This window comes from Chelmon rostratus, chromosome 11, assembly GCF_017976325.1.
Source record: "Chelmon rostratus isolate fCheRos1 chromosome 11, fCheRos1.pri, whole genome shotgun sequence".
Taxonomy (NCBI): Eukaryota; Metazoa; Chordata; class Actinopteri; order Chaetodontiformes; family Chaetodontidae; genus Chelmon; species Chelmon rostratus.
In genome coordinates this window covers 18,919,956-19,062,090 of record NC_055668.1, presented here as the reverse complement: position 1 = coordinate 19,062,090, position 142,135 = coordinate 18,919,956, and the positions used below count along the sequence as shown (strand labels likewise).

Genomic DNA, 142,135 nt, shown 5'->3' with positions numbered 1-142,135 from the left:
AGCAGAAGGGTTCCTCTCTCTCTCTCTCTCTCTCTCTCTCTGTCTCTCACACACACACACACACACACACACCAGCAGACATTTAAAATGGTTTATCTGAAACCTCCGATTAAACTGTGGCACACAAGATTCAAATATTACAGATGTTCAACCAGGTTTAATGACATGAATGAATTTGAAGATTATCGTTTCCACCGCACCACTACCTACTGCAGTGCACACACACACACACACAGAGTCGACGCACATCCCCCGGCTGATCACTGTGTCCTGTCTGATTGGGTGAGGTCTTGAGGGAGTCATTAAGTACAAAGCGTTAACATCTGCCAGACATTACTGAGCCAGAGCAGTTTTGATTTGTCCATATGATGACTCTGGCCCATACAGACATTGTTTGTGTGAATGTGTGTGTGTGTGTGTGCCTGGCTGCCCACTGCTGCTGTCACTTCTGGTTTCACACCCGTGATAATGCCTGTTTCTAATTGGAGCTGTGCTTTCCCCGTGTGTTTCCCTCTCCTTTCCGGTGCTGCGTTCACGCCGCTGAGCCCTGCCAAGCAGGGCTGGTGTGGACCGGGCTGTCGTCACAGCAACGTGGTGAGATCATTGTGGCTCTGTGATCTTTGTGCAGAGATGCTTTTGGTTAACCTAAATTTCTCCTTGCTTTGCTTTAAGTAGCACCGACGCCTGTCCAGCTCCAGGGTTGCTGTTCTTTGACTGATCCTGCTCACTGATGTTCCTGCAGCAAGAAAACTTGCTTATTATAATATATTATAATATACAATATTAAAACATATATGCTATTTTTAGATACTATGCAGATATAAACCCAACAGCAGACTTCAGATTGAAGGTGTGTGTTAAATAAGGCTCAGCAGAAGCAGACTGACTCTTTAAGTTTCAGAAATCTGGAAATACCAAATTTGCTGTTTTGGTTTAGTGACACATTTATTGACATATAATCATCAGGTTTTTGTGTTTGGTCTCTATAAGTATAATTCTATAAATGGCTTGTTTGTTGTTCATGTCTTTTTTGTCAAGTTGCGTTTTATGCATTCATATACAATATTAAATGCCTCTTGGTGTATTTTCAATGGCTACTAAATGTGAGTTTCACTTGAAGAGACAATAACATGAAGTGACATTATGTGAAGTGACACTATTTTTATCAAAAGATTGTGGAAATATGCACGTTCCACACATGTTCTAGCTGCACACACTGATCTCTGAGGTGAAATAAATGTGTCTCTCTTTGACCCCTCCAGCACTAACCACCCCGTCCAGAACATCAGAACGTGTTGACGCATTATTTACATGTTTGTTTGTTCTCCAACAAGCTGTCTGGGTGTTGTTAACGTTGATATTGATCAAAATCACCAACTGTGATGGAGTCCACCTGGCAGCGCCATCAATGAGGTCCGAGCGTGCCAGCTGAATCCAGGCCAGAGGGAGGAGGCTAATGTCTGCTTTGACATCACTGCCAGCTCACAGAGAGGGTTAGGTAGCGGGCTAACGCCTGGGTTAACAGCACTGCCAGATCACATACTCAGAGATGGACCTGAGGAAATGTATCGGAAAAAGTCCTCAGAGAAACCTTAAAGGTGACGAAGTTTCTTCGTCGAAGACCTTTTCAGATGCTTCTATCGGGTCAGCTGGCACGTGGAAGTGAAGTAACATCTGGACAGTGAGAGACAGTGTTGGTGTAATCTATATGCTACTTATGCTGCCAACTGATTCATGATGGACAAGAAGGTTAGACTGACTGTAGGGTGAGAATGTGGGCTGACGCCAAGTCATGTAGCTTGAGTCTGAGGGGTGTAATGTCTGTTCCTATACTGCTGCCAACAGAGATGTTTGTGCAGTTCCCACAGGCCGGATTGAATCCCGCTTTTCTGACTTCACCTGCAAAAGAAGGAAAAGCGAACAAATATGAACATGACTGCTGTAAAATGCTTTGCTTTGATGAATTAAAATGTTTTGATTTGCTTAAACTGACCTAAATGATAGGTGAAACTGACTACAAATAAACTTTGACTTGCACACAACCTCTCTTTTCAGGTGATCTGATACAGAAGCTAGCCCGAACCAGGAGATGGCTAGCTTATAGCATAAAGACCAGAAACAGGGAAAACAGCTAGCTTGATCTGAACACAGCCGCTCTTTTCAGCTGTTGTACAAATGCGATAATACGTCCACTAGGTGATATGATATAGAGGCTAGCTAGAGCCAGGAGACAGCTAGCCTTTAGCATAAAAATAAGATGCAGGGAAAACAGCTAGCTTCATTTGAACACTCCTGCTTTTTCAGCTGTGGTACAAATGTGATAATACTCTCAGCTAGGTGAAGGATAAGTTATAAGGTAACAGAGGCTAAACTTATTTAAACCTTTATGAAGCAGAACTTCCTGAAAGGCAGATTTACGCGTCTTACTTTATAAACACCCCTCTGGACTTTGTAACGGTTTGGGTCCGTGCTGCCTGGTTAATGATGTGTTTGAGCGTTGGAGTCAGCGAAGACAACCAAAAGTGCACAATCACACTCGTCTGAGGTTTCCACAATGTTCGTCGTTTATTTCGTCGGCTTACAAAGCCCGGTTGTACGGCTACTGTCTCATCATACATGAAATAAAATAGTGTCCACACCAACCCTAATTTTACTGTTGAGTTGAGAGGCGAAAAGTAAAGCGGGAGCTTGGTCGCTAGTATCCGTCGTTGGTGAGAGCGCCGCTCAACTAGCTCATGGATAAAACAAGGCGCCGCCTAGTGGCGTCATTCCTCTAGTAACATAGCAATACGTCTTAAAGGTACATTCCACAATTTCAACTGTTACAACTTATAGCCTTGGTTCTTAGAAATTACAGCTAATTAGCAACAAGATGCGTGTTGAGGGAAATGCTGACCATCCAGTCGCAAAAATGAATGTATATTATTTGTTTTCCACCAACATAGGCAATTTTTCAATGCACTACCCACTCATAGTGACTACAAATTTTTCAACTTTTTGACTTTTATGGTTAGTATATAAAGGCCATTTCTAGGAGACAAGGCGGGGACTTGTGTCCATCATTGTCCTGGTGTTTTCACTGCCTATTAATCAACTAGCTGCATCCCTTTTTCCAGTTTTTATGCTAAGCTTTCTGTGCTGTGTCCATCTTCTCATCCAAGTCTCGGTGAGAAAGCCAATACTTAATTTCCAAAAAATATCTGAGTTCTCCTTTAAAGGATCATTTTCCAGTGTATCACAACTTTGTGTTTTTGATTGTTTCCTATTACGCCTGCCAGTAATGAAGCTAGCAACGGCTAAATAGAAGTCAGACGGGGCAATAAACATGAGCACCAATCAGACAAGTTGCAAACAGGTCAGCCAACCTTAAAAGTTACAAGTTTATAATCTTATAAAAACCAATAGACATGATGGCAAAAACTTTTAGATGTCCTGATGTAGAAAACAACTGACTCTTCTCCATCTCATCTGTTGTTTTGTATTTTAGGACACCTTGTCATGTCACTTACGTACAACCTAAATGAATAAAATTACTCTCCCGGTGAATCGCAGGTTGGTTGAAAGTGTCCACAATGACAGGAATTTCATGGCCGGCAAATGCAAAGAGAGATTCGCCTGCTTTAATGACCATCAGCCAGTGAAATCATCTACTGTATCGACCACAGGGCGCCATGTTGCCTTCAAAGCCAAAACAACTTGGTCCACATTCAAACTCCCTTCATTTGAGAACTTCTTTTTTTGTTCCCTGTTTTCATTTCGTTCTCAGTGAAGGAACATTATCAAACAGGTTTTTATTTCATTTTGGACTGGACCGTCACAAAGAGGTGGTCTGATCTCTCTATTTGTGGCGTCTGTTCTTGGCTTCAGTCGTGGCTCGCTCTCCTCATGACCATGTTTCACTTTGTCGCCCGACTCTCCCCGCTGAGAGGGGACTGTCACCCAGCGCTGTGCCAGGCCCGGAGCTGGCACACACACACACACACACACACACACACACACACACACACACACACACACACACACACACACACACACACACACACACACACACAATCTTAGCCTCTCTCCTATATTTAAAGAAAAAAAGTTCTCCTGCTCTGGTTTCCCCGTGTCGTCTTGCTGAGAGACTCGTTCCTCCGGGCAGATTTGAAGCATGTGGTGGCCAGAGATTTAGATAGACATATCTCTCCCATTAACATCTGCTCCCCTGGCCTGCTCCGCTCTCTCCAGAAGGCCACCACACACACACACATACACACACATACATACATATATATACACACACAAACACACATACAGGCACACACACATACGCTGCAGTTCATCCATGGTTGACAATCAAGGACAGTTGGTTTTGAGCAGTGTCAGGACAGTTAGACTCTCACGGGGAGTCTCCAAACTACAGGCGACTGGCACACAGACAAACACTCAGAGAGCACATTTACGGCCAAACACTGAACGCCATCTGTCAGTCACTGTTGGAGGATATTACTGCTGACACACACACACACACACACACACACACGCAGGCACGTTCTGTCTGGCTGAATTTGTATTTATTACTCAAAATTCACACCAGAACTGGCTTGTGTGTGGACAAATGAAAGTGGGAGTGTGTGTATTTGTCTTCTTGTGCATATTTTGCACGCTGTGTAAACACAGCATGTCCGTTTTGTCAGACAGGTTGTCTGTGTGTTAGATTTTCGTTGCTTTATAGGCCCATGATTAATAATATTGACAATGGTCACACTCACGTGGTAACTTCCTGGAGGACTAGCTCAGATATTGTACTTCAGTAAGAGTAGTAATACCACAATGCAAAAATACTTTGTTACAGGTAAAAGTCCTTATTATCAATCAGCAAATTATACTCACAGTATCAAAGGTAAAAGTACTCATCATGCAATAAATTACTATAATTATGACATTTAGGGCTGCAACTAATGATTATTTTCCTTATTGAGTAGTCTCTTGTTTATTTTTTCAGATAGCTAATCGATCGCTGTTAGAAATTAGTAAAAAATGACCAAAATACATCAAATTGACCTGAGCCTAAGGCATGGTGTTCAAATTGCTTGATCTGTTTGACCAACAGTTCAAAAACTCCAAAATATTAAATTAACAATAATACAAAAAATGCAAAAAGCACTTAATACTCACATTGGAGAAGCCAGAACAAGTTCATGCTTGGCACATTTATGAAAACTAATCTTTTGTTAATCGACCAATCAAATGATTATAATAATCATTAATAATGGTTGCACTAATCATATCACTGGATCATTCATTGTGAATGATTATTGATTCATTAACATGAAAGCAGTATTTAATGCTGAAGCTGTTGAAAGGGGAGGTCATATACTGTTTTAAATACTGTTAGGTAGTGGCAGAATATAACTAAGTACATTTACTCAAGCGTTGTACTCAAGTAGAATTTTGAGGTATTTTATGTATTAGTATTCCTATTTTCTGCTAGTTTCTACTTCTACTTCACTACCTTGCAGAGGCAAACATTATAGAAAGCAATAGGCACTTTATATTAAGACCAGCTGCAACAGTAAAATGCTGCTTACACATTTATGTGTAATAATAGGACAATATTATGATATATGATCAAGTAACGGGCGATTCTGTTCCACTATGAGTACTTTTTCTATATTTTGCCAATAGTACTTACATTTTCAATGCAGAAATGCGTTTGCAATGGATTAAAAGTATAAGCATAGAGTAAAAATACTCAAGTCTTCAGAATAAGTACATAACTTTGGTAAATGTACTTGGGTACTCATGTCTGATTTTAACTAAATCATAATGTTTCATGCTAAAAATGTCACAGATGAGAGCTTTATTCGAATCTTACAACATGAACACCTTATTAAATTAACCCAATCTATTCTCCACTGTGTTTAGAAGTCCCATGATAACAGATGACACGACCAGCCTGAAACAATAACGCACATGGACGTCATTCTGCAGCCCCATCCTCTCACTTCCCCGCGACCCTGCATGGACAAAGGGAAGTGTCAACACCACCTCTCTAACTGCACAATTAACATGCAAATGAGCTCAGTCGCTAATGGCGATGGCAAAGCGCTCTTATGATGGAAATATGCTTTCTGTTTTGGCAGTATGGGTAAAACATTAGTCTATGGAATCAGCTGAGGACAGAAGGGCAGAGGGCCCCAAGGCTTCCCCGAGGGCGGAAAGAGAGAGAGATAGAGAGAGGTAGACGCAGAGAGGGAATGGCCTCTGCACCTGCTTCACTGACTATGACTATGACACACACACACACACACACACAGAGCACGACCAGGCAGTTATAATCAGCCTCGTTCAGGCTGTCAGCCCGGTCAATAACTTATCCCCTCAACTGCTTTTGTTCTAGCAGCAGCTCGGCTGATGCGGCCGCTGCCCCTTATTCAACTGAAATTTATTTTCAATTGCTGCCCTCAGGCTCCGGCCCTGCGGCAGCTCGCTGACCGAGCGAGTAAACAAAGCAGCAGAGCATTTCCCTCCTCACACTGAATGCAACAGCAGTCTGCGGTCGCCAAACGACGTGTTTACACAAACTCTGGAGTTATGAGAGCCTTAAACTGTTTGTGCATTGAGTAAAAAGCTGCAATATATTCGCAGCTTTGTGAAGCTCGCATCAGTGACGCAGCTGCCAAGCGTCCATCAGTTTGTTTTAATTAGAACAACTTTGCAGATTTTAACATTTTTGAGGTTCTGGAAAAGGCAGCTCGGTCACGAGACCACTGAGCGAGTCTGACAGCATTTGTTGCCTTGTTAGCATCCAAGAGTGAAAAAGGCCCGTCAGTGTGCGTGTGTGTGTGTGTGTGTGCATGTGTGTGTGTGTGTGTGTGTGTGAGGGTGAACAAAGCAGTGTTGCTTTAAGTGATAAACCTCGAGTGGCTCACAGTAACAGGTGTGTGCCCTGTGAAGGACCAGTCGTTTGTCAAAGCTGGTGAAAAGAGGAGCTGATGGCCACAAGTCCATTCAGTCCCCGCTGACCGGCCTGAAACAACACACACACACACACACACACACACACCACACACACACACACACACACACACACACACACACACACAGGATTCTGGAGAAATGGTATCTCCTGTCTGTCTGTCCGTCTCATTTAGCAGAATGCTGTTTTAAATCTGGGTTGAAAGATTTATTCCCTGACACGACTCTTGAACACTTGTTTTTATGTATGTGAATGCTGCATGTCCTTCTGCAGCCTTAGCTCATGCAGGCAAGTGTTGCAATGGCAAATAAAGTTAACTCATTTATTTCCCCTTATTTATTCATCACTTCACATGTGATCTAACTTCCATTTCTGCTTCGGGGTTTTGATGCTTGCTGCAGACTCTTTCAGAGCAGAATTGGTGCAAATAAGCTCCTTCAGTTTAATTGCCATTGGTTGAATAAAACATTGCTCAAATACCTGTGAAACAACAAAATATTTCAGCATTCTATAGCTGTTTTTCACAGCATCACTTCTCCCACTCCTGTTCAATATTTCAATCGTCAATGTAATATTTTCTTTTTTTTTTTTTTTTTTACTTTGGTTTATTTGTTGTGTTGCATCATTATCGTTGTCACCAACTTTCTGCCTTTGCCAGGCCTTTCCTCCATGAAAAAGGGGAATTTGAATCTCAGTGGGATTTACACTATGAGGTAAAAGTATAAATAAAAAGTCTGAGTGTAATGAGGATGATTTTTGTGAATCCTGCCAGGAAGATAAGCCCCGCCATTTTCACAACCACAGTGACAAAAAAAACACATAATTCAATCATTGCTTGCAAGTGGCTTTTATCTGAATTACAGTAGCTCAGCAGAGGAGTTAAATATTAAATCTCAGAGTGCAGACCAGTATTAATAAATACTCCTGATCCACCAGATTTACACTCCCAGAACGAAAAAAAGCTGTGATTTATACATTCACCTCTTTAATATGCAGCTGCCACAGTTTGCATTTGTTTTGTGGATGTTATTTACATGTGCATGATTGTTTTTGTGCATTATTTTGTGGCTTACTTACAAACGCCCCCCCCCCCCCCCCCCCCCTCCATGAATGTCACAGCGCTGGATGGCAGCAGCAGCAGCAGAAACAGCAGCAGTTGTCTCTGCTTTGCTCAGCTCCTAATTAGCCAGAATTAAGAAGTATTTCTCGGCCCATTGAAGGGTCCATTTCCTTTGAAACCAGAGCATAATAAACCTTAAGTAATTACCCCAACTCATGACTATTAACTCGCAAACCGCCAGCTTCCCTTGACAACATCCTCCTCAGTGTTGTGTGGTTAAAAGGCCATTGCAGCTACCCAGCTATTTACATCCCATCTGGCAGCCTGCGAGGGACAGACAGGCTACGCTCATTCCTAAAGACAAAAAAGAAGAAGTGGAAAATGAACTCTTTCACTCTTTCCCAACTTAGCCACAGAACTTGCGCTTTCTTCCCTCCAAATAAGTTACAAAAGGGGCTTCTTCTCCTTTTCTTTTTCCGCCTTTCTTTATTTCTCTCCCTTTTTTTTAATCCACACACTCATTTGCATGCGCAGAGGCCGAGGAGGGGGTCTGAATGTATAATCTTCTGCATTTAGTAGCCTGTAATCCCGACGCCTTTCTGTGATGTGATTTTCTCCTCTCGGTCCCCCATGAACAATTAACTTGTAATCTCCACAAACATACATTCTGTCGCTGCAGAGATGAGACGGGGGGGACACCCAAGGGACCCGGCGGACAAACTGCTCCGCGCTCCCCGAGGCGGATCGCTTTCTAGCTGCGACAGGGAACAATTCAGCCGGGCTCCATTAGGCTGCAGCCCCGTCCCTCGTTTCAGCCTCATTTTCTCCTTCTTAGCATTTGCTGCGAGCTGCTCGGAAATGTTAAATAAATGCCGGCTGACCGTGTGTGCGTCGTGGCTGCTCATTAGCTGATGTTGGTGCGCTGCAACACGCGGGGCCTGCAGGTGAGATGAGACAGAGGAGAGAATAAAATGACCAGCTGATATGAAATAAGGTCTGAAAAATGCTTGAAAAAATGCTATAAATGGCTTGAAAATAAGCCTGAGTAGATGTTGGTCGTTTTAAAATATAAATGTTCATAGACAAGCGAGAAAAATCCTTAATAGTGCTGCTGCACTGAGGGAAATTCAATATTGGTAAGAATAATTTAAAAGGAAGCAACCCAATTATATGAGAGTCATTTTCGTCCTCTTAACTTAATTAATTTCTTTTAAATATATTTTCTAGAATCAGCGTTTGATTCATTTCTTGTTAAACTCTACTCATAACTGTTAAATTTCATTATCTTCCTTTATTTCATATTAGTGAAGAAGCAACCAGTGGAAATATGGAGTCTGTAAAAGTGTTTTTCCAACGTGGCCTTGCTTTAGTTTTTTTTAGAGAATTACACACACGCATATATGATTTAAAACAATGTTTAAATGGTGGAAAATGTGTGAGAATTAAATATGTTTTGGCTAAAATGAAGGAATAGATTTAAAGAGGTGAAAGTCTGCTTTTATCTGACAATGTGCCAAGTTTGTGCGTTTCTGGGGGCTGTGAGCTGTCAGTGTGCAGCCATTCAAGTCAATGAACAGTCATAAATAATCAGTAGAATTTGTCCAGAGGAGGTTACAGGTAGTTTAGCAGAGCTGACATGATATATGCTGTTTTCAGTGTTTTAGAGTTTCAAGTGAATATTTCATAAAAGAGGGGAAGACAGTGGATATGATTCATAATTTCAGTTTTATTGAAATTTCATCCAGGGACGCTGGGCGATAATAAATATTTCATCAGTCATCAACAATGTACAAAAATAAAGACACGGGGTCTCTGGGCATAACAAATTCAGGTCAGCAAAAAACAATCATGCTGTGATAATCGTTTCATCATGCAAAAAAAAAGAGAGATACAAATAAAAAATGGAAATCAGAGCACGGATAGACAGAATGAGCCACAAAATCAATCTAAAAACTTAGATTTGAAAACAGATTTCCGCGGCGGCAGAATCGTTTTAGCCAAACACATAAATGTCATTATTTTCATACAGAACTCAAGTTTAAAATCCTTGGTACAAGGCACAGAGAGCATTCTTCGTTTTCACAAAATGACGCCTGATACGAAACAAAAGTGAGTTTGAAATGAAATCAAAACGTTCATGCAGCCTCCTTCACCGCTCAGAGACTAAAACTCAAACACAAGAGGGTCGAGGCGTCTTGTTGCACAACACGGAACTTTTTCTTTTTACCGTAAATTGGCAAATTCGTCAGTCTTATAAGTCCTTGTTACAAGGAGGAAAATAACACTTTTTTTCTCATACGCCAAACAAGAAAACAGACTAAACAACAACATGCACCAGTGAGGCCGGATCCACCCCCCATGCCCTGAATTCTCTATGTACAAACATCATCACATGTCTCAGTCTATGCGTCTGGCACACACACCGGCCATCATTTCATCCCGTCCTTGCCCTCCACTGTGAGTTTCGTGAGGCCGGTGGAGGTGATGGGAATGTGCGGGGGAGGCGGCACCTGGCAGATGGTGCAGGGACACGGCAGTCCGGCCCAGTGCTGGAAGCCGGAGCCCAGCTGCAGGGCCGGGGGCGCAGCCGGGGAGCCCTTCATCAGGGAGTGGGGTGATCGGATTGACGTGAGCCCCGGCAGCGCGCTCGACAGAGTGGACGACGTGGAGGAGGACAGCGCGCTCCCGAGGAGAGGGTGCACCTGGTGCGCGGCGGCGGCAGCGGCGGCGGCTGCGGCGACGGGGCCCCCGGCGTGTCCGCCGGCGGCGTGCGCCACGGTGCCGCAGTGGAAAGCTGAGTGCTGCCCTCCGTAAATCTCCCCCACCAGCCGCTTCATCTCGTCTAAAGAGCTGGTGAGCATCAGGATGTAGTTCCTGGCCAGAAGCAGCGTGGCGATCTTGGACAACTTCCGCACCGAGGGCCCGTGCGCGTAGGGCATCACCTCGCGCAGGCCGTCCATGGCCAGGTTGAGGTCGTGCATGCGCTTCCGCTCCCGGCCGTTAATCTTTAGACGGAGGTGGTACATTTCCTCCTCGGTGACTTGCTTCTTCAGTTTGAACTTGTTGCTGCTGCTGCTTCCCACTGACGCTGACTTGGCGTCTCCGGACCGCAGGTGCTCGCCGCCGCTCATCTTCTGGCGCTGCTGCTCGCCGCCCTGCGTGGATGAGGACACGGAGGAGCCGACGTGGTGGTGGTGATGGTGGTGGTGACCGTGGTGCGGGTGCTGGTCTCGGAGAAACATGCCGTCCATGTCCGGGGAAGAGGCTCTGCTGCTCGGACTGGAGTCTGAATTCATTTTATGGGTTCGCTTCCGAGGTTGTTGGGTAGGAGGTCGCTGCTGGCTTCCTCCCTCTCACTCTCTCTCTCTCACTTTCACTCTCTCCTTCCACTCTCCCTCTCTGTCTCTCTCTCTTTCCGGAGCCTTTAGTCACTGTAGTCACCTGATGTTCTCTGAAGCCCTCCTGTTCCACGCTTCTGTCCGTCTTATCACATCGGTGACCACTTTGCCTCTGCCGGCTTTCTCTCTTTTCCCTCTCTCTCTCTCTGTGTCTCTGTGGCGAGGAGGACACTGATAGTGGGTATTTATACACGCGGGCAGACAAAAGCGGCTTTCCTATTCATAACGCCTAGTTAGGAGGATGACGTTCCCGTTAGAAAGGGGGCGGTGTGCTTTGACTGTCCCAGTGACCGCGGTGCGCAACCATTCACTGCCATTGTCAGGACACTGTTGGGGGGCACAGCGCCTCTCCTCTCCTTCTCTTCTCTTGTTTGTCCTCTCTCATCTCCTCTTCTTCACCTCTCATCTCCTCTTCTTCTCCTCTTTTCTCTCATTCTTTTCTCTTCTCTAGGATCACAAAGTTGCTCTTCTCGGACGAGCTGGTCAGTTTTATTAACGCTTCTTTTACGAGATTTTTTTGTTAAAGTCAGACATGTCTTAGTTTAGAAGTTGTTTCGAGATCCTCTTACACTTGATTTTTACAGAGCTGCGTTGCTTGTGCGCTGCCTTGTCTGCTGAGCTTTCTGTGAGCTGCGCAGCGCACATTTTACGCACAAAATCACTATTATGGCATCGTCATATTTTTGGTCCCGCAGACATACAAATGTTGTTTAAATGACAGAAGACCGGCCTTTCCCACAGTGTTCACTTTGTAGACGGTGCTTATTATCGGACAGTCAAAGTGTCCGCGGTCCGGCCGGTGGTTGCCTGAGGGGATGAGGAGGAATGAGAAGGGAAATTGCTTTCCCATTCAGCGGCTCCTGCTGCCGCAGGGGTGCGCGGCCTCCGCTGGGACAGAGGTAACACGGCTGCTCCGACGCTCGGCGCTCTGCTGCCCATATGGCAGCATGTGGGCGTCAGAGTTTACCTTCATAAAACTTCTCATCGCTTCCATGTGTTACTGAAGGGTCATTTTCCATTTAATTTTTTCATGTCTCTTATTATAATACTGTCTTTATTGCTATTATTATAGGATATTTAATAGCGTGTAACTGTGTTTCTTTAGTTAATAATGTTGTCCATAAAAATAAAATAAGAAAAACTGTGTTTTGATTAATAATATTCAACACTTATTATATTTTTTATATTATTTAAAAAATGTAGAATAGATGACAATCAAAACATTAAACAAAACCTGCTGTTATTTTAGCATTTCAAGAATTCTTTAGAATACTTTATTCTTTTCTAAATGGGCAAACAAACAATTATTTCACACACAAAAAAACAAGTATCTAAAAATACAAAATATATCCAGATGTGTTTAAACAAGAGAAACAGCATACACTAAAATTTATCTGAGCCACAAACTGTATTTTCAAAATTATGAAAGGAACACAAAACGTATATCTATCACAAAACCAATTTTATTGATTAAGTGAGCCAACAGAGAGATGTCCAGAGGCGTTGCTGTATTAAAATATTGGGAGAATGCAGTAAATTGAGTCAGTATTGTGTATATTGAGCTGCTGAGAGTGCTCTCTCCACTCTGAAGGGTCTCCTCCAGATCGGTTTTGTGGAGGTGGAGTGGAGGAACGGGCCACCAACAATAACATGTGGAAGTAACTGAAGCACTCCTCCTCTGGCCACCACCTCAGCATCCCTCCATCCCTCCATCTGTCTGTCCGTCCATCCGTCTGCACACCCACCCACCCACCCAGCACTTCAAACCCGGATAATAAAGTCTGTCTCAAACTCTTCTCGGTGCTCTATCCTTCGCCAATGAGATCCCCCTGGTAGAACAGTAAAAATGTGTATTCACGGGCTCATTGTTGGCCCAGCAAAAGAGCCCTTCTCATAAAGGTGCTGCCAATGCAAAGAAAAGCGCTGGTCGGCTTTGCTCTCTCTTGGTGGCATTTGAAAGTGTAAAGCTTTGAATACCAATTGCTTGAACTGGACATATGTGAATCCGCTGTAAGCCTACTAATCCTGTCCCCAAGTGTTTCTTTGTGTGCGGGGCAGCCTCGCACACCCAAGAGAAAGTGTTCCTAATCCGGCCAATGTGGAGAAATGTGTGAATGAGGGGGACCGAGGAGAGCTCGGAGGAGGTGTGTGAGCGTGTGTGTGTGCGTCAGGTATCAATTTGTGCAGGAACACATGCTGCTGAATGGGCTCCCTTTTGCTTCATTTATGTATTTTTTGGTGTTTTTGAGTGTGTGTGTCCATCTGAGGCCCCTGGTTCCACGCCACCAGGACACTGGTCTAAATGGAGGCAGTTATTCACCGTCCCCCCACACTACTGTCGCAGCAGGTCACCCCTAATGTGCTCTTTTCACTGCGTAAGCTCCTCGCTTTCCCTTTATTCCTCTGTTCGTATCTTTTTCATCCCCTTCCCTCTCTCGTCCTCTCGCTCTCTCGCTTACTGTCTCCTTCTCCTCTCCAGCTTGCTTCTTCTTTCGCAAGCCTCTCGCTTTTAATCTCTCAGAAATGGCTCTCTGCCCTCTCACATCAGTTTTCTGGGCAGCAAAAGGACAGTTAGTTACACACTAAAAGTCCCTGCACCAAAACTTGCCCAATTTGGGCTTAGACTCAGTGTTCCTTTATTTTTCATGCTACTGTTAAACTGTACAACTGCTCTGATGAAGCTCTTTTTAAGCTTACGTGTTACTATTTGTTACTGATTCCTAGTTTGAATGCACATTATTGACACAAAAGGTTAAAATAACCAGCGTTTTAATTTGGGTAAATATAAAAAATAGAAATACACTAACAACCATTGGTGGAGGGTAAAGTTAACCATAACACTGTCAAATCTGGCCTTTATCAGGTGACATGCTCAGAATACATAATTTTAGTTCAGGCTAAATAATGTGATTTAGACTGGTGGTCCCTTCAAATGTATGATAATGTAACACTTCCTAAAAAAAATGTTATACTTTTGCTATGTTATACATTTTGTTGACATGTGCACTGACATTATCCCAAATGTTTCCAACAAAACTCAGAGTAATCAATAATTTTATTCATGGTCTCCTGTCGTACCCCCTCAAGTTGCTATAAGTTGCAGGGAAACGCAGGAAACGCCAGATGACACGTCAGAGAGTGAGGAAGGAAGTCGGTGAGTCGATGACTAACAGGAATAAAACTTTAATACACGACCTCATCCGTGAACACTTATGCCTGATGTTTTTTTGGCGGCTGTTTGACAATGAAGACAACAACTCCCTTGATTCCACACCACTGGACGACACCTTTTATTTTCATTGTTGTGATTGACATACCCCCAGCAACGTGAATTACTGTGTTTCACTAATTCAGTTGGAAAAAGCAAAGATTAGAGGAAGATCAGAAAACATACCGGGGCTCAGCCTGCCAGCTGCTGTCAATCAAACACAGACCCGCCCCTCCCTCTGAGATAAAAAAAAAGCAATCCTGATATTTCTTCCTTTGACTAATAACAAATAGTAATAATTATATCTTTAACTTTAATGTTCTGATTAATTTGTGTTTGGTTCATTCCCGTCATTGAGCAGTTACAGTATCTCATGTATATAAGACACTGTTTTTTAAAGTATCAGTAACTTTTGAATGTATTTTTTAAGATTTATAAATGATTGGAAAAAATTGAAATGGAAAAAAAGTCTTTTGGGGGGTTTAAAGTTTACAAGAAACTTATTTAAATTCTCAGCTCAGTCTGACATTGACTGTATGTAACTACATGAAAGCTTCCATAAGTGAAGCTAAAAACATCTGGATCGCCTCCTGTGTGCTGGCTGCACATCAAATAATGTTTTCCCAAAGACTGTTTCTGTAATTTCATGTAGTTCTTATCACGCTGAGGTATGTTCAGGTGTCATGATTGACAGCTGACCCCAGCTCACGATTGGGTCGGGCGGGTGTATGGGCGGGATCTCGACGCCACGGCCCAAACTGAACCGAACTGCAGGTATTTTGAGTGAAACACCAAGTGAACCTGTGGTCCCCAGAAACAACCAATCTCCTGTCTGCCTCTCCCTCCTGGGTGGGCCAGGTCACCAGGCCCCCTCTAATAAGTTCAGGGCTGTAAACGGTCAATGGAGGCGTCCCTACAGCAGTATCTGCTCCCTCGCTATCACTGTGACACAGCCGGAGACACAAGGTCAGGGTTGCATACTTGTTGTACTTGTTCCCTTCATGCACAGAAACCTTCTGTCACAGCTCAAAATGCTTGAATATGACATGTTGTCTTGCCTTAAAGGAGGAGAAAATTTTAATATAAATCAACCCACAAAAGCCAAAAGTGGGATTTCTACTGCAAAGCTTCTGAATAGGCATTTTCGTTAAAAATCGCTCCATGAAAGGCTACAAGATATGTTTCTCTGTGTGAGTTAATCAAACAAATTATAATTAATTGATGATGGTCTCCTGTAGCTTTTTATTATCAATGTGTGTATGTATGAATAGATGTCAGTTCAGTATAACAGATTTTGCAAAGGTCTTTTTTTTACAGTGAATGAATGGAGGGAAAGTAATAAGTGCAATTAATAAATGTGCATATATATATAAAAAAAAAACAAATGGCTCTTTCAACATTTTAAACACGCTGTTACTTAGTTGTGGTTCTGTTTTCTGAGCCAGCTTCTGGTGTGAATTCAAACAAAGTTGAAGTTAGGTTTTAAAAAACATTTCAGTTTCAGCTCAGACTCAAGGGTGTGTGTCCTCAGCCACGACATGATAAGGAGTATTCACACTCAGCGGAGGGACTTGCTCTGAATTGTCATAATCTGAGAGACATTTACATGACTGTGTGAATTCTATTATATATTAGTTCGTCCAGGTTTTAAGGATGAAAGAAACCGATTAGTTAGATTAAGTTTGATGAATTATCCAACACTAAGGACATTAAAGAATTCAATCTGGCAAAGTTTGTTAAAATAACGATGGCTACTTGAATATTTAGAAGTCTGTGCTTGTTTTCTCATATATTTAATTAATTATGAATTTATCACTGTCTTCTTTGTTTTATTGTATTTGTCCATTATTGCTGTCCACCTGCTTTATTTCTGTTTCTTTTGTCTTTTACGCACATGTAACGCCCATTTGTTTTCAGTGAACCACTTTTAGGCCTAAATAACAACCAGTTCAATTAATGAAGAAATGAGCAAAAAATTATGATCACAGAGCCGTTTCGTCATATTGCTGCTACCATGTTCAGCAGTTTCTCCAGGAGACGAGTGTGTTGCTCATTGGCTCTTGGCTTCTGCAGGCAGGCAGGATGTTTCTTGAACAATATGGACATGTGTTACCTTCGAAAGATGTGGACGAAGGAACTTACTGGCAGTCTTGCTGTGGAGAGACTGTCCGCTGTATGTTTCCTGTTTGTTTGCACAGTGGAGTTTTTGTTTTGTTGCTGTTTTCCCTCTGAGAGGGTGAATGCATTCTGTTGAGTTTGTTAACAGAACTGCACAATAGAAATGTTTGAGCTGTATTTTAATGGAGGTTCTGTTGTTTATTTTCTTCTGAAATGTGAATTTTAACATTTTTTCCCCACTTTCGTACTTGTGGGACTAACATCCAGACCTTTCTGCTGAGTCCTGAGCAGGTCTGCAGCATATTATGTCAAACGCATGTGTAACTGTTGATCTGTGCCTCTTTGTTTTCACCTCAAAGACGCCATCAAACCACAGTTTGAAGCTTCACAAAAAGAGATTTCACAAAGGTTGAAGCATTCGAGCGGCAGATGGAAGACAGCAACGCGAGTCCTGAGATGTGAGAGTGAAGCCGAGCGAATCCTTCCTGCCTCTGTCGAAAGCAGTTCAGAGATTTATTTATTTTTTAATGAAGAATGTTTAAAAAGTAAAAAGATGTGCTGCACCTCTGTGAAATGTTCGGGTAACTTTTAAAAGCCTTATTTTTCCTTCTTACTTTTCTTTGGGGGAATTCTGGGTAAAAGAGAATATCAATAAGATTTCCTGTTTTGTGAAAAGTAAACAAACCTTCAAATTCTAGCAAGCCTTTAATTAAGGAGACGATCAAACAATTAAAAGCTCGTTAATTACAGACCTCACAACCATCTCTGCCAACATGAATATTGAGGTCCTAATTAATATTTGTGTGGCTGTTTTGTTCTTGGAAGACATTGGTGTTAATTAGGCAAAAACAAGTCAAATTAACATTTCAGTAATGAAGAAACATACCTTCATGTTCTTATTTCTCTCTGTCTGAACATGCTGTGATACAAATTTGGCATCTCAAAGCTTTCTGAAGCATGTTGATGATGAGTTTTATCAAACAAGAGCAAGTTTTCTGTTATGGGTTTTCCAGCCTGATGCACAAAGGTGTTTATTTCTCCTTTTTAGTCGCTGGTTTGACACCTTTAGATGTAAGAGCTCTGAAATCCAGACTCAAGGTCACATCTTACACCAGTCCAGCGATCTCTCTTCTCACTTAATTCGTTAACCCTTGAAGTTTCAAGCAAAAGTTTGTTTTTTTAAAGGCTTGCTTTCTGGCAGAGAGTTAGATTAGAAGATTAATATCATTCTCGTGTCTTGTCTGTTAAATATGAAGCTGCAGTCAGCAGCCAGTTAGCTTAGCTTAGCATAAACACTGAAAACCGGGGGAAATAGCCATTTAGCGCAGTCAGATGGTGACAAAATCTACCTACCAGTTAAACGTTGTTTGTTTGATCCGTACGAAGTCTAAAGTGTAAAAACAACAAGTCGCCACTGTACCTTGGTCATGTGATGGACCGATCCTGCGCTCTGTTAGCCTCAAAAGTCAACCGTCGGTGCTGGGAACGACGTCACACCTGAGTTGGACCAAGATGGACGCCTCCATTGGCAACATGTCCACAAATAGATGAAGGACAGCACTCTGTGTACGACTGATTTAATCAGACACAAATAAGACAAAGTGCCAATAAAAGATAATTCATGATAACTTTCGCTTGCAGCCATCTTGGATTTTGAGATGGTTGGTGACACTTTTTGTATTTTTGTATGGACTAAAGACACAGAATGCTAATTTGTGAGCTTTGGAGATTCTAGTAGATGGATTTTGTTAGCTCTGGATAAAGCCAGGCTAGCTGTTTCCCTCTGTTTCCACTCTTTGGGCTAAGCTAAGCGGCTGCTAACAGTTTCATATCTAACTGACAGATATTAGAGTGGTATCAATCTTCTCATAAGCACAAATGTGCTTCCCAAAATGTCAAACTATTCCTTTCACCCATGTAACACTCATCTCCAGTATCATCCTCACCTCGGTCATCAATCACCCTCCTCTTCCTCATTAGACTCACGCAGACACAAGCACACTTAGACACACACACATAGACACACACACCAGCAGCGCTTAACTAGCCTCCAGCCCGGCCCACCAGCTTTTGCAACAAGGTTCTCCTTTTAACTGTCCCTTTCAACGCGGGACAATCAGACACCTCCCATCGCCTCCTTTCAGGCCGCAGCTCCAGCCTCGCCCCCCTCTCCTCCCCGTACTGCTCCCTGTGTCACTTTGTGTCCGCTTCGCCCCCTCGCAATGGGTTCACATGACCAGAAAATGAAGCAGGGGTCTCTGCAAGCAGAGAATGAAAGCGAGGATGTTTGTGTGTGTTTGGGAGAAAGAGGGCGAGGAGGAGAGAGATTAACATGTAGGATTTAAGCCGGTGTGATGGGGTGAGGGTGTGTGAGTGGGGTTACATGTAGAGAGGAAAGTTCGGATCAGGTCTGGCTTGCATGTGTGTGTGTGTGTGTGTGTGTGTGCATCTAATGTAACAAGATCATCACACGAAGGGTTGCAGCCATGTGCATTCACACATACAGCACTGCCATACAAACACATGCATGTGGGACTGCAGGCACACACACAGGAAAACGCACACACACACACACACACACACACACACACACACACACACACACAAACGCTCCATTAGTGGTGTATTTAAGGCTGCAGGGTGTGAGACCTGGTTACTGTAAGAGAGATTATCACATCATTAACTGCTAATGAAAAACCAATTCAGACGGCTCTCCTCCTGCGCTCTGTGCTCGCTCAGGCTGAGATTTCTTCAGTTAAAGTGCCAATAAACCCTAAACGATCCGTGCATCTTCATTATTTTAGCTGATAGCTCGGCATCAATTAATTACATACAGAGCAGGAACGGCTGATCGGATTGAAAAGTTCCCATAGCAGAAGAAAAAAAGAGAAGATAAGAGAACCAGACATGAAATAAAGGCGATATTGTTGACAGAAGACAAGTTTCCATCCAAATGCAGCCCAGGTTTAAACTTTCAAGAAAATCCGCAGGAGAAAATACGAATCAATGAGTATTTTCATCATCCAACCCCTGTAAAAGAAGTGGTCACAGAAAGAGGAGGTAATTAAAAGAGCGCCGGTCAAACCTCAAACAATGAAGACTGGAAATATGACATTTCACAGTCACATGCTTCACACACCTCATGATTTATTCACCAAGTCTGTTTCCATTTTATCAAGATGATGATGATTTCCACTTTTGTCCTGTGTTTCTACTCAGATTTTTTTTAAATGGATGGATAAAAGTGGATGAAAACCTGCTAACTCTGTTACTTAATTTCATAATGAAATGAAATGCTTTATATGTGTCTTTACATAAGAATCTTACCCGCTGCATTTTCACCAATAAGTTGCATCCAACAAAATTACAGCAAAAAGCCTCCATCGCAAACAGCAGTGATGATGAGGAAATAACACAGCTGGCACTATCATCATCTGCAAATGAACTGAAACACACATGTGCGGACATGTGGTGCTGATGGGGCTAAAATTAATGCTCCAGCCTGGGGATGGATATATTAACATCATGGCCGCCCCAGAACAACTTAAAATTGATGAAACGGCTCGTGCAGTATTTGCAACCGCCACAGACCCTGATCGTGTCATCTGTTTAGAGTGTGCTGACCTTACGTCACCGTTCTGCCATTCTCTCTCGTTTCTGAGGCTGCTCGCAACCAACAGTGCGGAGAAACGCTGTATGTGGGGTCCCCACAATATGCACATGAATGCATAATTAAAAGCCAGTTTGTAAAAATGATCTTCGACTTGCTTTTCCATTCAAGTGTCACACTTTCTTCATTCCTGTTAATGAATCACCGAAAGGCCTCGTGACACAGCAGCAACAGTGGCTACTGTTAGCTCAGATTTCTCATCGCTGGTGCTCGTCATAACTGAAAGCAGACCTTCTTTTCTGGGGCTGGAAGGATGAATCGTCACCAAAACGAATCATCGCCTGCATATTTTAATGCTCTAAGAGAAAGTTTATGGCACGAAGAGAGAAAGAGACGGAGAGAGTGAGGGAGCAACTTCATCAAACACATCATCTGTCCTGTGACTCTTTGCCTCGTGACATCAGTTTGCTCCCGTGTACGGCAGTTTCATATTTATGCGTCTGCTCGCGCACACTTTCCTGTGTTTGACGGCACGTGTGGCGTGTCTATGTGCGTTTAGACTGCGCGTAGCAATAATAAAAATTACACCAGCACGGGCCACATTTTTCAAGTTTGTTTGACGCATTTAAAATGCTAATAACCAGTTTATTATGTGCTACATCAAATGCAAATGCTCTGTTTTACTGCCGTGAAGTTGGGCCGACGTTAGCATTTGCATATCTTATGTCTGTCTCCTTAGCATGCATGGAGGAACTGGATAGCGGGCAGACTCCCAATAAATAACATTAACAGGCGCATTAGATAAACAAGCTCCAATGATGCTGCTATTAGGGAATGCAGAGCCGTATCCTGCTTAAATGTAGGTGTTTGACACAGCAGCATATGGTGTGCAAATTCCCCCAAATCAACCTAACGCCAGCGTTATCTGGAAATGTCAGGCAGAGCAGACGGATTGAAAAAACATCGCTTTAACGGCAGACGCTTTACGATGTTGAGAAAATGCTGCGGAGGAATTTGCCTCTTTAAGACCAACTGGCGGCTGGTGCTCCTCCTGTGTGTGTGTGTGTGTGTGTGTGTGTGTGTGTGTGTGTGAATGAGAGAGACAGCAGTTAAGACTATAGTTCAAACTCTAATTGTAAACGAGAAACTTTGTCTGGTTTAATGTTTGGTTCACTTGAAGTCTTAATCACCTTCAGGCTCCATTCAGAAACCCACTAAGATGTGAAGTAAACATTCCATAAAGGAAGTCATATATTCTAGTTGAACATCATAGCAGCAATTCATTATGAATACAGATGAGACACGATGACACTTTAAAGTGGTCAGGTTCGTCACTTTCATTTTTACAGTGACTGTGTGATGTGGCATGTTGACAGGTGTTTTCTGATGTGTCTATAACACTGTGAGAAAGTGTGTTAAAGGAATATACAGACTACAGTAGACGCTACTATTTTGAAACTGAAGTGCATCACAGCAGCAACAAAATGAATCCCATACTAAAAAAAAAAAAAAAAGTTTCAGAAGATGGTCCCTGCAGCTGGGATGGTAATTTGTGCAAGTTACGTCTTCATCTTAACACTACTGCGTTAACCAAAGCTCTGTCTGCCAACCAAACAGAAGACACTTTTTTAATCATGGTAGTTTCATTAATTCAGGTCACACTGATACTGATGCTAGAGATCAAACACCAAAAGGACTAGTCTCACATTAGACCACTTTCTGGGTAAAAGTCTGCTGCTGTTTTGTGTGAACACACAGCGACAAACATCTGTTATTTACGTTTGTAAGCAGTCTTTTGTTCTAAGGTGTTCTAAGTCCTTAACAGTAATAAAGAAGATTAAAAGTAAAAAGACATGGTGTTTGGTCAATGGCTAGAAAATGTATTAAAAAGCAGCAGATTAATGAACCATTCACCTCATGCCTCATGACACATCACTCTGATGGTATATTAGCAGCTTTTAATTGCAAACTTGATTGATAATTTGTTTTGATATTGGTGTTTACTTGGTGTCGGAATTTGTGTCATCTTCAAACTAGTTTACAGCTCGCTGTGCAACACTGAGTGTCAGTTGCATGGTGACCACATACATTCAAGCTTTCTGCATTGTTGGCTTGTAAATGTTTTTATAACCTGCTGTATGCTTAAAGGACCAGTGTGTCGGATTTAGTGGCATCTAGTGGTGAAGTGGCAGATTGCAACCAATTGAATACAGCTTGTCTCACTACTCATATTCCACCACGAAACTTGCAAAAAACATGAAAGATGCTTTCTAGAGCCAGTGAATGAATCTTATTTTAAGAAGATTATACATTAAAGAAGACAGAAATATGAATATTATATTGCATCTCTGCAAATAGATCCAATAAATATTTCACACTGGACCTTTAATCAACACCTATTTGTTCCTACCCAGAACACATCTTTAAAAACAGGTCACAAATGTGCAGTTTAGCTTCATTTTTCAGACAGGCTTCATAGTGACAACATAATTATGAATTTTATATTCCATCTCTGCCACTAGATCTCGCTAAATCTTACACACTGGACCTCTAAATTCTAAAGCATCGGCACAGATGCTTCTGTCTGCTGTGAATCAGTCAGTCAAATGCGTTCTTCAGTATAAATGATGAACAACAGCACCGAAATATGAGATTGTACATGTAAATGAACTGCAGCTGAATTCTTATTGTATAGTAGCACACACAGTTACGTGTGTGTTTAGTAAATAGCAGAAAATTGGCTTGGAGTGAGCTGATGGCCAAATGAAGGAGTGCTGGTCATAAACAAAACCCTGTAAAACATCTGTCCACCTCCACAGATGTCATGGACACGCTAACTGTGACAAAACAACAAGTCATTGTTTGAAGCGTCGGTCTTATTTCCTCCCTTTTAAAGTGTAATGGTATTGTGTACATATATTATATTATAACTGGGTTAGGATAGTCTCTCTTTAACCCAACATTCTGTTCTCTCTTCCCCTCAGACCTCCTCTCCTCCCGTCTTTGTTCAAAAGGCCACTTGTGATGAGATGCCTGCGTTCACTTGTTCCTCCATTTGTACTCACTGTAAACCCGGGCACTCTGGATGAGTGTCAGCGACATACCACAAACAAAATGCTGAAGAGTAGATGCTAATGCTCGCTTTTTTTTTTTGTTGTCATTCTCTCCTTCCTCCTTCCAGCCTGCCCAGTAATCTCTCCTCCTCTCTCCCTGCTCCTAATCCGCTCCACAGCCGTGAAAACTTTCCATGGGAGAGAGATGACCCGTTCTAATGGGTGGAGGCAACCACCCACACACACGGCCGCGGAGGGTCCAGCCAACACACACACACACACACACAAACACACACAGACATACACACACACACAGCCGATCTTGCTAAGCTTGCTTGGTTTAGTCTAGATTGTCCGAGTAAGCCGTGCCGAGCCTGGAACACGCTGCGTGATTTAAACCCCAATTATAACCTTCAACAACTGGTTTTCAGTCTGCTCTGACGGTCAAAACACTTGTCTGGTGATGAAACAGTTATTAATTCATTAGTCAACTGATGTCAAATTAAACAGCAAAAAAAATAAAATAAAATGAAATAAATACAATCAATTAATTGTGAAGTAAATTATCAAGCAAAAATGGCAAATATTCTCAAAGGTGAGGATTTCTTGCTTTTCTCTGATTTATGTCCCTGTAAATTTAATGTCTTTGGATTTTGGACAGTCGGTCCCTTGAAAACAAGTAATTTGACATTTTTAAAAACAATTTCTGGCATTTTACAGATGGATAATTATTCATGGATTAATCAGCAGTGAAAATAACTCTACTGTGCAAGGGTTTTAGGACTTAAATCTCTTTATTCCTGTTTGATTGTTGCAACTTTTGAGCTGATTAACTACAGACATGTGCATGCCCTTTGCGACACCTGAGCTGTTCTTTTGTTTTATTTACATTTTTATAATAGAAAAAACATCCAAATGTTTGGAAATGGATAGAGTTTGTTTAAAGTCATACTTAAATATGCAAGAGCATTAATGAATTACAGTCACGCAGTAAACAAAGACCAGATCTAGTGAGCAGATCTCCAGACTGAGGGAAAGACATGGCGCATCAGAGCAGCTGTTTTGGTGAGCTGAGTGTGTGCAGGTGTTGAGCTCTCAGTGGGATCGTTCAGCTATTTTCCTGCCACTTGTTTATTAGGCTGCTTAAAGGACCATACAGCTGCTTTTGAATGTTGTTGGCCTGTTGAGTGCAGATTGCGTGTGTTTCACATCCCCGCTGACCATTTTGCAAAGCATGCTCTTCACTTAGTTGATGGTTTCATCTCCACACAATCAAAGTTTTGACTTGCTTGAGGAAAGTGATCCATCACGGTGAAAATATGGCCCCTGCATTTTTTGGTCACCATGTCTGGTGTGTGCAGGATACTGTGTTTCATCTCAGAGGTTTTTATTTCCTGAGACGAAGTTTATGATAGTGCTGCTTTTTCAGCATGTGAATCTTTTGCTCAGAGCCTCCTTAAATGTAACAATGAGGACTGTTTTTAAAACTACATTACCATGTAAGATTTTTAAAGATGACCAAATTTTTCAGGTCTCTACAAACATATTTTCATGCTGGGTTGAACTGCAACTGCTTTAGAAAAGGCTCAAATGTTCAGTAAACAATTTGTTACTTGGCTGAAACAACATTTAAATAAGCTTATGAAACTGTAGCTCAACAGCACCCACTGTGGCCACAAGTGGTCATTACAAGACATTCTCAAGTTAGTTGCTTTAATGACATATTTAGATTAACGTAGCTAACGAACAAGTAGCCCTTATCAGACAGGGAATACCTGAACTGCTGCTGTAACTACAGAGACAGGATGTTGGTCAGATTATTTGTGTGAGGATTTTTTTACTTCTTCTACTCTGGTCACACTGCAAGGGGGAAAATTTGTTTTCATAGACCAATCTGTTATGTACGGAAGTAAAGAACAGCCATAACTGCATTTTTTTTATGCTGTTAACTCAGGATACCGAGGTAATCAACCCGTTATAACAAGACAACAAAAGGTAATTTCCTCGTATTGCTTATAATGTTTGTCAGCAATAAGGAGGGCCTTTAGCAACTGATTTAAGGTGGAAATATCAGATCGAGGAGTATCAATCCGGGGTCATGGTCAACAGATGTCTGTAAGCTATGTGGAGATGCTGTGGAGGTCACTATGTACAGCAGAGCTGGCTTACAAATGTCACGACAAACCGGAAGGCCTTGATAATGTCTTTACCTCCGCCTTTATAATAGGCTTTGTTTGAGCGGCTGCTGGCTGAAGCAGAAAACAGTGATTATCTCAGAGAAATCAACCTTTTGTTTTCTTGAGATAACGAGATAAACAAACCTGCTGTCACGACAAAATGAGCTGTGATATCCCCAATAATTAAATTAAATAATTAATTCTCAGTCTGGCCTGTGACGATGTGTCACTATGGGTCCGCAGATTGTGACTTTTACCTAATAGTGACCAGTTAGCGTTTTCATACACAAGACCAGCATGTTAAATTGTCTTCTGATTTACTTAACGAGGTGCATATCTGACAGGGGCTGGATTGTAAAAAAAAAAAAAAAAAAGTGTTCTGAATTTATGTTGCTTGTTTAACTGGTTATAAATTCAACTTTTCATATGTGAGAGAGAAATAATGTACTGTTTTCTCATTAATAACTTATACAGGCACAATCGTTTAATGGTATGATCCTTTACGACAAAACTTAGATGATAAAAGTCCCACAAAAATACACAACAATTTGTTTTTGTTGGGCAAAAATGCTTGGGACCAACTACCCTGGGATGCCCTGACACACACACACACACACACACAAACACACAAAAATGCCCCTGCTAGTTAGCGACAGCCAGGCTAGCCACACAGCCATGCTAGAAGAGCATTTCCTCTACACCAGCTTCTGTGGTCCTGCTTCAACAGATGGCCCGACAGGTCCCTGGATAGGCCTGCAAGGTGGAGGGAGGGGAGGGTTGTGGGAGTATAGGGGAGTTAAAGGGGGACGGAGGGAGATTGTGGGGGGTTGGCACCCTCTTAGGAGGACTGAGGGGGCTGCAGGGTGGGTGAGGGAGGGAGGAGACATATGTCCACAGCCCTGGCCCCTGCCGACGGACTGTCTCTGCTGGCTGCCTGGTGGCTGGCTCGCTGTCTCACACACACACACACACAAAATAACTCGTTTTTGTCACTTAGGAGGACGCTACATTGGCTTACTTTATCCCCTGAAGACTACATTAATCCTAACTGTAACCAAAAACCAACTCTTATCCTCGTGGGGACCAGGTCTTAGTCCCCACATGGGTCCTCATGACATAGCGGTGCGAACACATTTGTGTCCCCGCAACGTCAGCAATATAACACACACACACACACAGATACACAAACTTACTCCACTAAGCTTGGCAGGTCGCTGCAGTAGCTCTCTCCCTCTCCATCTGCATCTAAAAGACCCACGCGCCCCGACAATGAGGTGACCATGTCACTGCCTGAGCCGAAGCAGAGGGATGGAGAGAGGGAGAGAGAGGGAGAGAGGCAAGAAGAGAGGGGAGAGAGGAGAGGGAGGGGACGAGGGAGGGACACATTAACAAGCTATAATCTCAACTGCCTTATCCATAATGCATTGTGTGGGCCAATTTACATGGTGCTGGTCCCTCTGGGAGAAAGGAGATCATCCATCACATTACTTTATTAGCTCCCTCACACTCTCTCACAGATGCAGACACACACGCACACACACACACACACACACACACACACACACACACACACACACACACACACACACACATCATTATTTGTCTCTGCCTGTCTCTCTCTCTCTCCCTCTGTTTTGTGGGCCTGTTTTGTCATGGTTGTAGTTTCAAACTGCTGCTGCCACTATAAAACAACTCCAGACCGTGTCGTGTTATGCAGACTGTGACAAGCAGGGAGGCATTTCTAAAAAAAAAAAAAATTGGACAAAAAAATAATAAAATACAACAGAGTTTTGTTGTCTGAAGCTAAACTTTCTTTGTGTATAAATGAATAAATCTTATAACTGTAAATCCACAAGGCAGCATTAATCCCTGACAGTTTTTCTTCAAATTAACATAAAATGAGTCACTTTTCAGGGGAGATCTGAAGGGATTTAAGACGAACTATTGAAACACTAACGTTCTGGTACAGCAGCACATTCAGGCTTGTGTCCATGAATTTTGGGAAACTTTTCTTTGCTACCCTCACAACTGGCTAAAAGTATGACTACTATGTATTTGAATATTGTCATTTAAGATCAGTAATATCTATTTGAAAGAGGGAAAAACTGCTTTTTATTCTGTCCAAAAGTTCCCTAATGCTTGATTCAACATATAAACTGAACTGCAGACATGAAACGATCAAATAATTCTCTGCACGTGATCAAAATGTTGATTGTTCCTCTTTGAAAGTAATTTAATTCACAAGGTTTTTTTTTATGCGGGTTCCAGTTAAATTTAATTGAACTTCACTTTTAAAGGATTTCAGTTAAATATCCGCTTCTGAATAATTTAGATACATCAGTCGGTATTGGAAATTATAGTGCAAAGTGTGATTTTATTCATGGCTAAACAGAAAACATTTTGATTGTCTATCTTTTTGCACACATCGAAGCTTTGAAACTATATTTTTCTTATGATATCTATAATTACACAAAATTACCCATGCATTTTGTTTTCCTTCAGCGTGGTGTTTTCTGTGTCTTGTGGCATGAACACAGAAATACATTTTTATGATAAAGGAAATCAATTAAGTTGACTTTTTTGTTGCTTTTTACATTTATTTTATTCAACCACTAATAGTGATAGTGATATAAGACTGAACTAAATTTCGGCTTTAAAAGTTTGAGGGAAGAAATTATTCCGTGTTAATTCTAAAGTCAGTCCAGATGATACAGCTGCATTAAGAATACATTAAAATTTCCATAAAGCGAGTTCATGAACACATCACACACTCAGACTGCGGTTTCTGCGCGTGATGTGTGTGTTTTGTGTTTGCGTCTAATGGCTGGATCGACTCAAATCGTCCGTGCATGTGTCACTGAAATGAATTGCTGGCACCTTATTCACATACACACACGTGCGCACGCACATCACCGCGCGGACGCACAAACATGAGCGCACACGCGCGAACGCACACACACACACACACACACACACACACACACACACACACACAACAGATCCATCAGATTCCGCAGTCACCCTGTGAATAAAAAGAGCTGTAATTGCAATCATATATGTGGAGCTGCAGCACTGCGCGCCATACCGTACCATTAGTATCACAAATAAGTAATAATTTGCTAATGACAACATTATGTTGAGTCAGTTTAGGGGCAATTAAAGTGAGTGATATTTACATATGCCCAATGAATCACCGAGCGTGGCAGTTCGGGCGGACTCTAATGAATATTCATCCAGGCATTTCTCCCCTGCGCGCTGCAGTTTATAAACTGAATTATGGCTGATTTGCCCTTTTAAAAAATGAACATGGGCGCATCTCCCACAAGGAGGCGGCGAACAATAACGTCTGATTATAAAAATGTTTTACTGCTGAACTGCCGGTGAGGAGACGGCGGCAGCGTGGTTAAAGACTCACTTGGAGGGGTGCAGAGGAGGGAGAGCCCACCTAAAATCAATCCAGCGCCCCGTCTCGGCCTGTCCACCTTTTTAGACTGACATAAATATTTACAGTGTGCATTCACAGAGGTCTGCGTCGTGAGTGTCTCACTGAACGTCTAATTGATTTGTTGTTTACTGGCCGTAGATTGTCTTCAGAGGAGCTCGGGTGGAGGTCATGGTTCACACGGAGCGGCCTGCCCGGCTGCCTCACCGCCGGTAATTGCCCCCGGTGTGTGTTCGGGCGGGTGCTGACCTCTCAGGTGCGCGATCAACAGGCGACATCAGTTTGCATTCACGGGGCGCTTAACAAGATGGGCTGCATGTTTATCATGCAAATAAGCGGCTCTCTGGCAGGTGTCAGGCACACACTCGACGCGCACACCGCGTGCGCGCGCGCGTGCAGCGTCTTTAAGCAGGACCGCGATCATTAAGCAAATTGACAAATGGAGCCGTAGACACAGGAGGCTTTAACCTGACAAACGCAGCTGCACCTCGTGATGAGCACTGATGTGAATATCTGTTCAACAACAACAAAAATAAATCAGATCGGTTTAAAATGACCACATCAACCCTTCCTGCTGACTAACAGCACCTTTAAAAGCTGACTTCAGGAAGGTCAGACCTTTGCAAAATGTTTATACCTCATATTGTAACATTTAATCCATTATAAACTATGAACTGGTTTATAAAGCTACAATATTATCATATTCATATATGGTCAAATTAGAGGATGTTTCTTTTACAGTCGTTTTTAAATTCAGATTTAACGAGAATTTTTATATGTAATTAATTTGCACAAATCAAAATATATATAAAAAAATCAATCATGATCGTAAATTCACGAGCCATTAATGGTAAGCAAATCATTTATTTCTGTTTTTGCTGTAAACAAATGCACGTTATGACACTGTTCACTTCATTTTTTTTAAACAAAAATAAATAGCAGGCCATACTTTATTAACTCTCAACAACCCGAACGACAACTTTCCTCCCAAGCTTTTAAAGTGCTGAGATGCATCAGGACACATTTGTTGGATCACTTTCTTTAAGAGTTGTAGATAAATAAAAATGCTGTCAGGCTGCTCAGTCCTGCTTCACTTCGCTTCTCTTTGACTTAAATGAATCTGCTGCCATCTTGTGGTTTAATGAAAATGTTACACGACATATTTTACTTAAAATGTATGTTGACTAAACTAAACACAAATTCTCGAGTTATAATTTAACTAACTTCGACACGTCTCTGATTATCAAACACATGAGACGCTGCATCTTTTCACGATGTCTGACACGTGTGGCGATATGAAAAGTGGGAAAAACAGTCATATGAATCTAGAAAGTCAGAGTTGTGTTTGGTGTGAATTCAGCAAGTGGATGAGATATTGTGTGGGACAGACTTCATGGTGGAAGCTCACGTTTTCTATCTTTATGGTGGAGAGAAAAAACAGGGGAATAACCCACCACTTTCATTCCATTTGGAGGACAACACCATCAATTTAAGATCAACAGCATTTGGAAACAATTGGACGGTTCAGATAGAGGGGTTTGGCCGGCTGCTCTGGTCCCTCAGAGGGTCTCATATTAGTTGACATACTTTGTTTTAACATGCTGATAAACAGCTGTTTTTGGCCACTTGGGAAAATTACAACTGAAGCTGTTGGACAAGAAAATCTAATTTTGCTTTGTGTGTGTTTGCATATTTATGCCAGAATGTGCTTTTACTGTGGAGACAAAGACAAATAGAAAATCTCCCAAAAGATTAAATTTCCCCTCAGTTTTTTTCATTCTTTTTTTTTTTATAATATAAGAATATTACTGAAGTTTAACATGATTTCTGAACTGTTTTTGCCCAAAATTTAAATGCAACATAATCTCTAACCACTTTATCTTCCATTTCTCAGATAATATTGTTTAAACAAAATCTAAATCAACCACAAAAAAACAAACAAACTTAGAATTTCTAAATTTTGTGTAAGATTTAGGACCCTAGGGAGCAAAAAAGTGACAGTTTTCAGGTCCTGAACTGGATGATCTCCCTCCTGTGCCCTCCTCAAAAAGTGACTTGATATCAGTACACAAAGCTGACATATATGACGGATGTCTCGGGTAATTTTGGCAGGTGGAGGTCAGGGAAGGGCAGCACGCCGTCATTGTCTATGTGTGTCTGGACTGTGTAGGCTTTGACCACCGCTCCCCAGTCCAGCACAGAGCTGTGGATGATTCCCAGTCTGGCCTGTTCGTGATACGCTGCTCCCAGCTCCCTGCCCAGTAAGATGTCTTGGATGTGGGGTGAGGACAAATCCAAGGAATCTCTCTTCATGTCTGCAATCAGGTCCAGGTTTGTGTCTTTATCCCTGTTGTACCTATTTGTGTCGAGGTGAGCGCCGTTATCTCTGTCCGGGTCAGTATTTGAGTCTGTGTTCTTGGCTCTGTTTGCTTCTGAACAGTGAGGAACCGGCCTCTGCTGCAGGTTCACCATCGTCAGCCTCTCCAAGTGCTGCACAGCAAAATGCCCCTCCAGGGAAGAAGAAGGTGTCCCTCTGGATCCTCCGGGGCCACAGTGGATCAGGGTGAGGTGCCTCACCTCCGAGTTGTTAAGCAGACGCGCCGTGTTTAGCGGCGACGTGAACCAAACAGTTAAACGTCTCATCCGGAAGACGGGAGACGAGTGCGACTGGGGGCGGTGCAGCGTGGAGAGCTGGATGTCCTTGCATCTGCAGTCTGCAAGCGACGAGATGCTGCAGGGTTGTGGGTCCTGGCTGCAGGAGTAGTAGAAAAAGCTGTTGTGGGTCACGTAAGCCAGGCGCAGGTCAGAGCGCTGCAGAGCCACCGACACACAGAGCAGCACACAGAGGAGGGGGGCTGGGGCTCTGAAGGCAGGCATCACTGCTGGAGGACTATCTCAGGAAGCATGTTGCTGGTGTTCATGTGTGGAAGTGTGTGTGTGGCGGGTGCAGGTATATATACCTGAGCCTATAGAGAAGAGAACACACACATTCAGTGTCAGACAAAGTAAATTTAAGGAACACACACACACACACATACACACACTACCTCTGCAATCAAACTCAGAGATACCAACTTCATCACACTGCGTTTACTGTATAGGGCCCAAAGTTTGGCCTGTGCACAAAAGCAACCAGCAGTGGAATAAGTACTCAGACCTTTTACTTCAGTAAAAACAGCAATTCCACAATGTAAAAATACCCTGTTACAACAAAAAGTATTGCATTTAAAACGATAATTAAGTGAAAGTTAAGATAAGACTCAAAGTGTCTGAGGTGCTCGTTGTTCAGTTTTGGTTTTTTTTAGTGAAGGACATGACTTAAAAATTTCAAGTTCAATTTCAAAGAAGTAAGGAGGGAAGGAAGGAAATAAGAAAGGAAGGTGAGTTGGAGGAAGGAGGGGAGGGATGAAATAAGGTTGGAAAAAGGAAGTGAGGGTTTAACAAAGGAAGGAGGTAAGGACAGCAGCAGCTTTTTCCAGGAGGATGACATGCTGTCTGGGCCTGGTGCCTGTCTGATCATCTGTCTCTGAAAGAGCCAACACACATCTTCTGCACAGATCCTGAGTGCGGATGGGGGGTCGGCAGGGTGGGGTGGGGGGTTGTGGCAAGGGGTGCAGTCAGTTGCGTGATGTCAGAGCAGGTGATGGGTGTTGTGGTTAGTGCATTCTGTGTGCTTCTGTTGGTGTATAAGGTCTCTCTCTGTCTCTCTCTCTCTCACACACACACAAGATGGGTGATGTAATTCTACTCTACAGGTAAGTAAGTTACCGACAGTTGGAAGGTTAAAAGGCAATAAAGCAGAGGACACACATGGGAGAGACATAATGTGTGTGACTGTGTCTGTGTGTGACAATGACATCACAGCAGGCTGGCGCCTCACCCGAGCCGACTGTCTCCACATCTTACTCCTTCTGTCTATTGCTTTTCTCTCTCTTTGCACCTGTCTAAGGATGCGAAGGAAGGAAGGAGGAAAGGCGAGAAAAAGCAAAGAAGGAAGCAAGGAAGGAAAGAATGAAGAATTAATCCCGTGTCTAGACATCTTGTGTGTCATAGATATCGTATAATGTCTGTTGCTACTACAGTGCCTTTTTATTGGCCGTTAACCTTTTGTTTTCTATTTTTTCAACAATAGAGTGAATAATCCCTTCAGGCCACGGTTATACCTGTGAGATGCAGTTGAGATGCAAGCCTGGACAATGGAAATTAGGAGGTAGCTAAGGAAGCCTGGAAGGAAGGAGGAATGGTAGCTCAGATAAAGAAAGAAGGAAGACACTATATATAAAACAGAAATGGGAAAGAGAACTGGAAATTAATATCAGTGAAGAGGAATGGTTGCAAGAAGATCCCTGGTTCGATCCCGCCTGGGATCTTTCTGTGTGGAGTTTGTATGTTCTCCCTGTGCAGCGTGGGTTTTCACCGGGTTCTCCGGCTTCCTCCCACAGTTCAAAAACATGCTGAGGTTAATTGATGATTCTAAATTGTCTGTAGGTATGAATGAGTGGTGTGCATGGTTGTCTGTCTCTATGTGTAGCCCTGTGGTAGGCTGGCGACCTGCCCAGGGTGTCCCCTGCCTTCGCCCGAGAGACGGCTGGGATAGGCTCCAGCCCCCCCGTGACCCTGCTAAGGATTCAGCGGTGTATAGATAATGGATGGATGGAATGGTTGCATATCTGCAGAATACAACAGTCTACAACTTTATCACGCTTTTGGAGAGAATACTGTTGGAAAAATTTAGTAAGATTCTTTGTTACCCCCAAAATTAAGAGTAAATTTTTGGCTGTGACACAGCCATGTTGGAGGCAATGTGGAGCAGTGAATGTACATCACTCACATGTCCTTTGGCTCTGTCCTATGATGGTTCAGTTTTGGGAGAGTGTTCATTTGGTTATTGTCAGAATTCTGGGCTATAATATACCTCAGTCATGTAAAATTCTGTATTTTGGCAATTTGACAGGAAATGTTGTGTTGACAGGTACCTTCTGAAAACTTTGTTAGCAGCTTGTAAAAAAGCCATCACAAAGCGATGATACAAGTCAGACCCACCAACACAAAATGAATGGCTGAAAACTGTTCGAGGAAGATATGACATGGAAATGTTGACTCACAGGATAAGATCCCAGGAACAACAATGCCAAGAGAAATGGGAGAAATGGACACTGTTTATTGGCCAGCGACAGAATGAGGACTGAAATGTTGACTGTTAAGAGATTGTTAAGAGATCAAGTAGTGTATACAGAACAATCCAGATTGTTTCTTGTTTGGTTTTTCATTTGTTTTTGATGTTGTTAATAAAAAATGAAAAAAGAAAGTATTAAAAAAAGAAAGAAGGAAGGCAGAAGGAATAAGGTATGGTAAGATAAAGAAGGAATGAAGGAGTTAAGAGGTAAGAAATGAAGAAGGGAAGGTAATTAAAGTAGAGAAGGACATAAGAAATGTGTTCGGAAAGTGAGGAAGCAAGTAAGGAAGGAGGCAAGAGTTAAGGAAGTAAGGAGATATGGCAAGAAAGGTACAGAAGTCAGGAAGGAAGAAAACCAAGAAGAAACCACGTAAGTGGGTAAGAAAGGAAGGATCACCTCCTTTAAGAAAGTTATAGAAGTTAGGCAGGAAGGAAGTAAGGCAGGAGGTAAGGAAGGTTTTGAATAAGGAAAGAAGGAATGGTAAGAATGGTAAGTTAAAGAAGAAAGGAAGGAGATAGAAGAAGAGGTAAGGAAGAAAAGAAGGAAGGGAGACGTTAAGAGGTAAGGAAGTAAGGACATAAGGTAATTAAGGTGCAGAAGTAAAGAAAGATGTAAAAAGGGTGGGAATAGTGACGAAATAGTGACGCAGGTAAGGAAGGTACTGAGTAAGGAAGGAAAGAAGTCCAGAGGTGAGGAAGGACTGAAGTAAGGAAGGAGGTAAGAGGTAAGGAAGAAAGGTGGTAAGGTAAGTGAGGTTCAGAGGTAAATAAGGGAAGAAGGAAAGAAGGAAGGACATAATGAAGTAGGTAAGGGGTTTGGAAGTAAGGAGGTAAGGTTAGTAAGGTATGTAAGTAAAGAGGTAAAAAGGAAGGGAGCAGGTAAAGATGTAAGGAAAGAAGGAGGCAAGATATGTAAGGTAAAGATGGGAGGAAGGAAGGACACATGTAAGAGGTGAGTAAGTAAGGAGGTATGGTGAGTAAGGTAAGTAAGATAAGCAAGGTAAAGAAGTAAGTAAGTAGTTAAGGAAGAAAGGGATGGTCTCAGGAGTTAAGGAAAGTAACCTCATGAGGAGGTAAGGAAGGAAGAGGTAAGGAAGTTAAAAACAACACAAGAGTAACCTACAGTTATATTTTGCTATTTAAAACCTAGCTTTCACACAGACTTTATATCTTTAACATTTGTTTCACGGTTTTGGGTTTTAGTTGACTTATTTCCTGTTTTATGTTGAAAGAGTTTCTCCTCATGTGTTGTGTTTTACTTCCTGTCGTTGTCTCTTGTGATTGTGGATTAGTTTCTTGTTCCTGTCCTTCCTCTTTCAGCTGTCAGGCGTCTGCTCGTCCTGTGTTTGTTTCCCGCCTGTGTCGCACCGCTTCCTTTGTAGTTTGGTCTTTTGTATTTTTTTTTTATTTTGCCCTTTCCTCCTCTTGCACTTTTCGCCTGCGTGTCTTTTTGTCTGGATTCAGCTTCAACACGGGCTCTTCATAAAACTGTTGTCGGCGAACATGGTTTATAATCTTATACAGCATCCCAGCTTGTTTGGATGAATCAGGGTTGTACACTTTGATTCACTTAATCCACAGTAATGTAACCTGCAAACAGACTGATGGGTAAAATCTGTGAAATTCCCCTTTAAGTAAAGGTTCTGAATATTTCTGCCCCTGCTGTTCAGGCTATCCTTTGGTCCTTTTTGCTCTTGAACTGATTCCCTGTTGCTGTGGGTTGACACTGGACTCCAACTACTAGTTAAATTCAGCATGATTGAGTGACATGTTTATATACAGTGGTGGAATGTAACTAAGTACATTTACTCAAGTACTGTACTAGTACTTTACTCAAGTATTTCCATTGTGTTTAACTTTATACTTCTACTCCACTACATCCCAGCGGCAAATATTGTTCTTCTTACTCATCTTAATGTCTTGAGGAAATTCTCCTTCTTCTTAAAATAAACAAACTGTTTGGAAACGCTCTGGGATTATCTGGAAAACGCATCATCACAAAACTGAAAACATGCTGTTAGCGAGCTCATGAAGAGTTGACCTTGTCCAGATACGTGGTCCTCACAGGACAGCAATGCTACAAGCATATGAAGATCTTATAGAGTATGATGCTGTCGATTTAACTAAACTAGATAATGTAATTAAAATGAGCTCAGCCTTAAACAACTACAGCAGTAAAATGCAACACAGTCATGGATGCAGCAGTAATATTAATCTCAAACCATTTTTCCACAAAGTGAACACTTTTACTTCTGATGCTTTAACTAAATTTTACTGATAATACTTTTACTAAAGTAAGGTTTTGAATACAGGACTTTCACCTGTATTTTCACAGCGTTGGGCACTTTTACTTCAGTAAAGTAACTGAACTGACCAGTGTTTATGTGAAAACAAAATGCTCAGGTCATGTAAATAAACCCCGCCCTCGTTCACCTCAGGTCAGCCACCTTGCTATTGGAGTAAAACACTCCGAGGTCGCTCCCCTGTGTGCTTCTCATCCATTAAGTATTTTCTTACCAAGACGTGAAGAGAGGGGATGTGGACATACTGACAGCTGGTTTGGATCAGGACTGTGTCCCACACACACACACACACACACACACACACACACACACACACGCAGTCTGTGATGGGTGTGTTCTTCCTGCACTACGGTTAGGGATACATTGTTCGGCACTGGGAGCCCACATTGAATTTCACGTCCACCAGCACACACATTTAGAAAATTATAACTGTGGAGATCGCTTTGGGATTCCAGGGAAAACACTGTTTTGAAATCTTGGCTTTTTCAAAGGTCTGGGTAGATTCTCTGGTTTGGCAATAATATCAGACCAGGAGCATGACTTTCTGCCTCATTCTGAAGCAGCGCTGACCACTACATTCTTCCTCTGGCCGTCTGCGACATAAAACAGAAGTGAATTATCATCTGCAGTATATTTAACATCCACTTTCCTCTCTTTTATTTTGCCTCAAAGTTGGAAAAAATCCCCTTATTCCACATTTTCCGACAGTATCGGCTTGTTCCAGCTCTTTGCTGAAGCTCTATGATGTTTACAGCGAGTGAAATATTTAAGATGCCATCATTCTGGAAATGGAACATGGCAGACGGCATCACTTATACACACATTTCACTCTGGTATATTTGAAAAAAACAAAAGTGGGCCCTGCACTAGAATTTAAAACACAGCTTTGTGGGTTTGAACATTGTTTGGCTGCACTGCCTGAGTTTGGACTTACTGACCCAGCAGCGGGTCAATGAAGTTAAAAGGAATCAGAATAAGGTTTATTCCTACTTAGGTTTTCACATATGAGGATTTTAGCCTCAGTGGTTTGGGTTTGGAGATAAAAAGCAAATACTGCAGGTCAAGAAGAATAAAATAAAAGAATCTGAAAAAATACAAAAATATGTAGGCTTGCATTGTGTTATTTAAATGAAAGATCTGCACAGTTTTGTGCAGGAAAGTGCAAGGCATTCACCAGGGAATGTGCAAACGTTCACAATGTGTCAGAGAGGAATATTTCAAATGTGAGAGTTATCCAAAAATGATGTAATAACAAAAGGATGTGTGTTTATGTAACGTGCAACTTGTGTGTGTGTGGGGGGGGATTCAGTGATGGTGGTGATGAAGTGCACCATCATTGTCTTAAGTTTATCTCCTGCTGAGCTGTCTTGGTGAGGGCAGGAGTACTTCACAGTGTCAGCTGGCGGGTCGCACAGGGTGATGGAGGCAGGTGGGGCTGGGCTCGCTGAAGTCCACACCGACATCCGCTGTCCTTAGAGCTAATTTGATTTCTTTGACTGTGAAGTACTTTGTGACTGGTTTCTATGAAAGGCAGTGGCGTGCACGGGGGGGGAGGGGGGGGGGGCGACTGCCCCCCCTCATGGCCAAAATGTTGAAAAATGCGTACTAAAGTGCCCTCTTGGACTCCAAAAGGCATGCTAAAGTGCCCTCTTGGAAGCCAAAATGCGTGCTAAAGTGCCCCCTGGGAGCCAAAACGCGCACTAAAGTGCCCCCTGGGAGCCAAAACACACGCTAAAGTGCCTTCTTGGAAGCCAAAACGCGTGCTAAAGTGCCCTCTTGGACACCAAAACGTGTGCTAAAGTGCCCTCTTGGACACCAAAACGCGTGCTAAAGTGCCCTCTTGGAAGCCAAAACGCATGCTAAAGTGAAGTCTTTTTCGCCCCTGCCCTTCAAAAAGTCTGTGCATGCCACTGATGAAAGGTGAGTATGGGCCCTGTTTTTTTGGGGACAGGGAAGAATTGTTGTCCCAAAACTACTAAAAATAAAACTGAGCCATAGATGAAACTAGTGTTGCATAGCCATGAGCGCCTTTTGCATCTTTTGTGTTGTTAATGGCGATAATGCTTGGAGAGGGGGGGTAACCCAGCAGTATTTCCTGTCTTAACCTCCTTCGAAAATGTGTTTTCCCAGTAACTGTTACTGCTACCATCAGCTCTAAAGCTCACTAATAACATGCGATATTCAATCTGTACAAACACCAAAGTGTAAAAACACCAAGTTGAGGTTTTGACGGGAAACCAGCTGGGAAGATTCAGGAAGTTACTGCTACCAACCAGAAAATAGTCCACCGTACCATATCTTTGCGTCCAGCTGCTTCCAGTCTTTGTGCTAAGCTAAGCTAACAGTCAAATATGAGCATGGAATCAATCTAGAAAGCGATTAAGCATATGCAAATGTTGAGCTATCCCTTTAAATACACCTCTGTGTTTGTCAAAGCAAATGACCTTACTCAGTCCACCTACTCTGGCCTAATGCACCTGTCCTCAAACACATGGACCTTCCTCACCAACAACAACAGCAGAATAAGGAGTATTTTGTTAAGGTCAAAGAAGAGGAAGATGTTGGTGTAGCTGTATGAAGGTGGAAAAGAAAGGGTGAGATTCAAAGTTTCACGTTTTGCTTTCCCCTCAGGCCTCAAAATTATTCACTCCAAAAAGCTTTATGTCACATCACAGTCCTACAGGACAGCAGTATATATTTCTTTCTGTGTCCTGACTGAAAAGACTTTCTACCCACAAGGACAAAAATGAATGAGCGTCTGACCACACATCTGGCTTATCTATGAATCACTGACTTGGACTTTAATGTGACTCAAACCTCAAATATTAGGCTAACGAATCATTTTTGTGGGTCTGGGGTGATGTTTGCGTTGGTAAAACTCACTGAACGTTCACAGAACGTTTACCACTGTCTCATTTATTCTAAGGAGAAAATTAAGATGACAAGTGACATCCTACAGTGAAATAAAAGCTTTGCGTCCAGCATCTTAAGCAGCTGAAGTGTTGTGATCTGCGACAGTCTGCGAGTCTGCGATCTTTCTATTACATAACACAGACACAGGAATGCACAAGGTATGTAATGTAATATGAGAATATACAGCAGGCTTGGCTGTCTGTTCCTTTTTACAGACTACAGAGTTAACTGCGGGACACACACATGCATTTTCAACAGTTGTTAAAGTACACTAAATGATCATCAGTGCCAGTACACAATAAGTTTTCCAGTTTTCTGGATTGTAACTCACCTCAAGTTGCTGCTGAAGAGCTGATATGTGAATGCGTCAGTTTGAGGCTGGGATGGGGAGGAAAAATCCCACATCCAGCTGACGTCAGGATGTGGGAAGTATCACACAGAGGAGGCTGTAACTCACATCAAGTGCAGACTCAGATTCTGTGTACAAACATAGGCTACTTTATGTTTGCTCTGATCAGAGCAGAGCTGAAGCTAAGAGGATCCCACAGATGATATATTTTCTCAATAGTCTTGTAGTTAGTATCTTGCACATAATAATAGAGGTCCATTTCATGAATATTTATTTTCTGTCAAAAAAAAAACGCCCATACAGGTATACTCATACTCATTAGCAGCCAGAATTAAACTGACATTTTGTAAACAGTATTTCAAAACATATGTGAAAGTCATATTTACCACAAAAACTGCACAGAAAGTCTTCTATTACTACTACTACTACTAACAATAATAATAATAATCATAATCATAATAACAATAAAGCTGCATCAGTTAGGTCTAACACTTTAGTTTATCAAGTTTATCTTTCCAGACAAGAAAAGGATATTTTACTAAAAAAAATGGGAGGAGGAATTTCCCGAAGGTGTCACAAGGCGAGTTTGCTGCATTCAGGTTCATTCATGCTGTCGGACATATCCCCACTACCTCTTGAGCGTAAACTAATGACAGAAATACTGAAATAGTGACCTGAGAAGTACAGTGGGACTTTAATCGCACCCTTGTTGGTAAATTTATTAGAGAAGTCGCATCAATATGTTCGGCTTTATACAACGCGATTTCTCCTGCGAAACGACAGCAAATTGGTCTCTTAGGTATTTGGAAGCGTAAATTTACGAGCTTTGGGAAGGCATCTGTTTGGCCAGTGTGAGCGAGAAGCCGCTGGCTCCAGGAGACGTGCGCCTGTTGTGTGTGCAGTTCCGCAAAGAAACGTGTGATTAGTTAGCGTCTCCCCTCTTTACGAACAGCGGTTTGTTGCCTGTTGAGGATGGATCTATCAACATTTCGTCATGTTTTCCTCTCTCTCGTCTTGCTCCAGGTCGTAGCGGCCCACGGTGAGTTAGCTACGTTGTTCTTCATGTATTAGCTAACTCCAATCTGCGCTAAAACAGCAATATTAACTTACGCTCCAGAGCCTCGAACTATACCGAAATTGGGTCACACGACTCACGAAATTTCAGGTCAGTGTGAATGTCGGGGTGTGTTCGCCATGTTTTGGTTTGTTTGAGGGGGGGGCGGGGGGGGTGAGGACGGACCCGCTGGAAAACACCGTGAATCCCAGCTAACGTTAGCTAACGGCTGCTGTCAGGGAGTGGGAGCTTTTTCCTGGAACTGGTGCTGCTCTTTAAACAGGCGAGTTCAAGGTTAAGGTGATATTATGTGATACTGGTATTAGCTTTCTGGGTTCAGTCTGTAAACGCAACAAACCAGCGAAACTGGTGCTGTGAAGCTGCTCCCTGTTAACGCTGTGCACAATTACAGGACATCATGTCTGAGCATGAAACGTTAACCACCGTAAAATATTGAATTTGATGGGGGAGCAGTTATAAGGATGATGAGCTGGAGTATCTCTGAAACCAACTCAGCCCACACAATCACAAATTACCTGCCAAACGTCACAATTACGTGCATTTAATCAAATACACGCTTGTACGCTCACAAATGGCTGATTGGATGAATCCGCTGCTTCAGTAGATTTGCCCTCTCTGTTTGTGGCCTTCTTTATTTCCTCTTTGTGCTTTTCAGTATTACCCAAGACACTCTGTGTGATGCATTTCTGCAGATCTGTCCAGTTTTCCGTGTAAGGAGATGCAAGCAGAATCATTATAAAGTAACACAACTCTGCAGAGGTCAAGCATGCATGCAGCTGTATTTGGGAAGTGGACACAGAGTGGAATATTGTATGCTCTGCTACATTGACGCACATGAAAAGTGGCACCAGTTCTTTAACCTTTGACATTTTGCTTCGATTGACATGCAAGACACTGAACATGCCAATAAGAAGTGGTGCAGGGTGGGTGGAGGATGATAAAAGTAGAAAGCAGGATTCACAGCTCGGGGTGTGGAAGCAACATAGATTGCGCCACAGCTCGAAGGATGTTCAGTCAGTATGTTTTAATTCTCCGACCAAATTAGCGTTTCTCCTTACGTCAGCTCTATGCTTTTAGATCCGATATTGTTCCTAGACCAGCGTACTAATGTCTGTAATAGGACTATTGCTGATGGGGTGGCTTTAATGGCCATTTTTGAAACATAACCAATCTGATTCATTAATCATTTTCAGAGGCATCAAGTGAGTGTGAATCAATTCTCTGCAGTGCAGATCAATCTCAGCGAGTAGCTGTTACACACTCTGCACGCTGGATGCTATAATGCATCCTCAGCGATGTTTCTTGAAGCGTAGAGCTCTAAACACAAGCATCGGTGCACCCAGACCCCATAAAGAGCACAGCGACACGCAGACCACAGAGCTGATATGTGGTGAAAATAATCGTTCATTGCAGCTTTGTTACTAAAAACAGTAAAGAGTTAATGACACATATAATAACGCTGTCAAATGAGATTTCTTCAATTTGGAATATTCTGCCAGTCTGTCCAGCTAAATCTTACTCAGCTCAGGTGGCCACTACAGTCTTCTCTATGGCCAGTGTGTGTTTTCTTGTTTAACATAGCAGCGATCAGAGTTTCCCGACACATGTAGTGAAATTAGTGAGGGGAATTGAATTCCTTCCGTAGTGACCGCTTGGAAAAAGCCCTTAAAGCATTTTCGCTTGGAAGTGGGCCTGTATTTGTCGAGCGTCCTAAAATAGGGAGTCACCCCTAACTGGTGTTGTGGAAAATTTTCCCGGTCTGCCTATAGAGAGCCAAACAAACCACTCTGGAAAGCAAGTAACGTGCACAAAGTGTTTAATCTCTATAGAGAGGAGACACAGTCACAGAACCACACGGCAGTAAGCAGTTCAGAGTTGTGCTCATTGATCAGATGTTTTCACCCCATTCTTATAGTCTGACATGCCTTCGGCCTTAGCAGAACTTGTTTAACAGATGTCAGCAATAAAACTTGGTGATGTCCTGTCCTCAGGAATTTACAGTTACGTGTGATAACATCAGGTCATTTACTTTGGCACAGTGGGGTACAACAGCTAATCCACCAGGACATCCTCAAACAGCTAAGACCATGTATATAAACTAGGAAAACAAAATAGAAAAGCATAGAAACATGTAAAAATTCCATCACACTGGCCAGAAATTCTCAGGTGACCTATTTTTGTTAGACGTTTAGGATTAGAAATAAAAGCAATTTATAGAAATCCAAATTTAGGAAATCAGTCCCATTTCAGCCCACATTTAGGAGAGCTGTCATAAATGCTGCGTAGTCTTGCGGGTGTAGCTACATGTTGAGGGATTTGAAACTACACACGTTTTGTGAGACAGAGAACTCATTAACATCCTGTCATTCAGAGGTGTGATACAGTTTGTGTGTAGCTGGACCTCTGGTATATGATCACAAACTGTGGGTTTGAATGTGTCACTGTGGCTTTCACAAGTTCTAGGTGTGTTAACGCAGTGAAACGTGTCATCAGCCTGCTATGATTTTGTGTGGTAGAGACCAGAGTACTGAGATGTTTGAATGCATTCCCCTGAAGCCACTTGCACAACTGCAATGAGTCACAGCACCATTTGATTGGGGTTTTCCAAGGAAATATACACCTTACATTCGACTTTGCTTTCATTTATGCCTTTGAATAGGTCCTCCAGTTACAGTGCCGTGGCTCACCTTATAATCAGTGTGCGTGTTGTGGAGACAGGGCGAGAGGGAGGACAAAGACAAACAACTGACGACATATTGGCCAGTTATCAGTTTACCAGCTTGACAGTTTACTAGAACTCTAGAACCCTCTAACGCAGAGTGACAACGAAAGCAGTCGTTAGAGCCGGATCAAACTGTCGATTAACTGATTAATCAGTTTATAGAAAATGAATCGGCAACTGTTGTGATAATTGATCAATGGTTTAAGTTTCTTTTCCAATAAAACATGACCCAAAGCTTTTCATTCATGCTCGTGTTCATCTTTTCTCTGTTTCTAATTTTAATTTGAATATTATTGGGTTTTGGACTTCCGATGTGAGCTTGGGCTGTAGAACATTGTGGTGGCCATTTAAAACTTTTTTTTTTTGCATTTTAAAGACAAAAGAAAAATTAATTGTTATTTGCAGCGTTACTATCAAGTACTGTCAAGAAAGCCGACGTTAAATGTCTGGCTGGAATTATAATAACAAGTTGGAAAGACAGGATGGAAGCCGCCATTTGTCTTGCACGCGATAGTCTTCTAGTCTTCTTCTAGTCTTCTTTTTTATCATTAATTGTGGGTTCATGCAAGTCTTTTGGATACTAAAGTAGCTTTAATAACAAAACAAAAGCTTGCACATAATTAACATGATCTGCTATTGTGCTGCTGCTGTTTACTTCGGTTATGCATTGTGCAACACCCCCTGTTGATGGTGCGTCCTTCATTACAATGGTTCTGCTCAAATTCTTCTTAAATGTGAACTTTTAGTGGTTTCTTCACTCCACTATGATGGTAAACTGAATATCTTTGGGTTGTGGACAAAAAATCAGATTTGAGGACGTCATCTTGGGTTTTTGGAAACATTGATTGCTGTTTTTCACAATTTTCCGACATTTTATAGACCAAACAACTTATCAATTAATCAAGAAAATGACTGACAGATTAATCGACAATGAAAATAATCATCACTTGCACCCCTAGTATCTGGTTCCAAGAATCCCCAACAGACCCGAGTCAAGAACCTGAGCTGATTTGGTGGAAATGGTGCATCTTTAATCAGTTCCTGATTTGTTTTAAAATCTCATCTGTTTTGACTCTTGTGGGTCTTGTAGCTCACTGTTCTATGTTGCTAAATAGTTGCTGGATGATTTTTTTTTAGCATGTGCTTTGCTGTTTTGGCGTTTCCTTGATGAGTGTGAACTTCTGCATTGTGCAGTGTGAGCCCATCTCTTTATCATCCGGTCCATCTCTTGTATTTTCTTCCTTTTCACTTCTTCTGTATTTTGCGTCAGCAGCTGTGGTTGAGCTGAAGTCTCGTTCTGACTGCAAGTATCAAGAGAGAACAAAAATGCAATTGCATCTCCAATTATCTGCAAACTCGATCAGAGACATATAAGTACTAAAATATACAATGTAGAACAATAATATAACAATATCAAATTAACCAAATTCTGCCATATATTGCAAAAGTACTGTAATGCAAGCAAATGTTGAAGTGTGGATTATGTAAATTTACTGTAATTTCATGCTGTCATTTATGCAGTTTTTATTGCACAACAAGTTGTCAGACTTAGGTTCACATCCTGTTATTACTTTCTATGCAAAACATATGTTTCTCTGGGCACCCAAAATGTATATGAACTCATTTTGAAAGTGTTTTGTATCAGTACTGAGGAACGGCTTCAGCCTTTTTGTGTTTGAGTGACCTCCTTTTTAAGTCTGATAGCATGTGCTCTCTTCCTGCTTCTGAAAGAGGTTTTTGCTTTTGTGTGCACAAATCTTGCCTGCTTCTGTTGTTTCTGTTTTCTGTGTTCATAAGGTGGTACTTATCTGCTTCGCTCAAATCAAGATGAAAACATGAAAATAGTTTCTACTTTTTCTCAGCCTGGTGTTGGGTAGATGGGTAAAATTAAGATAAAAACTACAATGACGCTTTGAAAATCACTCCCTTTAAATGGCGTTTCATTTTACGTAAAGTTGTGCATTTTTCTGTGCAGATTGCAATGAGATTGTTCACCAGAATTAGAATTCTTTCACAGCTGGGATTTAATGGATAAAACTTAGTTGAACACTTGCCATAAGGAAATTCAGAGTGATCTATTTTCTCTTGTCAATATATATGTTTTGCACTTTCAGCTTGTGTTCAAATCACCTTGTGATCAAACTGCCAGAAAGTAAAAACAGGTGTTAAGATTGTGAAATGTTAACAAGTGTGTTTGTGTGCATGTGTGTGTCGTCGTGTGCGTCTAGACCAGCCCTGTGGTGACAGCCCTCAGTGACCAACTTTGCTGTTGCGGTTATCACTTCTTTTACAGTGCATATGCTTCTGAGATTTCTGTTTCACTCATTTGTCAGTTTGTTTGTGAGCCTCTCTGTGTTTGCGTGGGCGTTTGTTATCACGTGCATGCACGTAAATGTTAGTTCACAGAAGAAGTGAAACTGAAATGTATGCCGTGTCGTCTTTATTGAGCTTTACAGTGTCACACCAGGCCACCGTCGCTTTTTGCACATTAAAAATCTCAAACTCGGCCTTGTTTTTTACCTTAATTTTTGCACCTGTTGCTCATCTTCTTTTTTAACACTGATAGAGAAAATGTCATCAGTGTGGTAGTCTGATAATATGTACTCCCAGTCTGAGCTGGCTTCATTTAAACCAACCGCTTTGCCGCCATTTTTGTTGACAGAGAAATATGAAGAGGACCAGCCCCACAGTGCTTGCATGGAATATGCAAACAGGTGTTTATGCCTGCATGATGAATGTGCAAACATGATGGCCATCTCCTGGTATTGCTTAAGCAAACCACAACAAAGCAATGATAAAAAGGCTTTATTACTGAATACGAAATGGAATTGTGCCGATTTTATTGTGATTATCTCTAAAACAAAAAGTAGAAATACATGGGAGCCTTTTGAGGGATTTAGATTTAATGCTTTGTGACAAAAATGGAAAAAAGGAAACAAGCAAGCAGGGGAGTCACTGGTGTGTGTGTCCTTCCTGTAACGGATGAAATGTCAGGTTGGGGTTTACATGCACTGGATTAAAGAGCTGGTATCCGCAGTCCTGATCGGCCCTGCCATTTATATCTCTTCCTGTCCCGTCTTCCTGCAATGCTGCTGAAATTGAATCAAACCACAAGTCACTGGAGTAAGGATCAGTTACTACGGGGGTTAAAGGGAAAGCAGTCTGTTTTGTGTGCTCTGCTTTTGCTAGTTTGGATTTGAGGAAGTGTTTGCACTGAGAAGGCTGTTAGGAAATGTCTTTTTTTTTTTCTGTCTTTCAGTCGGCGTTAGACGAGACATTGCATTCAGTTTCTGGTCACAAATTGAAAGAGTCCAGTGCAAGAGAGGAGCAGCAGTTGTGCCATTTTTCTCTCCCCACAACCAAGATTAAAGAAATTAAAATGAAATAAGATCAACTTTGTTAATCCCCAGCTGGGGAAGTTTGGTGTTACAGGCAGCATCAATAAAAATACCAAACAGCAAATGCAATGGAAAATAAAAAATACAAAATAAGAAGTTGATTTATATGTACGTTACATACAAAAGACTATAGAAAATATATTGCCAAAGGAAAGAACATTAAGTACAGTATTTGCTCTGCACAGTTGTTTCACAGTAGATGAATAAATATATATATGTGTGTGTGTGTGTGTGTGTGTGTGTGTGTGTCACAGTAGAAATAAAAAAATATATGCATAGTGTAGTATTTAAGTAAAAATGAATGTAATATTGCACAGGTTATAGGTTGTTTGGGGCAGAAGGATGTTTTACATTAGTGCAAAGAAAAAAACCAGTATGTATGTGAGCACAGTGCTACATTATCCGATGCTTAAGTTGAACAACCTGGTGGCTGTTGGAATGAAGGACCTGCGGCAGCATTCCTGTTCACAGAGTGGATGCCGTTGCTTAAGGAGCTGCTGAGGGCCCACACAGTGTCATGCAGGGGGTGGGAGGGGTTGTCAGTGATAGATAAGAGCTTGGCCAACATCCTCCTCTCGCCTGCATTCTCAGTGGTGGTCAGGAGGGCAGTCCAGGACAGAGCCAGCCCTCCTGACCAGTCTGTTCAGTCTCTTTCTGTCCCCCTCAGAGCTTCCACAGCCCCAGCAGATTGATCTGTATCCACACTTTTTCCTGAACTGAAGGCCAAAATATTTCCTGACATTGTGCCCTTGGACTCGTTGTATGTTTTAGAGTTATGCAGGCCACTGTGTCTGTGTTTGGAAAAACACTTACACCCACTGTATGAGGTTCACCAGGAATATATTGTTTACCAGTGCCCTCTAGTGGGGAGTTTAGGTTCCTTAAAAAGACGCAGCCCCTACTTTCACAGACTCCAACCCACGTAGAGGACAGTGTGAGGTTTGAGTTGAGAGTCTGTTAGTGACCCAAATGATGAATAGATCTCTTCTGTGCAGAGGGGGAATTTCTTGCTTTCTTAGCAACACATATTGAGCCAATATTTTGCTGCTAGCACCATTCGAGGTAAAGGAATTTGGCGGTCTGATATGAATTGACTGATTTTAATCTGATGTTTGAAGACATTCGGTGCGCCTCAGGAGATCTACTGTCTGACATCTGTGTTTCTGTTTCCACAGTGGAGCCGCCGACCGACGTGATCCTCCACTGCCACAATCTGCACAACGTCGTGAAGTGGAATTATGGCCAGTCGTTGCCAGATCTTAAATTCAGAGTCGATATAGGCACAGTGTCACGGTTAGATATAAATGGGTTTCTCTTTGTATGCATTACCTGCTAAATATCTGCTTGCTAGCTTAAAACTATATATTTTTTAAATGATCTCTGTGTTAAACTTCACAAACAGAGTACAGTCATGGTATTTGTCTGCTGTAACACTATTTTAAAACACAGTCACACAGTACACAAGTAACATTTGCCATGTTAATATGCTGATGTGCAAATCCTTTTTTAGGTGAGGGTTTGAAATAGTTTCAAGTGAATAACAGATATTTAACAAGATTTTTATTATAATGTTTAACTAGATATGATGAGACTTTATCATGTACTTGTTGCAACAGCAAGAATAAAAAGGAGAGTAAGAAAAACAAATAGACAATAAAAGAGATCCAAAACAAAATCAACTATAGAGGCTTTGTACATTATATACAGAAGAGCATAAAAAAATATTGCCTTTTCACAGTGAAAAGCTGCTGTAACTAGCCGCCACTCTTGCGGCGCCATCTGTTGCCATTTATTTTTAGAGCATGTTACATTGTGTTATGAAGTATTAGAGCAGGCCTAAAACTCTTGTTTGTTTATAGCTACTGAAGACATGCAGTATGATTATAGTAGAAACCTGTAGCTAATGTGGATCAAGCTCCAAAAAAGCTGATCCTACAACTTACCATTGGAGTTATTTTGTCATTGTTTTCTGAAGTTTCTCTCGTTGTTTCCACAGCCCTCCTAGTGAGCTTTGGGTGCACGGATCAAAGCTGGAAGCTGATGTTTCATTTCTCTCCGATCCAAGTGACGACTACTATCTAACTGTAACTGCTGTGATTGGACAGAATGAGTCTGATCCCGCTCCTCAGGAGGGAATCTTCTTCAGCTATTTCATGGACTCGCCATCACATCAGAAATGTGAGTAGTGACGCCAGTATTCACTCCACCATCTCCGACAACTATAAAAACCTTTGATGCTTGATGTGGTCGGACAGCACGCCTTACAAATTAGTCCTTGTTGATTGTGACCGGACCCTGGCTGTACTTGCTGTACACGCTTATTTGAGCTAAATGCTAACGTGACCCTGCTGACTAGCTGACCATGTTTGCCATCACAGTTAAGTGTTTGCATGCTAATATTTTCTGACTAGCACTAAAACACTATATACAGCTGAGGATGATGGGAGCATAACTTGTTTTGCTGGTATATTTAGTCATAAACTGAAGTGCTAGACAAATTAAAACTTTGGCCTGATGATGGCATTAGGTGAAAAAGTGAAAGGGTGAAAAGAGTCATTACTAATGGATTTTTTTTCCATTAGATGGAGTATATCAACTGCAATTACCTTTGTACATAATGTATATTATGTACATTATTACAGTATTTTAATAACTTTTCTATTGATTTCTGTGAAAAACCTTAAAAAATGGACCAAAACACTTCAAAGTGGCCTGTAAAGGTTTTGATTACGAGTAGAGCTCTGGAGCAGTGTCTTTAAATGCAGGTCATTATCGTTTGTGTTGCATGCACACGCACAAGGATGCACATGCACAAAATGTAAACAGACACAACCATGAAGGCAATGTGAAATACAATTTCATACTGTTCCACTGATCAACAGTGAAAGCGCCTGCAGAGGCAGAGAAGAAGACGACTGCTCAGCAATGTTAACATGAATGTAAACAGCACACGTTGCAAATGTGTTATGAGGATGAAATGCACGTGTTTGTAAGGCCTTGAGAATGCATACAATGTGTTTTAGTGAGACAGACGACAGATCTCAGTATATCTCGGTCTCCAATGTGACAACATTCAACTAACAACTGAGTCGTCTTCATGTTGGTTTCCAGGTGTTGTGGATTTCCCACCAGTTAACGTAACTGCCCAACAGGATGGCAGCGTCCTGTTCAACTTCATGCATCCCTGGTTGTTGTACCACCAGAGGATGCCCGGCAGTCGAGATGCAAATCGTCGAAAGAAGAAAAGCCACGCGGAGATCATCAACCGGCTGCCTGAGTTTACGTACGACGTTGAGACCGTCAGCCAGGTTGGATGTCAGAATTTCACATCTTTGATGTTATAATGACGCTGATGAAACTATAACTGCAGAGGAAATGAGCTGCAGCCTTTTCCCGATGTAAACATCACATAGTCGACAGTGATATTGTTCATAGTTGTTTCAGCAGAGGCAGAAGCAGCAAATACTGCGGTTAACGCAGTGTTGTTATTCAGCAGTTAAACACTGTGCGAACGAATGACTCGTCTGCATCGCTGTGTGTTGTGTGTGCAGAGGGAGCACCACGAGAGGTTCAGCTGTGAGCAGAGTGTGTGTGAGGGGAAGCTCCTGGCGGTTCCCGCACAGGAGAAACACTGTCTGAAGGTCCGAGGGGAGATGCAGAAAATCTTATTTCAAGCCACACAACAGTACTGCGCCCTGCCGCTGGAAACGACGCCAGCTGAGCGAAACGGTTGAGTGCAAGTTTTTTTTTTATTTCTTTGCCTGTTTGTTTGTTTTTTCCTGTCAGGATTTTCAAGATTACATGACAGTCAGAATGGTTTGAAGCTGTAGCCTGATGTTTGAACACCTAAGATAAGCCAGAAATGCAAGCTTTATGACCAGTGAATGTTCTTATAGGTGGAGTTTTCCTTTGATACACACTCCTCCGTAACAGTAGCCACAGCTCCTCCACATAACTGGATTTTCATGATTTGTCTGTAATGGTCCCTCACATCCACAATGAACTTGACTGCAGCCTGCGGGTGCAGCAGGTACGGTCAGGTGTGTCCGACACCAGGCTGAAGGTTTGATAATCGGGGGCCAGCCATGTATTTACTTTCACGTCTGTTTTGTCTAGATTACATCTACATCATCATCATCGTGGTCGTCGCCTTGGCCTTGATTGCAGTTTTTTTTATCTTCTTCATGGTGTACAAAAAAAAGACCAAACCCTCGTCTTCTTTTCCGAACTCCATGGTATGTTTGTTCAACTCAGCTGATTCTATTTGACAAGCCTTATTTGAAGAGAAATTAATTGTTTTGAAAATCCTTGAAGAATTCATCCCCACTTTTTCTTAAAATTTCTTTGTGCCTTAAAGACGTTCACGAGTCGACTGAGGCAGTGGACTCTGGGGGTACCCCGGGATCCGGTCTCGGTGCCAGAAGTGGAGCCTACCTCACCCACGTACCTACTGTCAACCACAGAAGACAACGAGGACACAGGATGCACACCTGTTATTTCCTCGACTGAGACTGACTTCCGTCTGCCCATTGGGGTGCCAGCTGACGATGAAGGTGTGTGCGATGACGTGGAGGTAAGTGATGGCGAAGGACGTGGGTACATGCCGGGCAACTTGGATGAAGATGAGACACAAGTGTTCAACGGGGCTCCCTCTGATTACGAAAAACGTCCGGTGTTTGTGGAGTTAGCCCCGGATGAACAGGCCGAGGGCTACCGCTCCTGAAGCTGGAACTGAACCCGGAGTGTTCGATTCGGTCACATGACCCACTGTGGTTACAACCCTGCGCTCATTAAAACATAATCAGCTACCAGAATGCTAGCAGTGTACTAATGTTGCTCTTCTTAATGATTTAATTTCTGATATCCGCTCGTATGTGAGAAAGCACCTCATATTATGGATAACAACGGGACGTAAAACACTGCACGCACGTGCGCTTGAGACGTCAGATTTCCTGCTGAGCTGCAGCGCGGGGTGTTGAGATGATCTCTGTTCAGACACACAGTCATCTTTTACGGGATTCAGAATCACAATCTGCTTTTATTGGCCGTGCAGCGAATCCTGCAGAATGACTCCAGGAGGCTTGACTGCTTTATTTCATATAATACAAATTCAAATTCTGTCAATAGTATAACATTCAGATACTGTTTCATTAATGTTTGTGTCATACAGTAACATCTATTTGCGTCTGTTTCATGCACGCAGGTATCACTGTGCTCATTGGTTACTGTGCTGAGAGGTCAATATTCTGTATTCACTGTAGAATGTTATGTCTTAAGAGAGTATTGTGAATGTCGGTTGCTTAGTTGCACCTGTGTTCTAACTTCTGTCATGTGACATTTTTCTGACTGAAATGGAAAATTTGGGGCGGCTTTAGTTACAAGACAGATTTGATCAAGTCGATTGGATCGCTGAAATTAGCGAGCGTGGCCTCGCGAGTGCAGAGAGTCTGCAGGAGGTCGCTCGCCCCGTCCTTCGCCTCACCGACCTCCAGGTTGATCCTCCTGCAGGAGGAGGAGAACGAGGGAGAAATGAATAAATGATTGACTGGAAACGCTCAGCTAACGGGCCAAGTGCACTTTTATAGGATGTGTGGGTTTAGCTGTTTCCTCAGATCCAATTTAAAATAAGGGAAACTCAAAAAAAACTCTGTTTAAGAACTGCAGTTAATTCTCATGAAATGAGTGGCTGTCTTGCACCAAGGATAAAGTGATGTGATGTTCTGTAACGTTGCATCTGTTAAACTGTTTATTGTGTCTTACCTTCATCTAAGTTTTTGAGTTGAATACATTTTGTGTATTTTTACTTCGATGGTGTATTATGTGTTTAGATTTCCGTGCGTACAGTGCTGAATGTATGAATACAGTCTGAAGTGAATGAGCAGCACAGAGTTCCTCTCCTGTCATTGGTTAAACTCGGGAAAAAACAATTTCTCTTCGGCAAAATTACACATTTAAATATTTTTTCCCTATTAACAAAATCCCTTTAAACGGCTCAGATGTAAGCTTTGCTTTCACTTAGCATGTATAGATGTATAAATATGCAAATAGTCCCCGCCTTTATCTCCACCAGGAGCGTACCGACTCACCTGCATCAAACACACAGAAATCCCTGAGGGAAAACTCCTCCCTTGTGCCACATGCACTTGAGTTACCCAGCTTTTTCTTGCTAATGCTATGCTAGCAGCTTATGAGGATGTGAACAAAGTCACGTGAAGTCTGCTTTCCAAAAAATGCCAGTAATGAATTAAGCTGTCATCTAATCCAGCACCTTAGCTATCTGTAACTTTCTCTATCAACAATCCTGAGATATATAAAACGTGCCGCCAGCTTTTGACATGAATCACATTTCAAGCATGTTGTTTGGACACAAGTTCCTTAAATATGTGACTTATAAAGGCCTGTTTGTGAGACTATCTTTGGTCCGTTGCAGTTTCAAGGTGGAAATGCTCAGCCATCACGTTTGCTGCTTATATCACCCACGGTTTGTCTTGCAGCGTGTTAAGAAAACGCGTTATGGCCATGGGAAAATGGTGCTTTTACATGTGCCAAGGATTCAGTTTCAAAGCAGATCTAAACAGCAGCCAGACAGATTTTCTGGGTGCAGTAACGTTCGAATATGTTTTTTAATCTAGTTAAGCTCATTAAAGTCTGATTTAGCCAGTGCTGTGGTGCTGTTCGCGATCTTTCCTCTGTATTTACTCACTACCTCTGTGCCTTCGCCCACATGTCTCCTGTGTTACCTGATGTCTTGTTTTTCTTAAGCATTTCGCCATTTCAATAAAGATCAAAACGTGTATTGTCTTCCTTTTTCTGTTAGTACGCTGCTCTAATGAAGGACGTGGTTAAAAACAAGAGGGGACTTTGTGATGGATGTAAACAGAAGCTGGTGTGCAACAGCTTAAACCCAAATATGAGTCCCAAGTCTTATGTTGACCAAATTTCTGTGAAATGCTGCCATTAAAGGAAGGGAAGTTGGTATTTCAGTGTAGTTTTTGCCGTGGTACTGAACCGCTAATGCAAGGCCATGTAACGTCACTGCGCAAGGGAAGAAGCACACGTCATGATGTTTCATGACATTTGAGAAACCGGCTTTGTTCCGTCCTCTGGAACCAGTGGTTTGAGTGACAAGGGAGACCTCTTTTGTGTTTCCTTCCTCTTTGCTGCGCGTGGGAGGAGGGAGACCTTTTTTGTTTGTTTCCAGTAACGATCGATAACACACTTCACTATTAGGTGTGTGTCCTCGGCTGATCATGGGTTATCTCAGGGTTTCTGGTAACCTGCAGCAGTGATTCCCTTCCTCTTTTGTGTAATAACAGCCCTGTTAGATGAACTCTAGTACCCCTTCATCAGCACCAGTTAATTATATAAAGGTCAATATTACTGAAATGCATTTACTAGTACCTGTAGTACTAGTAAAAGTAGCATTTAACCATTTCTCTACGACTTTTAACAACGTCATAAATGTTTCCATTACTTTTAGCTGACAATTTCAACAATCTGAAAGTAGTAAAAGTAGTGAATGGTTGAGATAGCAAACTATTTCAACCATTTATCCATTACGTTTAATGGTACATAACCGTTTATCCACACTTTAGATTTTTCAGCACTTAACAACTATCCATTACTTTAACAGTTTCAGCAGTTTCAACCATTTATCCACTAGACCATTTATCCACCAGACAACTACGTTAACCATTTATCCATTAATTTTAGCTAACAAACCACCAACAAACATTTATTTTTGTATGTTTCATTGTGTATTAGCCCATTCATGTGGCATCGGAATAATTGGAAAAATCATTCCTGACTGGGAAATTTCATGTGAGCCTAAATATTTTGTTGTTTTAAAAAAACAAACAAAAAACATTAGTTGCTGTCCACATAGAGTGATCTTGATTTAAAAAGTTAGCATTAACCCTGATAACAAGTCAGGTAAAGCAATATTGTAGCTAGCATGTTTTTTCCCAACTCTGGGAAATTGAACACACCATAAGACATTAAATTTGCCCAGTCGTGAATCAAAATTGTAAAAACTTTCCAAGTTGTTGTTGGAACTCGGCAAGGTGTTTGCGTGCATTTTCCCAATCGAGGATTCATTTTTCCATTACTTTTAGCAATTTCCACCTTTTTTTTTTCCACTTATAGGTTTTTCACCATTATGTCAGTCTCTATTTAAACTATTCGTCTTTGACTTTTAGCTCGCTGTTTTACACATTTTAGCTGTTCAAACTTCTCTGCTCATTTGCCAGTTTTATTAATGCTGCTTAGAAGTGAGAATTTATACTGAATTTACATGATAGACAAGAATAGAAATGAATCTGTTGAAAAATGAAAAATTACAGTAAAAACCAATGCACTCTTGATAAAGTGATGTAAATATGAATTTTAATTTGCACAATCAGGATTTAGTAAACCGTTCTGCAGGATTTGACAACAGCAATATCTCAGTATCTTCTGTAAATGCGTATAAACTCATTAACAATATAATTTACATGAAGTGAGTGAAACGAGGCTCCTTCCATCTCACACACAGACTCAGTTACAGCAAGCAGCTGCACGTCCATCAGGTCACAGGTTTCGAGTAAACCGTTGATGTTACCATTGAAATGTTTGGACAGCAGATAGTTTATCATTTGTTCCAGCAATGATAAGGTGTGGAAATTCTTCTCAAACAAAAGGACAAAGGGCAAACGTTTCACACAATAAAAAAAAAGCAACAAATGTCTGCGGTGAAATTAAAGTGGGACATTCCACTTTCCTGCTTTTATCTTTTTTTTATTGTAGATGTGACCTTTAAACATCTGCTTAGCCTCGAGAGAAGACGCTCATTAAGCAAACACATCAGTCGAATCCAGAGTGTGGAGAAGCTTCTTTTGCTCTGAGGGTTTACTGGCAGTGTAGCAGGAGAGCTTCGAGGCTGAAAACTCTGTTTGGATAAAGCTAAACTTGCATTTTTCTTGTGCGCAACACAGAAACTGATGAGAGAAATGCAATTAAAGACAATGGAGTTACAGCTTAGTTTGTTATGTTACTAATTTCCTTTCCTGAATTTATGGTTACTAAACATGTGTAGGTGTAAAGTTCTTTTAGGAGGGCAGGAGGGTATGACAATTTTTTTCAGTTTTTTACCTGCCAGCGTTCATTTTTATCTCTGCTTTTTAAACATTTCCCACATTGTGTGGCATGCATACAATGTATTTATACCATTACCATTACAGTAGAACAGGCCGTCACCCCCTGATCAAACAAGACAAGGGCAGGTTTATTGTTACAGTCAGTGAACGCATCATTGCGTGTAGGCTAGGAGGTATAGCACAGATAGGGCTGGAACACTGGTAAAGTGATCCATCAGTGTTTTGCAATGAATCCTATCACGTGTGAATTGCACAAAGACGTACTTCTGGGAAAAAAAAAAAATCAATGACTGTCAAACCATGTAACATTGTCGCAGAGCACTCGTTGTGTCAGAAACGCCATAAATGGTCCATGCATCACAGAGAACTTAAAAGAGGAAGTCGCCGGCGTGTTAAAGGCGGCGGTGTTTCCTACAGCATCAGTCCAGTGTGGCTCCTTGTGTTCGTTGGCCCGTCTGTCGTCCAGCAACAGCATCAACGCCATGACCCGTGTGCTGCTCGGAGCCGTGCTGCTGGGAAACCTGGCTGTCACGCTGCAAGGTAACCTCTAATATATCAGTGTTCAAAGTGGTGTGGATCAGTGGTGTTAATGTCTGACTGACTGCACCTTAAATCTCCAGGTCCTCTCTCAGATCACTGTTCAAGTGTTAAAACATCAACCCTCATTTATGGGTGTAGCTTTAATTTAATGGTCTTTAATAAAATCAGACTAACGTTACCCACATTTCTTTTTTTTTTACACACTATTCTAACAGGTTTTAATCATTTCTTTACTTCAGTCTTTCTGTGTTTGACTGTCTGTAAAGCAGTTTTTCCTCTCTGATGAGGAGCTTCTGTCTAATAACCACAAGAGTCATTATTTTACTAACCACTCCTTCTTTTTTTATGAATTTAATCGATGCTCTGAACTTCCCTCAGTTCCGGCGATCCTCGCTCCACCCGCCCAGGTGAGGTTTGACTCTGTGGACTATAAAAACATCCTGCGCTGGACTCCGCCCACCAGCAGCACCTCCCTGCAGTACTACGTCCAGTGGAAGATGTGAGACACTACACACACACATACTGTAGGCACACATGTACAGTAGATCTGCATTTAACAGACATTACAATATTTTCTCAATCAAAAATGGATAAATTAAAAGAAAAAAGTGATTTTAGACAGTAAAGCTTTTCTTTGCTTCCAGCATGCAAAAATATGCATTCCAGCTCATCTTAAAGTCTGTTGTTGAGTCCTCAGCTCCTTTCATTTTATTAGATTTTTTTATTTGTTTCAGTACTTCCATTACAGCATACCTTTTCAGGTACTTGCACTTTACTTGAGAATTTCCTCTTTTCACAGTTCACTTAACTTTAGTCTCTGTGCAAATTCAGATTGATGATACAAAATATAATCAACGAATAAATTATGATGTCAGAGTGAAATCGGTTCTCTGCATCTGAGTATCAGCAGCAGTGGGACCAGCTTTAGTTTGCAGCCTTGGTCACAGGCAGGAGATTTAACCTGACAACCTGCGGTCGATGGTGGGAGAAACTGCAGCACCTGAAACAAACTCTGCGCAGAAAGGCCCTGCACCGGCTGGAAATGTAGAAATGTAACCAGATTAGTTCATTTTAACAGGGGGATGGTCCCAACTCCAACCCCATAATACAAACAGTGTGTGTGACAGAGGAGATTTATATGAATTCTGTGGACAGCAGTGTGTCCATGTCGCTCTGATCATGAAGGCGACACTGCTTTATATACAGGCTGCAATATATTATAGAGTCGAGTGTTTGTAGCATGTAGTTTGGAGAGTATTATGGATCACAGATGAAACATGCACAAACCTCAGTCAGATAAAGGATCAATGGGTCAGACTAACCGACCCCTCCGCCCTGCACCACCCCTCCTCTCTGCATTTGTGTCCACTCCTCAGTTATGGGGAGTCTGAGTGGTTGGAAGTCGACGGCTGTCAGGGGACCCAGAGGCACCAGTGTGACCTGAGCGGCGTGACCTCTGAGCCCAGAGAGTGGTACTACGCCAGGGTGCACGCTTCCTCCCTGCCCTCCATCAAATCAGCCTGGACTCTGTCGCCAAGATTCAGCCCACGCTGGAACAGTGAGTGTTTATCCTCCTCCTCCTCCTCCTCCTCCTCCTGCCTTGTAAACAATCACAAAAAACCATAAAAGCTATCAAATAAACCCTCCACTCCCTGTCTTTTTTTGTTGCACTTTTTCACTCTTTCGTCACTTTCATCTTTTAACTTTGTCTAAACACTCATACCTCTCGTCTGCAGCCAAAATCAGCCCCCCTGTCCTGAGGCTGAACGTCACAGAGCAAGGGATTGTGGTCCGCGTGAAGCCCCCGAAGCTGCACGTCCGGAAGATGCACAGCAGTCTGCAATACAAGATCTACCTCATACACACCAGCGGAGAGGAGGTACACACACACACACACACACACAGTCATTGCACATCAGCCTCAAGAATACATGTGACAGATAATGAACAATTAGAAAAGCTGTTGATTAATTTAAGACTAAAAGAATCGCCGTCATGGTTACATTAATAGGGTTTTTACTTCAACACATCCACGTGTACATTAGAAACAAGCTACATTAACTTGCTGTTACGAAATAGAAGAGGAAGAAGAGGGAGAGGGGGCGGAAGAGGAAGAGCATAAGGAGAACAACAAAAAACAAGAACAGCGACGGCAACAAAAAGAGAACGACATGAAGAAGCATCTTTTTTCGATGCGCACAGTTCATTGGTTTCTCAGTCAAAGCTCAGTTTGCACCAGGATGGTTTCACGTGAACGTGAGGAGCAGAACGCTTCCTCAGGGTTTACGGCTCGCCGTCTCCTCTGCAGGTGCTGTTTGAGATGAGCTGCTGCTCTAACAGGCTGACCCTCAAAGAGCTGAACCACAAGGCCAAATACTGCCTCCAAGCCCAGACCGTGATCCCCCTGCAGGCCAAGAGCAGCGCTCGAAGCTCTGCGAAGTGCGTCTCCACGCTCTGATCGCACAGGTATGAACACACGCACTCTGATCCACACCTGGAGGCGTCTCCTGTCCATCATTCTCATTATTAGAGTCCGAGGCTGTCTTTATTAATATTATTATTGTTATTCATATGCTATTATTTTTCTGCTGCAACGGCTCAAATTGTCGTGAGCTGGAATGAGCTAGAAACATGAAACTGGGAACGACGTGCAAGTGCTTCCCAGGAAGTATGAGCCCAGTCGGCCAGGTGGTGGAGCTGTCATTAAGGCCCGTAAAGTTAATTTTGAAAAGTTTGCCCCCTCACACTTCAAGTCTGATTGACATGAAATTGGACACACAAGCCCAGCTCAGTGTGCTCAACAAAAGCCTCTAAAAGCCGTAAAAGTCCGTCATGATTTGTTGCATTTTGACTTTATGAACAGCAGAATTCGTATAAACATGGCCGCCATCACTTAGCAGGAAACTGGCAATAACTCATTAACGATTTGTCCAATTATCCTAAGTCTGGATTCTGATCTTCAGGCTGTGTTTGGGAACAGGTCTACTGAAGTATTTTGTTCCCGACCTATAGGGGGCGCCACAAATATCCTCAATTTAAGTGTACATGGGCGAGTATTAATCATAATCTGAAGTGGCGTATTGATTGGTACAAGAATGCTTGGCCGATCACATATTTGCTCCTAACTCAAGATGCTTTTGAGAAATCCTGATTAAACTCAGCGGAGGTGTCCTGCTCGCCCTCCTGAGCAAGCACACCGAGATTCGTTGAAATCCGGTGACGGGGGGACAAATGGCAGAACTTTGAGGGCTCAAAGTGTCTGATTGGTGTCTCACCTTGTTTGAACAGAATTACATTAATGCCTGAAAACTTTAATTTGATTTATTGAGCCCAGAATCGTTGGTTTTCTAGCAGTTTTTCAGAGTGAAAAAAAGCCACTTTGTCCATGAGAGTATGTTCCAAGCATCTGCTTTGTGTGGCTGTGTCTGTGCCGCACACGGAGCAGCCGGACAGTATCATTAGCGAGTGAAAGCTAAGCTCTCCGTTTTAACAAAAGATCACCAAACGAGAAGTCAGGTATCAGCTGTCGCACAACAATCGCCCGAGGCAGGGAGACAGAAAGAGGGAGGGAAAATGAAACTCCTGGAGGAGAAATCCTAGCAGGAGAGTTTCTCCACAATGACTATAATTACCTCTGCTCACCCCACCTCTTTCCTCTATTTTTAGCTCTGTGATGGATGTGTGGAACGGTGGTGAAGCCATCCTGGACTGTCATTCATTCATCTTCTCCACTTTTTCTTCTTCTTCTCCCTCTCCCTGCTGTAGACAAACCCTACCGACATGATACACTGAATGTCTGGACTCCATCGGTTCAGCTCTAATCACCCACCGCTACCTCGACGGCTGTAGCCATAAACATCCGTGCCAATTAAAGTGATGCACTTTATTATTAAAAGCGCTCGGGATCTGACTGTGTAGGTAAACTTTTCGACTTGAATGACTTCATCCTCCTGAACGCTGCAGCTTTTAAAAAAGAATTCAGTCTGTGAAGGCTTCTTGGAAATTGACAGAATGATCTGAACTCATCCACTCATCAGCTCTTTGAGCCACTGAACCTCACCGTCTTCCGCCGATGAAGGCTGTGAGATGTGGGTCAAAGCTCTGGAACGATCTAGTGAGTGAGTTCAGATTATATTGTCCTCTTTTTTTATTTTGTTTTGTTTTGTTGCTCATTTTCAAACTTTCACTTCACTTGAAGAGCACAGTGGGGTGAATATGATGTGTCAATATGTCTTGTATTGTCGTATATTCTGCAACAACTTTAATTAGTCAGCACTCACTCAGTCTTACAGGTCTTATGCAGTGTGTGTGTGCGTGTGTGCGTGTGTGTGTGCGTGTGTGTGTGTGTGTGTGTGCATGACCAGAGTGTTACCTTTCATGCATGCTGATATCCTTACTTTTTCCTGTTAAATGCACAAAATTAAATTTAGTTTTGTTTGCTGCTTTGTCATCTTTTAGCAAAGCGCTTGCTAAAACGCTATATAAGATGTCAGATTATCAGGGAGCTTTACTGTGAATTACTGAGCAGCCGCTGTTCAGATGCACAACTCTGAGAATGTGTCGTGCCGGATTTATTTGCTGCATGTGTAATATTTCAAATAAAAGCCACAGACACTTGTCAGTTCTGTCTCACAGGTTTTGAGTTAATTTGAGTTTATTTTGTTGAAACTTAAAATTTAAAAGGCTGGTGTTATTCTGGATTTTTCCTATTGTCAGCCGATCCCATGAAAGGATAATAATCAATAATGTGTTTATACTCTCTCCTCATAGTTTACTATGTCTGTGGCGCTCAGCCCCAAACCCACTGATTCCAGCTGAAGACTCAATACAGCCACAAATATAATCGTTAAAAGTCCTTTTTTAAAAAGGTGAGTAATTTTCTTAAACAGCTGGGCGCTGTTGTTGTTAACAAACGCACTCAAACAGGACTAAATAGAGCATTTGTTGGGGACTACTTTCAGACGTGGATGAATACGCATTTTGTGTGCTAGCCAGTTTTCTAGCAGGAGGATGGTGAATGTGGGATCATGGCAATGAAGCAAGTGCAGTTGGTGCAGCACTGATTAATGTAATGTGTATCAGTAATGGGTCTGGAAGGGAATTTGAAAGCAGTAACATGATGGGGTATTTTTATGTTGTGGTAACGTAAACGTTCTGAGTATTTCTTCCACCGCTGCTTAAAATTTATGAAAAAACAGCATCTAACATTTGTGGTGATTCGGCATCGACAGAAGAAGAAAAAAGCAGCACTAGTCTTGATCTCGACTTTATTCAAAATGTTGATAAACTTGATACTCTTGATCAATCAGGCGTGAAATAACCAATACTGTAACGATAACAAAAACCGCTCACTGAAACAGATGCACTCAAAGCTAAATCTGACACATTCAGCGTGACAGACACGTTCAGTGATCGACAGGAAGTGTTGCACCTAACAGGAAGTCTCGTTGTTTGATCAGAGGGGGGAGCAGCGCTGCACTGCGCCTCTGAGGTTGTCGAGAAGTTTTCGTACAGAGCAGTTTTTCTTTGTAAGAACTCCTCACTAGCAGCTAGTTCATTTAGTGGTTTTGGTCCTGAAGTCAGAGAGGCCTTAGTGCTGGTAAAGTTGAATTTGGTCCCATAGCCAGAAGCCTGAATGCACCATACTGATGACTAGAATCACAAATATTCTTGCTGCAGTTTGTCAGATGTAGTGGAATGTTTTTCTTTGCTGTTAACCTTAATACACAAAACCTTTTCGTTAACCACGAGCCAACAAAGTTTTGTGACTGTGGACGACAAACTGCAGACTTCAAACTCAAATACAATATTTTGAGGGGAATGTACAGTACCAGTGCATTATGGTATTTACAAATTACCCTTAATTTGTAAAAAAAAAAAAAAACAACGGGTAAATACAGTGACATCTTGGCTTGTGAACTGCACCTTTAACAGCTTGATGATTAGTAAGGCCTTTACAGTGTTTGCTTGACAGTCATAAAATACAGAACATGGGATACTTCACATTCTAAATCATAAGATGCCATAGTGACACGCATCAGGAATCAATCATATTTACACCATTTGGGAGTTCATATCGTGCTGTAAATGAGCCCTTGTTTCGTCCTTCAAATTTGGACACATTTTCTAATGAACTTCTCAAACAGACTGAAGTAAAACAGCGATTAAAAAGTTGGGGGGGGGTGTAATCATCAGTCAACAATTACGAGAGAGGGCCCGGGAGTGACCATGGAAGTAGGTACAGTGTATATCCCGCACAGTCTGACCCCCATACTGTCAAGCTCACAGAGGTCCAGAGAAAAACCTGTTTAACAAATCAGGATAATGAAGCCTTTGTTAATCCTGAGGAAGCCATTGAACTGGCTGCAGGTGTACAGTGTGATAATGAAGGGGAAACTGTGTCTGCACGCTCTGCAGCCAAGTTCTGTCCTCAAATGTCTCCAGACATTCCTGAGAGCTTGATGAGATAAAAATCTGGCTACAAGGGGAAACCGTTAACTTCATGTGGCTTAAAGAAAAACAAAAAAAACAAACAAATAGAAACAAGACAAACTTGACTCAACTACACGTCAAACCAATTAAACGTAACATTAGATATTTAACTAGGTATACTTAACTAATAATGGCATTGTGGGTGAAATCTGACACACAGTGGAGCATTAAAAAAAAATCATTTGTTTGCATAAATTGTGTGCACATGATAAAACTGAAGACATGAATTAGACTTAATGAGAACTTGAAGGCACAGGGTTTATCTGGTTTACAGTACAGGTATTGCAGTTTTGTGCTCTAAATGTTCTTAACAGTGTCTTAAAATCCTCCCGTGTGGCCACTCCCGGGCTGTGTAGTAATCCTTCCACGACGTCAGGCTGACATTATGCTGTAGGGCTGCACCGAATAGTCCGAAGCGTTGTTCTGTTTAAACCGGATATTTCTGCACAGTTGCAGATGAAGATCAGGCTACACTGATATGATTAGTATTGTAGAATTAGCCATATTCCAGTGGTGGCTGTGTAGGACTGGACCTGACTTGTCTGATCTAATGTCCAATAACTCTCGAGAATTGGAAAAAAAAAAAAAAAAAAAAAAAAGAGAGAGAGAAAAAAAAAATTGTTTTTTGAATGGCTACACATATTTTTGTGTTGGCAAAAATGGCAAATTATATCATTAAAGAAAGCTGATTTAATAAAAAAAACATATTCAATCTGATGAATCGCTTTTTTGGGGGTGACGACATTATAAAACATGACAATGAAGCTTCATTCGAAAACCACAAAAGCTTCGAAAAACCCCCCAAAAAGACATTTGGTGCAGCCCTATCACGCTGTGTCATTACAGTTCCAGCCAATCAGATGTCATCAAGGGGATTAGACTCTACATTTGTTAACTTGGAGTTTTTCCTGACATGAACACATGTGGGTGAACTCTGCTGCAGTGTGCTGACTAAAAAAAAAAAACAACCTTTTCTATAAATACTCTCGGAACAATCCACATTAGCAACACATGACCACGATGGGCTTTTAAAATTTGCTCCGACTCTTAAGGGAAAAGATTGCTTTGTAGGACTTCCAGTGTTTTTCTACCTGCATCTCTAAAATCTTCAGGGTATTCTGGGATCCAGATCCAGTATGTAACCTGTCCGTAGAACACAAACTGTACTGCAGCATCGCTGACTTTTACAACAGTCATAAAACAGCATATACGCAATACAAAACAACTGCCAGCATTAGGCTGATGATGAATAAAAAGAAATATTTACAAACGAGGCATAATTATTTTTTTGTTCAACATTTTAAGGGTACATGCATGCATGATTCTCAAGTCAAAAAAATCTAAAAGCGTGATCGCACAACTTTGAAACTGACATGGAATGTACGTCCTGCTGGTTGCTACGGTAAGGTCAAGTCTCTTCATATTAAATTACCTATAAAAATATATATATAAATAAAAAGGTGAGGGTATCGTGTTGCAAAAGCTGCAGCAGCGGTCAACGTTTAGCTGCACCGACAGAACGAGGAAGGTAGAGGGCGACAGAGAGAGAGATGAGCAAACAAAGGTGGCAGTCGAGCACCGAGGGATGAGAGGAAGAGCTGCTGATCCAGCTCTGGAATGTTCTGTTCAGGTTTCAGAACTGTGTGTGTGTGTGTGTGTGTTACAGAGTGAGACGAGGCAGTGTGTACGGCCTCACACATTAAAAGGCCGTTCTCAAACCGGGAGGGTGCACACTCTAGAGCTGCTGTGACACAGATGTCTTCTCGAAGTCTCAGACTTGGTTACGCTCTAGAACACTGACTCACTATGTTCTAGAACTAAGACAAAGCTGGGTTCTATGTTATAGAACTTTGAAAAAAAACAAACAAGGCAGCCTGGTTCGAAACCCTCCAGGAGTTTGAGGCCACGCTCTAGATTGTATAGAAAGAACTGTGACCACAGCAGATCACTTCTCAAGAGAGGAACTCTTTCTCCAGCTCGAAGACCGAGGGCCGTGCCGGGGAGCTCTGAATGCGGCACAGCGGCACGGTGCAGTCTCGTTTCTGGCCCTCTGTGTCCATGTCCAGCAGGGAGCAGCCCACCCCCACCTCCGAGGACAGCACTACGTTCAGGTTTTGTGCCGTCTTCTCTCCGGAGTAGTGGCCCAGGGAGTAGCTCTTGTTGCGTCCTCGCAGCAGGGCCCAGGCGTGGGGTTTGGCCCGGAACGACACCGGTCGTGGTCTGGAGAAGGCCTCACCACCAGAGGACTTCTCTGATGCTCCGTCCTTCTCTTTCTCCTGCTTCTTCTGTGTGGCTGGAGGAGGCAGAGTGGGGGGGCCATTAGCTGGAAACAGACAGGAAAAATAGTTTTACAGACTGTTTACTATAAATGCTTACTTCCCTTAGCCTCCCGTGTTTTGCGTTACTCACTGTTGTGGTTGGTGGTGTATTTCTTCCTGCGCAGACGTGTTCCTGTGTTGTGGTTGCTCTGCTCCGGTGGCTGGCTTTGGGTTTGCACTGGTGTCTGTGTGTTAGCTGCAGTCCTGTTACTCTGGCCCTCTGTAGAAGCTGCTGGACTGGGTCTGGGTGGCTCTGTGTGATGATTGACAGCCATGAGCTCGACCTTCCCTGGGCTGGACTCTGACACCTCCGCCTCAGACTGTAAGAGGCACTTGGTGGAGTTGCATTCCATTATGGCTGACATGGAGATGAGATTGACCGGTTGGGTGGAGGTGTGGTTTGATGACGCCTCGTCTTTGCGGGAGCGACCACTTGGCGGCGAGGTGCTGCGGCGGAACCGGGTCGCACGCTGAAACAGGCCCTCCTTCTTCTTCCTCTCTTTCTCCTCACGCGGGGGCTCGCAATCGTCCCCAGGGGCTGCATTTTTGAGAGCCTCCCTAATGTCATAACCAAGCACGACTGAAGCCAGCAACGAGCCGCAGCCATACAGCACGGAGTCAGTCTTGCGGCGAGCCGGCGTCCGCTTCAGGCTGTTGGTGGGGGTGAGCTGCGGGGTGGTGGAGGTGGACGAGGTGGACGTGGTGGTGTAGGGGTCGTCTGCGGTCTCCGGTGAGCCACCCTGACCTCCTGCCCCGACCCCTGGATCTCCCGGCCCGCAATGCCCGCCGGGGCTCTGAGGCTGCTGCTCGTCCCTCCACAGAGGTAGATCGATGTACACCTGGTTGGGGAACTTGAGCTGCTTTGGCTTGGAGCTGCTGTCAGGACATTCCTGGGAGAACGCCTCGTCTTTACCGGCACCAGCTGAAAACACACACATTATAAACACATGACAGATCCTCCTTCCCCATACGAGCAGCACTGGTTACACTGCACTGTACCTGCCACTTGACGACAAATAACCCTGAAGGGTAAAATGAGGACATTCAACCCCGTTTTAAATCTTATGAGTAAACAAGCACTCAGATTTAAGTCTGTTCAGCAACAGTTCTTAGTCACTTTAGACAAAATGTCATGCCATGACAGTAATTAATTAAATATGAAACAAATATGCTTAACATAAATAAACACACATATACACATTTTAAAATATACAGCATCACAGTGGATTTTCAGCTCACCTTGTTCAGCAAACAGGGCAGCCAGGGGGACAGACTTCTGGGACTTGACCAGGCTGGTGGACCAGGGGTTACTGCCGTCTGACAGAGGACGCACTCTGAAAACGACAGACATCATAAATACTCAAGGCAAATAGAAATTCTACCAGTCAGTAGATGTTCCTGTGGAGCAACGCACAGACTCGAGATGGTGCTGTTGACTGAGTGGGTCTCAGGATGCAGTGAGGCCGACATTATCTTTGAGCTGGTTATGCAGAGGGTCTGTGTTACTATGCACCAGAGCTAACAGAGGATTTCAAAGTTCTCTTTGGAAGCCAACATGTCAGAGTCTGACTCTGAGCAGATGTTTTAAGTGACATCCTCTCGTGGGTATCTCAAATTAGCCAACTGCGATAGAAAATAAGACCAATAAATTAGTACTGAAATCATTTTAACTTACATTACAAAGTGTGTAGTATTTTAATGGTATCTTATCTTCTTTATTGTTGTAGAAAACAGAGATTCAAAAATAACATCGACACTTAGACATGAGGATATGATACTGTAGTTTAGGAACAGGAACCAAATGATGGCAAGTCTCCAGCCAGATAGCGTGACTAAAAAATTCCTAGCCTGTTTTTGTCTTTGTAGTATCCCTGTGTGTGTGTGCGTGTGCGTGCGTGTGTGTGTGTATAAACTGTACCTCTCAGCAGCAGCAGGCCTTTCTTTGCTCTGTACTGAACTGGGGCCCCAGGTCCTTCCTTTCTTCTTGATTCCCTTTTTCACGTCATCGAACTCCTCTGGCCTGAAGAGGGAGCTGCGGCCCCATGTACGGTTGCTCTCATCTTGAGTAACTGTTAACACAGTGACCACGAGTGTTAAAACAACTGCAGCGAGCTGTCGTCAGCCCTGTCAGGGAATCCGGTGTAGACATGTTAGTAAGATTATGAAGGTATTTTGCCGTCTGTAAAATCCCAGGGGTAATCTTTCTCTAGAATAGAGAGCTATTATTTTTTGTTATCTCTGTAGTCAAAGAGTCTTTAATAACCGATGAGTTCTCTCTTAAAGTTAAGGGATTTTAAGGCATGTCTACACTATACAAATATAAGCTTTTATTGATATTCATGACTGAGTTTGATTCAGGAAGATTCAGAGTGATAATTTAATCATTTCACACTAGAAACAAAGATATATTAATTTCTGCAAATGTAAAATCAAAAAGCCAAAAAGCAGAAACCAAAACCCAAAAAGTTGTTGTTATAAAAGCTTCTCATAGGTGTGTGTTAGTCATTGTCTGTAAGCGCCTGTGAAACAATTTGAACCAGCAGCAAACACCAAGTTTTGTTATAATTAACACATCAGGAAAACCTCGCACATACAATCCCCACTGACGGGAAGCTGTTAGACATCAACCCCTTTCAGTTGTCAAAGTTAGCCAAGCATCACATGCAGCGCTTGAGTCCACACCCACGCTGCGCATGGGCAGCCAATAGCTTGCCTTTCCTCCTGAGCCCACAATAGGCTGTGAGCTCGCTGGTCAGATCAACATCCTGTTGGTAAACATGCAAACTGTCCCTCTGCATATGGGACGTCACTGAGGAGGGAAACACACATGTTACCTCTAACCAACATGAGTGTTGTGACACAAGTATTGTAGCTGACATGCTGCTGGCTTGAACCTGCTGTGAAACATTTAATACAGGACCTTATAATGGAACAAGGCCTATTTTGACAAGAGTTTTGTTTCTTCTGCCACAGCAGCCCTAAATAAAATACCTTTCTCAACAGTGTATGTACAGATGCATCTATCTGTAAGAATGTGCATATTAGCGTCAAGTTTTTGCATGCCCCCCTCAGATTTAAAGGCCATCTCAATCTATTTATCCATTAGTCCATTAATGATAACCATTAGAGGGATTCTAAGCTAACAATCTGCACCCTCTGTCTGAATATCAGGACCTACCATGAAATGCTCAAGAGGAATTCGATGCGGTTATTGCAAGGGCGTTGGTGCACGACTAACAACATGATCAAACTGTTCAAACAACTGGCTGACTGCTCGTGGCTCTGGAGCTTACGTTCACACAGCTCATCATTGTGAGTGACATTGCTGTGAACGACAGACCAAATATTCCCAGTTCCCTTATTGCCAGAGAAATAATGTGATTCCTTCAGCATCCTATTTTTTAAAGAAGTGCATTTAACTTAATCCAGGCCAAGAAAAGCAGTACAAAACCACAACAATACTCACACAGAGGTGGAGGACACAATCAGAGCTCAACCTAAGGAAAACTTGAATGGAAAAAGAAACACTGAACTTACGCTGAATGGCTCGCAGCCGGGGGATAAGTGTGGGACTGCTGGGAGGAGAGGAGCTGGTGCTATGAAGGCTTCGCCTCTTGTCCATTGAAGGCGACGCCTGCACGGTGATCTTATGCTGGAAGTCTGTAAAACGCAACAAGTACATATGGACAGGAGCAGTACCGTCGTTACAATCTCAGAATAGTTACAGTTGGAGAGATTATACATCAACACGTATCCTTCTTAAAATATTCAACTCTATGCAAATGTTGTAACACCAGCACAAACAACACACAAGGTGCGCTTATGTACATACTATGATGATTTGAGAGTGTCAATTTTCCATGAAATTACTCAACAAATCTCTGAAATATTCTGTATACTGTGTTATATTTACAGATGAACACACATTGGAGGGGTTGTTTAATTTGGACATGTAAGAGTCTTTTAACTTTGTCAAATAAGCCTTGGCCTATTAGACAAAGAAGGCAAGATGGATTATTTAATAATGGATTAAATACCACTGTAATACTTTATAACACTGGAAAAGTGATACACATTCTGGATATGACTCATGAATTAATGGCACTGCACAGTTTTATGCATGACACAATAAGAAAACCTTTATTCATGCAGTCATTATTACAGTATTAGTCACTGGAAATTGAAGAAAACATGATTTTGTCCACTGTTCATTTCAATCATTTGAAGGAGCCACTCAGAATGGCATTGAAGTATTTTCTTAGTCACTGACAAAAGACGGGACTGGATGAAAATCTCACATTAACCGCCTGTAACTTCCATCTCAAGGTTGGACACAGCAGCTCTTTTCACCGCTCACACTGGAAGACCATGAATTTAAACATGAAACCAAGTCAACACATGCGTTCACTCACCCGAAGGCAGGCTGATGCGGTTTCCGTCCTTCAGTTTAAGGCGGGAACGTTTGAATTTGCCTTTCCTCTTCTTCACATTGGGCTTGTCTTTGTTGAGCTGGAAAATAAGGATGTTGAGCTCTCTCTCCAGCACGTTGATCTCCCGCTCAGCCAGCTGCTGCTCCCGACGCTTCAGCAGCTCCTCCTGAGACTTCTGCTGGAGGGCGGCCCGCGTCAGCTCCTCTTCTCTGGAACGTAGTTCCTGGAAGAATCAGGTATTACAGAGAAATATGGTAAAATCAGCAGACAGACTTCTGCTGTTAGAATCTCCTGGGAAATACGACACACTGACAGGGCCAGAGAGGATGATGGGACTCAGTTTGTGTCATCTGGAACTGAACATCTAAATTAGCCAAGCGCAGAAATTTGGTGTCAGCGGGGGCTGAAGACGACAAGTTTGAAAATGGAAAGAAATCTGGGGATGTGGATTAAAAAATAAGTGAATTTATCAGACTTCTGTAGCTCCTCATCTCTGCTTGAGGCTAACAGCTTGAGACTACATCAGCCACTCCTGGCATAACACACCAAAATCTTTGAACTACAGACTGTCAAGTTGCATTGTGGGTAATGTTGGCATCAGGTTTTTACAGGAAGAAAATAGTTTGGAATAAAAAAGACGACATATCTGGTTCTACTGCATCGATTCTGATTCTTTTAAAACCCTTTTTCTGTCAGTGGTGTGAAAACATACACTTTTATAGGATAATTTTGACATTGCTTGTAAATTTCTCTTTGGAGATTAATGAAGGATCTATCTATCCATCTATCTATCGCTGAGGTGGGAAATGCCTTATGGATGCACTGCAGAATGACACCAGCTAGAAATACATCCTCTAATTCCCTTATAACAGGAGAAAAGCTCTTGCAGGCAGACATCGATAAGACAGGCAGGAGTGTTAGCTGTGTATTAGATAACTGCATCTATAACAAGTTGGTTCAGGAGATTACTGCCTGCAGTTTGAGGCTGTGTTACATAGAATAAGCCATGGGAGGAGACGAAACTGTTTAGCTTTCTTCATTCCCTCTCTTTTCTCTTAATTTGCTCTCAGCTGAGTAATAATAATCCTTACTGGATGACTGCCATAAAGCAGCTTTACAGTCAAGCCCCCTCAGCCACCCACCTAGACACAGATTACTGTGGGATGTTTACAGGAAATCTGCTCATGTAGTAATCTTATGAAATTTGCGATGGGAAAATGTCAGCTAATGCTCAAAGCTAAATAATTATTTTTTCTCTTCTCTTGATTTTGGAAAGCTTTACATACTGAACAAACTTTATAGGGTTTGTCACAGTGACACGGGCCCATTATGTCAGTTGAGGGTTCAAGTGATTAATTTGGATGGTTGGAAGTTACATAACACAACCGTACATGTTAAAAATATGGTTTAGCATGACTGATAGGTAGAATACATAAAGAAATAATACAAAGAAAATAAAATTATAATGTCAGGCACAAATTAAGCCTCTCAAAACGGAAAAAACACCTGTGGAGTTTTCAGTATCCGTGTCATTCAGTTCAGCATTCGTTGACCCATTACTGTGTGCTGATCCTGCTGTTTCTACAAACACTAATTACCCCTCCTCTTTAAGCCAGCAATGGGAGACTTATACAGGAAGCAGATTAAGGTCTTAACAAGGGGAAGTACGCTAAAGCACCTCGGCATTAATGACTTTGTTTTGTTAAAGGTGCGATTAGCTTGTCCACTGAAAATAACCAATTAAACTTTTTAGCCCGCAAAAGCTGTCCCAAGTGATTTGGCACCTAATTTAATAATAGATTAGTCACTGTGTATCATAATAAAAGAGCAGGAATAGTACAAGAAGGATAAGAGGTCTGTCACATGTACTGTATGCCCCACACTGCGTGATTTAGAGGAGATACATTTTATGCATCTCACCACCTTCCAGCGCTCATATTGTGTGCATGGTGTCATGTCAGTGGCTCCATAGAATCATGTTGGTGTTTTTCTGTGATTCTCATCACTCTGCCTACCTTCTCTTTGGTCCTGAGCTCATCAAACATCTCCTGGATCTCAACACGCCAGTCGTCCTGCATGCTGTGGAAGGAGTCCTGGGGCATGGTGGCCATCACCGCCTCCTCGATGGCCGACAGCTGCTCCAGGATGCAGGAGAAGGAGGGACGCACGTGGGGGTCCTGGTCCCAGCACTCTGGACAAACACAGTGCAATGTGTAGACACATTAACACAGTCACCAGGGTATATATGTATTGTTTTAGCTATGTTCAGCTTTGGTAGTTGGCCACTGCAGAAAAGTTTGCACACAAACAAACTAATTACTGCAGCACTATTGTGGCAAAATTAAAATGTGTAAGATGATTATATTATTCAAATATAGTCAGTATGAACAAAAAACATTTAATCTGATACTGGAAAAAGGCTTCAGTAATTGCACATTTCTAAACAATGTTGACAACATAATGAGTGACAAAATAGGAGCCAAAATCTCCACGAAATCTAGAAAGTCTGGATTACACCCGCTACCACACACATACTGTTTAATGATGTAGAAATCTTAATGGGAACAGAATCTAAATTACAGTCAAAAGATCCCTGCATGTACAGTTTACAATGTACCATTAGCTACAGAGACAGGCAGGTTTAACGACTCCCCTGAAGACAAAAAGCTTTGCTTCTCATGTTATTTAAATGAGACTGAAGACGAACTCCATTATGCTTTATTGTTAATTATTTAAGGGTTGATGAGTTATTCTAGATGGATGACTATAAAAAACTTGTCTTTACTTGTGTTAAACTTCAAGCTGTTTAACTTGTGTTTTATAATATATTGTCGTATGTAAGAAGTGTTCTTGTCTGACAAATGTGACACCACTGAGTGGTACTTCTGGGGTCTTATAACCCCAACAGACACAAACTGACACAAGCAAAAACAACATAACATAAAACAACAACCACAAACAAACATCTGAAATGTTCTCAGATCAATCAGCATTTACATTTACAGCTGTTTTTTTTTTTGTTTTGCACTGTATTTCCATGTCTATAGCTTCAGGTGCTGTTGCTCCCTTGGAATAAAATGTCTTGATAATTATGGGACTAACAAGGTTATGTCAAAACTAAACTTACCAATAAATAATTCTAATAATTAAATAAATTTAATACCCCAGGGATTTGGTCATAGTGTAGACGTGAAATTACTTAAAATTAAAAAACACATAATGCAGGCAGGACTTGTGTTAATTTACCTTCCATGAGCTTGGCGAAGGGTTCAGGGCAAGTGGAGGGAATTGGTAGAGTTAACTTATTGACTGCGACACCATAAGCTACAGCAAGGCCGTCTATCCCACGATACGGCACCTCCCCTGTCAACAGCTCCCACAGCAACACCCCATAGCTGATGGATGAAATAAAATGAAAGGAAATGAAAGAGTGAGGAAAATTTCACAATGAAACAATGTCAGACAACTGAGGAGGAGTAGATACGTTATTGCTGTGTCTGTGCGTGGTGTGTTATTTGTCATACCCCCACACGTCACTGCCTTTGGAGAAGAGAGATGACTTTATGACCTCTGGGGCCATCCAGGAGTAGGTTCCTGCAGCTGACATTTTTGTAGTTTTGTGCCACTCCCTGGCCAAGCCGAAATCTGTGATCTTCAAGGTCTTCCTCCCGATGTCGTCATTCTCAATTTTTTCAAGTAATAAAACTGAAAAGAGAAGAGATACATTAGATGGCAAAAAAGGAAGATAAATAAAGACACACGAGGAGGATGGGCAAAATAAGCAATGAGTGATTGAGGGAAAAGGAAAAGTGGACAGAGAGGGTTGGGATGAAAGTGATGGATGTGACAGGTGTGTGTGTGTGTGGGGGGGGTGCAGAAGGGAGAGGAGAAAGACGAGTGAAAGAGAAAGGGACATACAAAGAGTGGTGGACAGAGAAAAAGACAACTGTGCAGGTGAGGAGATGATATTCAAGAGGACCAACAGAGGTATGCAGGTCATTTATTACTGTAGACATAGAAGGCTGACAGCGCCACAAAGCACCTGTCCTCAGGTCCTAAAACTGTTTAACACATTAAAGACAGCCAGAACCCTCCAAACCTGCCTGTAACACTACACCTGGCCTGAGAGCCCTGCCACGGTGAGGCCACAACCCACTGACGTGTGAAGTCAAGACCCTCTTTGCCAATCATGTGCTGAAAATGAGAAAATGACTTACATGCACATACATTTTTCTGACTGCAACAGGCTGAACACATGATGACTACACAAAAATCAATCTGAGAAAGAAACAGGATTTGAAAGACTTTAAAGTCATGCTGTAACAGGATCGGTTTTGCTTTCCAGGTCAAAGTGGATCTGATGTTGAACTAGCCCCGTTCAGGGATAGGGGTGTACGCCGTACAATAAATACCAGTACTGTGTAAAATCCAAATCAACAGCAGCGTGACACCTGTACTGTTCTACTTTGTCACTGTCACATTTTGAAAATTGTTATTTTGTTCAGCCATTAAAAAGTAAATGTTCCTCTTATTGTGTCTAATCCCTACATGTTCTAGGGATGTGAGATGTTTATAATTTTAGACCAGCTTCAACTCAGATAGATACATGTATTCCAATTCCATTTAGCCTTAATAGAGCAAAATTATGTTTGCCACTCCCTGAATTCAATGCAAGAAAAAAATAAAATGCACAAAAAGGAAAAAACAGTAAACAGGCTAACTACCAACACAATATAATATAAAATATCGTGAATGATGTCTAACACAATTTCCTAGTGCTCAAGGTGACTTCTGATGATCTTCAAATGTCTTGTTTACCTCGACCAACAGTCCAAAGGATGAAGATAACTCACTTTAAAATTATATTTAACAGAGAAAAGTGGCAAATCTTTGGAAAAACATAGGAAGCTCAAACTAGAGAATGTTTATTAATCTTACTTAAAAAAAAAAGGATTTAAACAATTTAATTCCACGTCAGTTTTCTGTTGACTGACTGTTTCAGCTGTAGTAAAATGAATATCATTAATACACACATGAGTCAACAGGACATTGAGAGCTTTTAAGTTTTTTGAACCTGTGCCACCAAAGATCAGGTGACGACTGGAGAGGAGTAACATTTTTCTACTGTGTGATCTTTCAACAGGGCTAAATCTACTCTGTGCACCACTGCAAACATTCACAAACAGCTTTTTCCATGAAGTGGTGCATCAACAGCCAAAACAGACGCTTTGATCCTTTGATCCTCTTGGTATTATTTTCAACATTTGTTTTTGCCTCTGCCAAGATCTCCTCACATTACAAATAGTCCAATTTCATTATTTACATGCAGTCCGACCACTGCAGGCCAACGTGAACATGTCCTGTGCTGATCCTAACAGAATGTCAAATGCAGGAGGGAAACTAACTGGAGAGTCTAAATGTCCCTTTAGGTGGTTTGATGGATGAAAACACTTCAGTGTACTGCTGGCACATACACACTGTGGTATTATTCCCATGGTAAGGATGCAATGATACAGATACATAGAGCTGAAAAACATATCAAGGCATTTTCTTTACCTACTTACTCGGTTTAAAGGCTATTTGTCAACAGTTTTCAACAGAGGCTCTTTGATGTCTGCATGCAAGAATTACTTGAATGAAGTAGCTGCACTGCTGTATTATCACTCACTGACCTTGGACGCACACACGCCCACACACACTGTCGTGTTTCCATCACTTCCGAGAACATTACATTGACTTACATTCATTTGCTGAAGACCAAACCATAACGACTACTTGCCTAACCCAAACCTAACCTTAGGCCAAGATATTTAATGATTTACATTATGGGGACTTGTGCTTTGTCCCCACAAGGAAGGTGAGTCTCCACAACGTGAATGTGTGAACAGATTTATGTCCCCACAACATGAGGAACACATGTCGACAGGCACGCACGCACATAACTTTCCATCAGTTTTCCACCATAGCCACAGCATGCACAATTATTACACTTGCGTATTGTTTTCTGTAACCATATGAAACACAGCTGGCCTTCTTTGCACTGATATTCAATCCTAGTTAAGAGTACATTGTGACCTGTTACCCAGCAAATGTGTCAAGATTGGACCAGATCTACTGAAAAATGTAGGTGGGGTGGAGTGGAGGAGTGGTGTGGTCAGAAACCTTGGGACAGATGCATCTCAACATCTGCGCATGCAGAAAACTGAGACAAACATGCACACTTTCCTTCTTACACAGTCCTGGCCCTTCTTTATCGAGTCTGTAACAGTGCTATAGTTACATTGGTTAAGACCGATTAGTCGATTAAATGGTGAGTCTGTGACAGAAAAATTAATAATCACATATATGGAGGTGATTTTTCAAGCACAAATGCATTTTCTGGTTCTGGTCGGTCGCTGTTTTTTTTGCTGTTTTGCCTTTGTTTCATGTGATAAAGAACTAAATTGTTGGCCAGACAAAACTGAGGTTGTGAACCTGGGTACTTGCAGCCAAAGATGCGATACAAGCAGCACTTCTGCACACAGCTAATACCACATACTGCTTCACTGTCGTGTATATTGACTAGTCTCTCATAATCATACATAATCAATGATCCCATTTCTAATGTCTAATACTACTATACTACTAATGCTATCTTCACCCACAATCTTTTCTATTCTTTAAGTCTGCATTAATTTATGCATCATTTATTCATAAAGCACTTTGACTAAAAACACCAAGGACATTCAGCTTTTCTACTGCAAACACAACACACACACACACACACACATCTTACCACAACAGAACAGTAACCATTTCACTTCAACCATCATCCCATTTAAAAACACTGCAGACAGAGTTACAGGAGGGTGAGGGTCAAGACTTTGCTGGGCATCCACAAGTATTTTCAATGGGCCTGAAATGATTTCAAGAAGCATTTTAACCGTAGTGTGATCCTTATGGATCTCCACTAATAACAGGGGTACTGGTGCCATTACTAGCCTCGGGCAGAGAGGGGATCCTCTACCCAGGCTGCAACAATAGGAATTCCATTACAAACAGGTTTCACTAGACCAATGATATACACCTACTTCCTGTTGTCAAGTGATTCCATAGATTCCTCCCAGCAGGCTCTGTAGGTTTATAATGACTTATGATGGGTTAGTTACACAACCGAGAAGAACAGTGGTTTTGGGATAAACCCGTCTGTGTTGATTGGCCTATAGAATATCATGCCAAATACTTTCTTTGTAGCTCTGTGATACTTCAGTGTCAGCCCTCTAGAAATTTCTGATAAAAGAGCTTGCTCCTGTCTACATGACTCCATGCTGACGTTATGCTGCAAAAACACCTTTGAACGCCTGCCAGCCATGTTTGAATCTATTAGCAGCTAATATCAAAAAGACACCACATACACACTGCTGGTTAACCTGAGATAATAAATCATGCGAGTGATAAAGTGTTACACATCATCATACATGGTACAAATCTCTCCAAAATGTATACATGTAGACACTTTTTATTCTTTCGGCTTTGCCCTTTTACCAAAAATAAATACTGCTGACACAAAGTTGTCTAAATTTTGTGAAGAAAAAAAACACTGGTATAGCACTGTTCTTTACTATACATAAAAAGTTGAATGTGGTAATGTATATCATAAAATGGACCAGTCTCATTTAGCTGAGTAAGAGATAATACTTTATGTAATAACAGGTGGTGAAGGGGAGACTCATCATGGCTGTCCTCCAGCCACCAGCCCTTCTTTGAAGTCCACCTCCCATGACCTTTTCACCCTGGTCTAATTTCGAAGGTTTTCTAAGAAAGGTTAATCTTAGCAGCTTTTCCTTAAGAAGCCCCATATCAAGTTATTTTGCCCATCTTTGTAATATAAGCCTGACCTACAGGTAAAAGCTGCATGTTCAGCACATTCTGTGTAACTGAAATTACGTTATTCTTTAAAACATTGCAGAAACGCTCTCACTATGTTCATGTGTCAATTGCTAAAAAATAGTGAGACAACACATGGACCAGTGTCTTCATAATTGCTACAAAAAGCAGAAAAAGATGCCCTGGTTGACTTCTATTTAGGGTCATTCTAAAAGTCGAGCCCCGGGCCAAACCCCACCCTGTATTGGAAAAATAGATCCAGTTCCTGTGTTTGGTAAAGTTAGCAGATGTAAAGCCTTAACAGCTGAGCTAATGCACAACATCAGGCTGTGGCTAGTCAGTCTTGAGTATTGTTTTGCTCCTACAGGCAATCTAAGGCCTGTTTGGAAAGGATATGTTTGACAAGAGGAGGTGGGGTAATGGTAACCTAATTATTACTTGTGCATCTCAGGATTTTAATCCCATCTAAATAGGCCATGTCAGTAAATTTTAACAACCGCACACTCACACAGTGCCAGTAAAATAGCCTAAAATAGCCTAAGGTTACAGCAAATGCATGAAAGCTGACATCCTTGAATTTGATGATATACTATGAACGTTAAAGCAACCTTACTAACCTGTCTGCTCCTCTGCTTATACATTAACATGAATGCACAAAAAGGCTTGTCATCTGTACCCAAGACTGACACTAAATATTTGGCAAGGATACTCAGTGGAAATATCGTGAGGTGATGCTCACAAACACTTAAAAGTGGGCCAATGCTTATGTCAGTTATAAATACCCTGTTTACAGTAAACTATAGTTTATCCAGGATGAATTAATGCAGCTGTATGCAGCCTATAATTATATTATCATGACCGTTAGACTACTAGGTTTGCCAGCAGCACAAGGTACAGGTGATGTGTGAAACCTGTTTGTGTGGAACAAAATATTTAAATGGATCAAATTACATTGAGACTGATTTACAATCTGTTCTTCCATTGTGAACTGGTCATCGACATTACAAATGTCCTGTGATACTTTGTAATGAATGTCCTGAACACCTGTCACGTCTGAAAAGGATATAACTCAGACAGCGCATGTTGTTTTCTGCACTCTCTCAGTCTATATTTTCTCACTCTTTTGAAAAGAAAATGTTTTGAAGCGGACAACAGTGCAACGCAACTGGAGATGGATATGCCTCCAGGGCAGACCCCACCCTTCGTCCAACCCCCATTTAATTCCCCTTTCCAACAGTGGATCTTCAGGCAGACCCATCTTTCATGGTGGAACAGTGGGAAGATCAGAAGCAGAGCTGCTGCCTTCAAAGCAGCTCCCACGCTTCTTCCCATCGCTTTCTCCCCCTCAAGGTAAAAGGAAAAAATACACTTTTTGAGCAAACACGATCATTTCTTCTCTCAACAAACTAAAAATATCCCCACAACTCTGCAACAGCTGAAATTACACAAACCAGTGGTAGTTTTAGAAAGTTTTGGAAGATAAAGAATAGCTACAGCACCCTTTAACTTCAGTACTTTCACTAATATTCAGTGGATATTAAATAGTCTTAAATTAAGTTTTTAGTACTTTCACTATAATAAAGACAATTTGGCAACATTTGAACGATACTATTTCATGCACATGATACATATATCAAATATGCACAGCCAAGAAGAGCAACAGCAAGCCTTGAAACAGTACTGAGCAAAGAACCACAAAAGACAGTGAAATCTTTTATTCTTTTTGTGTCTCCAGCAGTGCTGTGTGAAACTGTGCTCCTTCTGATGCTAATAATTTGACCCAAATTTTAAAAACAAAATTACAAATGGCATACGAATCCACTACTAAAGCAGTCCACTTCTTTTTCAGTGCCATAGCTAAGCACTGATGCAACACAGCTGCTGTTAAGCACAGCCTCCTAACTTGACGTGGCAGTATTTTCGTAACTGTGCCAACAGACTAAGCATGAGAGCAAGAGGGCTTCCTGTAGTAAGCAGAAACAAGGCTGCTAAACATTCCCCGACTGGTCTGTCTCTCCCTGTTGAAATGAGAGTGCCCCCAGGCATTCTGGTTGATGGGAAAAGGATCAGGGCTAATGGCTGGCTAAATCCATCTATCATGGTCACGTCTCTCTGGGCCACTTGCTCTTTGTTCGTCCTCTTCCTCTCCTAGTTTGTGTCTGTTTAAGCTTGAATCAACCCATAACTGGGCTAATTGAAACATAACAAATGTTAAAGGTGTACAGCCAGTGCGTTTTGCTGCACTAGCATCTATCAATGTGCTCGGGAGCTGCGGAGGGGATTGGTTGATTCGGAAGGCAGCTCTTCTCAGCTGTGGGCCCTTTTCCTTTTCACCCTGCCCTGCAACAATAGGTGCAGTCAGGGAGAGGTCATAAAAAACACAGTGAAAGCATCTCCACTCCTCCTCTCTCCCCTCTGCCCATTCTCTCATCAGAGAAAAGACAGGCAGTAACTGTCTGTGTGTCACCAGGGGTAATTGTGGGAAGCCTGAGAAAAGTTGCCCTGCAACACCTAGTCAAGCTTTGGTAACTTTTCCTCTGTGAATCAACTTATTCCAGAAGTAGAGCAAGACAACAGAAAATTTACAGGAGAAAAACTAAATTTTCTTGGGACACTTTTTCTGTTTTCTCTCCTGTGGTGAACTCGTTATGACCTAGTAATGAAAGCAGGGTTTAAGAGGTGTTCTTTTGCAATGCTGTTACCACAGAAGCTGGTGGTTCACAGGAAAATCCAAATCTACAACATAACTAGGTCTGTTTTTTTCATATGTAACAGTATACCAGGGAGAGGACAGGTACAATGGAAGATGCATATTACCTAGTGCTGGTATTGAACTGGTAATGAGTGTCTGTCCATTCTCTTAATTTTGGGTATCAGGACAGAAAATATGTGAAAGCAGCACCCCTAATTTCTATCCTTTGAAAGCATGTTTTTAATTGCAATAACAATTACGTAACTAGATTACCATATAGATATATTTCTTACAAATGTTATTATTTTCATTTGGCAGATGCTTGTGAAGTGACAAGTGCACCTGTCACTTGCCACAACAATACAATGTTGCTACTTGAACAATCCGGACTGGCCTCCCCATCTGGGCCATGTTCATCAGTAAACTATGACTGGGATTGTTGCTTAATAAGAATTAGATGATTAATGAGAGTGAATGAGAAATAAGCTCCTTCAGTGGTGTGAATTCAACACATGTTCTCTCCACTTTTGCCATGTCTTCACAGATCTACAGAATGATGGGTGTGTGGACAGAGAGACGGGGACAGGGAGGGGAACACAGGGACAGCGTGATGAAGTCTAACAATAGCTTAAGATTGATGGGAGAATGCTGTTGCACACGCTCCAAACAGAGCTCCATCAGTTTCAGTGGCGTTCAAGCACACATTCCTGGCATACTATTGCTCGCACCAAGATGTGAAACTCCAAAGTTAATGTGGGTTATGCGTGCTGGCTCAGGGCCAGGTTTCAGTGTGATTTCTTGCTCTTATCGACTGCTCTATGAGTGCTATCACTCTCAGCTTGAGGGAGAACATTAAGTTGTAAAAGTATTGTCGGGGTATTGTTAAAAGATGCTGAAAATGTTAAAAAAGGCCTGATACACAAACTGAAATTGTTTCACCAAGCTCTACATGGAATACCATTAATAATATTAGCAGCAATATGCAGTTTTTGTTTGCATAGTCTAGTTGTTACTTTTTTTATCTCACTCACACACAACATTTTGTGTTGCATTTGAGTTTATGCAATGACACCATGCACAATTTACATAAATACAAATGAGAAGACAGTTATAGTACAGCCAACAAGCCAAACAACTGACATACATATAGAGGAGTCTTGTATAGGAGTCCATAGCGTTTCTCCTGTTGAAACACATTTATAACCAGTCTGACAACTGCTGGATTTTAAATGAACAAAATACAGCATGTTGTGTGGGTGACTAAACTACTTAATGTGCGATCAGGTGCATTGGGTCAACAGAGTGCAGACACATGACGCATACAGCAGCAGAACAACGTGTAGTGTTTTTACAAGAGCAAGTAACACTGAAAGCTGCAGCTTACATTATTAACAAGCTAGACAGACAAACCCTGACATTTCCCCCCATTCTAAAGTACACCCATCATGCATTGAGCTAAAAGGTAACTTGCCTTGCATTCTCTATAAAGTAGTGGGTGGTGGTCATGAAGATGACTCAAAACATTTTAAATGCTGCCCCCCTTTCGCAGCGATTTCCTTTCTGCATGATCTGCAGACAGGGTGAGCATGAAGTGTGTCTCAGCACTCTTAAAACCAAAATATGACCACACTTTAGACTCTTACAAGGCGAAAAGGTCTTTGGAGCCCTGTCACTGCCTTTGGACATGTTGTCATTGACAGAAAACAAACCCAGTTGCATGCCAGGCCTGCGACTGTGAGACTGTCGCAGAGCTGCAACGATTAATCAATTAGTTGTCAACTACTGATTTAATCACCAATTTTTACAACAACTAACATTGGTTGATGCTGAACAGTATTTACCATAAGTTATTAGAGCACGGTCATCAAACACAGTTTTAATGGTAACTAAAATTTGAAACGGTAATACCAAGGTAATCAGGAATTTTACTGTGCTTCATCATTAAATCAGTAACCACTTCATTCCTACAAAGAAGTAAAGTTTGTATTGCCATCAATATCACCTATGCATCCATGCCATAGGACTCTGCTGACATTTAAAACAAATAAAAAACACAAATAGGACATGCTTTTGCCTTTTAGGGGACATATTCCATATTCCTTCCTGACAATGAACATTGCAAGAGTAGTTTATTCCTCTCAGCTTGTGAAACTAGCAAAGCACTCTAAATGTGGTACCACCAATCTGATGTCTGGCTAACATGGAGCCACTGTCCTACACATACTATATTGCCCATACTCATTTTGATGAATGAATACATCAATACAACTGACCCTAATACAACAGTATCTGTAAACAGTTTTTGGATGACAATGGAGCTCTATGGCACACAGGCATACACTATGCAGGCTGCAGCTACACAGACAATACTTATTATTAGCAGGATATATTCTTGGTTTATCTGATGTGTTAAGGGTGTTTGCTGATTAATATTAAAAAGAAAAAGTAACTCCAGCATTATTCTTTTAAGTTTGAAAATTGTGCAGTGTCCAAAAAATAGACATAAAAAATAGTACGGAGCAAAAAGGAGCCGTGAGGAACAAGGGAGGGAAGGTAAGTAAGGAGAAAAATAACGAAGTAAGAAGGGAAACCCCCTCAGTTTGTGGCAATAAAAGAGTACCGCTGCTCTCTGGGAGATTAAATATGAACGGAACAAAACAAAACGAGGGCTTTGAGACCCTCTGAGTCCTAGCCATTCTTCTGGCCACAGTAGCCTAGCAACCGCTGCTTGACCAGTCCATTGTGCAAACGTATGTTAAGCTTTTATCCCTCATTAGCAACATTCCTCCCTGCAGGCTGGGATTTTACAGATTAGGTTGAAAAACACAAAAGAGATTGGACAAATCTTGCTGACTTCCAACATATTACTTTACAGGCTAATCATTGATCAAATAGCTGTATGTTTGTCTGTGTGGAGCATGTGTACACTGCAAGTTGATAAATGACAGGCTGAGTAGTTGAGTGAAGATGGAAAAGTTTAGTTCTACGTATGTACCTGGCTATGTCCTGGTTTACCCTGAGAGGAAAAATACTGGAGTGAAACAACTTTACAATATACAGACATAGTGAAGAGAGACACCAACAGACATTGTGCTCACTAAAAATATAAAAAGTGACAGATTGCTGCTTAAAACCACTGACTGCAATGTATCTATTTTCTCCTTACCCCCCGGTGTAGATAATTCTCACTCCTTTTATCCTTTTAGACTAACCGATGCACAAACAACGCCAAGACAAACAGACAACAGGCCCACACTAGCAGATGCAACAACTTCTCTAAGCTGCATTATTCTAGGTTTTTACTGGGAAAACAACCCAACACACCACAGGGTGCCATTTGTGTGTTTGTGTGCAGGAGAGAGTCCTTTGTGAACTCACTGGCCTGGTTCAAAGCAAACACATACAGCTTTCATCCTCTCTTTATTTAGATAAGACTGTATATTGACTACAGATGTTCAGACTTCTGACCCTGGGACAATCAACTACCTGCAACTGGTAACAGTGCAAACAGCAACTGGTAGAATTCACTGTCTTTCTTGGTCTGATTCTGATGGTCACAGTTAAGCAGTGAGCTCTAGTGCAGTGGAAATCAAGACTGAATTCAGAAAAACTGATATTTATTCACTGGCACTCTTTCTGCAAGCTGTTGAGTCCCCAGGTTTCATTAGAATCCAGAAATGCAATAAGCACCCACTGAATGGTCTCTCATAAGTTTAGTTATAAATTCTCCCTCTTTACTTTAAGCTTATGACGTGTCTAAGTCACAGTGAAGTGGCAGGATAAACATATTGACTTGTGTTCGCAGCACCGTTCCTGTTCGGGGGAGTATGTTTGTATATATTGACATTCAAACATCCGATTAGCTCAAACAGCCTAAACAGCAGTTAAATCCTTTCTCTACCATCTGCCCTATAATTTACGCAAATCTTCCATCTCAAACAAGACTACTTTTAGGGTTGGGCTCTTCTACGCTGTTCATCATATGGCCTCGGGAGCATCATATGCACATAGAACATAATTTCAAAGTTTTGTTTGAAAAATCAGCATCTCCAGAGACACTGATTGTTGTGATTTTCGTTTTAGAGAGTGAATCTGTTTTATTCTTATGCTGGAAAACTACTCACATTTCTTTCCTTTAATGGTTGTACAGAATTACAAACATATTCTAAGTTATTATTCTAAGTAAGGGGTCTACAAGGAGGTTTTTAGATTAAACACCATTTACTTTTATTATTTTCTTGTGAATACTGTAAAATTAGTAGTGAGGGTGTACGAGGTATGAACATTTTGTCATACTTGCACTATCCCTGCTGATTATTAACTGAAATTTTAACCAGGCACACAGCTCATGTTTGCAGTATATAAATGTTATGATCACTGGGCATATGTGTGTTTGACCTGCATGCACAGATTTTTCGTGGTCAACCTACACAGGACTCTGCAAATCTGAAAGAGGCTGAATCTTTATCTTTTTCAAAACTAATTAAAATGTCAATCTGGCATTGGGTCTGGTCTGTGTACACTTCACGGGTTTTGTCTCTACATTTGCACACTGACTCTCACAGCTGGAGATAAACACATCAGTTGGACAGAGCTGCTACCCACATGGCCCTAGGCTGATAAGAATCTCTGGTCACAAAGGCAGAAATAGTGTTCGGAGTCATATTACACACATAAACACACCTGAGTTGAAGTGGGCAGTCTGTGTCAGTGGGTATATGACTCGGACTCTTTTTCTCATCGAGTCCTGTCCATTCATTATTCAGTCCTGGGAAACTAAAGTTTGCTGGCCTGTTGTCAATTACCAGTCCATGAAGGAACTAGCACAGTTGTTGGCCTACTGCACTGAACCAAGTTCCAACTACATGATCCTGCTAAATTACCAAGAAACTAAAAAGTGAGATCTACAAACACTCAAGAGTCTTAATCTCATTTATTCTTCCAAACATGAACGCCTTAAGCAATTTTAAAAGGATGCAGACATTCCCTGTTGTACAGGAATAATTCCTATGAGTCCTGCATTACAGAAAACCCCTATCCCTCAGTGAATGACTTTCTCTAGTATTATCTCTAGTATTATTACCTAGATTGTTGCTCTGCCTGACTTCTTTTTACCCTGTGACCTCTGGTATTAGCTCTGGTTGGTCAAGCACATGGCCTGATAGTGTGGACTGAGTGTGTCTGGTTATGTGTTTGGTAAATCACTGACTTTATTTGAGAGGGGGCTGGGAAGGTGTGTTTGTGTGAGTTTTAAAGGATGAGGGGGGTGAGTGCAGGGATGGGGGGGAGGGTTGCAGCCCAGCTGAGCAAACTCTGACTTTATTTCACATCCTCTCGATGGTATCCCCCACCACTTCATACAACCACAGACCTTTTGCACCACTTTAAATCCGTCCTAGGCAAAGGGCAGTGCTCTGCCAGTGATGTCGTGAGCAGGATCTGAAGTTTTTTCCCTCACCTGCCACTGTGGCAGGTCACTGAACATTTCTACCAGCCACTCATTACTGTTTTGTCTGCCACTTGTAAAAAATCTGTGTAGAAGGCTGTAGGATTGATAACACTTCATCAGTGGTACCTACAGTGGAAACATGGGATATTTCATCACCCCCGACTATTAAGAACTGCTTTTTAAAATTTTAGCATGAGAGAAAAATGCCATGGTGGTACTTGACCTGAATTTTTTACCTGCCACAACCAACATTTACACTGTATGTAGCAGGGGAAAATTTCATATCCTGATTGTGAAATATGTAACTTGCAACTTTCCAGCAACTTCAATTTAGGCTGTAATGACAAAATTATGTTTTCCTACTAATCATAACCATGTGGTTAACATGCAATTAATATGATATTAAAAAAGCACCACCAGTGTGACAGGCTGAGACATGAGAAGCTGACAAATTGAACTAAGAGATTGTCTGGAATAAACAGTCTTAAAATAATTGCTTTAGAAGACGCTGTTGCAGGTAAGGAACACTTAACCGTGAGGAGACTACAACCATACACAATTTAAGGAGGATGGGCTACATGTGCAACAGGTGGATCGTTTCCCCGTGGTCCTTTTAAGCTTAGGTTGTTCATCTTAATTTCTCTGTGTCGAGCGCGCGCGCGCACACACTCACACACTCACTCACACACACACACTTCAGTCTGTGCTTACTGTTGCTGGACTTCAGGTCTCGATGGATGATGGGTACCACGGCCTCCTCGTGTAGGTAGTGCATCCCGCGTGCAATCTGCACGGCCCAGTTGACCAGGATGTGTGGAGGGATGCGCCTTCCGGTCAACACACGGTTCAGTGTCCCGCCTCGGGCATACTCCATGACCAGGCACAGGTTGGGCTCCTCCAAACACACTCCTTCCAGTTTAATAATGTTGGGGTGCTGCAGCATGGAGAAAAGTTTCGCTTCTTGTTTAACACTGCCGGCGGTGGCCGTTATGTCCTCGTCCGGGTCTTGCCGAGCAGCCTTCACGGCAACCTCTTGATCTTTCCATGTGCCCCGGTAAACTTTGCCAAATCCACCCACGCCTATGATCTCCTCTAGTACCAGTTCACTGAAGGGAATCTGGACGGGCGAGCTCGGGACTCGCTCTGGCACCCCGACCGACCCACTAGTAGCGGGGAGACGGTAAATAGCGGGCTGGTAGGTGACATAGTTGGAGGGGAAAATCCCGACCCGGTGGTTGATTTTACCCGTCCACCATCCCTCGTCCCCGGAGATCGCTGCGTCCTTGGACAGGACCTCCACCACGTCCCCTCGTCTGAGGCTGAGCTCGTCCTCGCCACTTGCCTCATAGTCATACGCGGCTGTCCACAGGGACCGAGTAGGGCACAGCGGGGCAGAGTGAGCCCACGCCCGAACCGTGGGGGTGTCTGTCCAGGCATGCTCCCCGGTCCCACCGCCGCCCGACCGCCCTTCACCGTTTGGGAAAGCGGCCTGCGAGACATTCATTTCTCGGTGGCCGTAGCGGCACCATAGGGTGCAGAGCTTTTAGAACAAAATGAAAACTTTAAAACCGTAAAAGGGAACTTTTTGAAATTCTCATGCTGTCACATCTACCAGACTAGCTGATGAGAACGGAGGGGAATTCCCCGCACAGCCCACGACAGAGTCACACCGTGTCCAAAGTCCTGAGGGAGAGTGAGCGTCTACAGCCCCGTAACGTTATCCACGTCGCCACTCCGGTTCAACTGTGTGAGGGTCAGTAACTAGCCAGCGAGGCGGCTGGCTACGCTTAGCCGAAATAGTTTTAGCTAATGTCACCACTGTGTGGGCTGACGGTTACATACGAATACAAAGTTAGAAAGTGTTGTTTTAAATCAAAATATCTAAATAATCTCAGCTACAAGGGGAATATTAACATTAGTCAACAGCTCATCTGCTTAATGCTAATGTGAACGGGCTAAAGTTAGCTCTCTACCGATGGAGCTAAGTTACCAAGTTGTCGCAGGTGCCGCAAGAGGTGCACCTGCACCGTCCACTGCGATAAAGTAAAGTGAAGCACCGAAGGAAAGGTTTGTCTTTGAAAGTCGCCTGAAAATATCATTTAGTCACCGTATCAGAAAGTGTAACGGACAGTTCGCTTGCTCGATAGTGGACTTTTAAAGGAATTCCAACTGCACTGGCTAGCGGGTTAGCTTAGCATAGGTCAGCCCGTTGACTGGTAAGGCAGTTGGAAAAGTTGCTCCACTCAGCTTTAAGATCGCTTATTCCCAACTTTGCTTCTCCTTCGGGGACGTGAAGAACAGCCGACTCTCGAACGCGTAGAAAACACATTAAGCATCTTGGATTTAACTGCAACGACGTCGGAATAAAAAACGTGAGAAAAAAAAAATTCCGTCAACTTTAATCAAAACAACCCCCCATAGTCGTTGTCGCCAGACGAAGTCGGACCCAGCAGTGGCTGCACCGAGGATCAGGGGGACGCGGCTGCTGCGCTCGCTGCTGGCTGTGGTGCGCTCTGATTGGTGAATATATGACACGTGACTACCGCAGCAGTAGGGGGGAGGAGGGAGGAGCTACTATAGGAATGTGTGAGGAGAGCGCGCCTTCAGGGAAATTATGGGAATAGTGAGCCACATATAATGATCCGCACATACACACTTTCTTACTCCTCTTATTTTGTCGTGAAGATGTTACTACTACCACTGTCACTACCACTGTACTATCGTGGCCGCGTATTTAAGCATACAAGAAAACTGACTCCGGTGTCAAGTGTTTCCCTGTGTACTTCAATACAGTGCCAAGAACAAATGTACACGGAGATGCACAGACATGCAGACAAACAATAACAACAATTCTAAATAAAGACTATATAGACATATTTATAGGCCTATAATGATAATAATAATAATGTGAACCATATCACGTACATAAATGCGCATATAGTCTACATATGCACACATACCTACGTTACCTTCACATACCGATAAATACTGTATATACACGCATACATTGTCTTGGCATATTCGACACATACAATGAAGCCTGACTGTATGAGGCGTATTGTTTAGCCTGCAAACCGCTTGGCCGCCTTCGTGTGCACATAAACATTGAAGGTGGGATTCTGATAGGAATGGATGGAGAGGGAGGGGAGGCAGGGAGGGGGAGTGGGAAGGGAGGGGAAGCGGTCAGAGCTGCGCATCTGTACAGGCGGCTAGAGAGGAGAGGGAGAAGGAGAGAGACGATCAGGACGAGATGAGGACCGCGGCAGCAGCAATGGACGAATCGACATTGGGATGGGAAACGGCAGGCGAGAGGACGACACCGAGGAAGACCGATGAGGCATGAGAGAGGAGGCTCAGGATACGTGCTGCATCGCCCCAACATGGAGGCGTAGAGACAGTAGCGTAGCATGCATTAGAGGAGATCATTTCATTGTAGCCTAGCAGCATCATCCGTCCGTCCAACCTGAGCGGAGAGGAGGAGACCGGAGGAGAGATGGGCTCGCAGGTTGTGCAGACCCTGCGTCAGGGAGTCTGGGCATCCCTGACCGGGGGCTGGTACCACGACCCGGACCAGAACAAATTCAACAACTCCTGCCACCTCTATCTGTGGATATTTCTCCTGATGCTGCCCCTGTCTCTCCATCTGGTGAGTGTCTTTATGAGGGAACATGACGTTCAAGGCCGCGAAGGGGGTGTGAGGTGCGCACGGTATCTGTAGGTAACGTTTTTTTTTTTTTTTTCATTTGTCATGCGCCCTTTTATCCTTTCTCGGATCAGCGGAAGAACACCTTTCATTGTCTGGGTGCCACTGAGAGAAACACTAGGCCAGAGAAATCAGCACTGTCGCAGTATTTTTTCCTTGCATGCGGTGACGGAACGCATGGCTGCTCCTGGATGTGGCAGTGGGAGCGTCGGGAGGCGTGAAACTGTGGTTCACTCACATTTTCATGTCATGGCCTCTGAAATAGGTGCAACACAGGCTGCATGTCTATCCTGACTGGGGAACTTCCACATGGGATTTATTACAGCTGTTGTATGTATGTGGAGATAGAGTTGATGTGGAGGAAGAAAAACCCTTATGACAGGCGTAGCAGTCATACAGGATGTTGGCATAAAGGAAGCAAAGAGTCGCTGCTATAGGTCAAACACCTTGACCTTAACTGGGATTAAATATGAATGATGACACACAGTCAGGTCTCGTAAGTCTTCGAATTAATAGATGATAATGGCAACAACAGCCATGTGCCAATGACAGCTTTACTGTTATCACTACACCAACCAGTCTTATCCACATTAGATATTATATATTGCAGATTATGTGATTCCTACACACACACACACACACACACACACACACACACACACACACACACACACACACACACCTCTGCTTGTAATGAACCAGGGCCAAATTTGTGTCCAACACTTAAAATCAGCCGTCCATGAATGAGAGTTAGCAATGCAAAGTACCAGATTCTGCGGTGAGAGTGACAGCTCAGCCGTTTAAGAGCTTTGCCACTGAAGCTACATTAAAATGTTGTTGCAGACAGTTTTCGCAGTCTGTTTGAAAACACCCACCGCTTCCCCTGCAAAAACAACGCACACTTTCTGAGAGAGATGTTTCAAATTTCACGCTTATTAGCGTTTTATCTGAAGGTCACAACACAACACTCGGCGCAACGGTAACTGCTGGCAGAAAGTAGAGGAACAATCAAATATGAGCACAAATGACACAGAGCTACAGACTCAGACTGGGAATTTGCAGACTTTAATGAGTGTCTGTTTTCAACACAGCAAACCAGATATGACTCACATATCAGCATGATGCAGATTCTTTGTCTTTAGTCTTCCTGCTCTTTTTACCATTCCTCCCCTGGGGATCAATAAACTTCATTAATCCACCAGTTAATCAAATTAGATCTTCTAGTTCATTGAGCCTGTGATACACCCAGGGAGGTGTTGGCTGTGTGACCAAATAAGCTTTAAATTTTGCAGAATTTCATCTACATGCAATAAGATTAAAACGCTACAGTGTGAAGCATCAAACTCAAACGCTGCTCTTGTGGAGATTCTGTCGATTTGAATGTGCCCAATCTCTGCTTCTCCTCACCACAGGCCCTGCCCCCTACCACCATGGCTTTGAGCATCTACTGCACCTCCATCACTGTCTTCTTCATCCTCATCAAGATGGCCAACTACCGGCTGCACCTGATGTTCGACGAGGGCGAGGCGGTGGTCCGCAGCAGCCTGTCTGACCTCAGCAAGGCTCCGGAGAAGAAAAGCAACGCCTCGGACTCCTGCCTGCCCGCCAGCATCAGGTGAACCCCCCCACACACATGCATTTATAATCCTGGATCAAAATGAAGTAGTTACAAAATCCCTGCACAAGACTACAGATGTGATCTCACCTTCACGGCTGTATCGGAGGCCATTCGGGGAGATATTCAGTATATATATACACTCAAAGAACTGGCAGTTTTGCTGCTTGTGCCTCGAGATGCTCCCCTGCTAGATTAGTCATTACAAAATCTAGGCCGGAGGGCTAAATCCCTAATGATACAACTCAATTATTAACATGAAATTGTACATTTAGGCCCGAAACCTTCTTTTAGGATAATGCCATTAAACTAAGTATGAGCGTAAGAGTGTCTCACCATGCTCGACATCCTCGTTTTATTACCATTTTTAGCCTCCTCTTTCTCCCTCCATGTGTCTGTTTTTCCCAGTCCTCAGTCTCTTTGAGATCTGATTGGTTTCGTGATCAAGTGTCTCAGAGTGGGATACAGACTCTTTCCACTTCATCTCAAAAGACTCCGTACAGCTTTGGTGAATGAGAGAGCTAATGAGGGGAGGTCAGCGATCTTCAGTCCGCCACTCCGCTCTGACACACTCGATCCGCCCGGAGACTCATAAAAGGAAACACATCACTTCCTGTTCCCTGTGTGACTCCGTTTCTTTAGATTCCTTTTTAATCTCTGAGGTGCCTGTAGGGAGATGGCAGAGCGAGTCCTGGCACAATTATTTTTAGCACATCAGTGTACATCAGCTTATTTTAGTGTTCAAAACATGAGCGACTGAAAATGAATGTCAGATGATTTCTTCTGAATAAGTATTGATAAATGGACTTCCATTTAATTTCACTGCTGTCTCTTGCCTGTTGTTTCATTTGATATATGTTTTCATTTATGCTGTTTTTATTCCTATTTATTCATTTGATTATCTTTACTCCCTCCGTGCTCTTGTCCTTTGGCCTTATACTCTTTTTATCTGCTTTGTCTGGATTAATCTCCTTTTGTAAAACACTTTAAAACATTGTTAAGAAAAGTTCCATGTAAATTAGGTTCATTATTGTTATTATTATTGCTGTTTTTTTGTCCATTAGGAAGAGCAGTACAGTCCCAGACAGTGTTGCCATGACGATGTTGGCTAGGAAGCGTCCCAGTCCGGTGATCCAGGTGACAGTGAAACAGACTGAGACCGACCCAGGACTGATTGGGGTGGTGAGTGGCAATAAAAAGACGGATTCCTGCCAATGTGGACGCACAGAGTCGACCCACATTGGGTCCTAATTTTAATCACGTGTCTCTGAATTCTCCTCCATGCAGGACTGCTCGAAGTCAGACGAAGGGGCGAAGACGCTGGAAGGTGCTGATCTTTGTCTGGGTTACAGATGGGTTGCTGTTAAAGGAAAAATCAGCTTTATCAGCTGAGAGCAAAATTAACTTACCAGCAGTTAAGAGCTTCATATGTGTTTTCCTTTAATCTGTCACCCATCTTTAGGTGCCTAATTGCTACCAAGACTGCATGTTCCATTTTAAAATAATTAACTAATACTTCTTGTGAGATTACCTATTAAACAGCTGTGCTGGTTACATGATATAAACAAGCGGTAAAGATGCGTAATGTGATGCATTCTTTAATACAGGGATAGAAGGTCTGGGTCTGTCTGGCTGAATGTTTGCTCAGACTAAATTCAAACGTTTCTTTGAACATATTTTTATGCAGCTTGCTTCACAGACAGATAGCGGTTCAGCTGTTATTCTGTTGAGCAATTACACAGCCAACGGATCTGTTAGGAAAGTACATAAAAAGAAAATAGAAAAAAAAATTCTTAGATAATCCCTCTATATCACCCTCACCCACCCAATTAAAATATTACAAAGGTGTAAAATGAAGTCTTCTAATTTCAAGCTTTGAGGCACTTAATTAGGGGATCAGATTGAGAGAACTTGTTTTCTGAAGCGTACCAAATCTTCTCTAAACGTGGGGTATTAATTGCCTCGCCACATTTTAAGCTTGATACAGTAGTTTTCTTGCGATATGTGAGTGTTAAAGGTTTTAGCTGAGATGAGGGAATAACACATAATGAGCTTCTGAGCTGCAGTAAGGTTCACCATTGATTCAACAGAGCTGAGCTTGATCAGCAAAGGATCTGGTTCTGGATCAGAGGTGATGAGGAGCAGACGGGTTGAGGTTCAGAAACACATGCAAATACTATGTCTTAAAGTGTGGAAGAAACACCAGGACACATTTTCTATTTTACTGATTGATTTGAATTTCAAAGTTTGTCCACTGGCGTTCTCTATAACCTGCAGAAATACTTCCATCAGCCGGGCACCAAGCTGAAACAAATGAACTGTACATTAAGCAGTTTTTATCTTTCAAGGTGACCTCCTGGTGATTCTGTGAGATGCTAAAAAGGACAGTACAGCTGAGAGAGGACAAGATGTAGGAGCTGCAACGCAACATTTAACCACAGATCATCACAGATTAACCTCTCGTTACCGTAGCTACTGAGGCCTTGCATGCAATTTGGGGAAACAAGTGTTCTGTGTAGTTTATTGTCAGAATCTGCCTGAGCTGGAAACCAGCTCTGTTCCTCTTCCCTAATGCACTTGATATCTCCTTAGACAATGTGGATAGACAGCTTCCTTCTCTGCAAACACATCATTGTTGTAAATGAGCTCAGACGAGCGCAGCACTAGCAGCCAGCCAACAAGACCAGCTGACTGCTTCCAGTAAACGTATGACCTAATGCACTGGCGATTAGTCAGAATAAAGTCAGCCTATTGAAAGAAAGGAATATAAACAGTAAATATTGTGCATACTGCATTAAATGGGTGGTTGCATAATTGTAACAAAAGTGTTTCTGTTTTTAATAGCAGTATGATTTAGTCTACTATTAAAAACAATACTGCTATAGACAATAGTGTGAATTTTGTGTGTTGTCACTGCAGCCAAATAAGAGACTGCAAAATTTCCATGGCAGGAATAATAAAATTAGAGCAGCTTTATTAATAATCACCATTTAAATCAACAATCTGTATTTCATTTCATTGCAGGACAGGGTGAGAGTGCTACAGAGGAGAGGCCTGTGGAGGGAGGCCTGCACCCAAGCCCAGAACCTTCCCCAGATGACCTCTCCAGCCCTAATCCCGACCAGGCCGCCCCCCTGCTGCAGGCCCAGCAGAGGCCCCCATCCCAGGCTGAAAGAGAAGAGATGCGGCCTGGATCTGCCAGTGGGACAGGGAAAATGGATGCAGAAATAATCGAAACCGCTGCTGTGAAAGAAGGAGTGGACATTCAGAGCTGTTTGACGGGGACGGGCAGAGAGCAATCAGAGCAGGAACGGACAACAGAGAGAGACTCGGAGAAAGAGCAGGAGAGAATAGAGGAGGAGAAAGACTGCGAGGATAAAGAAGCAGCAGACATGGAGACAGCCGATGAAGGTCTGCCTCCCTCCAAGGGAAGTGAAGATGAGAGCGAGGAGGAGAGTGAGGAGCAAAAAGAGCCACCAGATGCCAATAATAACTCACTGGAGGCTCCCCAGGACCGCCAGGAGGATTTTGTCGACGTCCCTGAACCTCCTGCACAGGTAGACCTCGCTGATACAGAAACAGGAGCGAGTTGTTATGTTTGGGAGGCTCGAATTTAAATGACATCTTAACAGAAAGCAATGAAACTATCATTGTGATCATTTTGTACATCATGATTCGACTCTTCTCTCCGCTGCTCAGGCTGAGCCGGTGGAGGAGACGTACTGCTCTGATGAGATCGAAGTGGTTCTGGTAGACAACTCCGGCCCCGGGCCCGTGCCGGCTCACCTGGACGACAGTGACACAGTCAAGATCATCATCACCATGAGCTGTGACCCTCAGACCGCTGCTCAGCTGGAGGAGAGCGTCAAGCAGAGCCTTCTGGAGAATGCACAGGTAGGAACCATTGTGGACTCAGCACCCAGTTTTCCCATTTATTCCCCCTTTCAGTATTGTTATGGCTGCTATGTTGCGCAGCCCTATATATAATGTTTACATTACAGTCAGATATTTAAAACCCAAGATGAGTGTTTTTATGGCTGAATCATCCCGCCAATGCAAATGTTCCACATGTACTTTTTCAAATTTTTAGCACATTTCCAAACATATTTGGTGTCTGTAAACTTCAACATCAGTACAGTTTTCATAAATGTCTTGTGGTTTTGGCCTTCAGCTCAGTGTGACCCTCAAGCAGGTCAGTGGGGTTTGATAGGCTGGCTTCATGGTCTGTATTTTCTATAACGGGTGTTCTTCATCATGACACAGAGTCTGCGAGAGGATAAAGCATACAGTGAGTTGGGAATTTATTCATCAAGTCTCCATGAGCCCACTACCAGACTAGATGAATGGCAGAATTAGCAGCATTAAATAGTCCAGATGTCTTTGTAATGCACCTGGTACTGTAAGTTTGCCAGTCTGTCGTGTCTGGGAAATCTGCCTTCAAATCTGCCCACGCTGCAGTGTTGAGTCTACAATGACAACCCATAGTAACCATGCAGGAGAAATTAGCACGCCTGCCCTGATGTTTAAGCTCATGTCACTATGGCTGCTGCTCGCGTTGCTCAATGTGTTGTTATCAGAGCCTGCAGCAGGATTATTGGGAGGGGGGGTGCAATAATCCAGGCCTCCTACAAGTGCTGACTGTAGCCTAGAGCCTTACAGATATATAGCTGTAATAAAAATAACAGAAAGGAATAGCCAAGTAACATTTCTGCGAAACATGGCCAGTCCAAAAGCAAGTGGCTTGATCCCTCGAAGGTCCCTGTTGGCTGATTCTGGCCAATCATATCGTGCTGAGTTCCAAACTTTTTTTAATTTACAAATATTGGATTACTATGCCGCTAACTACTCCAATAAATTATGTTGATTTTTATCAGGCAGCAGCCGGAGGGGAGGGGACAAGATGCAGCGGGGCACATCTGGAGAATACAGTGTGTGTGTGTGTGTGTGTTAGACACCTTTTTGTGTGTCCTAGGCTCAGAAGGATGCAGGAGAGTGTCACATCAAGATCCCCGTCATCACCTTCGACTCCCCTGAGGAGGAGAAGCAAGAGGTGGAAGAGGCAGAAGGAGCGACTGGCTCAGAGGACGACCTCACCCTGAAACGGACAACAAGCCAAAGTGAAGAGTTTCACCTGTGTAGAGAAACAACCAGTTCAGAGTTCACCACACTGGAGTGTCCAGATCCAGACCAGGAACATGTTGGTCTGCAGACTAACGACAACACGCCGAGCCCACAGCTGACAAATGATAACAGCTCATCGGGCATCGATGTCCACTCCCACCCTGATGACACAGATCCTCTGGATCCTAATGTGGATTCACAAGGTTTCCTGCGTCTGCCGCCAGCTTTGGCCCGTTATGGGCCCGGGGGAAGGACTCACATCCGCGGGTTGAGCATGGACAGTGGGAAAGATGCCGTGCTGCTTTCAGACCGCTCACATAACACAGTATGTCGGCAGTTCAGCTCTGCTTCTGTTTCTCTGTTCATTCTAGTTGTCTCCATCCACCTGTCCATGCATACATATAAACATGTGTCTCTTTATCAGGCCACAATGACCAGTTCCAAGTCAGATCTGGAAGCGAAGGAGGGCCAGATTCCCAATGAATCCAACTTCTTGGAGTTTGTATCCTTGCTGGGGTCCCTCAGCACCAGAGCAGGAGGGGCCAGCACACAGGAAGACGAGGGGCCAGAACGCAAAGAGGAAGTAGGAGCTGCAGAGGAAGGTGAATCTCAGCAAGAGGGTTTGTTCCTTTACCTCCACCCCCTTCATCTACATGTTTTATATGGTCAGAGTTAATGCAGTCGTTTATCTATAAGTGCATACGTGATTGCAGCGTCAGCTTCAGTTTATGAGTCACAATAAATTACTTCAGATATAAAAGGTTTAAGCTCCATACTAATACTAATCTAGATATGTTATCACAATACATTAAATTTAAAAACTGTTCAGTTCAAATTATGAGGGTGTTTTTAACCCGTAGGCTACTAGGATGCTAATGTTGACCCGGAGGTTGCACAGTTGCTCAGTTGGTGTGCATGAAGCAGCACTGCATTAATTGAGCATTGCCTTTTAAAGCTATTATGAAGCTAATAGCTAATATAGATAATATGATCAACGTGTTGTGAAACAGTTGCATTAACATTCATCTGGAGTTATGTGTCCGGTCATCTGATCCAGTCCCGTCTTCACCTTCCTCTTAACTCCTCAGAGAAAGATTTGCCTATTAGCTTGCTAAATGCTCCACTGCATGAGAGTTTTTTCTTTCCCTGCTGAGAGAGATGAGGTTGCACAAAGAAAAAAAACAAGACAATGAGACAATAAAAGTCCCCGTCGAGCTGAGGTGAGCTGCAGTCAGGTGGTCATTTCTGTGGGCTCATCACTCTGAGCAATTAACTCCACCTTGAATTGAGGAATGAGCTCACAGTGAGTGCCACGCTGACCTAATGAAGACGAACAGTACTACTGACCTCAGACTCGCCAGTTCCTGTTCCCTCCCACTCACTTCCTCTCTGTTCAATCCGTTTGTTACACAAAAATATTGATTAGTGCAGATTTAAAAACATAAAAGGGGAAACATTTTAAAGGTAGCATATGAATCAGGGCTTTACATTTAATTGTAACTGTTTCTGCTAATTTAACCACAATGCATTTGAATTTGATGTGTTTGCAGAGAGTCTGAAGGCGACTTCCAGACCAGATGAGACGATAGCAGAGACCAACACGAACAACAAACCAGAGAGACCCAAACCACCCACCAGTCTGCCTACCGACACACTGCAGGCTTTACCACCCACACAAATCCCAATAGTCTCCCCTGACAGGTACCATGCCTCTGCACTCACACGCTACACTAAAAATATGCACGCAGTTGTATTCACTCTGACACACAAACATACAGAATATGAACTTGTAGACCTCCGGGGTCTCCAGCTGATTGTGTCTCCTGTCTGCAGTCCACAGACGGACAGAGAGAAGGATCCAGACTATGATTCCCTGCCTTCACAGACCTCTCAGTCAGAGAGCTCCATGCTGCAGGTCATCTGCAGGCCAGAGGCTACAAACAAGGAAGAGGCCTACACCTTTCATACTGTACACAGTAAGCAAGTCTGAGGACTCTGTTTGTGCTGCGACGGTCTGATAATGTTCTGATCTTTTCAGCAAATACACAGAATGTGCAGGAGGCTCTGCCAGCAGCTGATGGCTTCACTTTTTAAACAGCTCAAAAAGCTGCTAGATTAAATGACAGTTTTCTGGAACGGCTCCAAGATGTTCAGCTGTTCAGTTATAGTTCAGTCTCAGTCTGTCTGTAATGGTAAAAAGAAAAAGAATCGCACATGATAAATTTAACTCCTCATCAGCTGCATGTCAGTTATAGCGCATTGCTTCTCCTTAGAGAAACTGTCCGTGTGTCTCACCAGGAGACAGACCTCGTAAGCTGTATGCAGAGAGAGCGCTCAACCTGCCGCTAGGAGCAGAGCTCATCACTGGCAACATGTGGTACTGCTGTCAAATCCTTACTTCACCCTCTTTGCATCTCTTCTTTTACCTGCAACAACTTATCTTTTTCTGCCTGGTTTTGATTTCTGTTCTTCCTTTTCCTGCTTTGTCAATTTGCATGTTCTCTTCCATCTTACCTTATTGCCTTTTTCTACCTTTTCTTCCTAAACTATCATCACTACCTGTCTAATCATTCTGCACATTAAAATCAAACTGTTATATGTGTGTGTTTGTCTTCAGTGACCTGCTGTCAACCTCTTCAAACTCAGAGTGCCAGGACGGCCTGGGAGGCGGTCACGCTGACTGCCCTTTCCAGCGACGCATCATCCCCGCACACAGGCTCCGGCCTCGAAGAACGCACCCTGAGATCTTCCAGGTGACTTGTCCTTTTTCATCCTGCAAACCGATAGAGTCCATGTGTTACTAAACCTTATGTAAAGTTATACATACGCATGGGAATATGGAGTGACGGGTTTCCAAATGGCCGTAAAGCTGTTATTTAACAGAACCCTGTGGGGTTTTGCACAGGCAGGTGACATGATAGCCATGTCTCTGTTTCACCGATCGACTCGGTGGTGGTAACGTGCCAAGAGGTGTAGCAGTGTGCCAACAAAGGAGTGAACAGGAAAACTGTTAGCAAGCAAACGTGGATGTAAACAGTGGAGGTTTCAAATTCTTACTACTTAATAATACTTAAAACGGGTTTGTTAGACCTCAAGGATCCACATGATGTGTTTTTGTGGGAATCAGTAAATGTGTTTACCAAAAGAAATTCAAACAGGGATTCATAAAAGATTTGGCAAATTAATAAATGAACCCATTAAATAAAAAGGTTGAATTAAAGAAAATATACAAATAAATAACAACTTTAAATAGTTGCAGTTAATCTGTGAATAGGTCAAAGTATACAGTCTGTAAAAATAGTATAATTCACACTTCAATTTAAAAAATGCAGATTTTAATCTCAGGAAGTGAAAATGATTTTTTTCTGACTTTGCCTCTCTACTCGTTGACGTCTCGGAGCCGGGTGGTGAAGTGTTGCCACGGCGAGTTCCCAGAGGGTGACATAAATGATAATCAACCAAGTGGTAAATCGGCTTAGTGTTTTCTTTCCGTCAAACTGTATGACAGAAAAAATATGAGTCATTGCTGCTGTTTGAACCAGTCGCCAAATGATCGGCCCTGCATTAGTCCACATGGCTGCTGGATGCAGAGCAGCAGGGGCGACATAAGCTGCCCGGATCAGCCGCCGAAGCTGAAACAACACAGACTCTTTGCTGAACCGTTCACGCGCCGCTCTGTGTTCTGTGCGCTCATCATCATCCCGACTGGGTTTTCAGTTATCCTACGTGGGAAATCACGTAGATAGAAAACATCCGACTCTTTTTGTTTCCTGTGTCGCTGCAGTCGAATTCACGTCAGTGCAAATGATTTGTGTTTTTGCGTCAGGAAGAGGACTCTTTGGACGACTCGTCAGAGACGTCCACTCAGGAGAAACCCACCAGGAAGATTTACTACAAACTCAAGCTTTTTCCAGGGAGGTGGATCAACATTTTGTACGACCGACTCACCCTGCTTGCCCTTTTGGACAGGTAATACACAAACAGCCCGCCTGCAGACTGTTTCCACTGATGTTCCCACACGTTTGGAAGTCCCCCTTTGGTCAATTTAGTCCTTTTATGCTTTACTTTCTCCATTTTGATTAGTGTCTGCTGAGCAGCAGTTCAATCTCTTAATCTCAGTCTGTCCTACACTTCATGATAGACTGTAAGCTACTGAATGCACCACTATGACCCACATATGCCTTTGCTGCGGCTTTGTGCTGTTTTTTTGTATAGAAACCAGGATGTTCTGGAGAATCTAGTTGCAGTCTTCATGGCCTTCCTGGTTTCCTTCCTGGGTTTTGTGCTTCTCAACCACGGCTGCTTCAAGGACTTCTGGGTGTTCCAGTTCTGTCTGGTCATCGCCAGCTGCCAGTATTCCTTACTGAAGGTAAAAAGATAAAGAAATATTCAAACCTCTGTGGAGGGTAGTGGATAATGCCTAAACTTGTCCAGCCTCTGAACGTACCTGAATCTGAACCTGAGGAATGAGCTCACCGTGTTTACCGCGGTGGCTCAGGTTTGCCAGTTCCTGTTCGGTCCCACTCACTTCCTCTCTGCTGAGGAAGTCACAATACTATTTTCAACTGTTTACGTACAAACGCTGATTCGATATTGGCTCCTGTGGTTTTGTTTTCCAGAGTGTTCAACCAGATGCAGCTTCACCAACACACGTGAGTTTAATGTTCCTTTGTCACTGAGGAAATATCACAGAGTAAAGACAAAACAAACTTCTTGAAAACAATCATGTTGGTTACATGAAAATTACTAGTATCTGGGAAACGTATACATTCACAATGCCCCTGTTGGTTGTTTCTCTTAACTGATGCATGTTGTCAGTCTCGCTGTGAATATAAAAACCCTTTCCATATTATTAATTTTGCTGTGTTTCGACCGATGCACCAGCAATATGGCTACAGAGATACGACCTCTTTAAAGGCTGTTAGTTGTGTCATGTTACTGTAAAAACACATTAAGATTGATTCAACCAAATATGACCCAACATTGTGGCAGTGTTTGTAATTGTATTTCCATCCAATGTTGGTGTTATCTTGCAGTAAATAACATATTGAATTGCTGTGTTTGAAGCTGTGCTCTTTTATCAAACATCCTAGCCCCTGTGTGTGTGTGTGTGTGTGTGTGTGTGTGCTTGCACGTCTCCAGGGCCACAACCAGCTGGTGGCCTACAGCCGAGCGGCCTACTTCTGCATCTTCTGTGCTCTGATCTGGCTGCTGGAGCAGCTGCTGAGGAGGAAGGACCTGCCCGTCTCCACCCTGTACGGCGTCACCATCGTCTGCCACGACGCTCTGCACTTCATACGCGACCTGCTAGTGGGTAGGGATGAATACCGTCCCAGACACTGGGAGAGACACACACACACACACACACGTAGCCCTCAAACCGAGCTTTGTTCAGACAGTCCTGCAGCTGCTAGCACACAGTTGTTCACATTACAGAGTAATGTCCGTGAGAGATGCTTACAGATGTCTTTTTGTTTGCTGCATAAAACAGGTTTTACCTACTGCTTCCCAATCACCTTCCTGGTGGGCCTTTTCCCTCAGATCAACACCTTCACCATCTACCTGCTGGAGCAGATTGACATGCACGTTTTTGGAGGGACAGGTTGGCAAAGCTGTTTCTAATCTTTTGATGTCAGTGATGCTTGTGTTCACAAATCCAGATCCTAGATGGATGTTTTTTCAGTTTTTACTGTAATCCGTCATTTCTGGATGCATCTGTGGATTTACGCTTCTGGTTTGATGCCTGTGTGTGTAATCTGTTTAATATGTATTTAATGGTCAAAGCCCCTGAAATAACATATATAACACACAACAACGAGTATCTTTAGTTATTATTCGTTAAGAGTTTAACATTCAAAAGCTCAGCTAACCTGCTTGTTCCAGTCTATGTGGGTGTGGTTTGACCAGATTTGATTGACAGTGATCAACCCTTATCAGATTTGGATTCAAATATGTGCTAAATCATGATTGGCGCATGGAAATATGTGCCATCATCTTTCTCCGACTGAGTCCAGTAAGACAAGCTGAGAGAAGATTTCTCATGCAAAATGTCCAAAATAGCTTAAAGCTGATTGTGAAAATATCTTTTCAGAGCCTTTAAGTAACGGTGAACCTTCTTAGTGATTTAAAAGCCATTAAACTTCAGTTTTATGGCAAAGTTTTATGCCAAAGCCGAGCATGTACTGATGTAAAGACTTCAGTACATGCTTGGCTTTGTTTCTCATCTATTTTCACCCTCTAATTTGTGTGTCTCAGCTGCTACGAGTCTCATCTCTGCAGTCTACAGCATCCTCCGCAGTCTGATCGCTCTGTCTCTGCTCTACGGTTTCTGCTTCGGTGCTCTCAAGGTACAAATTAACTGCATATAAAACAAAACAGAGCTTAGGTAGGCGATGCGAGTATTGCCCTTTCTGCCCTTCGCTCCTCTTCGTCCTCAGTGTTTTGAATTTGTGCTTGTGGTTGTCCTCCTGGCTGTAGGAATAGAAGATGGGGAGTCCAGTTGTAAATAATGTGCAGCCAGGGAGTTTCACTGATGGAACTAAGTCGAGCTGCAGCAAAATACAAAGTGTTGTTTGTCATGCTTTAAAAGTGGCTACAACGCAGCTGTGGGAAGACGTTTTACAGCGAGAAGATCCACAAGCAGCAGGTTCTGGTTTTAAATGTGCAGGACGACGCTGGTTCACGTGTGTCTGTGTGTGGTTGCAGGAGCCGTGGGACGAGCAGCACACCCCAGCTCTGTTCTCGGGTTTCTGTGGCCTGTTGGTGGTCTTCTCCTACCACCTCAGCCGACAGAGCAGTGACCCCTCCGTGCTGCTGTGAGTGTCAGTGCGCGTGTTTGCATGCACACGCTTAGTTCTCTGTGATAGTTTTGGAATGAAAGATGCATGAGGTGCATGAAAAAAGAGCTGAATTCCTCAAGGTGAGGAAGTGAGAGCAGATGGTGGATGTTTGTGCTCTGCCTCTGATAACAAATGCTCGAGTCGTTTTCACCCAAGCTGAAAATAATCTTCATGAACAATATTTGTCATTTTTGCTCAAGTAGTTTTATTTCAAGTTGAATAAAGATAATGTAATAAAAGAGGCACATTAATTTTTCATAAATCATGCAAAATACATGAAATCTGAAGTATTGTACACTGAAAACCTAAATTTAATGTGTTTTTTAAGCAAAGAATGAATTAGATTTTTTTAAATGTTCACATTTTCTTAAAACGTTTACAGATCTCTGATTAAGTCAAAGGTGATGCCCGCTTTGGTGGAGAGTGAGGAAGAAGAGGAGGAAGACACAGAGAGTAAAGACCCACTGCCTGAGAAACTGCAGAGCTCTATGGTAACTAAAGATCAATGCATAGAAATAAACTAATGTCATGTAGGTTTATTTGATCAGTGATGTTTTCAGAGGAAGATGATGAGTTCAGGTTATTATCAGCTGCTGTGCAATATATAGCTCTGTGAAAGCACAAACACACATTTCCACTGTTAATTTGACCCCTCTGAGCATTAATCAAACAGGCTTTTATTGTTTTGAATTGCAGCAGCCCAGAGCTATATTAGCTCGTCAGCTCACAGTAATTATCATAAAATCAATACTCATCCGCTCTGTGCACCCGAGTCGTGGAATTCACTCACGCTGTATGAGGGTCTTAAAGACAGTGTTGCTTGCCGGATAATAAAACAATGTTTGCTGTCGATCATTGTGTGTGACAACAGGGAATTGTGCATCAGAGAAAACAAGCCTCCTGCTGCCTTTTACAGTATTAATGAGGATTGTGAAGCTCAAGCTGCTGCGTCTTTGATCTCCAAAAACTGAGGGCTCAGAACGATTAGACAGAAATAATCTCACACGTAAATGAGCCTGACAAAACCGATGCGTTTTCATTCAGTGTGGATTACTAATGACTGCAGCTCTCCCTCCCTCTTGTGCTCTGCAGAAGGAGATTCTGCTGTCGGATGTGGTCGTGTGCTCCGTTGCCTACATCCTAACCTTCGCCATCACCGCGAGTACTGTGTTTCTGTCTCTCAGGGTGAGATCCTCAGTCCTGCCCCCCTTCCACATGCTGAATTTGACTTTTGATCACATTTTGTAAGAATACTAAGTGTTTCATTTTACACCAACTTGCCTCCAGCCCTTTGTGACCATCGTGCTGTACGCTCTGGCGGGGACGGTGGGGTTTGTAACCCACTATCTGATCCCCCAGCTGAGGAAGCATCACCCTTGGTTGTGGATCTCCCATCCGGTCCTCAAGACCAAAGAGTACCACCAGTTTGAACCCAGAGGTCAGCATACCTACTGTCTGTTAATGATAATAAACCCCTGGATCAGACCAGGGCCATGCAGTTCTCTAAGAGTATAATTTGGCTACTAGAGAATATTTAGAAATGTCTGCATCTGATTCCAGATCTGCATGCTATGAAAGTCGTCATAGGAACAGTAATGCAGATTTGACGGAGGTGGTCCAGACCAAACTACTTAATGGATTACCATGAAATTTGGTGCAAATATTTATGGTCCCCTGAGGATGAATCCTAATGACTCTGGTGATCCTGTTAACTTCCCTGTAGCACCACCAGCAAGTCAAAATCTTCACTTCTCCAGTGAAATATCTAGTAAAGCTAATGACATTCTCATCAGCCTCAGCTCTACTCTGCACTTTAGTGCGAATAACCAAACATTAGCATGCTAACAAGCTAATATTAGCATTTAGCACTGCTGTGTCTAGTACAGCCTCACATAGATGCTAGCATGGCTGCAGACTCGTAGTCTTGCTGGAGGACACAGTTTTTTGAAAAGTCTGAAATCTTTTAAGTATCTGTGTGAATATTATCAATGTGACTTCCCTTCCTGGAGAGTGACTGAATAACAACAAAAAAACATGAAACCTTGAACCTGTTGAAAGCTGTGATTCTGACTGCTTGTGCTTCGTTTTTCTCGCCTGCCTCGCAGAGGACGCTGTTCTGATGTGGTTTGAGCGACTGTACGTGGGGCTCCTGTGCTTTGAGAAGTACGTGGTGTACCCCGCCATCGTGCTGAGCGCGCTCACTAACGACGGCTTCGCCCTCAGTCACCGCAAGAAGCTGGGAATCCAGTGAGTGGAGCCACAAAACGCACACTTATCATTTCTATTAGGGCTGAACAATAAGCAACAAAAGTCATGCTACCACTATTCTGACAGAATACCGTACTAATATCGAACATCACATTGTGATACGATTTTAGCAGAAATTATAATTTAGCATTTCATTTTCTCTAAAAACATCTGAACTCTTGTTTGTGCCTCCAGCTGCGACGTCCTCCTGACGACCGTTGCTGGGCTGAAACTCCTGCGTTCATCCTTCTGCGACCCCAGCTTCCAGTTCCTCACTCTGCTCTTCACGCTCGTCTTTTTCCACTTTGACTGCCCGCACGCCTCCGAGAGCTTCCTGCTGGACTTCTTCATCATGTCGATTGTCTTCCACAAGGTGAGAGAACAGGCTTTTTATGATATCTGGAGAATGTGTGTGTGTGTGTAAGCCAGTATGCTGTGGAGGCGGATGCATTGGTGTGCATTGCGCATCCTAGAAAGATCGTTTCAAAGAAAGATGCATTCAGAGACACGTGATGATAAATGGATACAGACACCAAGAGATACTCAGACGTAAAAGCAAACATAACGTTCACAGAGAAACAAAAAGACACAAACAAAACTCAACAAACACTCGCTTGTAGCTTGAAACTCCTCCAATTTTAAATTTAACACATGACTTGGGTGATGTCATAATGATGTCAACGATGTTATCTGGCGTCTGACATGAGATTATACATTTTAAACAGAGAGTCAGTGTTACAAACTGGAGGTGTGACGTTTGTAAGATGTATGCAGTTACCAGTCAGGGAGGAAGTAACAAAATGCATTGTGGGAATCCAGCATTTTTGGAGTTTGACCCATGTTAAGGACAAAAATACAGGATGTCTCAGCCTCAGACCCCTTAATGTCAACTGTGTCCCACTGTGAGCTGATTGAAAGCAACAGAAACATATTTTCTTATAACTTTGAATGGTTTTCTGACGATTATTATTATTATTTTTTAAATGTTTCTGTAGGAAAACATGAACATTTTCATCTGAACTTGTTTTCTTTTGTTTGAATCTTACATACAGAACAGGATGCATTAATTTTATATTCCTGAGGACTTATTAATACTTGTATTGAGGTGGAGGAATGTAATAAATATCACTTCATGTTTCAAAGATTCTTCTGTTCTTTCAGATGCGTGAGCTGTTGCTGAAGCTCCATTTCATCCTGGTTTACATCGCTCCCTGGCAGATCGCCTGGGGCAGCGCTTTCCACGCCTTCGCTCAGCCGTTCGCTGTGCCTCGTATCCTTTCTCTTAGACCTTTATGTGTGTGTGTGTGTGTCGGAGAGGCCATTACTATCTGCTGTACTTTCCTTCACTGGTGTGTGTGTGTGTTCAGACTCAGCCATGCTGCTGCTCCAGACTCTGCTCACCACCGTCTTCTACACCCCGCTGGCTCCCTTCCTGGGCAGCGCCATCTTCATTTCCTCGTATCCGCGGCCCATCAAGTTCTGGGAGCGAAACTACAAGTAAGAGTTAATGAGTTAATCGCACTAACAAGTGTTGTTAGCCAGGCTGATAGCATTGAGCTCCACTGTCGTACAAAAAAACATTAAAAACACATAAGTGAGCTGCACCACTGCACTGGCAGACATGTCCCTTTATTGCTGTGAACGTGGGCACTGTAGTTTATTTAGTTTACATTGTGAGTGTCCTCCTTTTGAGCTGAGCTAGGCAGATTAGCAGACAGACGCCCTCCTCCTCACCCCCTTGACAAGAAGCAGCCTGTGATTATATTTGGACGATGTCGTCTGCATGAGAACTGGAGCGTCAGTCAGACGCAGGCGTTTTGCAGTAGTTGTGCAGTTTGTCGATGTGACCAGCGAGACAACAACAAATGAACAACATGCACAACAATAGTGAAGTCCTAAAATATGTTTCAAGTTTGTCAGCTGCTGTGGAGGCAATCATTTTTATATTTCACGATGGTGATACAGTCCACAGACGGTTTCTAGAAGCTATATTGTCTGTACGAGCAGTTTTCATCCTGTTTTTTTGTATTTGAAATAGATTTTGATTGACGCAAAATGACATGTGAGCTGTTGTCCTATCAGCTGCAACATTTTACTCAGCCTGTTTGACTTGACAGACACTTAGGAATGTTTTATCACCACAGTGCGAACGGTCCCTTCTGACTCGACAGTCTCAACATAATGGTTTTTGCCTCCTGTCCCTTGCAGCACAAAACGAATTGACAACTCAAACAGCAGACTGGTGTCCCAAGTGGACAAGGAGACAGGTGAGTTCTGTCTAACTGACGTCAGTTACAGGCTGGAACTTTTTTTCCTGTCCTCTCAAAGAGTCACAGTCATTGGAGACCTTCACTGTGTCCATGTCTTGACTGTACGATTTCCCGCTGTCCTTCTCTGGCAGGGTGTGACGATAGCAACCTAAACTCCATCTTCTACGAGTACCTGACTCGCTCGCTGCAGCATTCACTTTGTGGCGACCTCATGCTGGGCCGATGGGGCAACTACAGCGCCGGAGACTGCTTCATTCTGGCTTCTGACTACCTCAATGCCCTGGTCCACCTCATCGAGATCGGCAATGGGTTGGTGACTTTCCAGCTGAGGGGTCTGGAGTTCAGAGGTACAGTCTGACTGCCTGCTTTCCATCCCCTCTGAATGTACGCTAAGCTAACTCGCCGCCTGACTGATCCCCTCCATCTCTCAGGTACGTACTGCCAGCAGCGAGAGGTGGAGGCCATCACCGAGGGCGTGGAGGAAGACGATGCGTGCTGCTGCTGCGAGCCGGGTCACTTGCCCCACATGCTGTCGTGCAATGCGGCCTTCAACCTGCGCTGGCTGGCCTGGGAGGTGATGGCCACCAAGTACCTGCTGGAGGGCTACAGCATCAGTGAGAACAACGCCGCCACGATGCTGCAAGTGTACGATCTGCGAAAGCTCCTCATCACCTACTACCTGAAGGTACGTTTAATCTGCATTATCTGTGTTTGCATCACTGCGCACGTCTTTCGTTTCTTCTGGTTTTTACAGGAACCGCCTCAGACGTGGTCAGCAGCTGAAACACACACACATTTATCATTTGCTTTCCTTTCCTCCCCCTCTCCTGTCAGAGTATCATCTACTACCTGATCCACTCCCCCAAACTCTCCACCTGGCTCAAGGACGCCGCCGTGCAGGAGGCGCTGCAGTCCTACACCAAGTGGCACCACATCGAGCGCGACCCTCAGGTCTTCAGCGTGAAGATCGACGAAGACTACGTGCACTGCCTGCAGGGGGTGACGCGCGCCAGCTTCTGCAACGTCTACCTGGAGTGGATCCAGTACTGTGCTGGGAAGATGGAGACGGTACATCGCTTTAATGTTTTCTATCAAATGTTGTTATGAGCAGCTGTTTATCATGGCTGCAACTCAGAATTTATCTTCATTATCGATTTAGTCTTTAAAGTGTTGGAAAATTGTTAGAAAATGCCCAGCAAAATATCCCAGAGCTGAAGTTGACGTGTTTAAATTGCTTTACTGTCATAGAAGGCTAAGAAAACCAGCAAACCAGTGAGTGTTCTTTCATTTAAAAAAAAAAAAAAAACTTCTATTATATATTGACCATAAATATTTTGTCTAAATCATGCTTATCGAGTGACTATTTTTAGTCACAAATCAAGAACAAAACAACATTTTCTCACCATGAATGCAGAATCTGGACTTATCCTTGTCTCTCTTCATGTTTGTCTTCGTCTTTGTCTTGTGTCCAGCCTGTGGACAGTGACGAAGACTCTCATTTGGTGACTCTGTGCTACGCTCTCTCCGTCCTGGGGAGGAGGTCCCTCGGCACGGCTTCACACAACATGTCCAACAGGTAAACCAAAACCAGAGAGCGACGCAAATCACTCTCTGAATTGAGTCGATTGGGAGGTCATGCTCTCGCCCCTGTTTGACAGCTACGGGTGAATGTTAAATGTTAAAACAAATGATGAGACACGAGGTCAGAAAGAGACTCAGCAACGTCAGTCATGCAGTTTATATGTAGCCCTCAATCCAAAGACCATTTTCTTTTTTAGTAGACAGATTGTAAAACCCTCTGAGGCAGATGTGTGATTTTGGGATTCATAGAAAAAATGAATTTATCTCACTTGAATTTGGTGAATAATTGAATGAATAATTAAAACCACCTACATTTAATGAAGAAACACCAAGAAAATAACAATGTACCTCTGAAATTGTAACACTCACATGTAATTTTTTTAAAATGACAGTAAAATGTAATCCAGCTAGTCTATTAATAGGTGTGCTGTTTCTACATTCAGGGTTACATTCAGTAAAAGCTTGCTTTCATGTTATCAATAGAAATGCAAAAATTACACATAAATATACAGTTTGACTCGTTGCAATTGTGCTGAAAATACATTTTTACCTGCGGTTTGATGGTTGCTCCAGAAGGGGGCGTCAGCAGCTAAATCTATAACCATGCACATCAGTCACTGCTCTCATGGTGTTTTTGTGTAGTTTATATTCTAAAATACGTCTTTCTCTCGTTGTGTTTTATCCTGTTTTTCCCCCTCACACGTCCCTGCCCTCCACCACAAAGTCTGGAATCATTTCTGTACGGTTTCAACACCCTGTTTAAAGGCGACTTCCGCATCGCCACCAAAGACGAGTGGGTTTTTGCTGATCTGGACCTCCTGCAGAAGGTGGTGGCTCCTGCAGTCAGAATGAGCCTCAAGCTGCATCAGGTAGCGTCTGCTGTGTGTGTTTGTGTGTGTCCTGATGTCTTTGCCTTTGTGCTGATGTCTCCTCTCCTGCTATGAGACATCTACTTTGTTTTTAACTGCAGTTCAGGACAGTTTTAAGAGCATTTTCACTAATTCTACTCTGCTGTTAATAGTATCATGTAAAGTATCTAAATACAAACCCCTAGTACTGTCCTTAAATACAATTTAGACGTACTTGTACTACAATTTAGAGTCAAATGTTGTACTTTTTATTCCACTGGGTTTATTTGATCATTTTAGTTATGAGCTACTTTGCAGACTGAGGTTAAAATTGCAGAACAGAATCCACAAATCAATGATGATGTTTAATTACTGGTTAAAATAAGACTTTATTGATCCCTGGAGGTAAATTTACAAGCTACCCAGTTATATATAAATTGAAATTAGCTCCATGTTTACCAGTTGCAGCATAAAAGTGATGTGCACATTAATGCATCAATATTACAAGTCAATCTTAAAATATCCATTATTTTGAAATAGGCCATTCTGCATAATGAGTACTTTTGGTGCTTTAAGTGTATTTTGATGCTAATAATTTTGCACTCTTACCTAAAATTTTGAATGCAGGACCTTTACGTGTAAGACAGTATATTTATACCCTGTCATATTGGTACTGTGCCTTATTAAGTAAAGTAAGTAACAGATCTGACCACCACCACATGCTCTGGAAGTCATTTTCCTAAAATCTGATCGAATCTGATCCATCATGCCTCTCCCGCCCTTTCAGGATCACTTCACCTGCCTGGAGGAGACCGAGGAGGCATCCATCTTGTACAAAGCAATCACAAACTACCGCAGCAGCCTGGTCATCTGCCACGAGAGTGACCCCGCCTGGCGGAAGGCGGTGCTGTCCAGCCGCGACACGCTGCTCACACTGAGGCACATGATCGACGACGGCACGGATGAGTACAAGATCATCATGCTGTACAAACGCCACCTCAGCTTCAAGGTCATCAAGGTAAGGCGGCTGAAGGTGTCGGCGGCTGTAACACAGCTCCAGGTGCAGGAAGTGAAACCTCTCTCTCTGCAGATCAATAAGGAGTGCGTGCGAGGTCTGTGGGCGGGCCAGCAGCAGGAGTTGGTGTTTTTACGGAACCGAAACCCGGAACGTGGCAGCATCCAGAACTCGAAGCAAGCGCTGAGGAACATGGTGAACTCGTCCTGCGACCAGCCGCTGGGCTACCCCATGTACGTGTCATTCACTGCTACGCCGCCACATCGTCAAGAGCAGATGTGTAGAGCATGGCAGTAACATCACGAGGTTTTAGGATTGAATTTAAAGCTTGCATTAATGACTGAGGGATTTAACTTCCTTATCTCTACAGTTTTGTCTGTTTGCAGGTGTCCCTTGTTGCTGACATTTATTTTATTCTTTTTCAAGGTATGTGTCACCATTAACAACATCGTATGCAGGAACACACCGTACGCTCCGCAGCATTGGAGGAGGGGCTTTAAGCCTGGACGTCATCCGGTCCTGGCTCTGCTCTAAATGGTTACGGTCAGTTGAGAACAAATCATTATTTCTGCATATTCACAAAACTATTGTGACGCCTCAGTGCCGCCTTTTCCTCCTTGCCTCCTCAGCAAACTCTCCCTGCGACTGTGCTCCTCAGTTAACCGTCTTCACATGCTGAAAAAAAAAAACTCCCTCGACATTTCTTATTTAGTCCGGTCTGTAAAAAGACGATGCTGTGGGCTCAGTTCCTGGAGCAACTGTCACTCTCTGAGGGTCCTTGAGTAAGATGCAAACTTACAGTAAGAACTTCTTATGATCATGTAGCCTCAGAGGCCACATGTGATCAGATGTAGATGTATCAGGCCAGACAGACCATGACACTGTTGCAAGGTGGTAAGATGATGTGCATCGGACAAAAAGTTGTGATGGTCCATGAGATGATGGTAACTTCACTTACTGAGCTGGTTGTGTTTGGTGTAAATCACTCTGGGTAATGAGCAAACTGCAGTGTAACGCTCCGGCCGCCTGCTGAGTGAGTGCTTCTCTGTGGATTTACAGGTATTGATTTAGTGCAGGTCAGTCCTGGGGGGAGACAACTTAATGTAGTCTTAAATACATGTACGGGAACACTTGAGCGGAGGCCTTCCCTCCCTCTATCCTCTTTTTCTTTCTCAGTCCCTCTGTTAAACATTACCTTCGTCGTGCCTCTCTCTTAAGCTTCTTAGCTGGCTGAGTTTTCCTTTCAGATTAGATTAGATTGCTAATCCCGTTCCATCGGCCTTGATGTGAAGGTGCCGTCTTAATTTCACTAAGTAGCGGAGGAGCCAAGGAGACTGGTCGTGCCTCGTCAGCCAGAACACACTTAACTAATTTAAGGGGAAGACTGCACTAGCGTGTGTCACATATGCTAGCACAGTTACGTAACATCTCTCTCTCGCGCTGAGTGTGAGTTTATGTGTGTGTGTGTGTGGGTGCTTAACCAGCTGGAATAGTCAAGGCTTGATACATTTTTTATGGCCCTTTGCCAGTTTGTGTCCCTTGCACTGATGTATGACATGAATAAATAAATCACAGCCCTGTGTGTGTGTGTGTTCATTCTGCAGGGTGCGTAAGGACAACCTGACCAGCTGTAACAGTGGTGTAAACATGGAAGACGTGGACTGCGGTGCCGGCGGTTCGTCCTCGCTGAGCCACAACCGCCCGTCCTCCGTCACATCCAACAGCCTGAGCCTCTACCAGCAAAGAGCCAGGACGACACACAGCCACAGACACCACAACGCAGGTACACACAGACGCACACACACATTTCATTTCATCAGCCTCGACACAAGCAAAATACTTGTATGTGCTTTTATTTTCCATTCAATTACAAACACATGTATTTCTATGTGTGTTTGCATGTTCATGTGTGCTTCTGCAGCCAGGAGAGAGTACCGCAGTCGGTCAGTTCAGCCTCAGAGTCAGCGCCCCCCCGTCAGCAGCCAATCAGGGCCCATCCTTGACTCGGGCTCCACCCACGGCCTTGTCCAGCGTCTGTCGAACAGTCAGCTGTCTTTTAACACGTCCATAGCCTCTATTTTCTCCCAGGTATACACACACACATACATACATTGCTGTTTAATTTAATAAGAGAATAAATCAGCAAGAGGATCTCTCTCCGTCTTCAGGTCCCTCGCCTCTCAGGAGCCGGCGGGATCAGCTCGCAGCTCCAGGCAGCGCAGCATCAGCAGCGCTCCAGCCAGGTATGAGCGGTGACGTGTGATTTTCTACAAACAAATAAAAACTATGGCTGGAAACTGGACATGTACACGTACATCTGGCCTTTTGACAAATCTTCTTTTCAGTTTTATAGCAGTTAGCACCCAGAAGTGTTGCATTACTGGCAGCTGCTGCTCTGTTCCTTGCCCCATCTATTGCCATGGCATGTGTGTGACTGGTGAAAATCACTAGCAGCACCTATTTGTGAAAGAATCTTTAAAACGACTGAAATTAGATGTATAAAAAGTTCAGGGGCCACATAAAAACACTGTGTGCAACATATTCAAATTAAAGTAGATTTAGGGAAAACATGCCTTACATGCCAAATGCTTCCAAGTAGCCAAATCTTTGCTCAGAATAGCTTTAAATGGAGCGCCTGATAATAATAATTGTTTGTGCATGAGTATATTTGTGCGCTATTTGTGCTCCCATGTACCATCTTCATGTTTATTGTACCGCAAGGACTGCATTTTCTTCCTTTGTGGTGCCTCGGCCCAGGTCTCCTCGTCTTCGTCCACTCTCAGCCTGCTGTTTGGGAAGCGTAGTTTCTCCAGCGGCTTGGTGATCTCTGGGCTGTCCGCTGCCGAAGGGGGCAACACCACGGATACGCAGTCGTCGTCCAGCGTCAACATCGCCATGGGGCCCTCGCACAGGTCCAGCAGCAGGGCCACGCAGGTAGAGAGCAGATCAACACTGATAAACATTGTCCTGTTCAATTTAGAGGTGCATTTCTGATCCCTCAGGACAAAATGTACATTTTACTCTTACTGCTGGTAAAATACTCTAAGTATAATATGTTACTTGTTCCATCCACCACTTTTAATTGTGAGGTGTAATCAATGTTGTAGCCTCTAGGGGTCACTGGTGGAGTTTCAGACTTAAAAGAGTCTGAAAAATGTCACATGGTCAATGTCAAATTTGTTGTAGAACAGAGAAGATAAGATGGGAAGAGTTTTAGTCGGCCACTGTGGGAAGGGCTTTCTGTTCACTGGACTTGGGATGCCACATGCTTTGAGTAAAGTCCAGGCTTTAACAGACTATCGCTCCAATGTGCCTCCTCTACCTCCCTGTCTTTCTCAGTGGACGTCAGAGCCATACGAGAGTATAGACGCGACCTATTCCAACGCCAGCATCACGGTGAAAGACGGCGTGCAGTCAGGTGACCGAGGCTGCAGCCAGGGATTAGACAAGACCCAGGAGGACTCAGCTTCTGCCTCAACAGCTCCAGAGGCGACGGATCAAAAGACCGTCTGAGGGAGAGAGAACACACACACACATGCACATGCACATACACACCCATATGAGAGTGCTCACACACATGCCCATATACAGAGAGGACTGTATGAAAAGTAACACAAACACACATCCATACAGACGATTGTATGAGAGCACCCATGCACACCAACCGGCCTCCTCCTCTGTCCTCAGCATGTGGTCTCACCCTGTTGTCTGAATGTAAACAAGTCTGAAAACATGATCTTGGATCCGGTTGATGAAATAAAGACGTTTTTAAATGAGGCTGCCTCTTTGTCCCTCTGCTCTGGTTTGTGGTAAACAGGTTCTGTCTAAATGTGTGTGTTATGATGGGAGGTCCATAATTATGTCGGTGTTATTGTTACTTTGATTTCTGGACAGTTTTGGGTTCATCAGGGCACCACAGAAGAAGTTAACCTGCGTGGTTTGCCAAATGCCAAACATCCCCATCGCTTTGGGGAAGATTTTAGATTGGAACATTTCACATTAAATCCTCCTGTATTGCTTCAAATGGTACAAATCAAAGTCTCCAATGCAGTTTCTGGCAATGTGTACTAAACAATGCAGTTTATGTTAGCACTTTCCAAGAACTTTCCATAATTATGCTGTTTGAGACCAGCATGTGATCCTTGAGACCTTTTGGCCTCCAGTCAGGATTCTCATGTCCTCATCTCCTCTAAACACATCTCCCCATGACGGGAGAAAGAGTTGAGTACTACTTGACTGTACATAATTTAATACCCAAATCAACTCCTACAGCCCTGCAGAGCTAGGCCTGGGGTTTTAGCTGACTGCGAAAAATTTCTGATTAAAAACTATTTAGATTTTATGAGCTTTTAGTATTTTTAGACTCAGTTTGTTTAAATTTGACAAATGAATAAAGCTTTCCTCCCCTGAAATTTAGCGTGTGAAGAAAGCTTTGAAACACAATTTTGACCTTCAGTTGGGAAGTAAAATTTACAGAAAGCATAAACGAATGGAGGTAAAATATGAAAAAGTCAGTTGTTTTCTGGAGGTGATGAAGGTGTGTTGGTGGAATCCTGACTTTGGCCCTCAAATGAACTTGTAACAGGGCAGTTCAGTGACTAAATGCGTGCCACTGATAACAAAATGTCTTTTGTTGACAATGGCAGGGCCGTGCTTTGAGCTAAATGCTAAGGTCAGTGTGCACCACGTGGTAGTCATCTTATCACTTATCACTTATTAACGCTTAATGCAAAATTCCCATCAGCTGAGGCTAATGGGATTTAGCCTTTGGCAGTTTTTGACATGATGGAGCTACATGAGGATTTAAGGTTGCTGCAATTCATCCAGAGGTGAATGTTTGAACCACATTTAAAGATGATTTCATCCGAAATTTCCTGAGAGGTTTCACGAAAAACCACGAATGTCAACCACATGGTGGGTTGACAAGAAAAGTCAGTAATACACATCATTTGGAAAGCATGAATGTCTGTACAAAATGTGCCAGTCAGTCAAGTAGATATTGAGATATGTGACTGGATAAGTGATGGCTTTGACATGCTGAGGGCACGAGGGGAAAAGCCAGGGGATGACCAGAGTCATTAGCATTCATCCTCTTGGGGCCGAGATGTCTGTGCAAAATTACACTGCAAATCATCCGATGGTTGTTGAGATAATTTAGCCTGAGTCAAAGTGCTGGACTGACTGAACAATAGACAGACATTGTCTTCCCTGAAGTCACACCGCGAGCTTTTCACGCCGTGAAACTATTTTTGACTGATAAAAGCGCTGAGGAAATGTGGAAACCTTCTTATCTGTGGAGTTGCAAGAAGAAAATTGTCCAGAACCTGCAGGTTATTGACTCAAAAAAAGACACTGTCACACTTGGCAAAAATCTATTAAGTATTTATTGTAAGTTGTTACATTTAGGTTTCTTTCTCTAGCAGCACTATTTAAATTACAGATATTCAAGGGCAGTTCCCACATATTGGAATTTTCTCTTAATGCAAGATGTCATCGTGTAAACAAAGACAGAGACTGAACCGTCGATCAAAACGTACCACAACTGAACACGCCGTTGACGTGATGGAAACTCATATGAAGTTAAAGGCTGATGAACAACCATTTTTGTGTCTTTTGAGATACAAAAAAAAAAGTGACTCAAATAAACCTGTTAAAATAAATTAAAACAGTACAAAACAAATTAAACATAGTGAACAGCTATATTTAGGACAGTTACAGTTTCAGTTGGGTCCGATATGGTTGCTCGTAATCCACATCAGTCACACTTCACAATGTTCAGTGCCTGTCGTACAGAGTCCTCAGGTCTGTTGGTTACATGTCAATGAAGTCGATTATACGTGGATGATTCAGGGAGATGACACAAACCCACGACAGCAACGTGAAAAGACAAATAACAAAATGTGTCCTCGTGAAGAAGTCCAACTGAACATGTGATTTTATATTCCAACTATTCTTTTGACCCCTTCACACTGAAACAAAAGGTAGATTATAATTTTGGCACATACTATCCACCAAAGGAGCATTGTTGTACTTAGTGGGACAGTTGCATTGTGTGTATCAGGCAAATTCAACCTTGTTTTTCCATCTTTTTTGCTTTAATTTTACATAGCTCATCGATTTTTAATGTTCTTTTGAAGGAATAGCTTGACATTTGGGAAATACGCTTACTTGCTTGCTGAGAGTTAGCTAGCTAAAAAGACATGAAGCCAGCAGCTGGTTAGCTAAAGTTAGCAAAACTATTTTTTTAACGTTAGCTGTGTTGGAACAGTCATATAACCCCCATTAAACAACAAATTGTTTGTTTTTACACTTGTTTTTTTATACGCATTGAACAAACAAGGTAAAATAAGTGATCTGTAGAGGTGGACAGAGCCAGGCTAACACTTTCACCCAGTTAGTCCTAGCTAGCTAACTAGCTGCCAGCTGTCGCTTCACAGTTAGCACACAGATGTGAGAGTGGTATCAATCTTCTCATTTAAGTGTATTTCCCAAAAATGTCAGAGTATTTCTGAAGAACGCTTCACATCCATCATGTTTTAGCTACAGTTCGACACAGCTAATGTAAATTTTGTTAACCAAGCAGAGTTTTCCACATTTTTTACACTAGACTTATACATATTTCTTTAATGTGGATTCGAGTGTCACTGGTGAAAACTACAGTCACATCTGTATTATACTATCATGCAGAAAATTGCCAATACCAACATAACCTCACAATGTACAAACTCCGTCACGCTCAGTGCTGTTAATTCTGTCCCAGCTCTGTCTTGAATAGAGATTCACATCCCTGTAAGACGAGGCTGGAGGAGAAGAGTCCCTCCTGTGCTACTCGACAACACAGGAAGGTGTTTTGTCAAGGTTGGACTAATAAGATAGAAAATTCGTTTCAATGCTACACTTAAGGGATTTCCGCATCTCAGGGCACTTTAGACAGCGTCTGCGGATCACTTTCCTTTGATAAAATTCAAAGTCATGACGAAAAGCAATCGGATCCTGAACGTGAGGGACACAGTGGTCTGAGATGTTCGAGGAAGTTGCTCAATCTACCGAACTCACGAGCTCGCTCTTACTGGCTGCTGTTTGAAGGTCCGTCGTCTTTTTAAAACCTTACTGCTAAGAGGTCACATTTGCTTTGTGAGGCAAGATAAGGCTCGGCCAAAGAAATAAGATTTCACTCCACACAGCCTTGTTGACCCTTAGCGGCCTTAAGGAGGAAGCTTCCTCTGCCTTGATGTGAATAAAAGTCAGGATCTCAGTCATCATCAAAAGCCGTCAAGCAACCAGTGAAAAACAGTGAAAACTTGAGCTCGACTGACCAAACTCTTGATTAAAAAGCCTGCTGCGCTAGCACTGTCCATGTAAAACTGATTTGCAAGTCATGCACGTGGAAATAACCAACCATAGTCTATATTTGTTAATACAAAGAGGGTCTTTTAGTCATTCTGGCAATCCATAAGACACTCAAAACAAGAATTAAGAACCCATAGCCATCAATATTAGTGAAACATATTAGAAGAAAAATATGAACCTCTCAAAAGAGTTTCTGATATTTTTAATTGTCTGCATACTGCAGTACTTGAATACATACTCATACAGTATCGTTTATAGCAAATAACTGAATTATTTCATTTATTTAGCAAAAAGCATGCTGAATAGAAAAAACGTCACTTTTTTTTTAATCGCCTAAAGTGACAGTAAAATTGTTTTTATTTTCACCTGCAGATCATCTCGCGATGACTGTGATCTATCTACAAAGGCATGACAAAAACCAAGAGGCTTAGGCATCTAAATCAATAAAGAGAAAAGTGATTGCCTAAAACTGTTGAAAACCAACTTCAACCAGTACCTGCACAAACATGATCTCTTTGCGAAAGTAGCACAAACACCTCTGGAAGAGGTACAAAAGAGACGATATGAGGGCGACGGCATTCATGTAGGAGGAACAAACGTCGGTGTGATTTTTGCTGTAAAACTCTGCTCTTAACTGCTATGAACTGTGTTGTGTGTGTGATTTTGCAGAGAGAGGAGGTGAGAGCCCCAGAGAAAGAGAGACAGACGGAGAAAGAGAGACAGAAAGAGATCTTGAGGTCTGTTGTGAAGCATAAAGAGGCACCAAATCCAACCGAGGGAAACGCACAAAGCAGGTTTCAAAGCAACATCAGTCGATAAACCCGTCTTTCTTCAGCCATGACGCGCTGTGAGGAATTGTGGGAAAAATCTATCCATCAACCCTCCTCTTCTCGCTTCCAGGAGCAAAATTTTCTGCACAAAGAGTTAAAAGACCTCAATCAAAGCTCAGCTCGAAGCTCAAAGTGGCTCATAAGAGCTGAGCGAATGGTCTCGCGAGTAAAGTATCACTGACTTTTCTTACATCTTGCATTAGCGGCGCCACTTCGGCTGATCAACGCTACTGTATTAACACAGTGATAGTCTGGACTGGATGCGGCTACAAACAAAATAAGAATAGAAAAATCTGCTGCTGATGACGCTGCACTCATTTTATTACAAATTCACGACAGCCGTGCAGCGTCCACTGACAAACAACGGAAAGGTAATGACGCTAAAATGTTAATCGCTTCATGGCAAGTGGATTTTTTTCTCTTATTTTCTTGATGAATTACTGGTTATAAAATGTGACTCGTGTACAGACAGTGCACATCTCAAAGGCAGATACCCTCAATAACGCAGCTTGTTTCCCGGTTTGCTCCAAGTCAGCCCTTCAAAGTGAGACGATGTAACTTTTGAATTAGGAAGTGACGCACTTTGACGCCTACAGGTGAATATTCATGAGCAGTAAAACAGTGTACTCAAAGGTTCTGGCGTTGCAGCCTTCCTGGGTCTGGTGTGACCACTTGCTTGTGTCATGACTCATATAGTCACTTCATGACTTGACTCTTGTCCCGCTTGTGCTACATTTTATCATTCACTCCCACTCATATCCCTCAGCTGTCACCTGCGGCAACGAAGGCCTTCGTTTGGCAAAAGTTACACAGTCTCGCTTTTAAAACGACCAAACGTTACAGTGAAAAATGACAAGGACAAGTCCCGTGTGGTCCGAAACACCTTACTGACCTCACACGCTGGGGCTGGATGACGACATCTGTCACAGAAAGTCAAGGATGTGGTTGCTCCGCTATTAAATGAAGTTTTCTCGCCCTCCGTTAGGAAATACTGCACAGGGTCAGCTACTAGTTGTAGCCTGAGTAATGAGAGTTTTCAGTCAGTGAGCTTTACAGTCAAGTCTGAATTCCAGTCGTCTTCATCATCTTACCAAGACTCCAGCACACAGCCACATAATGTCAGACAACATTTATTTGTTTTCAGCAAGGTTTCTTTTTTTATCATCACGAAGGCATATACTATTTTCTCTGTATATTACTTGTTTTATATATATATATGTGTATATATATATATATATAATATTTATATAGAAACAAAAATAAGCGTACATTTTTGCTGAATAAGATTGAAGAATATCAGCAAAGGGCAATGTAAACCATGGTCCATCTAACACAGGTGAAAGGTGCGGTAGTCGCCCTTTCCCAACTCAGCCACAGTAACAGATTTGCATAGGCAAAAATGGGATTAGCCCTTAGACAGTGGATTCCTGAATTCTTTACAGAGATGCAAAATCTAGTTCAGCTCAACACAATTAAAAACAAACATACATACAAACGAAAAAATAATGTCGACTAGGCCAAGCTCTCTTCAACCCCTCTGGTCATATACATAGTCATTTTTCTGTGCACATTTTTGTTTACAGTGTTAGGTTTCAAGTAGATCTAAAAACAACTTGTACATTAACAACTAGATGTGAAATAAATTAACCAACATGAGAGGTAGTGAAAAGCCTACAGAGACGTTTGTCGTTGTTTTTTTTTTTATACAAAGGAAATAAAATAAAACGTGTCAGTAAGGCCAAAGCTTCGCAAACCTCCTCCGCCCTATCAGCGCATTTCAGCTCTCAACCTTGTCTTCAGTCGATAAAACCACAGCCACGTTTCACAACCCCACCCGTGGAAATTTAAAGACAAAAATCTGAAGTCGGCGATGACACTACATCACTTCACATCGTCGTCATTGCTTGTAAAATCCACATTTGAAATGCAGTTATTAAAAATAAACAACCGTGTACTTTTCCCCGCTGTGTAAAAGTCACAATAAATTAAGAGGAAAGGACGTCGGCAGCAAACCTGTGTTTGTGCCGAGTCTGTCCTCCCTGTAAAACACTGTTACCTGGGTTTCTGCTGTGTCTGTCCTCCCTGTAAACCCTGTGAGGTGCTAACAGAGTTAGCACAGGGCAGAGTGTCCTGCCAGCCCTAAACCTGCTGGCGTCTCTGCTCACACTGGGGACAGCTAGCTCCCCACTGTTACGAGCATTTCATAAGGTTAAAACACATCTCACAATTTATAAATGTAAACTCGGTTTAATTGCACCATGATTTCATTATCTGGTTCTTGGTGAAACATTCTCGTCTTAATTACTGTAGAGACTCTGCAACAAGGAAATGCGGCCGTACGGTGCAGAACAGGGATTCGTCTGCAGGTCGGGTGTTATTCTGCTGAGTCACAAAGTTACAGAGTCGTCCAAATACGAAATGCTTTTGTTTCCTGGAAATGAAAACAACTCCAGGGAATAAGTGTGAAAACTGATCCAATATCAGAATTGATTAATTACTCTGTATTCCTCTGCTTCCGATCAACTGAGCGCATGCATGCACAGCTCTTCATTAAAAGCAGCTAAGCAATATCAATCAAGTCCTTATGGGTATTAATGTAGGATGCATGTGTGTACTGTATTGCCAAAGGTTAAATATAGTATATTTTCAATAAGGAACATTGCAAACTGTTGTGTGATTATTGGTTTAGACTTGCTTTCTTTACCTCACGACAGAAAGCTGCTGCAGTATTATGATAGCTTGGTTTTGAACTGGCAGCTTCATCCAGTTGGCATTTTGAAGTGAAAATAAATCTGGAGGAAAACTCTAAATCCCATGATTCCACGGACTGTTGTTTATTTAGGCTCCAGCAGAGGACCTGCATTTCTTTTTTTTTTTTCTTTTAACTATCTGCGTCCTTAGTTAGTTCCTCTAATAAAACTTGCAAACGCATTAAAACATTCTGAGCATCCCGCATGGAGTCGTGATTAGTAATTTACAAGATAACCAATTCAAAACCAATCTAACACAATGGGACACAGCTTCAAATAGACTCTAATCTATAATGACTAACTACATCCAATTGCACTTCAATAGTCTGCTAGACATCCTGCACTGTCTACTCCTAAATTTAATCTAGACCAAACTTGGCACGTGAACTTCAGGTAGTTAAAAGGAGGCGGCAACGTGGATGCCTACATTTCTCAGTGAGGACTGGCACTGTTCCATTGACACTTTAAGACTGCACTAACCATCAAACCAAGAGGTCTGCTATCCATCACGTGACATAATCTGTATGATTGGAGGCCCAGTTATAATAAAAAAAAGCGTATACTGCACTCATGCACTTTCTACTGCACATCCACAGGCCAGGAACAAAGTTCATGTTCAAATGTTCATATCATCAAAAAACAAAATGTCCTTTTATATACTAAAAATGTTAGTGGGACATTTGGCAAGAACCGCTTAAAGTTTTATTTTTTTTTTCTAAATTTTTCTGTTAAGTGTGTAACTGTACCATACACACACATAGCCATTATCATCGCATGCTGTCAAAGTCAGATTAGAAAAACAAACCAGTGTGTGTGTGTGTGTGTGTGTGTGTGAGGGCTGGCAGTGGGATGGAGGATTATCTTGGCTAGCTCAAGCATGCTAACTGCTTGCCAAACAGCATGCTGAAACCTAGCTAGCCTTGTTGAAAGGGCCAGCTTGACTAATGCAAACCTCTTTGCTAGCCCGGCACCGTAGCCTGTTAGCATTGTTACACCAACCCTCCTCGCTAGCTCTGGTAAGAAAACGAGTGTCTTGATGGGCGGTAGCTAACCGAAGGACTACCACACACTCTCCCGGCTTCATCTGCTGGAGTAGCAGACATGCACTGGAATGACAGAGACTCTACAGCCTGGTGACAAGTCACAGCTAATATCTCTTCACAGCATCTTTGACATTATGTTTGGCACCCGGGTCACAAATCTGCAGTGTGATACTGGACGTCCGACTCCAGGGACTGCCATGTTACCTACAGCGTCTAAAATAAAGCCTTACAGACAAAGGCCAGGGCTCAATAGCCCAATGATTTCAGTGCCTGCTTCATCTGCTTCTGTTCTCCAAGCAGAACCAGCTCAATGCGCTCAATTCGCTTTTCAAGCTAAACCCTCTGTTTTCTGCTCGAGATTTTCAAAATGGAGTTGACCATTTGGAGTCAATGTGGGTTTGCTTGTGTTTTCTCCAGCGGCGTTTTTCGTCCCCCCACATTGGGCACCTGTGCTTGTCAGGCTGTGATGGTCTGAGTTGGAGGGAGAAGGGGCGGGGCGGGGCGGGGCGGGGCGGGGGAGGAAAAAAAGATGGGAGGTAGGGATCGTTGGACAAACTGTGGTTGCTTTCCAGAAAAACTCCAGCAGCACTTGTGCTGCCTTTTCTTACATGTAAAGGCATTGTGATTTTCTCAGTTGAGAGATTTTTTTTTGTCTAAAGTTCATGAGTAATAATAATACATGTAGCTGCCCAACCACAATTCTAGCCCTTACTTCTCCCAGTTAAAGAATCCTAAAGAAGGAAAGTGTTTGGACGGACAGACGGACGGATGGACCGGCGGGTGGATGGATAGGTGCTGCTGCTGCTGCTGCCTTTGCTGCAGGAGCCATCGAGTCTCCTCAATAAAAAACTGCAGTAAGCTTTAAATTGGCAGAAGTGTACTTTTTCCCTTCACTGAACATAGACAGCCAGACAGAGAGACAGGTCCCCTGTCTGAATACATCTCAATATTCAAAAACGGTTGCAGTCCGCGGCTTACATCGTCAAGCTACTGTAGAGAGAGAGAGTTACATGCGGAGCCAGTGATTCTACTGGTTAGAAGGGCGGGGACGGCCCAAACTCCCACAAACAACTAGGCGTCACGTTCGGACAGTAAAGAAATAAAAATCAAACGCATCTGAGGAATGGCACAGGATTAGAGAAAACAACGTGAAAGAGGATGAGTAACGTTATATCAAAGTGAGGGCAGAAAGCATGAGGTCTAAATATCGCACTACAGGAACAGCTGGCTTGTCCTTTTCCTCTCTCTCTCTGCTTCTGTCCCCACCGCCTGAGGAGTCCTTGTCCACGGTTAACCAACAGCTGGCCATCAGGTCGGCCACCTCAACCGACCGCTGACACGTGGGTTGGCCAGTCAACCGTAACAGACAGCACAAATTGCTAGCAAAACAATCACTGGCCAGCATTAATGGTCTTAAATCTGACCAATAACCAACCAGCAAAGGCCGACCTGGCTCCAGTGGAGAACTGGATATAAACTGCTTAAAAAATATAAATAAAAAAAACAACCAGCTATCTTGGATGTCATTCAGTCTTTTCAATCAAAAGAGAGGGAGAGATTTTCCAAACCCGACTTCTGGCACCATAGTAGTATTTGAAGTTTTAAGTAGTAGTCTCGTTGGCGTACGATGGCGATGAGGGAGGGCGGAGGGGTCTAGGTGTCGAGGCAGGTGCGCCTCCTGTTGGCCAGGAGGTCTCTGTAAACGGAGGAGTTGAGGAAACGGGGGAAGGAGTCGCGGTGCATCAGGGTGTAGATCTGAAACTGGGCCTCCTCGTACATCAGGTTGCTGGGCTCCGCCAGGGTCAGGTTTATTCCTTCTCTGACCCGCGAGTCCAGACTCACCTGCAAGGAAAACAAATTCAATTCCTAAACCTCTATTTATGTGACTGAACTTGAACGCACCAATATTTTAGGTTAAGTGCTCAGTTAAAATGACGTGAACTTCTTTCTGTCCTCTGGGAGGAAACTACGTTAGACAGTTTTTGATTTTGCATCAAACTTTAAGCAACTTTAGCTCCATTTCCGTGCTGGCTCACTTCAGCTGAATCAACACAAACACAGCTGGTACCTCTTTGGGTGATAATATGGACACGTAGTCTTCGTATATGATCCTGGCTTTCTCATCCACCACCGAGGAATCCGTCTCTTTCTTCAGATCTTCGCAGGCCAACCAGAAAAGCAGGTTGTCCTCGCTGTACTCTGAGCGCAGGAACTCCCGGAAGACCTCCCGGCCCTCCAACGAGCGCAGCATCAGCTCAAAGCTCCGTGACCACGACAGCACCTCCTCCAGACTGGCGTGTCTGAAAACACCAACACATGCGCTTGTGTGAGGCTGACGGAGGCACACGAACACACAATCGCACCGACACAAACGTGGAAGACGGCGGCTCGACTCACTGTTCTTCTGCAGCTTCAATACTGTCCATCTTGGTGCAGGTCTGTCGCTCACTCCTCTCCATCCTGTCTTCATTCCTGTTGGAGACAAGAAGTTGCTATGTTTGCCAAAGACCGGACATGTTTCAGGCAGCTCGAGGATTGAGGCTGCAACATCGGCCGATTGTCATCAACAGCAGAAGGAAGATCGAGAATTAGAGCTGACTGGGTTTGTCTATTGTTCAGTGGGTACGACAGCAGTCAAAATACACAAATGCAGTCTGCTGAGAGCCTGGAACCGCTTCATAGTGTACAGCATCGCGAGCAGATGATCGACGGAGCTGAACGAGCAAATAAACGGCAGCCAAGAGTTTCACTGAATTAACAGTGACAGCATGCACCACTGACTGTCAGCATGCACAGCCGCTTTGGGTTGATGCACTATCTGAACCCTCCCGTCACGAGGCTTCCTAACTTCACTTTCTGTTGATATCATACAAAATAAAACAGGAAAGCATACAAAATCCCATCAGAAACTATTAAAAGAAAGCAACGATACGGGACACATTTGCTTTGTGCAGAGCTGTTCAGCAGGTGGGCCTACATTAAAGGATAACTTTTGTGTTTTACAACCTGGACTTTATTTCTAGCATTAAATTCACCCATTTAGACACCCAGACAACTTTGGTGGCATTTGGAGTCGTTTTGAAGAAATTAGCCCCAGAAGAGCGGCGCGTATATCCGTATAATGCGAGTAATCGGGGCATCCATGAGCAGCCTCTATATAACGCATAATCTGCGCCGAAACTCATATATTCCAATATTTTGTTATGATATGCTGGTGCTATTCCCCTCTGAGCCCGTGGCGTCTCTAGGCAACTACGTCTGACGTGGATGATGTCATTACCGAACGCCGGGCGCTGCGAGCAACCAGCCACAACACGGCTGACTCTGCGGGCTCAGAGGGGAATAGCACCAGCATATCATAACAAAATATTGGAATATGAACGAGTTTCGGCGCAGATTATGCGTTATATAGAGGCTGCGCATGGATGCCCCGAGTACTCGCATTATACGGATATACGCGCCGCTCTTCTGGGGCTAATTTCTTCAAAGCGACTCATGCCACCAAAGTTGTCTGGGTGTCTAAACGGGTGTATTTAATGCTACAAATAAAGTCCAGGTTGTAAAAAACGAAAGTTATCCTTTAAGCTAGCACTGTGCAGCTGCTGCAGAGTTTTATTTCGCTTCTGTCGAGTTTGAATAAAATGTGTTTTACGACGAGCCAACAAGGAAATGAAGCTCGTTTTAGTTCGGTAAAGGCGAGGAACTTGAATTCAGAAGACGGACTGTCGCATTTTTCCGTTTAATAAGGAAAATAGGTGTAAGAATATTTCCTTTCTTGACATTTTGTGACTTTGGTTTGTATATTAAAAAAAGCTGAGAAACGCAGTCGACTCATCGCTGCGTGATGTCTTCTGTGGCTCCAGATGAGCTTTCCAAAGTTTGAGAAAATGACTCAAGTGACATCATGCTGCTGAGGTGTATTATGGGAAACGTAAGATCCAATTTTTTGGGAGTTTGGCCCACACTTGAGACAAAAAGTGAGGATATCTCGTCCTCTGCTGCTTCAACTTTGACTTCCTTTAGAAATCAGTCACATGCAAGCAGCCCAACTTATAAGAGTGCAGTCCTAAATCGTAAGAACACCCCTTGAACACCACCACACATGACCCAGAAGGGTTCTGATCCACAGCAACCACAGCCCTCCAAAGCTGAAACTATGACTTGATTAATTCTTTACCCTCACATTTGAGGAATTATTGGCATTGTGTCATGTGTCACAATAATCTGAACAACAGTTTTGGACTGCTGGTTAATTTGAAGACATCACCTCAGGCTTTAGGAAATTTGATGAACAGTTTTACATTACATCTCATTTTATAGCCCAAATGATTGATCGACTGATAAAAAAAATAAATTAAAGGGCAGATAATTCAATAATATAAGCAATTGTTGGCTGCAGCTCTACTCAGTTCATCTCTTTCAGCCACCAACTGCAATGAGTGTGAGCTCCAACCGGCGAAAATAATCTACAGTAAACGCAGCCATATTTTCAAAGTCGCCAAGACAATAAAGCTTCAGTTTAAGCCTTCTTGAACACACTTGAAACACACACGGCAGCCTCTCTGTCTATCGTAGCTCAGTCACACTCGCTGAGTCCACAATGCAACACAGACTGAGCTGTCTATTTTTGTCCCACCATGGAGGATCTTTCCTTCCTCTTGCTGTCTCTTGTCAAAGTCCCCATTGTGCAGCAGTAATGGGCTAAGCTAGCCGCAGCCCCCCGGCGCCCTCACAATACAGCTAAATATACGGGCTGTTCTTCACAGCTGTTTTGCATGTGATGTGTGGATGGAAATAGATGGCATCCCAACTAGATAAGGGCCTTGTGTGAGGGTGGGTGAGGAGCAGTTCGAGGGTATGTGGGGGGAAGCAGAGATAAAACCAGAGAATGGATGAAAAACAAAATGTTGCACTTTTGCACACTCCCAGCGTCGAAAGGTTCACCGCCGCTGCAGCTCGATTCGGCACGGTGGAAAAAAGAAAAGTGACACAGGGAGCATTCAGGGACTCACATGTAACTCAACACAAATCTGCACTGAAAAGCCAAATGACCCCCCCCCCCCCGAGCCTGAACACTAAAATAAATAAACACACCGGGCACTGAAGACAGTTTTCCAGGCTCATTCTGGAGATCTGACACCGGCATCTGACTGAGAAACACACAGCAGAGTCACAGAGCACTCACTACAGGCCCGGGCCACAAGCTGCCACCACTTCAGATGAAGTGGTGTGAAAGAAGCAGCACATTCACCATTCACTGCCTGAAAACAATGTTTCATTCACTCCTCTCTGCCGGCCAGAGCGCAGCCACGGCGAGGCAGCTGTAGGAGCCGCACAGCAGTTGCCGGTTTGGTGCCTTGCTCAGGGGCGAGTCTGCGTCTGACCTGCAGCGCCACCTCTAAGTGCCGGGACACGGACGCTTTTTGTTGTTGCGGCGAACTCTTTCATTTCATCAGCAGATTTAAATAATCATTTCATATATTTAAATTGCTTGTTTTGCTTTGCAGTAATAAGAAAACCAGGAAATGTTCAGATTTTGAGAGGCTGGAACCACGACAAGCTCTTGTTTTATGGGGAGTTTGGTGCTGGAACCCGCATTTGGCCCACAGGGGAACGCCAGAGACTCCAGACAGTCACTGTCCTGGAGTCTCTGGTGGTTCCCTGTGAAACCAAAATTTATTTTGACCTTTCAGTTTGTGTACCCAGTCAATGTTCTCATCTGACTTTGAGCAAGAAAGCAGATAAGCAAACTTCCCAAAATGAGCTATTTCTTCAAAGCTTAAAGGGTTAAATTCGTAATGCAGTGGGCTCACACGCTGAACTGTAGTCCATAATGTGACATAAAAACCAACCATCCTGCTTTCCTGAAATGACTTTCAAACATTTATAGTGTTTTCAAAGCTGCGGCCTTCTACTGTGTATCTCCTCTGTGCCTCCTCTGGAACAGCTGCATGTGGTGATGAGACAAGCAATCCTTGGACTAAAGACGCCTTGTTAAAGCTTGCTGAATTTTCCTTTAGCATGAAACCAAGCAAACGCATTACACCTTATCAAATGCATTATGCATCTAATACATAATGCATTTCAAACAAAGACTTCCATTCACTCCCCCAAAAACACGCTGCTGAAAATCAATGCCTCAGGCCTTGTGAACTTCAGTATTGTTGATATACAGTAAAGGACATGATCAGTACAAAAAACCACCAGATCACCCTGTAAACGCCCATAACTACCTGCCACACACACCTTTACTGAGCCACAAGCTGACCGTGCAAGAGCCATTTCTGGTGCCAAACACTCAACAGCCAACAAAACTGGTTTTCATCTGTAAGGTATCACCACTGCATAATTTTGCCTGGAACAATTACAAATAATATGATCCCCCACCGCTTACGCCGTGCCTTATTCAAGCAACTCAAACGCTATCAGGGGACTCTGGATAGACGACGCCCTTTGGGGCAAATTTGTGATTTTGGCTACTATGTACATGAAACTGACTTCATTTGACTAAACATCTGTTGCAGCGGCTTGGTTTGTACAATGGTTTAATGTCAGTACACATTTTTTCAGTTGAATTGAGAGTCAACATCACTGTTACATCACAGATTTGGCAACAGGTTTAAGGTCAGGACCCAGTGCCTCTATAAGATCTTATGATTAAATATGCAAAATTCAGACTTTAACAGGCTGGATGGTTAAATTTATACCCTTTGTCACAGGCAGCTTCAGACCAGTGAATGCATCGCAAACCATGTAGTCCGTTCTTCCCCAATAAAAAGATGGCTGATAAACAAACACGCTGAGGTCATGCCACATAGCTGCTCTAGCTTTAGTAGAGCTTTTCATGAAGGGGATATACTGTCGTTATCACCTGGCAACAGTGCAGCAAAATTAACATAAATTTATATAAAGCTGATTACCGCTTCGAGCTCTACGTGACGACCTTTTCATGGTGAAATATTAACTTTTAATTTTTTACGAGTGAGCGTTTTTACGATCATATCCGTGTTTATTGTTTAATAAAAAGCCTCATGAAAAGTTCAACAGACCACCTTCTGTCGAAGTTATCACATACAGCTGACCTATCATCACCTTACAAAGCCGTTATGGTGGAGGTGCTGATTCACACGTCCGGCAGTGACCGAGCAACGTTTTCATTCCGAGTCCAGTTTCGGTCAAACTGATGCATTTAAGTCCAATATTCACTCTCTTTTTGCTCTGTTTTGGGTCTCCACCAAGGAAATATGAGCCCCTTTAGCTCCTATTAGCTGAAACTTGCTATAAAGCTCTCTGAAGGTGAAGGAAGCTGCAGATTCAGGTGATCTGCGTCTTTATCGGTATTCTCATCCTGGGTTAGGGGGTTGGGGTTAGCATCGTACTGTCTTACCAGAGACACTTGCAGCAGCCGCACCAGCAGAGGCAGCAGGTGTTGGGTCGGGGCTGTCCAGGGGCCTGGGGTGGGGCCTCGATGTGTGCCGCCTGCCTTTTTCTCATCTCCACTCCACTCACACTCCGGGGCTTCACAAGACACACACACACAGAAAATAAACGGTTAAACACCCTTCAAATCGCAGAGCAGCTTCAAATTCAGTCCCCGCGTCTCACTTATGGCTCGCCAGCGATATATCTTTTTAAACTGTGAAGAAACCGTGTGTGTGAGTGAATGACTGTGTGATGAAGCCAGAGAAAGAGAGAGAGAGAGAGAGAGAGAGCACTCAAGCAGGACAGAGAGGATTCCCTTCCTTCTATGGTACGAGGCTTTCTGGCATTAAGCCAAGTCTTTCGCTTGGCTTTGACAGACACTACACATACATTTCAATTGGCACAGACAGAGAGGAACTGGGTCCACACATGGACGGACGCACGTGTGCAACAAAGACAGGTTCATGCACGCTCCCGTTAACCCGTCCAGCTGTTTCTGTATTCATCTTCTGCCCGGCCCGTTGTCGCCTCAGAATGTGCGACATCCTTTGCACAGGCAGGAGATTTAAGCTGGGACACATCACAAGAAGTTCATGAAGTGACCCTGTGCTCACACTGAACGTGCTGCTGTTGTCTGACGGACTTTGATTCGTTTTAAAGGAGGCCGGCGCGTCATTCCATCGCAGACACGCAGTAGTTTCCGCTAACGCTTTCATGCTTCTGTTTCTTTAATGAATGAGACATGCAATAAAAACGTACACTATGTAGCACTTAATGCTAACGTCAGCATGCTAACACGCTGCTGTTTAGCAGGTATCATTTTCACCATGTTCACCACCTCAGTTTAGCATGTGAGCCTGCAAACATTTGCTGAGTAAACACAAAGTTTTCCAGATTTCATGTCAGCCCATCCAGTCTGGACCAAAGCAGTGTAGTGACCAGCAGACCAACACCACCGTGCCTGGAGCCATAATCTGTAATTTATCTGATGGCCTGCTGAAAACACATATCAGTTTGAGTTGTGGAAACCTTTCAAGGCAGAATCAGCAACGTTAAAGGGGCAGTTCACCCAAAATCACGAAGGAGGTGAATTATAGGTCTTGGCTTCAATCTCTCACTAAGAGCTGTAACACTTATTTTGATGAATTAATCTACCAATTATTTTCCATATTTACCAATTAATCACTAAAAAACTGTCATTCACAGTATCTCAGAGACCAGGGTGGACCAACAGTCTAAAACCTTAACCCTGTAAGGCCCACATACCCCCAAAGTTTGCAAGTTGTGTGAGTTCATGGCCTGATGGCCGGACCTATATACATATTTATCATCCAATAGCATCGCAGGGTTAAACAATAGGACCCACTGACTATGTAAAATGGTCTTTAAAAAAAAAAAACAATTGCCTATTTTTAAAATGATGTTGTAATTTTGCAACAGTGGGCCTTACAGGGTTCAGATACTCAGTTTACTGTCACATATCCAGGGAGTGTTTGACGAGAAACTGTTATAATTTTATGAAATCTCACTCCATAAATTCAACAAGTTTGGGTATGGGCTGCAAAGTGTTCGCCAAAACTTTCCTTTTGAACAATTAAGCAAGACTTCCTCGAGCTATTTCTCTCAATGTAGCTGCACGTCAGCGTAGTTTTACCGATCAGGCTCAACGACGAGGTCCCACCCTGTTCGCTGTTAACGATCCTGTGCCGGTCGTCGCCTGGGGTTTCCCCTGGCCTTTAGACAAGCTTTGAAGGTGAGCATGCCTGTGGCTTCGGCCTTGCAGGTAAAAAAAGGTGTGAGGAGCCACTTTAAGACCACACAACAGCCCCGGTGCTGCTTTTCATGCCTTCAGGCTTCTCTAAATAGAAATACCACGCGCTAAGAACTCATTCTAATGCCTGCGATTAAAACATACAGTGTAGTCTGGTAGTGCTATTTTTCATCTTCCTCCAAGTGGAAGGTCATAACACTTGGCCGGCTTCTTGGGAGCTAAATAGGCTGCGGAAACCCTCATCCCACTGTGCAAAAAGCTTAATGTACAACAGCTCTCTCACAGGTGGTCCAGCAGCTAAAATCTACACAAGGAAACACCACAAGAGATCAGCTGAGAAGAGGATGTTTGAGAAGACTGAGGAGATAATAATCAACACAGACTCTACTTCACAATTTGGGGCATTTAAGCTTAATTTCACCAGGAGATGTAGTGTGAAAAATGCGCTAATCAGCTGCAGTCTTGTTGTCTGGGAATAAAAAGTGCAATGAAATGAAAACAGAACTCTTACCTCTAGAGTCATGGTTCAATTTAGACTCCTCATTAAATGCTTAAAAATCCAAATAAAAATAACTGTGCACCACCAGAGGAGCCTTCTCTCTCTTCCTTCTCGCTCCCTCTACTCTGCATAAGCATTTACTACAATGATGACACGCGGCAGGTAAGGCTGAGATGACCTGCCTGATATGCAAATGTCGCTGGCTGGCCAGCGGAGTGGCCGCCAGTTACTTTAGCTACCAGGCAGCGTCCGTGTAAAACAAGGCTGCTAGATGCAAATGACAGCGACGGTACGGCTTTGTTCTGGAGCCAGACGAGGAGGGTGCACATGCAAATATGTCGTGGAAACACAAATACATTGAAATGAGAGGTATTAAAAGAACCGCGAGATTGGTCGTAAACACATCGGTTTATTTGTAAGTGTTCACGACGACTCTCCTCACTTTCTCGCTCAAACGTGGGATGTCATCTCAGCCAAACACCAGCCAATGTATTCATCCACCTTGCTTCACCATCACTACAATAAATACACACAAGCCAAAAGTCACACTGCGTTGTCCAGGAAGACTGCGAGATGCGGCTGAAAGCTCTGGAAAAAGCTTGTTATCGGACCTTGAGTTAAGAGTGAACTTTCAGACTTCTTTGAAGAGACTGTTTTCCTCATTTTCAGCTGGCAGTAAAGTGATATCAAACAGGAAACCGGTGGGACACACATGTCCGCTTCTCTCTTTGGTTTGTCTTTTTTGACTTGAAATGAGTGGAAAAGAAAAATGAATAAAGAGGTTGTTTTTGCACATTTTTCTCCATTTTTACCATCAAAACTGTTCTCGGTGTTGCAATCTGGGGGTCAAACTATACTGTAAGTTAGGCTGTATCGGGAGTGTAAAAGCTCTGATTTGTGATGGTTTGGCTGCATTAAGGAAAAGCATAAAGCAACTCTTCACATATCACAAATGCCTGATTATTACTTCTCATTCAAACAATTTAACTTGGAGATACAACGTCTCCTTCTGATAATTATAATAACAATAAAGCGTCATAATCATTCTGGACAGAAGTCAGACTTACCATGAATTAGTGAGTTCCTAAAAACAGGTCAGACAGAGCAGTCATGGCGTGAGGTAATAGGTTGCTGGACGATAGCAGGCTGGTTGACTGGTGGACTGTCTGAGCGTCTGTTTGGCTGGCGGGAGTTGCGAGGGGAGGCAGGGACGTCGTTTGCACCACAGGGAAGAGAGGTTACCGGTCTCACCATCCCTGACCGACGGGCACAAAGGGGGGGACGCGAGAGCCGAGGTGAGCCGTGACTACTTCCTGTCCTCGTTTCCGTGTTTCGCTCGCTCCTTTTGTTTCACTCGCCGTCGCCTCCTAGGCTTCCTGGGATCTCGCTGAAAGGGTCATTGATGGACTTGAGAGTACAGGGAGTGGTGAAAGTACAGCATCTGAAAAACCAAAGAAAAACAGGCCCTCACTGTCAAAATCATTCATCCACCAATAGTGCAGTGATTTATCTTTGGTGACGATGGAGCGGAAACATACGTGCTGCTTGTATAATGACATGAACTGCACGCAAATGCAACAGTGAGAGCAGAAACTGAATTTCACAACACTGCTTTTTCACAATACTGTCTCGCTGCTAACATTCAACATATAGCTCAAACACTGCTGGAATTCTGAGGCCAGTATAAGTCTTTGAGACTTAATTAACGCATTAACGATGTATAGCTGAGCGGAACACTTCAGAGTTGAAAAATGAACTTGTCAGCGCTCCCTGGTGGACAAACTATGTAATGGCAGCACTGTTTAAGGCTGATCTATCAAGAAGTCGATCGACAACCAATTCTGGTCAGCGCTTACTCGCTAGCTATTTCACCATTCTCCAAAACATGACGATTTCATGATTTCCGGTCTCATATTAATGAAAATGGAACATCTTTGGGGTTTAATTAGGTTATTTTCAGACAAACACACAAATTTAATAACAATAATCGATAGGTTAATCAATAACGAAAACAATCATCTGTCGCAGCCCCAGCCTGCAGCTTCTTTATTATATCTGCCCAACATACACGCTGACACTGCTCCATCTGTGACAAGCTGCAGGATGTGGTCAAAGCGAGACGAAACAAACCAAATCAAGACATGAAGCAAACACCATAAATGATTGATGATGCTGTCACCATCATTACATTTGGTTTAAACACTCATCATGAAAAGGGTGAAGCTCATCACTGGTGCCGCGACCCAACACTTAGTCAGAAGCCATTTGCTGGACTTGAAGGCCATGAAGGCCACGGAGCCTCCTCACTGGCTCTCATGCTGCGTGTTTTTATATAGGAATAACTCTTCCAACAACTTGCTTACTCATAAACAGCAGCTTAGAAGTGTTCACATGTCGACCTCAACACTGGAGACTCTTTATGTTATGAACTACAGCTCGTCTGTTGCTACCTTCAGACTGCAGGCAAATCAAATTTGTTTCCAAATCAGATCTTGAAGACAGACTGTCTGCGCTGTGTTGTGCGAGATTTAAGCGTCCATGCATCACCAACCTGTCTGCATGTGTTGCTGCGGTAACGACACACTACGTAAGATGGCGACACAACTTTCCAACATGGCAGCATGAGCCACGGAGATCCATCATCTCGCCCTCAAGCCTCTACGCAGAAGACTGTGGTTCTCTGTGTCGTCCACAGCGCTCTGCTAGCAGCGGCGTGGATTCTGCTCGGCCGCTCTGACGCACTTCTGTCACTCTGGATTTGTAGCTGCTGCTGCTGTTTTTCTGTGACACTGTGAAATCTGATTTGGTTGGAATCGCATGTCAAATCCCTCCCAAACGCGGCTCGGATCTGATCTGCAAAAATCGCATTTTTTTTTTTTTTTGCTTTCCATTCTTTCTTTGTGACACTGATCAGGAAGTAAAACACATTGAGGAACACCAGAAGACAGAATAAATAATCAAAATTAAGTTAAGAGTTTAGTGACATTTACAATCGCGTACTTCACCATCTACGTTCAGGATTTGTCTTATTTATCTTTATAAATAAGATAGAGGTCTAGAGGTTGGAGAAGCGGCTTGTGACAGGAGGGTCGCCAGTTCGATTCCCCCCACCGGACTGGCAGAGAAACTAGGGTGTGGTGGAGTATCTCGTCCCCCCTCCATTAGCCGGCTGATGTGCCCTTGAGCAAGGCACTTAACCCCCCATATGCTCCCCGGGCACCTGATGTGGCAGCCCACTGCTCCTGTGTGTTCACTGCATGTTGCATGTGCGTGTGTGTTTACGGGATGGGTGAAATGCAGAGAATAATTTCCCAGTTTGGGATCAGTAAAGTGAATAAAATTAAATTAAATTATCTAATTTATAGGAGGTTTGTAGCCTTTTACAACATTGATTCCGGACAACTTTTACAAACTGTTCCTGAGTCCATGCAGTAACATCGTTTATACAATCATGTGTTCACAAAGTGGTGAACCTCGCTCCATCCTTGCTTGATTGAACCTTTCCAGGATGCTCCTCTCATACCCAATCATGATACTATCACCTGTTACCAATCAACCTGTTTACCTGTGGAATGATCCAAACAGGTGTTTTTGGAGCGTTCCACATCTTTCCCAGTCTTTTGTTGCTCCTGTCCCAACTTGTTTGAAACGTGTTGCAGCATCAAATTCAGAATAAGCAGATATTTATAAAAATCAATGAAGCTGATGAGCTAAAACATTAATGTATTGTTTTTGTCCTGAGTATCACATTCTGTTTTGTTCATGTTTTACACAGCGTCCAAAGTCTTTTCGGAATCAGGGTTGGATTTTTCTGAGAAATCTTCCTTGAATTTCATGTATTTTTGAAATAGTGAGAGAAATTGTAGCACAAACGTAAGGAACAGTTGACATGTCCCATATGACACAGCATGCTGCCTCAGTACTGTTAAACCATAGAGAAGCTTTAATATCTGCTGATGCCAGTTTCAACTGGTTTGAAAACAAAAGTGTCCCTTGTATATCAAGAGACTATGAAGAATGATTTTGCATAGCTGTGTACAAAGATAAGGCTTTTGTGTTGTACTTGTGAGAGTTTCAACTGGCTGTTCCCAGGAGCAAGATGGTCGCAGAGTAACTTCTTCATTGACAAGCTCCCTAAAGAAAGAATTACCGAAGGGGTGGAAGTGTTCCCAGTCTGGACGAGAAAACGGAGCATCCTTACGAAAAATAACCTGGAACTAATCCGCAATCATTCTTCACGCAAAAATGCCTGTTAAAACTTCTCGATTCTCACTTCTCACTAGTGCCGGACAATTTCTAGGATGAATTAGTCGAGACAAAAATTGGCTGATTAATCGGTAATGAAACTAATCACTATTTGCAGCTGTAGAATGAATGAATGATTAGATTGCTTGATCTGGTTTGATTTGTTTGATGATTAGAACAAATGTAAATGCATCAAATCACAACTGTCTACCACAGAAAAAAAGATAAGATATGACATTATTGATCCCCCGCCAGGGAAAATTAAGGCCTTTGGACATATTCACTCTGCAGTTTCAATGGAAACTATCAGGACATCGCTTTGTTGGTTAACTCTGCCTCTGTAAACACTGGTACCATTGAGTTTTACTGTTTTAAGTACACATCCTGAAGTAAAGTATCTCCACCCTACAAGCAAATACCACCAATCTCACAGATGTTGATAAGACAACTGGTTTTCAATCAAAACTCCTGAATGAAGCGTAACGCTGAATGAGATGACTCAGGAAGTCTCCCAGGATGTAGTGGTCTCCTCTGACTCAACACACCCAGGGGAAACTACAGTGTGGGTGCTCCCTCAGCCGTGCACTACATGATCTCTCCCCAATGCACGACAGTTGAGGAAAGACGGGGTTTAAATGAGCCCAATCACTTGCAAAATTAACTTTAAAGTGACGAGGGTGGCACGATAGTTTATGCTGGATGCACGGAGAGAGCTGTCGCAGCATCGGATCTGTTGCATCTGCCTGAAGGCCTGTGCATATCTTCAGATGAGAAGTCGGGAGGCTCATCGGACCCTGCTCTCTCCCTCTGTGCACTAGCTTTGCTTGCTAGCTGCTGGGCTGGCTGTTTTGCCTGGTTTCTCCTGCAGCTGTCCGAACCATCTGAGCCCAGCCGCTGCAGGTCCGACCAGCCGGGAGAGGAGATCCCCTCCCGGCTGCCACCACGGAATGACAACGCAATTAGAAAGCGGGCTGCACGGCGCTGACTGTCGCACCGACATTTTTCAGAAATCAAACACCACCCACTTTCTACTTGCTAGCTTTAGCCGACAGCCTGAGATCCGCTATCTCTCGCAGCGAGAGGAGGAGGTGGCAGCTGAGCAGCAGCTAGCCGTGCTAACGGCGGCTAGCCAGCCCGTGTGGAGCATTAGCGCAGAATAATCAGCATCTTACCCCGTTTTGTTGGCCTGTCAGTGTCCTAGGATGATAGGTGTGAAAACGCGATGTTCCGATGCTTGTTTAACGACATCGTAAATGGGAATCCCGCGGTGTAATTTCCATCGCCGCTGTTTTTCTTCCATCCGCCCCACTTCAGCACCGAACGCCGCCGAGCCCCTGGATGCACTGCGCAGGCGCGCTGCCGCCGCTGCTCTGTGGCTGCAGTCGGTGAGAAGATGCACCGCCGAGGCTCCGCACACACTCTGAAATGCACAGAGGGGTCACGTTACATCTCTGCTGTGCAACAACTGGAGTACAACTCCCCAAAACACGAGGTGCACGTTTAAAAATTCTGCTGCATTGAGTCTATTCAGTAGAAAACATTTCAGAGACACAAATCCATAAAAATCCTCACAAGATAAGAATAAAAATGCGTCTATAACCTCTCACACAACCTCCTGTAGCGTTACATCAGAGAAATGTCTGTAGGAAATTCACTGCAGTAATGTCATGTACATTTATGTACATCTTATTTATAGTTTTACATAATTAAAGAGTGGGTGTCACACTTTTGTGATATAACAATATGTCGTATTATTCCTCTTGCTTCTTAATGCATAGCCTTCTATTGCTGTAGGCTATATTATCAGTGTACCTATTCAGTGACTTAACAATGACCTTATTATACTTATGTTCCTATAATACAGAATATATATATGTATGTTTGTTCAGTGGTAGTTTGTGTGTCTATGAATCAGACATGTTTAAGATCCACTTTTTAAAAAAACGTTCATTCTTTCTTAAAGATAAAATTAATATCTGATCCTAATATTGCTTTCATTTGCGTTACATCAACAGTAGCTATATGGTGCATGGGGCTGTGCTTCACTCTGACAGGTCAGCTGAACTCAGTTTGATGTTATGTGTTCATGCAGTGGAGAAAGTTAAAATGTGAATAAAGATCCTGCAGAGGCAGCATGACAAAAACACCTTCTCTGCAGTCTAGTTTAAATTGCTGCTTGACCTAATTTTGTCTGAGGTCAAGCTGCAAGACCTGTCGATGAGTGTTTTCACGGCTGCAGGCACTCTGTAGCCTTCCATGACAAACCGAGACAGATAAAGCTATATGAAACCAGTACTAAGAGTCGTGACTTGAACCACTGAGCCACGTCATTCATTCATTCATTCATTCATCTCTGTTATATATTATCAAAGATCTGTATACACAAGGTCAACTATGTTTTCCTCACTTTGTTATGCTTCTCTGTTGCTTGTACAGTCCTGCGTCATCCATTCAGTTTAATTCATGTTTTTAAGAAATCTGTATTAGTGTGTTTCAGTGTTTTTTTGTATTTTTTATTCAACGTTTCACTCAGACATTGTGCATCTGCAGCATGAGTCTTCTCACGTGAGCCTCAGTGCTGATGACTGTTCGGGTTATATTTTCCTACACAGGGGGGCACCAAAACTCTGCTCTCTCTCTCTGTCTCACACACACACACACACACACACACACACACACACACACAAACATGTTCTAATGCAGCAGTGACAAGCCTGAATGTGTCAAAATGTACTTGTTAAGACGACAAATAAAATAACATTATGACAAGAACATTACTGCTGCTACACTGACAATTAGAGGCTTTTTAGCTGACAAATAACACATTTTGTGTCCACAGTTAGTGCTGTTCGAATAATTCCCTAAGGCAGCTGCTTTTATGTGGAAAGACTGAGGTGAGCACCGAGTGGAAATTGTACTGGGATGGATGTATTTAACTTGTTGATTGACCGTACGGTAGTCCTCCATCTTTATGAATGTGACACTCAGTATGTAGATAGGAGGAACTGAGACTCTCTAGAGGAAGGATGATGAAAAGGTCATGTGAGCAGAAGCCAAGATGGAACATGTGTACGTTCTGCGACACCGTCGGCTCATTAAAAGCGATCTGAAGTGGCCTGGGTTGACTCCTGTTTTCTTCACGCGCTGAGGAGCATTGCACTGATTTGCATGTGAAAAGGTCAAGAGCTTCAGTGGCACGACTCTGCCTCATTGTGGCTCTCAAACAAGCGGCAGACAGTGAGTTCTCTGGCAGAGAAGATAGAGGGAGGCTTCTAATAAGCAAGACGTGAGACGCTTGCGTGTCTGAGGGACGAGCGTATGTGTACAGACTGTGCGTCTGAGTTCATGTGCTCTCAGGTGATGAAGTGTGCGAGCAGGTGTGCTTTTGTCAAAGCACGTAGGTGTTAGTTGGGTAGTTGCGTAGGGTGAAGGTGAGAAAGGAGCCAGGGTTTGGACATCATCCTCAGGCTTTTCATTCCACCTCCCAGGATAAATGCTTTCAACCTGGTTGCACAACACAAACTAGTTCTTTTCAAGCATAATGTTTACCACGTTCAGTTCAGTGTGTTTCCATGCTAACATTTGCTAACAGGTGTCATTTTTTTTGCAGGTATTCGGTGATAAACCAAAGTCAGGGCCTCACCAAAGTGAAATTTAGCAGAGACATGAATGCAGACAATTCACTCAAAGCCACAAACGTGAACCTCCCTAGAAGGAAATTCAGGGGATCATCTGAGTCATTACCCTGACCTCATGGTGGAACTGCATGAATTCATGGCAATCCAACAGCTGCAGAGGTATTTCAGTTTGGACTGAAATGGTGGATCAGCCGACAGACTGACATTGCCATCCTGAGAAAAGAAGACCCCTCAATCACAGCTTAACCTGCGGACCATAATATCATGTCTGCTGGGAGGTGAGTCTGTGGAGTTATCTTTCACCCCCGTGTTCACTGTGTTTGTGTGATTTGTTGAGCCGAGCTCATACGGCCGTCTTTTCTGGAGTTGCGCTGTAATTCGTTTTGCTGTTCTCATATTGGTGTGTGTTTGTGTGCGAGGGTCAGCGAGACACAGAGAGGGAGAAAGGAGGTGAAAGACAGATGGGCACACAGAGCGGAGCAGACATGCTGGTTGGAGCCTGCAGTGATGCTTATGGTACCTGTCTGGTTGTCTGAGAGTCTCACAGAGAGAGGATGAGTGCCGAATGCACATTTACAAGAGCATAACAGGTTGGGCAAATCGATAGCTCACAAAAACAGCAAGTGTCTGGTTTTCTCATGTGCAGTCAGGCCACTCCGGGACAAATTAATGATTCTACCTGGCTCAGTCCGAGTCCATAAATAGACTCACCGGGGAGCTGAGTTCCATCTAGATCAAGTGCAAACCAAGTCAAAAGAGCCCTTCACTAAACACTTAAACACACATTTAATAAACACTTAATACGTCATTCAATATGTGAGGTTCAAACCTTGTTTACCTGCTGAATCGTCCTTCACCAGCCGTGCATGGTTATGTGAGCATATTCTGAATTTTAATTAAATTACACTGAAAAAGAAAAAAAATAAAAACTCAACCCAATTAGGTAGCCGTTAAAGATGCAAGAGCTGCCTCTCACCAAATCTGTCCCATTCAAAGGCTCCTGTTCAGCAATGCATTCAGTAATCACTGTAGCCCTTTTCCACAGTGATGGATTTGAAGCCTGCCCAGGCGAGTGGGAAGAGTTCATACTTTTTTCATGAGAAGAGCTGATAATATAAAGCTTAATACTCCTCCGTCTGTCCATGAACCAGCGGGGAAACTTTTTTTATAGCCATGTATACGAACGTTTACTCTTGGAGATGCTGTACTTTGCATAGCAACCTGCAGCACACACTTGCAGTAGCAAACAGGTTTCTCGAACAATCTTCTGTATTTCTATTCAGTCTGAGTTGTTACTTCCCAAATGTACATTTTAACTGTATGTGCAACCTTACAAAGAGTGATTTCTACTGAACTCATGTTTTCTGATTCAGACCAACGTTGTTGATCTTTTTAGCTGCATTATTTTCTTGTTCTAGGGACTGTAATGTCAGTCGGACCACCACTGTGGTCTATGCTAAA

General features: G+C 42.9%; 7 protein-coding genes across 8 annotated transcripts; 3 read left to right on the top strand and 4 right to left on the bottom strand.

The window, feature by feature from the left end:
• Positions 1-9,843: 9,843 nt before the first annotated feature.
• On the bottom strand, positions 9,844-11,533 carry olig3 (oligodendrocyte transcription factor 3). The gene has a single exon (XM_041947871.1). The coding sequence runs from the start codon at positions 11,318-11,320 to the stop codon at positions 10,454-10,456; it is 867 nt and encodes a 288-aa protein (XP_041803805.1). The 5' UTR covers positions 11,321-11,533; the 3' UTR covers positions 9,844-10,453.
• Positions 11,534-29,945: 18,412 nt separating this feature from the next.
• Positions 29,946-39,804, bottom strand: si:ch73-52p7.1 (uncharacterized protein LOC100321084 homolog). The gene is made up of 2 exons (XM_041947972.1): positions 39,754-39,804; positions 29,946-31,996 (listed from the first exon to the last, which is right to left on the bottom strand). The coding sequence occupies exon 2, from the start codon at positions 31,905-31,907 to the stop codon at positions 31,092-31,094; it is 816 nt and encodes a 271-aa protein (XP_041803906.1). The 5' UTR covers positions 31,908-31,996; positions 39,754-39,804; the 3' UTR covers positions 29,946-31,091.
• An 809-nt stretch (positions 39,805-40,613) lies between these two features.
• ifngr1l (interferon gamma receptor 1-like) lies at positions 40,614-53,760 on the top strand. The gene is made up of 7 exons (XM_041948155.1): positions 40,614-40,810; positions 48,142-48,259; positions 48,963-49,144; positions 50,078-50,274; positions 50,518-50,695; positions 51,083-51,201; positions 51,324-53,760. The coding sequence occupies exons 1-7, from the start codon at positions 40,744-40,746 to the stop codon at positions 51,687-51,689; spliced, it is 1,227 nt and encodes a 408-aa protein (XP_041804089.1). The 5' UTR covers positions 40,614-40,743; the 3' UTR covers positions 51,690-53,760.
• A 1,369-nt stretch (positions 53,761-55,129) lies between these two features.
• Positions 55,130-66,990, top strand: il22ra2 (interleukin 22 receptor, alpha 2). 2 transcript variants are annotated; one of them, XM_041946991.1, is made up of 6 exons: positions 55,130-56,640; positions 57,019-57,139; positions 58,017-58,198; positions 58,377-58,519; positions 58,949-59,106; positions 60,307-60,416. In XM_041946991.1, the coding sequence occupies exons 1-5, from the start codon at positions 56,583-56,585 to the stop codon at positions 59,096-59,098; spliced, it is 654 nt and encodes a 217-aa protein (XP_041802925.1). In that variant the 5' UTR covers positions 55,130-56,582; the 3' UTR covers positions 59,099-59,106; positions 60,307-60,416. The 2 variants fall into 2 exon arrangements, with proteins under 2 accessions (XP_041802925.1, XP_041802924.1); XM_041946990.1 differs by having other exon boundaries at positions 55,135-56,640; positions 60,406-66,990.
• map3k21 (mitogen-activated protein kinase kinase kinase 21) lies at positions 63,740-88,157 on the bottom strand. The gene is made up of 10 exons (XM_041946989.1): positions 86,599-88,157; positions 73,405-73,585; positions 73,127-73,275; positions 71,896-72,071; positions 69,863-70,103; positions 68,988-69,110; positions 67,369-67,519; positions 66,690-66,784; positions 65,542-66,372; positions 63,740-65,455 (listed from the first exon to the last, which is right to left on the bottom strand). The coding sequence occupies exons 1-10, from the start codon at positions 87,389-87,391 to the stop codon at positions 65,085-65,087; spliced, it is 3,111 nt and encodes a 1,036-aa protein (XP_041802923.1). The 5' UTR covers positions 87,392-88,157; the 3' UTR covers positions 63,740-65,084.
• A 1,223-nt stretch (positions 88,158-89,380) lies between these two features.
• pcnx2 (pecanex 2) lies at positions 89,381-114,796 on the top strand. Its single transcript, XM_041947579.1, has 40 exons — positions 89,381-89,533; positions 91,003-91,205; positions 92,270-92,387; positions 92,493-92,532; positions 94,230-94,762; positions 94,905-95,099; positions 96,178-96,651; positions 96,751-96,946; positions 97,877-98,027; positions 98,160-98,302; positions 98,625-98,703; positions 98,944-99,079; positions 100,153-100,295; positions 100,542-100,695; positions 100,946-100,978; positions 101,469-101,640; positions 101,818-101,928; positions 102,582-102,673; positions 103,032-103,141; positions 103,548-103,656; positions 104,258-104,350; positions 104,453-104,603; positions 105,271-105,412; positions 105,608-105,785; positions 106,574-106,682; positions 106,780-106,909; positions 107,621-107,679; positions 107,814-108,029; positions 108,114-108,367; positions 108,517-108,750; positions 109,155-109,258; positions 109,988-110,132; positions 110,899-111,129; positions 111,202-111,359; positions 111,553-111,669; positions 112,731-112,909; positions 113,048-113,214; positions 113,295-113,369; positions 113,884-114,060; positions 114,466-114,796. The coding sequence occupies exons 1-40, from the start codon at positions 89,381-89,383 to the stop codon at positions 114,637-114,639; spliced, it is 6,438 nt and encodes a 2,145-aa protein (XP_041803513.1). The 3' UTR covers positions 114,640-114,796.
• A 1,756-nt stretch (positions 114,797-116,552) lies between these two features.
• Positions 116,553-138,350, bottom strand: rgs17 (regulator of G protein signaling 17). The gene is made up of 6 exons (XM_041947942.1): positions 138,209-138,350; positions 133,859-134,232; positions 130,487-130,617; positions 125,497-125,571; positions 125,168-125,399; positions 116,553-124,941 (listed from the first exon to the last, which is right to left on the bottom strand). The coding sequence occupies exons 2-6, from the start codon at positions 133,859-133,861 to the stop codon at positions 124,753-124,755; spliced, it is 630 nt and encodes a 209-aa protein (XP_041803876.1). The 5' UTR covers positions 133,862-134,232; positions 138,209-138,350; the 3' UTR covers positions 116,553-124,752.
• Positions 138,351-142,135: the final 3,785 nt, after the last annotated feature.

What these genes read in the sequence shown, in the direction of transcription:
- map3k21 (XM_041946989.1), bottom strand. Translation starts at nt 87,391, where the DNA reads ATGAATGTCTCGCAGGCCGCTTTCCCAAACGGTGAAGGGCGGTCGGGC. An exon ending in AGCTCAGGACCAAAGAGAAG is followed by an intron (nt 70,104 to 71,895) that starts GTAGGCAGAGTG and finishes TGATTCTTCCAG; the next exon opens with GAACTACGTTCCAGAGAAGA. An exon ending in CCGGCTGCGAGCCATTCAGC is followed by an intron (nt 67,520 to 68,987) that starts GTAAGTTCAGTG and finishes CTGTGTTAACAG; the next exon opens with TTACTCAAGATGAGAGCAAC.
- si:ch73-52p7.1 (XM_041947972.1), bottom strand. Translation starts at nt 31,907, where the DNA reads ATGCCTGCCTTCAGAGCCCCAGCCCCCCTCCTCTGTGTGCTGCTCTGT.
- rgs17 (XM_041947942.1), bottom strand. An exon ending in GGCTGCTGCAAGTGTCTCTG is followed by an intron (nt 125,572 to 130,486) that starts GTAAGACAGTAC and finishes TGTCTCCAACAG; the next exon opens with GAATGAAGACAGGATGGAGA. An exon ending in ATTGAAGCTGCAGAAGAACA is followed by an intron (nt 125,400 to 125,496) that starts GTGAGTCGAGCC and finishes TGGTGTTTTCAG; the next exon opens with ACACGCCAGTCTGGAGGAGG.
- olig3 (XM_041947871.1), bottom strand. Translation starts at nt 11,320, where the DNA reads ATGAATTCAGACTCCAGTCCGAGCAGCAGAGCCTCTTCCCCGGACATG.
- ifngr1l (XM_041948155.1), top strand. Translation starts at nt 40,744, where the DNA reads ATGGATCTATCAACATTTCGTCATGTTTTCCTCTCTCTCGTCTTGCTC. An exon ending in CCAGGTCGTAGCGGCCCACG is followed by an intron (nt 40,811 to 48,141) that starts GTGAGTTAGCTA and finishes CTGTTTCCACAG; the next exon opens with TGGAGCCGCCGACCGACGTG. An exon ending in CTCGCCATCACATCAGAAAT is followed by an intron (nt 49,145 to 50,077) that starts GTGAGTAGTGAC and finishes GTTGGTTTCCAG; the next exon opens with GTGTTGTGGATTTCCCACCA.
- il22ra2 (XM_041946990.1), top strand. Translation starts at nt 56,583, where the DNA reads ATGACCCGTGTGCTGCTCGGAGCCGTGCTGCTGGGAAACCTGGCTGTC. An exon ending in TACTACGTCCAGTGGAAGAT is followed by an intron (nt 57,140 to 58,016) that starts GTGAGACACTAC and finishes TCCACTCCTCAG; the next exon opens with TTATGGGGAGTCTGAGTGGT. An exon ending in TACACACCAGCGGAGAGGAG is followed by an intron (nt 58,520 to 58,948) that starts GTACACACACAC and finishes TCTCCTCTGCAG; the next exon opens with GTGCTGTTTGAGATGAGCTG.
- pcnx2 (XM_041947579.1), top strand. Translation starts at nt 89,381, where the DNA reads ATGGGCTCGCAGGTTGTGCAGACCCTGCGTCAGGGAGTCTGGGCATCC. An exon ending in CGCACCCTGAGATCTTCCAG is followed by an intron (nt 99,080 to 100,152) that starts GTGACTTGTCCT and finishes TTTTTGCGTCAG; the next exon opens with GAAGAGGACTCTTTGGACGA. An exon ending in TCTGCTTCGGTGCTCTCAAG is followed by an intron (nt 102,674 to 103,031) that starts GTACAAATTAAC and finishes GTGTGGTTGCAG; the next exon opens with GAGCCGTGGGACGAGCAGCA.